Source organism: Phyllostomus hastatus, unplaced genomic scaffold (genome assembly GCF_019186645.2).
Source record: "Phyllostomus hastatus isolate PE091 unplaced genomic scaffold, TTU_PhHast_1.1 phas_contig_86, whole genome shotgun sequence".
Classification (NCBI taxonomy): domain Eukaryota; kingdom Metazoa; phylum Chordata; class Mammalia; order Chiroptera; family Phyllostomidae; genus Phyllostomus; species Phyllostomus hastatus.
The window spans coordinates 86,976,416-87,100,585 of NW_025333977.1; the positions used below are offsets into that span (position 1 = coordinate 86,976,416).

Below are 124,170 nucleotides of genomic sequence, written 5' to 3' on the forward strand. Positions count from 1 at the left end.
ATGTGTAGATACACAAATACCACTGTGTTACAGTTACCTGCAGTGTTCAGTACAGTAACATGCCGTACAGACTTGTAGCCGAGGAGCAGCAGGCTACGCTGTCCAGGTGAGTAAGTGCACTCTCCGATGTCTGCACAATAACGAAATCGGCTAACTTCCTCAGAACATGTCCCCATTGTTAATAGGTGCATGACTGTAGATAAAACAGGAGACAGTGGTGTAAGCAGAGGGTTTATAATTATAGTACTAACCACCAAAAGAATTAAAAACAAACCTTTGGGTGGCAAGACATAAGGGTGAGGGAGAGGTTTAAGGAATAAAGCAGGATTTTTTTTCCTTTTTCCATTTAATACCATTACATAACTTTTCAATTTTTTTAAACCAAGTACATGTATTACTTTTGTAAGAGGTATTTCTTATAATTTATCTTTTTAGTTTTGTTTAATTTTAGGCTTAATGCATATAAGGAAGATATAATGTATCTAGTTTTAAAGTTTTATGGTCTACACATTTATGTTTTCCAGATAAAGCTAAGCCACTGCCACAGCCTGTCTCCACACAACCTTATTTTCCAAGGAAACACTAAGTCACATCCAAAAATAACAGAGAGGCTATTTAAATCTTTACTGCAGTGTCATGAAAACATCAAAGGGGGATTCCACTCATAATACATAACAAAACCTCTTAAAACCTTCTGCCCCTCACCTTCTCTCTATATCTTGCACCATGTGGTAGCTGCTCCCCAAATCTCTGTCCTCCTCCTCTCCAAACTGCCACAAAGCACCGCCCACCCCACTCACACTTTCCCTCCCGGGCCTATTCGCTCCACAGTCTCTACCGGTTTCAGTATAAGTCAAGCTTCCCCTGCTGTCCGTTTCATCCCTTACCACAAGGGCCTTTCTTCTCAGGCTGGAGAACTAGCATTATTGTCATGTTATTAGTAAAAGAAAACCAAATCTCATTTCCCAACACTCTACCCCAAACAAATCCTTGACACATATGGTAACCTGCTGGAACTTAGTTACAATGCTGTAAGTTTCTCTACTATAAGCATCTCAAGGGAGAAGCCAGGTTCCATCCATCTTTGCATTCGCTGAGCCAAGGACTTGCTTCACCCATAGTGGTGTTTCACACAGCAAATGCACATTGAACTATTGGACTGTAACTTGGAATTCAGCTTTTAAGGGAGTTGGTGGGGAGAAGAAGAGGAAAGAAACAAATGTGGACTGAGTAGCAGCCAGGGAGTGGACACTATGCCTGTACGGTGGTGATCCATCTTTCTACCTTCCTTCCCAGTAAGTCTCAAACGGGAGCAGGAAGACAGTTGTGCGGGTGTCCACGTAACTTGACAGAGCCCTCCATGTGATGCTATTATTCCCAACTGCACGTGCAAGCACACACATCTAAAGCATTCTAACTCTCCTGACACATACAAATTAGGACACTTACAAACAGTGATATGTCCAATACATGGTCTGGCTGTTAGCTGTTGGGGATGGGGGAGAAAGGTTAAGAGCCATTGACGGAAACTGCGCGTGTGCATTCCATGTGTGTCTGCAATGCATACATACCCAAAGATGCCCACTAGATGGCAAACCCACATCTCAAATGTTAACGATTACTGCGATGCCCCTGCTGGGCATTTTAATAATTCAAGCCAAATTTCTATGAGGCCAAGATATTGTATACAGTTTAAGGAGTATGCAACTTAACTTTGCGGTGATAACTTATAATTTATAGGAATACAAGTTAAACTTATAGCTCCACAATTTCTAAAATCTACTGTGACTTATTTTCCATGCAAAAATATAGCATTCATGCAGATAAATTACCTTACTAGACCATCTGAGTTCATACTCAGGCTTCAAGTCAAGTTCACTGTGGGACTAAAGAAGTGGTAAGGCCAGAATTAGCCCCGGAACAGTTTAACTGCAGAAGTTAGGCATTACACAGGATGAATATGCACCTCTTGCCTAGGGTGAGAGGTAAGGAGCGAGAAGTGCTAGTGTCCTTCCCCCTAGTTTTGCAGACGCCCCCGATCCCACATCACTGTCAGACCCAGCTGACACTGCCCTGCTGAAAGTTCTCCTGTGGTTCACCACAGCAGGGTCCACTCCGGACTCACACAAGCTAGCTATTCAACCAATCTCTTCCACACCCAACACTTCCCCTTACCTCCCCTTCCCTGAACAAGTCCTGGACTCACACAGCTCTGCATCTCTAGAAGTGCTATCCTGGAAGTCTTCTCTCCTGTTATCTGCAGCAGCAACTAATTACTCTTCAAGTCTCCACCACAGTTGCCTCCTCTAAGATGTTCTATATGACTTTGCCAGGCAACCAGGCTCTCTGACTTCAGTGCCCCCTCCATGCCATTTACCTCATGATATGGCAACCGCCAGTGTGCCTGGCTCCATTGCCACTAGAGTGAGCCCTCCATGAGGGCGTGGAAGGTGTCCTTGCCACTTGGTGTCCTCAGCACCAAACCTGGTATCTGACATATAGAGGACACACAGTACATCTGATTGACTGAATCAACGAATGAATGCTAAGTATAAATAGCCAGACTTTGCAGACTCTTAAAAGTTGTAGAAGGGATCTAACTTCTACACTGAAGCTCTTGTGGAGGTATGGGAAGGGATGGAGGAGCAAGGGACCAAAGCCAGAGAAGGCCACTCAGGGAAGCTGCAGAGCTGCACAGTGACCACACCAAGCTGCCTTTCTCTGGTGTTTTAAGAACAGTTCTTCAAAACATTAAAGTATGTGAAAAGGAGTCACCCCAACATTCCATATCCCACCATCTTCTACAATCAGGGGAATCCCTAGCTGTTTTTGTAACTATTTCCCTTGCCCTCCATTGGAGCCCCTTTCTGAAATGAGCATTCATTGTATAAAATTGCTTAATGCCAGTGGCAGCTAGAGATAGAGATACAAATATTTCCTAGGGGAGTCTATCCAAAGACGACTTCTGAGATTACTTAGGCTGTTACTAATTTGTTCATTAGAGTAATAGGTTCCAATGCAGGACTGAGGGCTAGCTTTGCTCCTCAAATATATTGGCTACATTAGTTTCCTAGGGCTGCCATAACAAAGTACTACAAACTGGGCATCTGAAACAACAGAAATTAATTCTCTCGCAATCATGGATGCTAGAAGTCAAGATCAAGATGTTGGCAGCGTGGTTCCCTTTAAGGGCTGTGAGGAAGAATCTGTTCCATGCCTCTCCCTGGCTTCTGGCGGTTTCCTGGAAATCCCTGGCATTCCTTAGCTTATAGAAGCATTACTCCATCCTCTGCCTCATCTTTGCATGGCATTCTCCCTGTGCGCATGTCCGTGACCAAATTTCTAACCTTTTATAAGGACACCAGTCTTACTGGATCAGAGACCCGTCCTATTCATTTGACCACATCTTAACTTAATCACATCACAACATCATAACCACCCTATTTCCAAAGAAAGGTCACATTCTGAAGTACTGAGGGTTAAAATTTCAACAATGAATTTGAGCGAGACACATTCAATTCATAAAATTGGCCATATTTTCTAGAGCAAAAATCAGGACACGTGCTTTGGCATGTGGTTTAACAATGGGGCAGAATGTTTGAAATCAGGATTGTCTGGGAAATGTGGGGGTTTAGGGAGGATCATTTTTTAAGAGTAAATCCAGGCATATACATGTTAATCTGAAAGGATTTAAAACATCCCTAGGAAGATGACCAACTGAATAAGTTCTTCTACATACCTAGAATTAGAGCAGAAACCTGTGGCTATTCCAAATAATCAGGTCCCAGGAAATCAAAGAGGACTTCCCATGAAATCAAATCAACGAGATGGATAAATATACTTGACTACACACCTGCACCTTATTATTATTTTTAATCCTCACCTGAGGATATATTTTTATCGATTGATTGAGAAAGAGAGAGAGAAGCATCAATGTGAGAAAGAAACATTGGCACTGGCTGGTGTGGCTCAGTGGATTGAGTGCCGTCCTGCAAATCAAAGGGTTGATGGTTCGATTCCCAGTCTAGGGCTCATGCCTGGGTTGTGGACCAGGTCCCCAGTAGGGTGTGCATGAGAGGCAACCACACATTGATCCTTTTATCCCTCTCTTTCTCCCTTCCTTCCCCTCTCTAAAAATAAGTAAGTAAAATCTTAAAAAAGAAAGAAAGATTGGTTGCCTCCCGTACACTCCTCAACCAGGGATTAAACCTTCACCCTAGGCCTGTGCCCTGACCAAGTATCAAACACGCAAACTTTTTTGGTTCACAGGATGAAGCTCCAATCAGCTGGGCAACTAGACCAGGGTCACACACCTTATTTTGAAGACCTGTGCAAGTAAATGAGATTTGTTTGCATTTGACTAGCTTCTTTAAGGATCAGTGTGGAAAATTAAATACATGTGTATTGAGGACAGAAGAAAACAGAATGTTTCCTGAAATAGATATACGATTTTTTCAAGTGTAATTTTTATTACAACTGGTATCATTTCCTTATCACCAGTGACTCCTACAAACTTGGAAACACATATCCAAAAAGTATACTAAAAAGCAACAAGAATATATTACCCAACTTTAAAATATTCACAATTTGGGGGGTTAAATTATATATTGAAAGCAACATATTTATAACCTATTATAATAACTTCTATCCTCAAACAAATTTCTGCATACTATGTTCTCAAGATAAGAATACATACAAGTCTCAGGACACCAGGGGTGTAAGAAAAGTAGAGTACCAATGAGAACCACTTGCCAAATAGCCCACCTTAGGCAATATATCTTCCCTGATAGAAGATATATTCTTACCCAATTTACCCTTTCTGAAAAGTTTTCCAGGTTTTAAGCAGTTATTATACAGGGTCTGTCCAGAAGGTATCCAATCTTGTAATATGAAAAAATAGAGACATTTATTGAAGAAGATACAAGATACAAGGAACATTGTACGTAGGACAATGATGCCTCAGCCCCCTTTGAAGTAGGCACCTTGGGACCTCACACAGTTCTCCCAATTGCCATCAGCTGCCCTGTCACATTTTCCTGAATCTCACTGATAGTCTGAAATCTCTTCCCTTTCAAAGGTAATTTTAGTTTTGGAGAAAGCCAGAAGTCACAGGGTTCCAAATCTGGGCTGTAGGTGGGGCTGAGTCACCTGGGTGATCTAATATTTTGCCAAAAATCTCTGCACAAGACTTGATGCGTGAGCAGGTGAATTATCATGATGAAGCTGCCAATCACCAGTTATCCACATCAGTGGCCCTCTGAATCATCTGAATAATTTCTATGGAAGAGTGTTCAAGCTTAATGCAAAATTTGATGCAGATTTGTTGCTCTATTTGCTCAGTCATTTTGAATGCGAGGGCAACACAGTACACATGCTCGCTCAACAACATCTACTGCCAATTTTCACTCCCAGCCAAGATGGAGGTATAGGTAGATACACTTTGCCTCCTTGCACTGCCAAAAGGACAACAACAAATTTAAAAATAAAAAATAACCAGAACTGCCAGAAAATCAGTGTATGGAAGTCCGACAACCAAGGAGTTAAAGAAGAAACATTCATCTAGAACAGTTGGAGGGCTGGAGGTGGGCAGCCAGGGTGGAGAAGACTCAAGGCAAGGCAGTGGCTGGTGGAGCAGGCAATTCCATATTTGCATGCAGATTAACCGGGAGGAACAACTGGGGGGTGAGATAGACTGCACAATCCAGGGTTCCAGCCTGAGGAAATAAAGCCTCAAAACCTCTGACTGAAAAAGTATGTGGGGGTTGTGGCAGTGGGAGAACCTCCCAGGCTCACAGGAGAGTTCATTGGAGAGACCCACAGGGTCCTAGAACATATATAAAACCACTCTCCCAGGAATCAGCACCAGAAGGGCCCAATTTGCTTGTGGGTAGCAGAGGAAGTGACTGAAAGCTGGCTGAGAGCTGAGTAAGCAACATTGTTCCTTCTTGGACCCCTCCCCCACATATAGCACCACAATGTAGCAACATGGGTTGCCCCGCCCTGGCAAATACCTAAGGCTTCGCCCCTTACTACATAACAGGCACACCAAGACAAAAAATATGGCCCAAATGAAAGAGCATATCAAAGCTCTAGAAAACATACAACTAAGTGATGAAGAGATAGCCAACCTATCAGATGCACAGTTCAAAACACTGGTAATCAGGATGCTCACAGAAATGGTTGAGTATGGTTGCAAAATAAAGGAAAAAGTGAAGGCTATGCAAAATGAAATAGAGGAAAATGTACAGGGGAGCAACAGTGAAAGGAAGGAAACTGGGACTCAAATCAACAGTTTGGAGCAGAAAGAAATAAACATTCAACCAGAACAGAATGAAGAAACAAGAATTCAAAAAAATGAGGAGAGGCTTAGGAACGTCCAGGACAACTTCAAACATTTCAACATCCAAATCATAGGGGTGCCAGAAGGAGAAGAGGAAGAGCAAGAAATTGAAAATTGATTTGAAAACATAATGAAGGGGAACTTCCCCAATCTGACAACAGAAATAGACTTCCAGGAAGTCCAGGAAGCTCAGAGAGTCCCAAAGAAGTTGGACCCAAGGAAGCCACACATCAAGGCACATCATAATTACACCACCCAAGATTAAAGAGAAGGAGAGAATCTTAAAAGCAGCAAGAGAAAAGGAGGCAGTTGCCTACAAAGGGGTTCCCATAAGACTATCAGTGGATTTCTCCAAAGAAATCTTGCAGACAATCCAAATCTTGTTGGAAAGAAGTATCCCAAGTCATGAAAGGCGAGGACCTACATCCAAGATTACTCTATCCAACAAAGCTATCATTTAGAATGGAAGGGCAGATAAAGTGCTTCCCAGATAAAGTCAAGTTAAAAGAGTTCATCATCACCAAGCCCTTGTAATATAAAACTTGAAGGGACTTACCTAAGAAAAAGAAGATCAAAAATAGAACAGTAAAATGAAAACAAACTCACAACTACCAACACCCAAACCTAAAACACCAAAACCAAAAACAAACTAAGCAAACAACTAGAACAGGAAGAGATTCACAGAAATAGAGATCACATGGAGGGTTATCAGTGGGGAGGGAGAGAGGACTGGAGGAGAGAGGGGGGAAAGGTACAGGGAATAAGAAGCATAGATGGCAGGCAGAAAACAGACAGGGGGAGGGTAAGAATAGTATGGGAAATGGAGAAGCCAAAGAACGTATATGTATGACACATTGACTTGAACTACGGTTGGGGAATGATGTTGGGAGGGAGGTCACTCACTGGGTGGAGGGGAATCAAGGGGAGAAAGAAATGGGACAACTGTAATAGCATAATCAATAAAATATATTAAAAATTTAAAATAAAATGGCATCTACTGCTCCCATTGACTAGCACAGTGAAGCCGTCATTGTTCACACATGAACATTCCAGTCCATTCTCCTTGGCTGCCAGGTGACATCGATGTCACACAAACTGTCCTCCTCATACTAACAATAGCTGCATTTTTTCTGGACAAACTTCATAAAGTGAATCGCTTCAAACCATGGTGGAACTGGTAATAATATGAATAAATAAATGAAAATAAAATAAGTTTAAAGTATTTTTTTAGCTTACAGTCTTATAAATGTGTTTTATATGGGTCTAGGTACCAGGATGGGGAAATAGGAAGAGGACCCCAAGAAATCGGATAATGATGGAGGCAACAAAAGCATTGCTCAGTGAGAAAATTGCAATCACTTTCTTTTATGGGTTGAGAACAAATCTACGCACAAAGTGTAACACAGAAATGCTCACTTTTCCTGACTCTGTCTTAACTTGAGCCTGCATTTCTCCAGTGGCCTTCAGGCCAGTAGCCCTGGCTATTGGTATGCTAATTTAACTAGAGGAATTCTGCTTGAGGCTTGAGCTTTTGGCCAAGATTTCCAAAAGCCTGGAGATTGGATTCAGAGGGGGACAAAAAGATTTAGAGATTTTGCTCTTTTTTGACCCTTGTTGCCCCCAGGTGTCAAGCACCTTTGCAGCAGTCCACTCTCCCTTCCCTTGACATAAAAGAAGCCTGAATTCTTGGTTCTATTATGATAGATTTGTGGAAGCTTTAAGGTTCCAATCTTTTCAAACTGGCACCTTCTCCATCAATAAAACTTTCCTTACTCCAAACTCTGACATTTTGAATATTGGCATTTTTTTGAAGCGTTGGTTGCACGAAATTTGATTTGGTAACAAAAGAGCTAGGTGATTTTCCTACCTTATTTAATCCCTACAAGGTAGACATTTTCACTTTGATTTAACAGATGGGGTAAGTGAAGCTCATAAACACTAGGTAAACTGTCTAACCAAGCCCACAGGGCAAGTAAGTGGCAGAAGCAGGCATGGAACCTCGGTGACTCCAAAGCCAGTGTGTCCAAAGCTGGTGAGGTGCCTGTGGGGACCCGAAAGTTTTCCAACTTAAAGCAGACTTAGTGGGAGCACCAGGCACATTGTGGAAGGCGGGAGTGGGCGGAAAGGAGAGTGTGGAGGTAGATCACGGGGCATCAAGGCCTAACAACAAGTGTGTATTGGGAAAACAATTTTGTTCAAGAGGGCTATTTATAGGGATGTTTTTCCTCAGTACTCCCTTCCCTCATCTCCTCCCTTTTGTGTTAAAAGGCGCCTGGCAGATTGGTAAAGGGTTACAGGCAATGCACAGGAAACTCTGGAACACAATGAACGGGGCGGGGACAGATCCCCACCCACCTAAGAAAGCCACTTGCTGCAGTACTCAGAGACCCTGGGGGAGACAGCTGCAGCTCAGCGCTGGCCTGGGCTTCTTTAAAAGAAGGCAGCATGGCTAAAGGGGCGATGAGCACAGTAAAACAGGAGGCAGGCGCGTAAGAGGCAGTGAAACAAAACAAACAAAACACCAAGACTACTGAAATCAGTCAACACCCCAATCACCCCCTATTCTGAGGACTCTCGAATTCTGTGAGGAATTGCAGTTTTTCTTTCCAAAGTCTCTTCAGCTTGGCAACTCCAAAGACAGAGGAAGGAGTGTGAGAAGCGATAACAAACCCAGCCGTGGAGAGGGACCCAGAACCAACTTCTAGGTCCTCTGCGCAGACGCCGCCAGGCCTCTCGGGGCTGCCACCTACAGGAACAGCTTGGGCATCCTTCCCCCTGGGCCACTGAATAGAGGCTTCCAGCCAAATGGATCCAAATTCAGACTTGAAAGTTTAGGCAGATTCAGATGTGAGTACAATAGTGATTCAACCCAGGGCACTTAGCTCTCCCTGTGGCCTTGTGAAGTGTCCTCGCTGCATGTGACTCTAGGAAGGAAGCTTCCCGCTGCTGTTTGGCAGCATCCAGTGCCTGGGGTGGAGTGAGACAGGGGGGTCTTGTGCTGCCTGGCATGTGCCCCGTTTCTAAAACTGTGAAGACTCATGTAATGCTACACTGTGCAGTTTGGGTCAAATGTCATTACACTTTTTAAAAAGCCTTGCAGAACACAAAAGATTCCCAGACCTCTTGCTTTTAGCAACATTGAATGCAAAATTACAGTAAAGCTAAAATCTTAGTGGAGAAAACATATTTCCCAAATAATTTCAAGCACTGTGCATATATCTCATCTAATCTCTAATCCTAATCTCTCAGCCCCTCTCCAGTCCTGCATTTTACACTATCAAAGGACGTTTCCTCCTGAAAGCTCTGATATAGCCCTTGAATTATAGCGAAGTATGTTTTGTCTTTCTCTAAAAAATAGTCTTTGCCCTTACCAGCCCCCAATCTCATAAACTTGGAATCGTTTTGGACTCTACTATCTCTGTATTTGTATTTAAGTAAAAGTCTGAGATCCTGAATTAGCAGGTAAAGGCACTGATCAATGCCATTTTATTATAAAAAGTTAGTAAAACTTCATATTTTGTAAATGAGTCTTTTTCTTTCTTACTGTTCCCTCATCTTCTGCCCTTTCTACTCCAAAATGTCTGGTTGGTTGATGGTGATGCAAATGAATCACATTTTCAGCTGGGAATGTGAGGCTATAAAGTCGTGTTTCCCTGTGCTTCTCCCCCACCCTGAGTAATGCAGTTTTGCAACCCAAGGAACTGAAAGGGAACTAAAATACACAATGCTTAAGAGAGAGAGAGAGACCATATCATGTATAGTAATGACTATGTCTGTTCTTCAACTTTTAAGCAGAGAGTGAGACTCTTTAAAGCCCTTCTCCTTCTCTATTCCTGTTATTGCACCTGCTTGTTCTTGGAAGTGCATTTGGAAGCAAAACTGGCTTTCCTGGTTGCAGAGATGGTGGAGCCCTGACATGTTTCAGAATGCACCACTAGCAGGCTAACTGCTTCCCTGCCTTCTAGGACAAAAAGACTGATCCTGGTCTCGTTCCTTCTCTCTCTCCCATCAAGTTGACCTCTCCTGCACTCCATTCTGATCGATTAGAGGGTGGTAATGTGAACCTCCCCCAACCCCACTAAGAATGCTTGTTCACCCTCATTTGGATGCTTAGAAGCAACAATTTGTAGCATCACCTAGATCTGGGAACCCACAGCACAGGGAACAGCAATAATGGAGTAGGGGATACAGGACTTTCCAGAAGCCCTTTGCTCTAGCCATTCTCATTCCTTACTTGCTTCAGACCCTCGGGGTATTGGCACTGGGCTGGGGGGCAGGGACACAAGGCCTCTCTCATAGAAGAGCCTCACTCAATACATTAGTCAGCTAGAGCTGCCATAACAAAAATACCACAGACTGAGTGGCTTAAACAATAGAAAATTATTTTCTCACAGTTTTGGAGGCTGAAGTCCAAGATCCAGCTGATGGCAGGTTTGGTTTCTCCTGAGGCCTCTCTCCTTGCCTGGATGGTGGCCGCCTTCTGGCTGCATCTTCACATGCTCTTTTCTCTGTGGTACACATCCCTGTGTCCTAACTTCCTCTTCTCACAAGGACACTGGTCAGATTGGATTAGGGCCCATTCTAATGGCCTCATTTTAACTGAGTCACCTCGCTATGGGCCTTATCTCCAAATACAGTCAGATTCTGAGGTACTGGGGATTAGAGCTTCAGTATATGAATGGGGAGGCATATACTGCTTCCCCAGTATATGAATGGGGAGGCTTGTCACCGACAATCAGTGACAAGCTAGCATCTTTAAACTGGGAGAAAGGGAGAGGAAAAAAGGAGAGAAAATGTATCCAACAGGAAGGTGAGCTAAATTCAAAACATATTAGTCACAGTCCATGGACAAGAAACTATATGTGAGTATTTAATTAGTTAGGCACTAAAAGAGGAGAGAACTCTAAAATTGCTGATTGCTAACTCTGGACAAAGTGGGTAAAAAAAAAAAAAAAAGGCTAGGTCACAGGTGACATTAATTTGTGCCCTGGGGGCCTCAAGCCAGAAACAAAAGTACCCCTTTAGCCTCTCTCCTTTGCTGCCACAGTAATGAAATCTGCCATCGGTCAGATGAAATAACAAATATGAAACTTTTTGCTACAGGAAACTCCTAAACAAATGTTCATGGTAATAATTATGGTCTCAGAGAGCACATTTTGATAGGCATCAGTCTTAAATAGTTGCAGATAAGATAAATCACAGGCAATGACAGAACTCTTCGGCACGAGCTTCATCAGTGAAGTGCTTTTTGCTCCATGATAATCTGCTAAAGGCATAATTTATATTATCATCAAATAGCTTAATTAGTCCTCTTGTTAACAATCATACACTATCTCTATAAAACCTGCTTCCTAGGACACCCACAACCCAATGGAAAAACCCTTTGCAACTGAAATCTGACTTTCTTCCCCAGAGCCAAAAAAGGGCACAAATCGTAGAGTAAGAAAGAGAAAGAAAAATAGAAAAAGAGTGGCCAGAATAAGATTAAAGTCCAGCACCTATTGCAGGGTATGCTCGGCCATGAGGGACCAGAGCAAATGGGTAGGAGCCAGCTTTCCAGCTCTCAGAATGAGGCTATCATCGCATGGCTTCATTTTGGCTTGATACATTGTGAGTTCTTCCCACCATAAGCTTGTAGAAAATTGAGCAACACCAGAGACAAATAACCACCATGTACACATTTCAAAAAAGGTGTGTTCAGTCGGCCCAAGCATAATGGATGCTTTGCCCAGAGCTCAGTATTATCTCAACCCTGACCCCTAAACAACTGGAATCCAACTGACTATGAAGCAGGGACCAAAAGGTGTCAGGCAGTTCCAGACTGAAAATTCTGTGATTGTCTCTTTGGGGAATCCTCAGTAAAGCACAGAAGAATTTTAAGGCTGTGTCAAGGTTACAAGCTTTGCTCGTTCATCTAGACAGCCCCATTTGGTGACAACCTACACCAGCTGGGTTTTGATGGTGATTAAGGAGGTCTGGTCCACAGCTAATGTTATACATAGGAAACACAGGAAATGTTTAGAGAATCACTTGCAAATGACTGTTTCCATACTTAACTGGTGAATTTTATTGTGAGAAAGACCCTTATTTAGTAAAAATTGTATGTAATTATAAATTAACCTATATTTGAATAAAGTATGTTGATTAGTTAATGTTGTATCAATATGAATTTCCCAATTTTAATAATGTATCCTGGTTATATAAGGTAATGTTTGGGAACATTGGATGAGGGTATATGAGTATTCTTTGAGTATATTTTTTGTAAATTTTTATATGCTGAAATTACTTCCAAATGAAAAGTTAAAATAATGTTTTTAAAGATTTAAAAAGGAAATTCACAGGACTTAACAATTTACCCACAATTTGTGCCCTGGGGGCCTCAAGCCAGAAACAAAAGTACCCCTTTAGCCTCTCTCCTTTGCTGCCACAGTAATGAAATCTGCCATCGGTCAGATGAAATAACAAATATGAAACTTTTTGCTACAGGAAACTCCTAAACAAATGTTCATGGTAATAATTATGGTCTCAGGTGGAGATGCTTTTCTATAAATAAAAGGAGGAATAGGCCATTGTCCTAAATACCATTTAGGGTACCAGGCTACCAGTGTTCTCCAGGTGGCTTCCAAAATGCTTAGAAATTGTTGTCCTAGTAGAAGGAAACAGGGCATCACTGACAATTTTGAGAAAAACAGGCCTTTAACAACAGCAATACTACAGAAAGATTCATCAGGCCTCTAATCCATAGGGCAAAAAAAGTGAAAGGGACCAGACTCAACAAACTTCACTATGAGTTATTCCAATAACTGAGAAGGGAACAACCCCACTGACTGGACCTTGAAAGGAAGAAGGCCAGAGGAGAGGTATGCTGAAGAACTCATGGGTCGGGGCAGAACTAGCCTGGAGGTGGGGGCGGAAAGAGAGAAATGAGTCAGTGGTTACTTGAAGATGTCTCACCGAAACTGGGGCAATGTGGTGATGTCACTGAGAGACAGCTGGGAAATGGAAGGAAGATGACCCCATGCACAGAGCTTGGCCAGAGAACTCATGTGGCTCCAGAGGCCAGGCAGGTGCAAAGGGGGTTAGACAGGCCACAGGGGCTGTGAGACTGGAAGACATCTCTTTAAAGAGGTTGCCTCCAAGGGGGCTGACACAACTTCCCAGCAGAGTCCTTGACATGTGGGAATGCACTTCCAGTGTTACCAGATCTCCCATTTTTGCAAGAGAAGCCAGAAGCCCAGCTCTCTTATGTGAAAGCTCTTAACTCTTTAATGTTGGCAATTAATTTTTAAAAAATTTTAAAGCATGGTGTGTGCCAAACCAAACGCATCTGTAGGCCAGATTCTACGGGCAGGCTATCAATTGTGACCTCTGACAAAGAGATGAGGTTAAGGGTGAAAATTCACAAACTGTCTTGATGATACATAGTGGGATAAGTGACTGTAGAGGTACTCAGTAACTAAAATACTGTACATAAAGCTTTTGCCAGCAATCCGAGCTGTATGAATGTCTCTACCCTTCAAGTCTATATATGGATTTGAGTTTATACAGGAAGTTTAACCTAAACCTCGAATGGTTAAATCACAAGAATTGGAGTGCTTACTATGTGCTGAGTATACAGAAGTCAAAAAATTTCAAACCCAACTGGGGAAGAAAAGCCATGCCCTCCTGAAAACGACACAAATTACGAAGGACTCTGGGAGACTGCTTTCTACACATTATGCTAGATTAGAATATCAAAGTCAACCTAACTCCTGGATTCTTCCCCCCTACCCCATCACTTCCATTTAGCAAACTTCAATAATGCGTATGTGTGTGAACGTGTGTGCTGGAATCTGAGACTAGACCCTTCCCTCACGTGGGAGGAGCGCTGGCTGAGTTGGGGGTACCCGGGCGCGGAGAGAAGGATGAGAGTGGCCGGTGGAAACCGCGCCCTGTCAAGTTTCTCTGCTGGAATCCCTGCCTTTGTTTCTGTCATTACTCTCTAAGGGTTTGTGTGGGAGAGGACAGGCACCGAAATAGAAAGTGTCCAAGAGACGGTGACAAGGAGGATGACAACAAGGCAGGACTTTTTTCGGTCCCACCTAGCCCCCGCCACCCAGAACGCCTGCGCGCCGCCTCCTGCCTCTTCAAAGCGCAGTCGGTGGCGCAGGAAGCCTGCGGCTCGGGCGGCGGGTCCTCCTCGGAGAGCCGCGATTTCCTCCGAACTCCAAGCTGCCCAGCCATCTCCAGAGTCGCCGAGCAACTCCGCGCGGAGCGCGTTCTCTCCCCCACCCCGCACTCCTCAACCCACCCACCTACTTCCTCCGCTCCGCGCTCTCACAGGCACAGAGCTGCCAAAAATTTCCACCCTCCGCCCCCCTCCCTCGCTAACTTCCTTCCAGCATTTCCTGAGCTGGATGATCCTAGGATTTGTAAGACAGGAAAAAAAGGAAGGCGTGAGGGCGGGTGAGAGAGACAGGATGCTTGCTTTTCGTTTTACCGAAGCCGTCTGAGGGCAAGACAGCGGGCGCCGGGAAGAGGACCCTCGCAGCCCCGCACTGTCTCCTCGCCCCGCGCGGCCGCCGCGTTCCCCGCGCTCGCCCGGGACGTCCAGAAAGGCGGAAAGCCAAGCTCGCCCTTCCTCCCCGGCGGAGGAAAACAGCCCGAGACACTTCAGGAGCCTGTGAAAGTCCCTGGGACTCCGAGTGAGGAAGTGACACTCCCTAGCGAGCCGGCCCGCAGCTGCCAGCTCTGCACGGCCTCCGGCACCGCGGCCCTGGAGGAGCGCGCGGTGCATTTCAGGCTCCGCGCCGCCCCGCGGGGTCCATGCGCACTGCCCCGGGCCCAACTTCTTCTGGACGCCCATGCGGCCCCCTCGAGCCGCACTGCAGCCGGTGATCTAACCCCGGAGACAATCTTCGGCGCGGTGCCAAGCAGAGGGGAGGGGGACACGGAGGGGCAGCCTCTTTGGGACTAACTCATGAAGAACAAGGGTGCCAAGCAGAAGCTGAAACGAAAGGGAGCCACCAGCGCCTTTGGCTGTGACCTGACCGAGTATCTGGAAAGCTCAGGACAAGATGGTAATGTGCTTTCCCGTTTCTATCCCGTTCTTTTTGTTTGAGGGAGAGATGGACTCTCCTGGGGTGCGTTAGAGTCAACTAACAAGTTAATGTATTCCAGGTCTGTGTGCTCATTTTACTTTTTTTTTTAAAGAGCAATATGATTCTTAAGGTGCAAAGCGCTGCCACCCCGACGTGCAGAGGTAGTGTCAGTCCTTCCGTTTGTCTCACAGAAGCCGTTAATGGGCGGTGCTGCTCCCGTTTAACTGGCTATTTCTGGGGGTGGGGGTGGGAGCTGGAGAGGTCTTGATCGAGAACTTTGGATATCAGAGAGGAGGGATGAGGGCTCCATCTGTGGGGTGGTTATCAGTGGGCCTCGCTGCATTCACAGTTATGACCACCTTGGGTGTCCCTCCCAGGCTCTCCAATTTCATCGCTCACATCTTTTTTTATTAATGTGCTGGAAGGCGGGGCGGGGGGGGAGGGGATGCGGTGGATCCTGGCCGGGGGAGTGGTTGCACAAACATTTTCTGAATTTCTGAACTGATGCCAAATATATAGTACCTCCCTCCGTCCTCTTCCCAGCCCCCCAGACCCTCTACCTCCTCCTGGCTTTCACATCAGCATTCGGTGTGTCAGACAAGAAGAGTGTTGTGAAAAGGTCAGAGGGCCTTAATTTTAAAATAGTTTAGTTAAGGTATTTAAAAGAAAGGGAGAGGGTCTCTGTCTCCAAGGTCAGATTGGAAAAAAAAAAAATAGAGGGAGTCCTGCAGAGTAAAGACAATTCAAACGTTTGTTGGGGGAGGGGAAAGAAAATAATGTAAACTACAATAAAAGCATTTGAGGTTAGAAGTGTTTAATCATAGGAAAGTTGGGGAAATTGAGCATTAAATGAGTCCTTTTGTAAGGTTGACTGGCCCTGAATTTAACCGTGACAAAAAGGCCTTGTCTTCAGAAACTTCAGTGAGAGAGAAAGTCGTCCACTATGTGGGTTGTGTGTTTCTTATACATAGGTACAACAAAAGGGGTAACTGTAGGGCTGCTTAACTGTGCAGAATAATTCTGCCTCCAGGAAAGTAATCTCAAAAATGATGTGATTAGCTCATATCAGATGTGCACCTCGAAAACAGTGCAAGGCTTTTGTTTCAGTTCCGTTTTTTTTAGAGATTGAGCACCACCTAGTAATTTGCAGTGGTGTGATATTCCTGCGGTGTTCTAGAGTTTAGAGCCTGCTGTGTCATTAGGACAAATGGCTTAGTATTTTAGAGCTTGGGGGACCATAGGTTTCAAAACTGCCTCTTTTGAAAGTGAGGCATAACTGAGTCAATTCATTTCCTCCTCTCCCACAATCTGGAGAGGAACATTTGAAATCAAACAGCTCGGACTGAGGGGTTTTTTTTTTCTTTTTTTGAAGGTTCCAGAGCACAAGTATACATTTTAACACTACCCTCAGGAATTCAGAATGAATGTTCCCTCCACCTGTTTTTGCAGGGGCCTTGAGGTTACCATCCAGGTACACTATCAGTGCTCCTGAGATGCCCCCTTCAACGCTGTGGGTGTTATGCTGGGCCCTCCCTCCAAAGCTGTGGCAGTTGCAAGGGGGTATTGGCAGCCCTGCCCCCATTCTCACAATGTCATAGATCACAGGATGAGCCAGGAACCCAGGGTTCTGTGGAGACACCTCAAAGACAGCCTTAGGCAGCTTTTCTTTCACTTGCTTTATACTTTGGGGTTTCATATATGTTTCATTTGGGAAAAAAAGAATGGGGTTACTGCTTAAAGAAAAAAATTGAAAACCAGTTCCCGGTGTTCCCTGCCCTGGGGAGGAGGGGAGGAAGCCCAGAGAGGTAAACTGACCTGCCTAAGGTCACACAGTTAATCGTGAAGGTTGCAGAAGGCCCTGGTCTATCAGGCTCCTTTCCTCTCCCTGGCTTCTGTGTCTAGGCCAACATTCTCCTCTAATGATTTTCCCCCTAAATTGAAAGCAGACAGCCCTGCCATGGGATCAGCAAACTTTTAAGACTGACTGACATACCTGAATAGAGTTCAGCTTTGAAATGAAAGGAAACTGACCTACTTAAAGATCCATGCGCCATCACCGTGCCATGTGGGAATTAAGCACACACAGTAAAGTGCTTATATAAATGAAACTAATTAGGATTTCTTCATTCCCATATCTAAATCTAGTAAGGTAGTTGTCTCTTTTTGTTACAGTGCAGCATCAAAGTCAGTGCTAATAATATTTTCTCTAAAACAATGTATCCTTCTTATGGGTTTTCTGAAACATGTATTGGTTAATAGACAAGTAAGTCCAAGGCCTGGATTCTGCTTCTAGGGAGGAAAAGCTGACTTGGGCCCTGCCACTTCGCTCACCACCTTGAAAGTTCAGCCCAGAATCCTGAGGGCAACAAGTCATCATGGTAACTAGGAGCCAGAAGGCTGGGGAAGACCTCTGAATACTGACGTCATGGTTTTTTAACCTTGTAGGGCAAGGGCACTATCATGGATGTGGGTAGAGACAGAGAAAAACGGGTTTGGGTCTGGGAGAACAAGGCAGAAAGGAAGGACAGAAGTGCAAAGGAACCCAGGGAGGCCCTGCGCTTGGACAGGGAAGGAAAGGCCCAAGTTGCGGTGGAGGACAAAGCTGGTGACAATTAGCTGCGCGCAGGTAACCCTGAGGCTGAGCATGGGGGATGAATGCCATCACTCCTGGGATTCGCTGTGGCCCAGACCTGCTACCTTCAGTTGGACAGGTCTGACAGGGCAGGGTGTGTGGGTGACAAATAGGTGTTCAGCTTAGAGCGGATGTTGCTCAGGGCCAGCTGTCATCCTTAATCTTTAGGAAGCTGATGAAAAACAGAACCCCTTTTCCTTAGGAAAACACACACACTCAAATTGTGTATACAGTTTTTGTGGGCATTCACATAGATGCCAAGTTCAGACCCTGCTGTTGATCATCCCTAGCTGCACACAGGCCTGATGGGAATGACAGTATTCCCCTTTTGCTTATTTAACCACTTTTCTCCCGCCTGGTGAGAACACCCAAGAATGGCAAGAAGTTGCTTCTGGCCAACTTGGCAGGAGCCTCTTTTATTTCCCCTCCAGCAGGGTGGCTGCTGCCCCAACCCCCAGCTCTCCCCTAGGAACCAGATAACTTTCTTTTCCTGCCTGGAATAGAGGGGAAAAGATCGTCCCTTCCTCACTGTTGATGCTGAAAATAGTTTTCTTTTCCTTATTTTTGACGGTATACGAAGGCCCATGCTTGCAGCTATGTACTGAAAACTACATCATTTTGTCGCCTGTAGTTGGGAGGCTGTGGGTGAAGGCCAGATTTCACTCAGGCATTTCTTACCTCTTGCCTCTGACCCAGTTGCGCTGGGTCTTCCCACAGGGCTGGGAGAGATCAAGGGACTGGTGAGAGAGCATTGTCAGTAAAGCTCTTCTGCCTTCCTGCTGGCCCCACTCTAAGGACTGAAGACTCTCTCACCCTTGCAAACAATCTTTGTCATTTTACTAACACCCTGGTAAAAAGTGATGTTGCTCTGGCCCAGTGGTTCATCATGATGGCAGCACATTAGAAGAATGACACGGGGAACCTAAAAAACTGTTGATGCCCAGGTCTCCCTGCTCAGACCAATTAAATCAGAGTCTCTTGGTGCCCATTCACTGGTTCAATTCCCAGTCAGGGCACATGCCTGGGTTGCGGGCCAGGTCCCCAGTAGGGGGTGCTCGAGAGGCAACATCTGATTGATATCTCTTCTCTTTCTCCCTCTCTTCCCTTCTCTAAAAATAAATAAATAAAATCTTTAAAAAATAAAAACTAGATAATCTAAAATGTGGGCAGAGTTAACAACCCCTGCTCGCAGTGCAGAGGTTTGTAGAACATTTCTCCTCAGATAAGTAGCCTAGACCATTCAAAATGTACCCTCTGAACATTTGATAAGAACTGTGAGCTCCCATTTTTTAAAAGATTTTATTTATTTTTTTTTAGAGAAAGGGGAGGGAGAGAAACATCCATGTTCAAGAGAAACATTGATCAGTGGCCTCTCACACACCCCTAACCGGGGACCTGACCTGCAACCCAGGCATGTTCCCTGACTAGGAATCAAACCAGTGGCCCCTCAGTTCTCAGGCCAGCGCTCAACCCACTGAGCCACACCAAACAGGGGAGAACTGTGAGCCTTTATATTCCTGAAGATTTTTTCATAGTTGTTATCAGATTGAAAAAGGAAAAAAAAAAAGAAAAATAACATTTGATTTGCAGGATGACAGAAAGTTCATAGCAAATACATAAATGCCCATTATAAATATAATTTTAAATTTGATGAAAGTAAGATAGCCCCATAAGTTCAGAAAACAAGGTTAAGACAATGGGCACTTTTAAATGTAGCTGTTCTACATTTCTGAGGCTAAATCATTCTTTCATTTTGTTTATTCACTTATTTCACTGATATGTATTAAGGCACTGTGCTAGGTATTTTGGGAAAGAAAGAAACACGTACCCCCGAGATTCAAGAAATTTACAGTCTAAGGGATGGGAACAAACTTTCAGAAACTAATTAAGCTCTGAAATTGGCTGTCATGACTGGGAAAGGAGAAAAACGTGAAAGCTTTTATTGACAATTAAATAGAGGAGAGACCCAAATATAAACAGGAGCAACATCTTAGCAAAGAAAGTAAATATTTTTCTGTTCAAGATAAGATTTAACAAATGGAGAACCAGGGCTGGGCATTCTCTTTGGCTTAGTTGTTTCCTTCCCAGATCTCGCCTGGTGTTTCATTATCACACCTTCCCTGGCTAAGTCTTCATCCTTTGAGTCTCAGCTGCTTTTGGAAACCTTCCCTGATCCTTCCAACCCCGGTGCCCCCGACCGAGGACTTCTGTTAGAAGTTCCAGAACTTTACTGCCTGGGTTAGTATCCCAACTTTGCCTGCCTCCAGCTGAGTGACCTCGGAGCGAGTTAGTGACTCCCTCTGGGCCTCAGTTTCCACATTTGTGAAATGGGGATAGGAGGACTGATGTGAAGATGAGTTAATGTGGGCAAAGCACTTAGCAGAGGGCATGCATATAATAAGCTTCGAATATAGCTCTTACTATCCTCACTCCCTGGGCTTGCTCTAGCATAACTACTTAACACTCGTGACTGAATGAATGAGAGCTCCAAAGACATAAGTAAAGGATGTGGTCAAATGGGTTAATCAGTCACCAAGAGAAAGCAGATGGGCTGCCCACTGAGGGGAGAGGGCAGTTCACGCAGGCCCACGGGGAGTAGACCATCGCCGTACAATAGGGGAAGAAGGAAATGTCAATCTGAAACTAAAGGGCCCTCAGAAAGATCTGAGAAAAAAGCCCAGCTGCTCCTGGACCCACAGGGAACTAAAAAAGAAGATAAAGCCTGGAGTTGGAGTGTGCGGGACAGAACAACCACCTCGTGTGCTTGAGTGTGGAGGGGAACCCCCAAATCTGGGCTCCCAGAGTGAAACAGGAAAAACCAAAAGAGGAGAATTAAGACTTTAAACCTGGAGCAAACTAAAGCCAAACTGCGACTTACTCTGTATAGCCTGGATATGACAAATAACCCACACAGAACAGAAACAGCTACTTCCGCCTGCCCACATCCCTCCTCCTTGCCCACTCTCCAGACCTCTGCCAAGAGTCCCTTGACCACAGGCGTGGTCTCCCCCTTCCCCACCCCTCCCCACCACCACTGGCAGCCACCCAAATGCCTTCCAGCCTCAGGAGGCCCAGTTGTTGGGGCTGCGAAGGGAGCCCACTCCCCTGTTACCCAGACCTGCCCTGAAGCCAAGTAGACTATAAGCTGGGGCAGGAGAGAGCTGGAGGCCTGGTCTTATGCTGGGCAGAGGGAAATGTTGAAACTAGGAACACATTTCTCCACAGATGGTGCTGTAAGTGGTAGACGAGCTCCCCGGTGCTCTTAGAGCTATAGTTTTTCATGCATTCTTTTTGTTTTCCCCCTATTCCATTAGACATCTGTGGACTAGCCTGAGAACCTTTTCTGTGGGAGTGGAGAGGAGGGGAGAATACATTCTGAATTCAGAAGCTGATTGACTGAGGCAGTTCTGAAGTACTTGCTGAGGACTGTTTGTCTCAGGGAATCACCTCACCGCAGAAAGTTTCCTGGGATTTTGTAGCAGTGGGTAGAAGAACAGGGCGGGGCTGAAAGATCCAGGACTCGGTATGGGGATAAAAAGTACCCCCCACCCCCTCCTTCTCCACTAGATATTCTAGCTAACTATTGTTGAAACAGAGTAATGATAGACCCTCTGGTCTGGGGTGCTTTGTGTTCATTCCCTCTAGCACAGATGGACCCAGCTGAGTGCCCCACCATCATGGGGTGGCAGGGTTCCACTTCTCTGCTTCCCTCTGCCTGGTTCCTTCAGTCTGGAGTCCTGCAACGTGGAGCTACTTTTTTCTTTCTTTGCTTTGTTTTTCACTCATTGCTTGCCATGTATTCAAGCCAATGAGGCATTTTCCTGCTTATCCCCACCCTTCAAATTAATATTCTTTTTGCTAATGGGTGCACATTCCACCCAGTTTTCTGAGCTCTTTCCACTATGCCCCAACACAAATGCCACGCTTGAGTTTAACTGGTCTTGGTGTTCCTCCCTCAGCGGGCTGGCCTCAGGTCCTTATTGAGGTGGGGCCACAGCCTGATGAGACTTTAGGAGTCCAGGTAGTCCCCATGTCCCTCTACTCCTCCCCATAGCATGCAATTTTAGCTAGGATTTAGAACAAAGGACCCTTGGGGGGAACGCATTGATTGAAGGTCAGGAGAGAGAGAACAGGCACTGGTACTAGACTTTTTTTCTAAGAGCAACTTTTAATAAAGAAAGATAACAATATTAGGCTTCTGGATGGCTCAAGGGAGAAGGAGGAAGAGGCCCCAAATATGAAGGCCGAGCCCCAAATCAGATCTGCTTGTTATTTTTATTAGTGGAGTTACTACCTACATTGATTGCTTACTATGTGCTAGCCAGTTTATACACAAAAGTAGTATTTTGAACATTGTAAAATTGGGCTCTTTTATTGCCATTTTACAGAGGAGAAAACTGAGATGGAAGAGGTTAAATCACTTGCCAAGATTATAGAGAGAGGAAAGGCAGAATTTAAATCTGGATCTGTCTGACTGCCACGACGTGAACACACAATCCCCCAGAATAGCATATTTCATAATTTGGCATTTACTCTACAGTTTTATAAAAAAAAAAAAAAAAGAAAGAAAAGAAAAAAAAGCAAAGGCAAACCTGCAAAAAATAGCTTTTTCTCCCTTTGTCCTTCCCCCAGCCTAAATCATTAATAGAAATAATAGCAACTCACATTTGCATAGCATTTTATCCTCTGAAAGGTGCTTTCCACACATGCATTCTAAACCTACCAGCTTTCAAGTCCTACCAGATCCCCCCTTTTCCTCCCAGGCCCCTCCCCGCCCACTGCCACCACAACACAGTTTTTCCCTCTTGGAACACCTGCTGCTTGAGAGTCAGAGGCACCCAATTTGGTCTTCATTCTACCTGTCACTCTGTTTTCTAATTGGCTGTGTGTGTGCAAGTCGATGGTGAGCTCCACTGAAGGCAGGTAGCATTCGGCAGCTCACACAGATTTGGAAGCTCACTCTGCCTCTCAGGGTGAGCCGTGTCTGTGGCCGGCACACCACAGTTGATTGATTGACCCTATTTCCTGCTCAGGAAGCCGGTGTTAAATCCTTTCTAGGAATCTCATCCCAGAGACATTGCTGATGTGCTGAAATATCAGGAATCTCAGATTGTTTAAGGTTCCCCTTGAAGGCTCATAGCTACTCCCTGATAGAAACTGAGCTCAACTTTGCACAGGACACCCCAGAAACACTGCCTTTTCCTAGAGCTTCATCAGTTACTCCTTGGTAACTCTCAACTACATTCTTGGCAGAGCCCCAGAACCAACTGGGTTTCTGGGATCGAGTCTCAGGCATTCTTTTTTCTAGTGCAAGCTTGGCTGATGTGTGCCAGGCCCTAGTACCACACCCATGGCCAGATGCTGGCCCAGGATGCCTTTGGGGACCCCCTGTCCACCACACCCAGATGGAGAGGGGCGAATGTCAACCCTCCAGAACAACATATACCAGCTCTTACTGTTATAGACAATAGAAAACAGTTTGACATATAAGGTAGGATTCTGGCAAACTATAAATAAATCTGTAGCCTTCAGGAAAGGCAGCTGAGCTAATGTGTATAATTACGCATATTTCTCTCCCTGGTTCTTTTTATATTTTATTCAGAAATTATCTTGTGTAGAGCTTCAAAGTCAATGCAACAAATGTTTAACAGAACTCTAATATGCTAGACACGTTGAATTCCAAAGATGCTCTCAAGTTACTCTCAGCCCAGTGTGCTCAGGGTCGTAAGATGGAAAAAGAACTAAAAGAAGTAAAAAGAAGAATGAAATGAGGGTTCTGGAGAGTGTGCAAGCAGAGGATGTTAACCTGTGAGGCAGCCGAGTGAACGAGCCAGCAGACAGGGTGGGTTGTTTATAAGGGAGAAAATCCACAAAATGATAAACAAACATCATCTGGCTGTGAGGAGTGACAGAGGTATGGGAAGATGGGGTGGTTGTTTCTGCAGACAGGAAGCCAGATGGTTCTGCCTGACACTTGAAATTGGGCACACCCTCTTGCACAGGGGTGGAGGAAAGGGGTAGAGATTTGGCTCACAGTGGCCAGACTCCATTAGGGGGACCCTGGCTGGGGTGACAGAAGCTGTCAGGCAGGACAGCTGATAATACAAGTGGCAACTGGTTTAACTGAGTCTGTACCCTGTCTCAGGGCAGGAGAATGGGGGATTCTGTTAAAAGGTAACACTGTAAAAATGATATTAACTGATGACCTTAATTATACTTCTTGATTAAATCTTGCTGTATGGCATAAATGGGAAACCTTGACCTCTCCCCACTGCCTGAGGAAATTTGTCTTGTCCTCCATTGTATATATGCAGACCAACTCAGAGAGGTTAAGTAACTTGCCTAATGGCGTCCAGCCAGGAAATGGGAGATGCAGGAATCAAACCTTGTCTGTCTGACATTGAACTCCCCTTCCATGGCTTTGTCTCCTCTGGACCCAAACATGTACAGCTAGGCTGGTAGTAAGTTAGGATCTGATGTGCACAGCTCCCCTTTGCTATACTTTGCCAAAGTGATAAGTTCAGTAGGACTTAGTTAAACTTCGATAAAACCTCTGGCAATAGAGTTCCCATCCCCAGTTTTTCAAAGTAGAACATTCAGGTTCCAAACAGCAGGATTCTGAACCGAGAGCATGCCCTATTACCATAAGTAGTCCCTTCCACCACTTCTTTCCCATCTGTTTCCGGCATGCTGAGTATTATTGGGAAACAATGATGTCAACTCTTCCACATAAATCTACACCTCCCTGCTTACCCCTCCCCTACAATGCATATTTTTGTTCCTCTTTCTGGCTTTTGTCTTGCTGTTCTGTTCTTTAAGGATTCATGCTTTTGGCGATGATTGTTGGCTTTCTTTTTAATGAGTTTTAGTCATTTAAGCTTCACTGTGGCCTTCAAAGTGCACGTGCTCTTTCGGGTCCATATTTGGAAAATCCTTTGTTTGGCTAATAGCTAGAACATAGGCCTGGTGTTAATGGAGAGGAGCCATTTTGCTTTCTGGAGAAGCAAAGCTAGGTGCAGGCCTCGGACGCAGGCCCAGGGCTGAGGACGGACAACCTGTCGGGGGCTCTCAGGGGCTGCATGAAAGCTGTTCAGACCCAGGACACAGAATGAGGAGCTGAAGGTCAGGAAAATACACACAGCAAGTAATCTGCTTTCCCTCACCTCAAGGCTGACTTTCAAATGGGACATGATTTCCTCAGTTCCTTTCTCTGTACTGTCTCTAAAGATATTTGGTTTCCAAAAGGAAAGGATGGGGAGCCGGGGAGGCATCCTGCAGGGAAGGGGGCTGAGGGAGAGTATGAGTTTCAAGTTTTGGGCCCAAGAATTCTGGACCTCTCTTTCTCAGCCTTGGGCAGTGATACTCAACTTTATTGGACATAAGAAGGACTAAAAATGTAGTTTTTATTTTTAAAAATAGTAGTTAAATTTAGTGCAGTGTTAGGAATACTCTTTAAATTCCATTTCAGGCTCCTTGACACAAAATGGACATCTAATAAAAGTTTCAAATGCGCGTGTGCACGGGTCCTATAGTATCTGGACCTGTGGAGAACGTGCCTTTCCCTCGAACGGGGTCTGCAGTTGGCAGAGCTGAGAGCTGTCAAATGCGGCCGCATGACAACATTCTGAGGTCAGTCCCGCAGAGATTCTGCTTTTGTAGGTCTGAGGTGGGGCCCAGGAATCCACATTTTTTAAGAAGGGCTCTGAGTGATTCTGATATCTTTGGTCTACTTTGTAAAACATTGAGTTAGCCCATAGAAAGAAGCAATTAAGTGAAACTACATGATTTTTATTTTCTTCATTATACTGTTTTACAAGGGTGGACAAAAGTAAGTTGACAGTTGTGAGTACATGAAACAGTTCATTTTTGTGTTATTATTTATTATTTTATTTATTAATTATTTTATTATTTATTTGTATTACAACTGTAAACCTTCTTTTGCCCCCACCCCCACCCCGGTATAGTGCCCAAATTTTCAGCATGAGCATTTAGAACATTTCCTATTTAGAGTGAAAGCAATCTGTTAAAATTATTAATGGGAATGGGGTGTCTTAATTTACTGAATTTTCAGGAAGCCCTCTTGTTTCAATCCTTACTTTTAAAAACCTTTACAGTTCTGCTAGTTTGCTTTTCTGCCTTAATAGGTGCAGTTTAGGGAAATCAATTATCCTCTCCTCAGAGAAACAGCATAATAACGTGGTTGGTGTGTGGCTTTTTTGCTGATAGTTTTCCTGGGCTCAAGTCCCAGCTCTTCCATATGCTAGCTTTGTGACCATGGACAAGCTACCAAACCTCTCATCTATAAAGTGAGGATTATGATAATAATAATACCTAACGAATGGGGGTTGAGTATTAACTGAACCAGTGCACTGCCTGGAATTTAGTGAACCTTCCATAAGTGTTAATCATGGTTATTTCCATAGTAATTGGAAATCTTATGCTGTTTCAGCTTCATCACTCAGAATGTGGTTCCTCAGTACTGCTACAGATGTGGAAGTTGAGAGAGCTGAGAACGAATATTCCAAGGTTCACATATATCCCTTGAGGCTTCTTCTCTTTTTAAAAATTCTCTTGTATACACACAATTATTTATGTTTTTTGGTTGAATGCATAGCTAGTTTTTTTCTTTTAATTTTTAATTAAATTATTTATTTATAGATACTTGTTTTTTGTATTATGAAGGGATTTTAGCATTTATTTTTGAACATATTATGGTATAAGAACATTTTTGTAAAGATTTTATTTAATTATTTCTAGAGAGAAGAGCAGGAAGGGAGGAAGAGAGGGAGAGAAGCATCAATGTGTGGTTGCCTCTTGTGTACACCCATCTGGGGGCCTGGCCTGCCACCCAGGCATATGCCCCTAATTGGGAATTGAACCAGCGACCCTTTGGTTCACAGACCGGCATTCAATCCACTGAGCCACACCAGTCAGGGCTGGTACAAGAAATTTGTTTTCATTTAAAAAAATTTTTTATTGTTGTTCAGTTACAGTTGTCCTATCTTTTTAAGGATTCTTATCTATTGATAAATATTTCTGGGGTGGGACTGTGGCGAACTTTCTAAGTTTTACCTTTTTCTTTTTTTGCTTCTTTCTTTTCTTTTTTAGTACTTAGAAAAAGAAAACAACCTAAACACGGAACTGAAAAGAAAAAATAAGAGGTTAGAATCGTAGTGATAACCATCCAAACTTATAGTTCCCACCTGTGTTTCAGGAGAGTTATACATCTGGCAAGTGAGCCTGTTTCCATCATTGATGGAACAGAGTAAGGCCTGGGTTTTCACTGGCCCATGTGATATTTCACAAATGCCCATTTCTTTGTTCCACAAATCTCATTTGGACAGTTGATTGAATGAGGTAGATCTGGCACAATCTTAGGCGGCAGAGCATATGGACCGAGGGATTCACACCACATTTCTCATGGTTGAATCTGCGTTCATTTCTCAGTGCTCCCTTTGAAAATGGAAGCTTGTGCACAGACATATGTGTATATTTAGGAAGGCGATCAGGATGGTGAAGTTTAGAACTTCATTACCTCTCACCTACAACCACTGTCACAGCTTCCTAAATTGTCTCCTCCTTTGAGTAGAAAGAAAATGAGCTCATTGAAGACTGGGGCCATTCTTTGTTTATCTGTGTGTTAGGTGTCTGTAGGATGACATTAATTCTGACTCAGAGGACCTGGGTCTTCTAAGATGAATGGAATCTGAGTCATCTCTGCCTGAAGGGAAGATATTCCAGACAGAAGGAACAATATATAAGCAAAGGTGTTGGGGTGTAAAATAGTGTGGCCTGATCGGCATTCTTAAAAGAAAAACAAAGAGAACAAGGGCGAAGCCTGGACTAGGTTTATAGGAACAATTGGCTTATTAAATGACCATTTTAAATAATCTAGGAAAAACAAGAGTGATGAAATGTGCCAGTTTAAATAACAGAATGATAAAGGAAGAAGAATCTTGAGCCACATTTATAGCTACTGTGTCCTTTCTGCTGTTTTTGCTGTGGCTGTTGAGAAAAAACTGAACCCCAGCCTAGGAATAAACTTCCTGCAGGTGGAAGAGAAATGAGATGCCCCAAGCAGCTAGAGCCCAGAGTTTCTGAGCTTGTTCCATCTATTTATAATCTTAGGAAATTCCATTTCTCTCTGATGATAACCAGAGCAATGTTTAACATTTTATATCCAAGTTTTATTTGAGGTGAAAAATTGTGCAGTGTTTCTTCCCGCCCGCCTACTGTGCTTCCACTCCATCCCGCCTCCTTTTCTTCTGAGTTCTTCTTCATTCCTGTCACTCCTCCAGTTTAAGAAACCATGAAGCAGATATCAGCTCTATCATTCGTACTAACTCCTCTCCTGGGTGCTCTGTTGAGCCTGGCCCTGCATGCTCCCATTCCATTATGGAATGGCTATGCCCTCAGACTAGTGTCCTCCTGAGCCTCCCAGGTCCCCATCTATGAGGAGACCTTGGGGTCCCTTGGAGGTGGGTCTCCCTGTCCAGTGCCTGTCTTACCCCTGCCAGATTCCAAAACTCCAAAAACTAAAAATACTTCGGCCTCTGCTGGCAGGCACTCAAACCGATTTTGTTCATTGTGGCTGGAAAGCGCAGGCTTTCCCAGAAGGGGGTGAGACTAGCACGGGGGTCAGCTGCTCCCTGAGGGGCTCCGCTCAGACTTGTGTTCACGCCGCACCATGGATGTCTCTGCTACCCCTCCCCAGAATAGCTCCTTTGGCAAAACTCTGCCACCCTTGACCCCTAAGTGGACTGGCAGGAGTAATGACAAAATGCAGGATGAGATTTTAATAAGGAATAAACACTTGCCACAGGTACAAGCTGTTCTCTTCCCTAATAAAATGTAATTGTAAAAAAAAAATTCAAACAATACAGAGATTTGCAAAGTACAAAGCCCCATCTCACATCCTTGCAGTGCCATCATCAGTTAACAATCTGAGCCGGACTCATCGAGACCAGGTCTATTGGCCGCACTTTCTGCAACGAGGGAGGTGTGCTCTGTCTGCACTGTCCAGTATGACGGCCTCTGGCCACTTGTGGCTGTTAGCACTGGAATATAGCTAGTGCTACTGAGGAACTTAACTTTAAGTTTCAATTAATTTAAATTTGCATTTCCACGTGTGGATAATGCTACTGTGTTGAGTAGCACAGAGAAATTCCTCAGTGTATATACTAAAAAATACACACATAGAATGATTTTCTTTGTTTTTCTTATAAAGTTACAACATACATGTGTTCTGACATGTGCTGTTTTAAATAACAGGAGATCTTGGAGCACTGTGCCTTTTTGTAATTAGAGCTCAGTCTCTTTAATCACCACATGAGATTCTGATCAATTTATAGTTTTAGTTTAATTTTAATTTTTAAATCATATAGCACATTCCCAAAGTCCAAAATGTACAAAAACAATCTTCCTACTATCCCCATCTTTATCCTCCTGTTCCTCTCCCCAGAAGCAACTAATGTTAATTTTCTAAGCTTTCCGTAGATAGTCTGTATATATACAAGCAAATATATATATACTTTTTATAAAATACTGTAATTTATTTAAACATTTCTTTGTGTAGGAACCTTATCCTTTTTACAAGTTCCTGTAAGGCTTCTCTTCTCATCTAAATACTGATCAATTAATTTAGTGTTTATTGAATATGTCATATGAGTCATACCTCATTTTCATTAACAATTACTGTTATCTGTATTGAGTATTAATACTGCTTTCCTTTGCTTATGATGAGGGTGGAATTTGCTAGCCCACATTCTTCTCATTCTACTTTACACTGTTTTCCAGTATGTGTGAGGGATGTTGGCTTGTCAATCCATACTCTGTCAGCTGGAACCTAGGACTCAGGTTAAGGCTGAGGCTGGGAGCAGAGAACAGTTGGAAGCTGTCTGGTCCACACACTGGCATCTTGACCATAATGCTCTGGTCATCTGAGCCGACCCAGCAGAGACCTGAGAGACCCAGGGTGAGTGGCAAAAGCCAATGAAACATAGGTGGCAGCTGGAATATGAAAAGTTGAATATCTATAGTTTTGTAAAAAATGTGGCTTGAGTATGTCTTAAAGTAGGATCAGAAATCAGTTATGACCATGATTCTTAGAGTGGGCAAAGGAGAGTGTCTTAAAAAGAGGTCATCACCAATGTCACTCACTAAATCCTGCAATGGCTTCCCAGTTCTCTCAAGACAAAATCAGCTCCATAAATAGCAACAAGGTTTACTGGCCCATCACACTCAGACACCAGCCTTCTCTGCAGCCTCAGTGGACACCACCTCCACACCTGATCATCTCCCTAGCCACACTGTGCTTTCGTACTTACTCAAAAGCAGTCTGTTCCTCTTGCTGCCAAGCGTTGGTACATGCTCCCCTCTCTGTGTAGAACACTTCTCTCTCTCTCTCTCTCTCTCACTTTTTTTTTAAGCTCCACAGCAGGTCTTGCCAACTCCAAACCATCGTTTGGGTCTCAGTTTGGATTTCTTATTTTTCAGGACACCTTCCTGAGCCCTATGATGAAGGTCTGGGTGCTCCTCCTATATGTTCCCATTCTGTCCTGTTCCTTCCCACTATTGCTCTTGTCACACTGAATGCACCAGTCTCTCCCCCACCCTGTCACTACCACCCTGTCACTAGACTCTACAGAGTAGGCCCTGGGTCAGCTCTGTCAGATCAGGAGCTATGTCTCCTGCTTCATCATGTTATCACTGGTGCCTCACATAATGTTCTCAAAAACGTGTTGAGTGAGTAGATGGATTCAGGGGAGGACAATGCTGGTGGTGGGACAGAAGGGTGTGTGATGCATGGATATTTTGCACATGTGTGTGCATCTGTCACGTGTCTGTGTATATCCAATGTGGAGACTGTGAAGACAAAAAAGGAATCCACTGGTGGGGTTTAGGATTGAGTCCTCATTCAGCAAATAATTGTCATCTGGTCTTAGACAAATCATCACACTCTCAAAATCTCAATTTCCTCATCAAAAAAGACAGGAATGAGAATTAGATGAGATATTATATGCAAAGGGATTTTAAAATGGAAAACAATTACTATAATTATCCTGTAGTTTAAACACTTATCTCAAGAAGGGCAGAGTGGCCCGAAGACTGTGTTTACTGATTTGCTGTGAATCTGATGCCTCCTTGTAGACATTACCAACCACCACACTGGAAGGAAGTCAGGAGAGCTGTTTCCCTAAAGTAACCCTCTCACACACCCTGGTGCTTCCCCCAGCCCTGCCAGCTCCAGCCATCCACTACCAGCAAAGGTTCTTCAGGGCCTCTAGGTGCATCATGCAGGTGCACAGCTGGGGCTCCCAAGGCTGCCCTTTCACTCTGTGCCAGGAACATCCCGTGCCAAAGACACACACAGAGATAAATGAAGTAGAAGCTAATGTGTCGTGTTAGAGTTGGAAGAATCTTAGAAAATTGCTACCCAAATCTCTCATTTAACACAGAGAGAGCCTGGGGCTCTGGAGAGGAGAATAATTTGCCTGAGAAGATGCAGCTGGCCAGGTGATGCTTCTGGCTGCTTTTTGGTGTTGGCCCGAAATAAGAGGTCAGTATGTTTCTCAGAACCATCTCACATCAGGGGAGGGGATAAGAGGGGGGATAAGAGGCCCAGATGATACTGCCTTTAGGACAGAAGGAGGATTCATAAGACTACCACACAGCTTGAGAAAAATATTTTTATTGTATGGTACAGATGGTTAAAAGGATAACATATACTTACTGGCACAGAAATGTATTCAACAATATTTAAATTAAAAAGTTTACAAAATAGCATATATAGTATAAATCCATTTTGGTAACTATATATGTAAGAAAAAGTCCAGAAGAATATGCTCAAAACATTAACAATGGCTTTCTCTGAATGGACACTTCTCTTTCTTGTGCATACTCTGCTGTGTTGCCTGAATTTTTTTAAAAATGATGAACATGAATAAAGATTCTACTTTAAAAAGACAGGAAGGTATTTTCATTTTGTAAAAACATACGTATTCCCTAAATTATTCCAACTTTCTTTGCTCTGATTTTGTTTTCCTCAAACAACTTTTGTCACCTGCAACTTAGTCTCCTGAGTGAGGCCCTCATCCATACAGAGCCTAGACCCAGTTGTGAATCCCTATTTAAACAAACGATGAAATTGCCATTTGACTTCACAGAGTCATCCCCTAGGAACTTGGTTGCAGAGAACAGATCACTCTCAGAAATGTGCCAGACTCAGGTTCTGATTCTGCCAAGGAGAGGACCAAGCCCGCGGCCTGTGCTGACGGCAGGCACACACCCCTTGAGATTTTCCCTAACACTTCAGCTGGACCCACAGCCTTTATGGCTACTGCTTGGGATTCAGGGTAAGGCAGTCTTGGGAATCTTTGGTAATGCATCCTTGAGTCTCTGAAATGGACAAAGAGAGAGAAGGAGAGAGTGTGTTTGGGCTTGAGGTTGTACAAAAGTATGTCTAGCTGGCTGCTCTCTCCACCAGCTGATATTTATAAGAGACTTACACAATACCAAGAGAGTGTGAGACAAATTTTATTTTGGTTTGTGAAAGTGAAATCCAAGTTAATAGAAAGACAGAAAACCTGCCAAGGCTGGGGGACAGGAATGGGGAGTAGCTAACCCTTCAGTGGTACTTACAAAGCGCTTTCACCAAATCATCTCAATTGTCCTCCACAGTCCTGTGAGTCAGATGCAGAAGGTAATTGTTTTACCTGCTGTATCATGAGGACACTGATGTTCTCCAAGGACACAGAACTGGTAACGCCAAATCTGTGGCCTTTACTTACTGCTCACCATGATGCATGATTTTTGTACATAGCCTGCATGTTTACAGCTCTGGCTTAGGGAATGAGAAGACCTATGTGTTTGTCATGTGACTGTGTACAATTCCCTCATCTTTCTGAGCCTTAACTTCCTCATCTGTAAAATGGAGATAATATAATACCTGTCCAGCTTGCCTCACAGGGTGGAGATCTGACAAGATAATGTATGCAGAAAAAGTGTGCTTTGAAAATAGTGAAGCACTAAAGCAACGTAAAGTATGATTAAATTCCTAGTACAGTGCTTAGAGATTATGTGTTTGAGAATAACTTTCTCTGAACGGAACTGTTATTTTAGGATTGGATAAGCTTAACACAGCCTACAACAATCTAGCAACCCCGGCCAGTTCCCTGCGAACCCAACCTTGTATTTTCACACCCCCTGTAGATTCAGGTAGATTGTCAGCTTTGCAGGTGAAGTTAACCAGGTTTCCTGGAAGGAGAGGTGTCCCAACCAGCCGACTCTTCTCGTTGAAACCCCCTGGGTTGGAGTGCTTGAAACCCCCTGGGTTGGAGTGCGCTTGAGTTAGGGGCTCTTCCTGAAATGGTTTCCTGGGGACACATATTTTAATCCTAAATCCTAAGAAATCGGGATTGCCTGCCTATTTTTGAGAGGTATTTAAAGTCAAATAACCTTCAATCTGTGCTATGCTCTGCCCCCCCCCCCCGCCGGCAGGACCACTAGAGAGGCCTGGAGGGAGGGCCCTGGAGAGTTGTCCCACCCTGCTTAAACCAGAGCAGTCTGCTTTCTTCAGTGCTGTTTGTTTTATGTTTCACGGTGAAATTTATCTGAACACAACACTTAATGCTTAAAAAAATAAATCTGAAAACCACTGCTGCTTAAATCTGCAAATCAGCAACACTTTTTTTGTGTCTGAGGGTCTTGCAGCCAGCCAACCATTTATCTCCCATGCCTCCTCCTGAACTCCTCACACTTCCTTTCTCAGATCTGTTGTCCTTAGGTTTGCCCTGGAGACTGTCCTCAGGACATTTCAGGTGTAGTGTTGTGTTTCGCTTAGTTTTGGGGGGCGGGGGGAGGGAATAAGACATTTCACAAAGAGCCTGCAGAATATGCATGCAAAGTCAGTTCCTTGGCCAAAAACAAACAAAAAAGTCAGCACCCATATGCAATGTGATGTTTTACGTTTGATATGAGTTTGATATGATATGTGAAGTTTCCATTTTGAATGGAAACAGTAAAGAAATAGGGCAGAGATTCAGTGCTGGCATTAACTTCGCTAGATTTCCATGATTAGTTCTAAGCCTTTTACCATTTTGGGTAGAAATAATTATGTGAACACTTGCAACGTAATTTCTGGCACTACTGATGCATCCCAATTAATGTGGGAGGGAAGGGAAGAAAGAAGAAAAGAGAGGGGGGAAGAAAGGAAGGAGGAGAGAAGGAAAAACACAATTGGAAGCTGGTACAGTAAAGTAACTTTAGAATTTTTGAAGTGAACAACACAGGTGGAAGAACTGCTTTTGCAAAGGGTGCGTTGTGTGACAGGGAGTAAGGAGCCTCAGTTTCCCATCTGTAATATGAGGATAAAGATATTTGCTTTATGGATTTCACAGGGATTTTGTGAGGCTCTGTTGAAATGGTGAATAGGAAAGGGATTTATAGACTTGGGGTCATTGTTGTTTCACCAGCTGAACTGTCATTTTTTTTCTCTATTCTTTGAACAGATGGCTTGAGGGATTAGGATCTTTCCCTCTTTCAATTTAATTTTGAAACTTTGAAACTAAACCCAGCTGTTTCTACAGAGTTTTCAAATGCTAGGTCTCAATGGTTTTTCACTGGCTAAGATTGAGAATCTGTATGAATTATGTCCACTGGAACTCTTGAATAGCAACTCTTGTAGTAAGACTAATTTAAAAACAACACTAGTGATAGAGGACTTGTATTCTAATCTCTTTTTTAAAATATCATTTAATAATTTGAATTTTGCCTTAAATGTGACTCTGCCACTCTGTAGAGCAGGTTAGCTTGATTTTTCTTGAACTTCACATTATTTAGAGAAAATGAGGAGATACTTCATTTACTGATCAAGTAATTCAGCCCAATTTCACAGAGCCTAAAGAAATGATAGTTTCCTCTTTTCTTGTCTACGGTAACAAATTTCCAAATGAAAAAGACTATTTACATATTTTACTTAGACTTCCTAAGAGAGCTAGAACTGTGTAGTCTTGCCTTCTCCAAATTGAATACTGTAGAATCGTTCCGACTTACAATAATTTTGACTTAAACATTCAGATCGCTGTCTAAAAATTCAAAAACTAAACTCGGCTACTGTGCAATGTAGTAATAATTATTCCAAGTATTCCATGAACAAGTATTTCTGGGGAAGAAAAGAGAAGTGGTGAAAACAAGCTAAACTACATTCCAGTATGAAATGGCCATCCATCTCTTGGTCCAATGACCTGCGCCTCACTTTAGTTTATATATAGTTCACATTGCACCAAAAAACTGCTTTTTCCAAATAAGCAGTGCTGCTGATATAGTCTGTCTTGGGACTCATTGTTAAAAATTCCTCCCTTCCCCAGCCTTCTTTTGGGCAGTACCAAACAAACGTTAACAACTGTGGAACAGATGTTCTCACTGAGAAGATTCCAAAGCTGGGCTCAAACGTACCCCAACCAGAACAAGACACCGACCCCAGAGATTGCTCTTCTGGTCTGGGTGTTATGAGATAAAAGCACCTTCTGGGTTTCATCACATATTTTTGTAAAGCAGCCTCTAGAGGGTTGTGGAGGGGTTTTTTGTTTGTTTGCTGTTTTCCTTTTAAGGGTGGGGTGAGAAAGTTCTTTCCTGTTGTGAGCCCAAGTGTCATACAAATGCTTATGCTTGGTATTTAGATTTAATCAAAGTAAATAGAAATGCTCTCTGTTTTGCTACTGTAATTTTTAAATAAGATGGTTTCTCTGGCACCTTCTTTGATTTTGATGGTATCAAGAAATCATTGCACGCTGCAGCCTAAGGTACTTTAAGAAGATAACATTTCCTTGCATTCCAAGAGTTGCAGGATATCAAGCAAGACAGTTCCCACCTTCCATTTAGTCACCAGTACAAAGTCATGTGTAACCCAAACATCATGCTCCTTATTTCTTTATTTAACCAGCAAGTATTTGTAGAAATCCTAACATTGTCCATAGTGCTGAAACATCCTATCTCCTGGCTCTAGTAGCCTTTAATTTTAAAAATCTGAGAAGAGCCATGAGTGGTTCCTCCTGCCCCTTCTATAATCCATTCCAGTGATTGCAAAACAGAGTGATGGGGTTCAGAAGACTGAAAAGTGAAGATGTTGGGAAGACTGGAGTGTTGTTAGGGGAAGGCAGTGCCTCCACAAAGGTTCAGGATCTAGCCCTCAACCTAGTGGGTGCTCCACCTCATTTCCATTAAAAGGTATACAGCTTTCAGTTGAGGGGTGGGGAGCGGGAGAGGAGAGTGAGGAAAAAGTCCACACATGGTGAAACCAGCAAGAGAGGTGAGGTCACCAAGGGATCTCCCAGGCAGGGGAAGAATCAGGGAGGGGAATTGGAACCACTCAAGAGACCCAGATGGAGGGCCTTCTGTGTATGATTTGGTAAATTCCACATCCACCTCCAGAGAATCTAGGTTTTGATCCCAGAATCTAGGCTTTGCCTTCTGCCATAACATGGGTTCTCAACATAGTTTATGTTCCATCAGTTACTTTCAAACAATATCTAGTGTAAGAATTACTTGAAGGAGTGAAGGCTGTATTCTTCATTCTACCAGATCCTCACATAAGACTAGACAGTTCTCAAACCAAAGAAAACCTGCTTTTTGGGTGTATTCCTGCTGCTATATAAGGATCTGCAGGAACCCACAGCACATAGACATGAGACTGTCTTGATTTTCTCCCCTTCCCTCTTTATAGAAGAGGAATGGGCCCCGAATAAGGGACCACTTCACTGCTAAGCATTGTCCAACCCAAACTAAGCATAATTGTTATCTGTTTGGGTTGAGATGCCAAAATGCAGTTATCAACAACCTTGGACCAAACACGAACATGTTAAGTAATTATGTTCATGAACGTATTCTTTTCTTTGCTATTGAAGTTTCCATTCCAGTGTTCTTCCCTTCCACCTGCGAATCAGCATGTCCTTCCCAATCTGGAATCAGCTACGATCGCATCATTTCCTTTTTGTGTATTCTAAAACTCAGATATCTGTCCCTCCTCTGGCCCACTGAGACATGTTCTCCCCTTTCATTAATATTTTAGACATATAGAAATTGCCCCCTTCCCTTTAACTTCCACATACCCTTTTAAATTATGGAAAATATTTCAATTAATGGGAAAATTGCTCAAGTACATCTTATCTTCTTTCACCCAGGTAGCAATTTCATATACATACATATGTGTATGTATATAAAATCACAAAATATATATCATATGTAACATTTTAAAAATGTGTTAATATTTTAATTAATAATACATGTTTATGCTCATTGTAGAAAAAGTGGAAAATATGTAAATGTTTTAGAAAGAAAACAGTGCTTTTGTTAGTTCTACCACAAAAAGGTAATTTACTCCCAGGGTTTTTTGTATTTATACTTTCCACGTAATTGTGATTATATATGTATATATAATGTTGTCTTGCTTTCTCACTTAACATGATAACAAAGTCCTTATTCTAGTTATCAAACCCCACATTTAACATTATTTTAAGGCCCTGTGATATTTTATCATATAAATATACCACTTTACTCCTTACCATTATTGAATATTTAGTATTTCTTTGGAGTAGATTCCTAGAAGTAAAATTATGGGATTAAAAAGTGTTTAGTCAGGGCTTTTTGCTTGGGAGTAAAGGAACTCAAAGTACATAAAACAGAGAGAGAGAGAGAGAGAGGGAGGGAGGGAGGGAGGGAGGGAGAGGGAGGGAGGTTATTGATTCATATAAGCAAACCTTGGCAAAGGCAACAGGCCAGGGCTGTCTTTAGCGACCTGGGACCTGAGACTGGAATTTAACTTTCTGATTTGTCCTTGTCTCTGGAATGAGTGAGAGCATTTATCTTAACGAGATAAATGCAAATAGAGATAATGCAATTAAAGTGCCTTGCAAGTTTTTTTTTTTTTTCACAAGCAAGCTATTGTTTATTAACTTGCCTTGCCCTGTGGTTCAGCTTTTCACCCCATTACCCCTCCGGGCACCTTTCCTCAGAGCGGCCAGCCAGAGTTCCAAATGGGTTCGTCATGGGTGTCTCCTTGCGCCGTCCTTCCTGCCGCGGCCAGCCCCTCCACCCCACACCCCCATCTTTGTTTCCACTCCCACCGCCCTGCCCAACCTCCCTCTCCCGCCTCCCACCACAGTGCGGGAAGGCCAACGTGGAAGACAAAGGGGTCTGTGATGGAGAACCCGCTAGGCTGGGAAGGGATGGGTTGAGGAGGGGAATGGGGGCGGTGGGGGTGGGGGGCTCCTCCTCCGCGGAGCCCGCACTTCACTTCCCTCCAACCCTCTCCGCTCCGGGCAGTCCTCAGCCTGCTCCGCCGGCCTTCGCTCGCAGACTTGGGTTTTGGGCGGACGCGGCGGACGGCTCTGTTCCTCCTCCGCCGCCTGCCATTCCCTCTCCCAGCCCCGCCGCCTCCCTCCCCGCGGGGAGGCCCGGCGTCCCCCGTAACCGCGCCTGGGTCCTGGGCGCGCACTGGCCCTCCCTGTCCCCTGGGGGGGGGGGGCATCCTCGACTTGAATAACGTCCAGGCCACCTCCCTTTGATTCCTCCCAAAAGAAACTACGGTGCTTGTCTCCCCGGGAGCCTCGGCTTCCTCTCTGTGTCTCCGCCTACGGGTTTCTGATCCCCTTTTCGGTGTCTGGAACTCGGCACCCCGCGGCTGCGGGGAAGCCCTGCGCCCCCGCTGGCCTCCCGCCGCTTCCCGGAACGGCTCGGCTGGGTCTGAGTCACCCGCCGCCACCGCACCGCTCTGCTCACGCTACTTTCCCGGGAGTGGGGAAACCCCAAGGGAGACCAGAGGTTTTGACTCCCCGCCGCAGTTCGGGTGGGTCAGGCACCTGGGAGAGGGCGGGGGCCTCATGCTCCGGGGCGGGTGCAGACCCGCCTGGTCCCCGAGCGGGACTGGAGAGGAAGGGTGCCCTGAACATCAAACGAGGGTTTCGTTTGTTTTTTTAACCACATCCAGGAAGAAGGAAAACCTGTCCGATCCACTGGAAAGGAAGAAAGAGAGGATACATCAGAACTTATGGAAAGTGCTTTATTGCCTCTCGTGACAACCAATTGAGGGAGGGAAGCTTCTGGAAACACCAGGGGGGCCTTGCCTTTCCTTCTGGGGTCGAGGCGAAGCCCTAGATCTCACCAGCAGGATGATGGGCTTGGGCGGGTCTGAGCTGCCCGTTCTCAGGCAAAATGAGCACACCTTTAACAGAAAATGTTTGTATCACTTTTGTGGCTCACATCCATACTTTCAAAGGGAAGGATTTGTTTCATCGTGATTTGTTTCATCGTGATTTGTTTCAACTACAATGGGAGAGTTCTTTTTCTCCCCTCCTGTGTCTCAGTTACAGTCTAGTTTATTCAGGCTGTTGATATAGTTTCCATCTTTCTTTCTTTAAGTTTTTTGCCCTTCCCTCCAGGAAATGGGGACATGGGTCCCTAAGGAGATAGTGTGTACTCATGAATGAAAAAGAAAAGCTAGCACCAGAGACCCTTTGCCACTGTGAGTGGTCTTTCTTCAGATGAATGTGGGGCTCCTGTCATTCCGCTTTATAACCAAGGGAAGGAGTTCCCCTCGGGTCCAGCACAAGGAGGACTCTGGTCTGTAACCACGTGTAGTCCTTGGCAGGATTATTCCTGTAGACTCAGAGCTTGCCTCTCTTCTTTCATTACCCCTTTTTAGAATATATCTTCTTTAGCATCCGCCATCTCCAGGGCACTAAGCATTCTCCATTCACTTCGAGTCCTCCTACCTGCCTAGAATAGTGGCCCACAAACGCAGAACCATAGGAGAAGTAGGGATCGTGTAGTGTATTTATCTGTGTATATCATCACAATTTTAAGATTCCAGATGTCCTTTCTTGAAAAGGACAGTCTTTTATTCTGAGATATTCTTTATAATTTTATTTTAAACTGCCTGCTCTACTATGAAATGCTGATAGCCTTTATTGTTGTTAGCTGATGTCCTCACACAGAGAAATAAAAAAATTAGTAATCCTATGTGAGTCCCCCAAAATCTTTTAAAATCGAATTATGAATTCCAAATCTCCTGGATATTATTGCTCTATTTAACATCTGTTTTACATCAGGGTGTTAGGGCCTTCTTGTTGCCCCTCATAGGGGCATTTATATCTATTCAAAAAAACTGCCAGAAGGAAAACCTCAAAATTTGCAAGGAGAGATGTGGGGAAAATATATTTGGTCAGAGGAGCCTTTCTACACTGTCTCAACATCTAGCACTTGGTCTAGGTAAAAGCAGCACAGTTGTATCTATTCTGAACTTCTGGCATTTAGCTTTTACCATGAATTTTTTAAAAGATTGTATTTATTTGTTTTTAGAGAGAAGGGAAAGAAGGGAAAAAGACGCTGAGAAACACTGATGTGAGAGAGGAACATCGATCGGTTGCTTCTCACATGCCCCAACCGGGACAGGACCCACAAGCCAGGCACATGCCCCAGTTGGGTATCAAACCAGCAATCTTGCTTTTCGAGATGATGTGCAGTCAACTGAGCCACACTGGTCAGGGCATTTTTACCATGACGTGTAATGGACTACTCCTTTTAGTAAAACAGAGAACCTATTTTGAATGAGCCAGAGTCTTTCGGTCTTGCAGATTGCAGATCAGCAGAATGGCTAAATGAAGATGCAATCCTTTTCCTTAAAAAGTAAAAATTAGGTCATGTGGTTAAGCAGTAGGTAGTAATCCTCATTTTAGTAGTGGCATAGTGTGGTTTTACATGGTACCATTTTAAGTTAAGCTTCATTGATTAATATTTATTGAACTCTCACAGGGTATTTGGTGCCAATCAAAATATCCTCAAGTCACAGCTGTCTTTTGGGAACCTTGGCACGGTGAGGTTGAATTGCACCTACCTGCATCTATACGGACACTACAGAGGCATATTCATTCCTTTCAGATGCTAAAATAAATTTTTGCTTAAAATTCTTGCTTAAGTTTGGGAGTAGGGGAAAGGGAACTTTTTTAGTTTAAAACAAATATCCTAGGACTACTGAACAGGAAGCCATGTCAGCTTTCATGCAGATTAATACCCTACTTTTTAAAAAATTTATTGATTTAAGAGAAAGAGACAGGGAGAGAGAGAAACATCAGCCTGCTCTTCTACTTATCTGTGCCTTCATTGGCTGATTCTTGTATGTGTCCTGAGTGGGGATCAAACCCACACCTTATCGGGATAACAGTCTAACCAACTGAACTATGTGGCCAGGGCTAATACTCTATTATTTTAAAAACACTTAACATATGACCACTGTTGATCTTCACCACAACCTTGTGACTCCTTGAGGCAAGCAAGAGATCTTGTTGTTGCCCTTCAAGGAGAAGTTTAAGTGACTTGTCCTAAGCTGCCTACCACAGGCCACACTTCTGGGTGAGGAGTCTGCTCTGAGTCCACTTGCTCCCTACGGTCAGTCCTCACTCCATGATAGCCTCCATGAGGCCAAGTGCAAGGTCCTGAGTCAGGAAACAAGGGTGCAGAGGATGCTCCTCTACTGGTGCCACATGCCAAAGAAACTCAATCTCAGGGCGGGGGGAAAATGACCAGGTCTGAGAGCAGGCTGTGCCAGCTAGGAAAAAAACAGTAAGGAGGAGAATTTGAGGTAAGCAAGAGGAGCTACCAGCAGTTCTCAAACTTTACTGCGTATTAGAATCACATGGAAATTTTTTAAAAACCTCAGTATCCAGCTCTCATGTCCTGTTGATTAAACCAGAGTCTCTGGAGGTAGAATCAGGCACTGTATTACTAAAGGCTTCCCAGGGTTTTACAGTGGAAAGTCACACTTGAAAACGAGTGGCTTAGAGCTCCTCAAATGCCACTGCACATGACTTGCCTGTGGATCTTGTGAGGATGTGGGTTCTGACTCAGTAGGTCAAGGGTTAGGCCTGCTCCTGTTTAGATTCAGACGGAGGAGCCACTGGGTGGTCATGAAGAGCTCCATGAAGGAAGACAAGTTTAGGCTGGGCTTGAAAGGCTGCCTAAGATCTAATCTGAAGTAGTATAGGAAGAGCACTGTGGCCTGTGTGGTGGTCATGCTGGGTGTATTTTGGGGGATAGTGGCTGGTCCAATATAACTAAAGAAGAGAAGTTCTCTATTAATCTGACCTACAGAATTTAGCACTTGGCAGTTGACTGCCTATTGTTTTTGGATGCAGATGTGTTCTTTCCTCTTCAAGATCCTATGTGCAAAGACCTGTGTTTTACTTCCTTTCATCACACAGGATGCTAGCACTCAGCAGGTGTTCAGAACATGACTGGAGGGGTGTATGTGCACCTGCTGTTCCCTAGGCCTGGGGTGTTCTTCTGATATACACTGACCTTTCTTACTCCCCTCCTTACTCTTACTTCATTTAAGACTTTAACCTCAACTGTCATCTTCTTACTGGGGCTCCCACTATTTTAAATAAAATGTAAAGGGACTTGAGTACCTTATGCAAATAGAAACATCCTCTTTCTTTCCCTTCCACACTTCTTCCTGTTTTATTCTCTTTAGTACAAGTCACCATCTAATGTATATTTGATTTATCTTATATATACAAGTGGGCAAAAGTAGGTTTACAGTTACTTGCATGGAAACTAAGACAATAATTAACGGACAATAATACAAGAATAGGTTTGTGCTTCACATATGCAAACAAAACTGTAAACCTATTTTGCCCCACCCTGTATTTACTTTTTTATCTTGCTTACAGTCTGTCTTCTCCATTAAAAGGAGCAGAGAATTTTGTGTTATTCACTGCTGTTTTCCAGTTCCTAAAACAATATTGGACACTCCACAGATATTTATCAAATGAATGAACGAACTGGATTGAATGTATATACAGTGCTGTTGCCAACACAAGTAAATTCAACATTCAGGGGCAGGAGCAACCCAAGGAACCCATCTTGCTACTGTTTTGTTTTAGAAGAGGAAATGATGACAGTATTTGGTCACTAGGTAGGAAAATTTGGAATAACGTGTTCATAAAAATAAATTGTCCTCCCAATGGACAAGAAATCTAGGACAGATGTTTGGTGAGCAAAAAGATTAAGTATCTAAAAAAATTTCCTCAAGAAAACTTTATAAAACCACCAATGATCACCTTAATTTTGGAGTATTTAAAAATAAAATTGACTTAAGTGAAGGGAAAATGTAAAATCCACCAGGTAGAGCAGATTAAATGCAAATGAGGTGTCTGGAGGGAGGACTATAGAATCAGAGAGGACACTCAGGATGGTAAATTTACTGATGAATCTTGGGATTTGGTGGTTGGAAAAGACTTGAAAGGTCATGGAGTCCTGACGCTTGACTGGCCTCTCTCACATGAACACCAAGTCCTGTCTCTGTTGGTATCTCTCCAGGGCCGGAAACTCACCACCTCACAAAGCAGACTATTCCATCTGCATACAGTTCCATGTGTTGAAAAGCCCTTTCGTCTGTTAAGCAGTTAGCAACATCTTTATACTCATTTTATAAGTATATAAAACTGTTCATTACCACCACATTAGAGATTTTCACTCTTCCTCTGGACAGCATTTCAAACTTCCAAGGCATCTATTATATCTCTCAGCCTCCCCATCCACCCCAACTCTGACGTGTCTCCAGAACTCCAGCTATTCTCCAAGCCAGATGGCCTTGGTTTTGTAGTTTTTCTGCAAAGGACATTGCTTAGGGTTCACTTGCCTTCAAGGTTACACTCCTCTGAACGGGGCTCAGTTTGCCTATGCTCCTCTTAAACCGTGCTCCCAAGAACAGGACGTCGTATTCCAGGTATCAGCTAAGGAGCGCACCGTGTGTTCTCCCTCCTTCTGGACACTACTTCTGGTGACACACCCGGAGAGATGTCAGTGTCCTCGTCAGCCACAGCACACTTTGAACATAGTGTGCTGCCCCTCTAGAATGATCACCAGGACAGTGAGTTGTGCCCTCAGAGATGAAAAATGGTACTCAAAATTAAATGCATATTATGATAAAAATTATTAAATGTTTAAAAGTTGAATGCAGTGTTTGCTTACTACTTTCTCACCTGTATTTATTATGGTAAAGCTACAAGCGCTGGGGTCGGACAGACCTAGATTTGAAAGCTGCTCTCTGTCCCTTCCCAGTTGTGTAGCCTTAACCTCTGAACCTTTGTGTTCTCATTTATTAAAGGGGATAATAATACCCTTTTCAGGATTGTCAGGGAGAGGAAATGAAATCATGTAAGTAGGCGTCTGGCATATAACAGATGCTTTAAATGATAGCTTCTGTAAAAATAATAATCATTATTATTCCGAGAAATATCTCCTGGACAAGTAAATCACCCATGATGGGACTTAGGGGCATGATCATGTAGCCATTTCATGTACCTTGGAAGGAATCTAAAAATCCTATGGGAAGGAAGTCTGTTTGAGAGTTTAGGTGAGTCCAGTGTGTGGAGACCTGAAAGCTCGTCTTTCTCCACTGCTTGTGCTCTGAAGCCACATGTCAGCACAATCTGCATCGAGTCACTGAGGGCCGCCTGATGGTGCCAGTGCAGGACCAGAAGCACATGCGTGTGCCAAGGACAGGCCCCTGACTTCCTGTGTGAAATCCTTGCAGCCTGTGTGAGTGGGAGCAGCTAAAAGGAAACATTCAGGAGGCGTGGAAAGGGGAGTTGCAAAACCTGGAGAACTTATTGCAGTGGATCTGGCCTGGCTTGGCTCCTTTCCTTGGGGGCCTGCAGCAGCTCTGTTCCCTCTTTCCAGTTCTTTTCCCTGCTTCTTTGCCAGGCCCAGAACCCAGCTATCCATATCCTCCTTACAGAGAGTCTCCAGTGACAAACAAAGGCCCCTCACAGACCTTCCTACTCTATCCAGCCGTATCCAGGGTTACGGTGGGGAACTTGGAAACATGACTTGGCCCTCAGACAGAGGATACCCTGCGTGCCCGCTCACAGAGCTCGCACTCATTCCACAGTGGCCAGTGAAAGGACAGACTGTTCTGTGACTGAATCGTGAGGGTATTGAGAGGCCGTGTCTGTAGCATCCCCCCCGCAGTGTTAGCCAAGCTTCATTGTGTGGGTCCTCACTGGTCCTGAGAAACCAGTAAATAAAGACCTTGTCTGGGTAAACAGAGACACCGATGAAGTTGGAGTGGAGAAGAGAATAAGGCTATGTCTAAGCAAAGTGGCTTTTCCACTATCATTAGCAACTCAGCCAGCTGCTTCATAAAATCAACTGATGTGGTAGATGTTTCCATTTAATTGACTGTATTGATCTAATTGTACAAGTTCATATGTGATCAAAGCCTTCAGGAGAAGGGCTGCCCAGGCTCAAAAGGCAAGAGCTACACATTGGGGAAATGGAGGAGATAGTGTTTGTGTATTTTCCCGTTTGCTTCTCTGAACCCTTAGTGGGCTGAAACACCAACTACAAAGAACCAGGGCTGCCCCAGGGTGAAGCATGGCAGGGCGTTTTCTCCTTACTGCAAGCAGGGTAGTGCCCGCAGCTCGGCTTGCTGGCTTCATAGGAATGAATGACCAGTCATCTTGCATTCCACTCCAGCGGCCTGACTGTTCTGTGACCCAGTGTGAGCATCCTATGGTCTGCGTTGTGGCAGCCAGAAAAACGGAGTAGAGTGTGCCTTCCTTTGCTGGCCCCCAGGGGCTTTGCCAGTTTTTAGAACTGTTTTGTGGTTTACAGTGTGGAGATTTTCTTCCCACTGTTGTTACATAGTGAAGTCTAGCCTCGGGATCGAGAAAGCTGGGTCCTAGGCCTCACTTTCTAACAGCCCTAAATCAAGTCACCATCTGTCTTGGAATCCCCGTTTCCTCATCTCTCCAATGAGTGAGATGGAGACGGTCCGGAAGTCTCTGTTAGAAAGGGCATCTTAGGTTGTGTGGGAAGAGGCCTTGCCTCTTTATCTTTTTATCTTTCACCCTGAAGCAGTCAGCAGGAGCCATTCACTAAGTGAGTTTTGCAATGCTTTTAAACAGACAGTCGTGTATGCCACGTATAGAAACAGACTTATGCTCTGTGTGTGTAATGTATTTATAAAGTGTGTGCCTTCGAAAGCATCAAAAATAATCCCTGCTGTCAGGCTCTTGCCTCACCGCTACACTTTAAAGCTTCTCTGCTTATCAGTGGCTCCTTCAGATCCACCACGCTGCACATTCCTCAGGAGGTGGCAGGGCTGGTGGTGGGAGTGAGGTTGTTTATAATTTTTCAGAATAAAATGTCATTGGGTGTGCCTCTGAAAATGCTGACTTGTTTCAAATGTCTACCACGGATGGCCTGCCCTTGGTCAGATGAGTTCAAGGGGTGCTTGCCTAGGACCTTAGGGTCCTCAAATCTCCTTTAGCCCTAGGGTCCCCATGCTGAAAAATTGAATATTGTTTGAGCATTGAATCACATTCTGTACTGCTCCATACTTGAGACAAGATAAATAATGTAATGTACACAGTTGTATTTGGAGGGGAAAAAGGATAAAATCGCCTTTTGTTTCCTTCTATGTGTATGTATGGTATTTCTGCACAGATGTGTTCTTAACTTCAGAACACTTTGAGAGAAAAGAATACAAATGGATGGGGTTAAGGAAAGTGATCATTAACTATCTTTAGACTTAAAAAAAAAAAAGAAACAAACCTTAACTTCCAGACAAAGCACTAACAAAACAGGGCTTTTTAATTCCAGGCTGGATTTTGAGAGTGGGGGAAAGAGTTGGGGAAGGTATGTACGCAGTGCCTGGGAATGGCAGTAAATACTCATTAATTCTAGACCAGAATGAAAATCATCAAAAGCATTCTGAGCCTAATGACAAAAGGATCACAGCTCCAATGATTTCACTGTTTTTTATGCTTTTAACATTTTCAGGCATAGTGGCCTTTTGAATCAACCATTTTGAAGAAACTGAGATTTGTAAAATGTGACTTAATAATGAACCAAGAATTACACCAGGATTTAAACACCTGGGCTCTGTTAAGGGTTAATTGACTCAGAAGGGCCTTTGCCTCAGGGGCCGCTAATCTCAGCCCGGCCCAGGGCAGGAATCTGGACCCAGGTGGCCTGCAGTGACATTCCTCCAGGTGAAGAGCATCACCTGATTCATAGTCCTCCTGGCTATTGAGCCCAACGGCACTCAGCACGTCATCTCTGCCTGTGGGTCCTGATATGCTTTCTAGAACCACAAAGAATATGTCTTCACTTACTTCTGCATGAAACCCTTCAACCATTTGGAAGCTGTTCTGACTTTGTTCTAAGACGTTTCTTTTCCAGGTTAACTGCCCAGTTTCTTCAGCCGCTCTCCTAGGTGGTGTTCAGGCCCTCTGGCCACCTCTTCAACCTCCTCTGCATTCCCTGTATTTTAAGATGAGTTTCCACAAGCTGAACCTAGAGCTCCGGATGTGGTCTGACCTGAGCAGAACGCACAGGGAATATGCACACACGTGCACGCACACAAAGTCCAGACCCTCTGTTTCTGTTCTCGAGGCCTGGACTGGGTTAACTTCTTGGCAGCCTTGTCTCAAGGCCCACTCACATTAACTTGTTGAAACAATTGCCATGGTTTTTGGTCCCTGACTTCCTGGCAGTGCAAGGCAGAGGTCAAGGTGCTTCCAGAATGACAGTAAGAAACTCTATGTACTCCCCTCTCCTGTGCCAAGCATTGCACTTGAAGTGTGGCAGATGTTATTTAATTCAGTCACTATAGCCACTTGATCTTCCTTTTCCAGGTGAGAGCACCGAGGCTCAGTGAGGCTGAATCACCAGCTGAAAGTCAGAGAGAAGCAGTGGGGGCTGGCTTGGAAAGGAGCCCGGCTCGTCAGATTCCAGAGCCCACGCTTTTTCTATAACACTGCGCTGCCTTGATCAAAGGTGCTGTTTGTTCCATCTGTTGGAAACACAGCCCACCTCTGGTTCGAATCAGGAGATTTGAAAATCATTGGGAAAAAAAGATTGTCTTTCCTTCTTCAAAGGGGCACTCTGAATTTCTATTAATATTGATACTCTAGTATGGGCCTATTGGCCAACCTTTTTGGAAGATAGTTATGTTTTCGAACTGTGGGTTGTTTCCAGAAGGAGGTGAGGTTAGCACCTCCTACTGACATTCAAAGAGCATGTCAAGGAGTATTCCTTAGTGTTTAAAGTTGTCCTGGTTTTAATATACTAGAATTTGTTTGTTACATTTGCCCCAGCTATGCTATTTTTATTTATCTTTGTGTTTTTTAAAATATTTCATTTATTTATTTTTAGAGGGATGGAAGAGGGGAACAGAGGGAGAAAGAGAGGGAAACATCTGTCTGTGGTTGCCTCTTGCATGCCCCCTACTGGGGACCTGGCTTGCTTCTCAGGCATGTGCAGATTCTGACTTCAAATCAAACTGGCAACCTTTGGTTTGCAGGCTGGCACTCAATCCAACAAGCCATACCAGCCAGGGCCCAGCTATGCTATTTTTAAAGTATAATGTTATTTTTGTGAGCTTCTTTTTTAATACAAATGATAAATGTTTGTTTTAGAAAATACTGCCTCTTTATTATTTTCTTGGAGCTACCATCTAGTTTTTATTTGTAGAACACTCCACAGTCCGGAATACTTGCACACCTGTGCTCTGTTTACCTTCACAGCCACCGTTATCATCATTGACAGTCGATGAAAATGAGCTCAGGGAGGTGACGTGACTTATCTCAAGATTCAGAGTTACAAAGAAGCAGAGCTAGGAGACAACCTGGTTCTGACTCCCACTGCATTGGTCCTGTCTTTCCCCCAGTGTGCCTATCGATTAGTAGGGCTTTCGATCACTACAGCTCATTTATAAGACGTGTTTTATGACAGTCACTTTGGGAGAAGTTAAGCAAGTACTCAGGTAAAAATGAGTAAGCTGCCAACTCTAGTATCCAACCTGACTAATTGACACCAGCAATGGAGGAAACATTCATTACCTTGGGAGGTTTCAGTGGCACTGCCCACATTACATTTGCCCCTAGTTATCACCAGCAAACTTCTCAGAGTCCCTGAGCAATGCTGGCAGATGTGTGGCATTGTGGAGGGCACAACCCGGATGTGCCCTAGACAGTGCTGCAACCCCTTTAGAGATGAGGAAGGATGGAGCCAGACACCGTGGGGGGACTGCTGCCCAGCACCTCCTCCTATGCACAAAGCCCCATCGCCCTTCCGGCACCTTGCTCACCTCCCTTACTGGTGTCCCTGACACCTCGTTCCCCGGCTCACCCTCACGTCCTGTTTGGCTTGCCATCGAGGCCCCTGCTCCAGCCGGTGGCCTGACTCCTGCCCTGTGGCCTGGCTTTTTTGGCAGGGCTTCTGGATGACCAGACACTTGCGTGACTGTTGGTTCCTTTGGCTGGGTTCCCCAATCCCTGCAAGCTCTCTTCCTGGCTTCAGACCCTCACGGAACCCAGACTCTGCTTCTGGAAACATCCAAACAGTAGCTCTTAGCTCCCTGGTGAGATGTTCTTGACAAAGGCAGACTTTCCTATAATTAGGGAGCTTCAGCCACAGGGCTGTGTGATCTAACGTCACAGCCCCCGGGCTCGGCCAGCTGGCCATCTGCAAGTAGGATGACATATAATTTATCATCCCTATTGGGGACCTTAAAAGTGGAAGGGCATGCTATTAATAATTCCACATGTACAGCAGGATAAACAAGGGCCATCCCTGGCCAATGGGGATATAGTCCAAGTTGTATTCAGCCTGACTCTCCCCTTAAAACATTGCACATTACCACAGATGGACTCTGCACCTAGTACCACACCAGGCACTTTATATCCATGTCTCATTCATTTAGTTCTTATAACAATCCTGTATGTATAATGTTGCCTTTATTTTGTAGGGAGAAAACTGAAGTTTAAAAAGGTTAAATAATTTGTTTAAAATTATGTTTAATAGGTGGTGGACCGAAACCTGACTTAAAGCCATTGTTTTCAATCCTCCCTTTGGGTTCTGACCAGTGTAACAATGGAACTAATAAAAATGAAATCTTTGGTGGAGAGATGATAGAGAAAGCCCCCTAATTAAACAGGAGTGATGCTCCAGAGGAACATTTGTGCTTTGGTGACTTAGAATTTGAACTGCTTTTTCCCACAGGGGAGGAAAGGTCTCAAGTGATGGTTAGGCTCCAGGACCAACCAATGAAAGTCTCTGAAGACTGTAATTTCATTGTGGTCTACTCCTCTGTGTAATATTGAATGGGAATAGGAAGCAGAAACCTTAAGTTTGTATCATAGTTCTTTCACTTCTTGGCTGTGTGACTTGGGGCAAATTACTTAACTTCTCAGCTCAGTTTTGTCTTCAAAATTAAGAAAATGTCTAGCTTCTAAACATTACAAGACTCATAGGAAATAATGTGCGTATAAGTCCTTTAAAAAATTGCACTTGTAATAGTATAGGTACTAACCACCATCGATGATGTTGGGAGAAGGCAGCTTAAGTTTCCAAGAACCCCAGCCCTGACCTTCAAGAGTGGAGACAAAAACTCCTCCGGCCAGGTCGGGTGATGGGAGGGTGGGAAACCAGGCCCAGAAGAGCCGGGAACCTCTAGGACAATGTGTCCTCCTCAGGTGGAGCTGGTGGCGCTGGAAGTGCGGGGGAAGAGGGATATAAGAGGAGAAAGCTGTAGAGGGAAGAGAGCACACAGAGAACAGGGAAAGGTTCAGAGTCATGAATACCTGGGTACATCAAGAGTGAATGAGAAGGGGAAGTTTAGAGAGTTTGAAGAAGAGGGTAAACCTGGGCTTGGGTCTGGGGTAGAAAGCCACTGAGACTCCCAAGCAAGAGCTTTGTTGGGAAGGGCTGGAGGTCCATTATCTTGAAAGCATCATGCAGAACGAATGGGGACAACAGTAGACCACAATCCAAAAATGTGTTATAACGTTGGTAAAGCAGTTCGGATACAAGCAAATGACCTTTTCCTTTGGGTGGTAGTTAGGAATGGAGAAGGAACAAATGCAAAAGGATCTTATTAACTCAAATAGGAAAGATGTCAGTTTCCCCTTAAATTGACCTGTAGGTTTAATGCAGTTCCTATCAAAATCCCAGCAAGGTTTTTCTGTAGACATAGACTAGCTTATTCCAATATTTAGATGGAAAGGCACAGGCCCTTGAATAGGTAGAGCAATCTTGACAAAGAAGGAAAACTTGGGAAGAATCAGTCTATCCAGTATCAGGGTCTGCTATAGCATAGAGGCGTGCGGTGTTGGCAAAGGGACAGACACGTAGTTCAATAGACCAGTATTGAGAGCACAGTGATAGCCCACACAAATGCACCCAACTGATTTTTGACAAAGGTGCAAAAGCAATGCCATGTAGGAAGAATAAGCCTTTTCAAAAAATGGTGTTGGAACAATTGGATATACACAGGCCAAAACATGAATCTTGACCTAAGCCTTATCAAAAGTAAACTCAAAATAGATCATGGGCCCTGGCTTGTGTGACTCGGTTGGAACGTCTTCCCGTATAAACCAAAAGGTCGTGTGTTTGATTTCTTGTCAGGGCACATACCTAGGCTGCGCATTTGGTCCCCAGTGGTGACGCCTGAGGGAGGCAACCAAACGATGTTTCTTTCTCTCTCTCTTTCTCCTTCCCTCCCTCCCTGCCCCTCTCTAAAATCAATAAGCATGTCTGTGGGTAAGGATAAAAAAAATAGATTGTGAAATGTAAAATGCAAAACTATAAAACTTTTTGAAAAAACTTAAAGAAAAGCTTCGGGATCTGATACTAGGCGATGAGTTAGTTCTAGGGCTTGACACCAAAAGTACTATTTGCAAAAACAAAAATGATGAATTGGACCTCAAAAAAATTAAAACCTTTTTCTCTGCCAGAGACCCTGGTTAAGAAGTAAAAAGACAAGACACAGAGGGGGAAAAGATGTCTGCTAACCACATATCTGACAGAGGACTAGTGTATAGAATGTTTAAACAACTTTTAAACTTGAGCAGTAAAAACAACTCAATCTGGTTAGGAAATACGGCAAAGACACGAGCAGACATTTTACTGAAAAGGACATATAGGTGGATAAGCACAAGAAAAAACAATCACCATCCTTAGCCACTAGGGAAATACAAATTAAAACCTCAGGGAGATACATGTCATGCAGTCATTTCTCATTTTGCTGAGTCACACATTTATGGCCTGCATGGAGGGTCTGGTCCGTAGAAATGAACAATTAGCCAGCAAAACAGCCTAGTGCACCTCAGCAACCGTCTCTTAAGCTGACTTGTTCTCTTCTCATTTTATCATATAAATTAGGTGCTCTAATGATAGCCCCCAAATCGGAGATCCACAGAGGTCTCCAGAGGCACTGCTCACACATGCCATGTGTAATTCCAGGAGGATTTAGTGACTTTAGGGAGTACTTTGATAGAGGAGTATCTTTAGTGTTTATGAAAATCGGCACCATTTGATGCCATCAGCAGTCAAATAGCAACAGCTCTGTGGGGTGGACAGAGCCTGGGCTGCTTACCAGCTGTGAGATGTGACAAGGGAGCTTTGTTTGAGACTCAGTTTCCTCCTCTGGAAATGCGAATGATAATTCTTAACTTACAGGGTATTGTGAAGATCAAATCAAAACCCATGGATGGGAAGTACCCAGCCTTGTTCTCGTCATGGGTGTGGATATTATTTCTGCACACAAGCCAAGGCTGCATTCTCTAGGAGGGATTTACGTGACTCTCTTTCTGGAGAAGTTTAATTTTGTTAGCCATATGGCCAAGGATATCTGAGACAATCCCATATGTATTGTTCTGTGTTTCTCTTCTCTTAAATATGCTAATGCTTGTCCAAGAACGTGTTTCATTTGAAAAACTCATCACTGTAGCAACCAGAAATCTTTACGCAAGACATTCCTGCTACCTCTCAGGGGTCTCCCAGTTGCCCTCTCACTTTCTGACACGAGACTTGGGTTCTGGGTGCTCCTGGAATGTTGATCTAAGCCATACCAGGCCCTGCATAGCACAGCTTGTACCCAGCCTGGTTCCTACCACTTTTTTAAGATGGTGATTGTTTAACTTTTTCATATTCATTGCCACATATCTCAAAGTCAAGTCACTCTCTCTCTCACAGCCTGATGTCCTATGACTGTGTGTGTGTGTAAAACAGAATGTGTACTATGATTGCATGTGTTTTGAAAAAGCAGTTCTATTCTAGGTCAGCAGCTTCAATTTTCTGTTAATAAGCCCTCATCTTTATCCAGCTCTGGCAGTGCTCTGCTAAAAACAGACTGAGGTCATTCATGTGTAAATGGAAACACACCAAAAAAAATTAATACCAAATGTACATCAAGATCAAAAGAAAATAAATTTCTCAATGGAATACTCAAAGCAATGCAGAGACTGTTGGTTACTGATGGTTTACATAAAATTGAAGGTCAGAGCATGTTTCGGTAAAATTCTTAAAAAGGCAGGGACCAGCCAGAGGCTATGATTTGAGAATCCCACAAGGATGATTTCCCCAAAAGCCAGTGAATCCTGAATTACACTGGGAATGTGCTCCACGAAAACAGTGTATTAAACACAAAATATAACGAGCATCAAGATCCATGGAACTCAGGACATTCAACCGAAACACTTTCATTTAAAAACAAATACACAAAGTACTGTAATGATATATTTGTCCACAAATTATACTTTGATGAATTTTCAAAAAATATGTAGACACCTCATAACAAGCCATTCTGTTGATGGGTATTGTCCTGTGAGTCTGTAGAGGTAAATGTGGCTCCTCAGTTCTACATACATTCATTTATACATCCAGTCACACATGTGTTCAGGAAACTGCTAGTGAACACCTAGAAGGTGCCAGGGTGAGTTCTGAAAAAAGAGCAGAGTAGTAGGCCGGTCAGGAGTAGGATTTGGAGTCAGAGACACTCAGCTTAAATGCTGGCTCCACCACTTGCAAACTGAATGATGTTCCACAAGGGAGTAACCCTCTCTCCGCCCGTATTTCTCTTCTCTGAAATGAGTATAGTTGTACTTGGCTTGCAGGGTTGAATGGATTGGACGAAGTAATATGTATGAGATACTTAACCCAATGCCTGGGATGCAGTACATGTGCTAAGGAAAATGGAGGAGCAGGGGGAGGATGTACTCCAAAAATTGATACTCCCTAAACTGAAAGATTACCTGGTCTTGCTTCCTCCTTTTTAAAAAGAGAACTGCAAATGTGCCCCCACCCATCCACATACCAATACAATAAAAAATATACTTGGTAACCAAGGAGAAGGACCATCAGGAGGTGGGAATATGCAGTCAGGGTTAGATCAAACCCAGGAGAAAAGAAACCCTGATTAGCTATCAAGACTGGCTTCATCCTGTTCTGCCTCTTCTCTCAGAGACCACATGGGGACATAGCTTCCCCTTTTCTCTACAGGGAGGTGTGTTCTCGGACATCTCTAGACATCCAGATGCCTCTGACCCCATGAGGATTCTGGCTCTCTGACATAGTCACACTTCTGCTGCCCCACCCCTGTCTCAGTTTCCTCTCATGCTGCAGGGAGCTGAGTCGTGAGAGGTGTGCCATGGATAAGCCTGGGCTTGGCCAGTAGGGCAAATAAGAGCGAGGGCAAGTTTGTGGTTATGGCTTTGTATGAGGCTTAAAGAGGACACTGCTGTGGGGCATCAGGCAGCAAAGAATGAGATATAGACACGGAAATAAAGTTGCTGTGTTTAGCAAATAAAAATACAAGACACTCAACTAAATTTGAATTTCAGGTAAACAGACAAATCATGTATTGATATATGTTCCATACAATATTGAGGACATACTTATACTAAAAATTGTTCGTTGTTTCTCTGAAATTCAAATTTGACCGAGTATTCTGTGTTTTCCCTGGCAAGTCTGAAAGGGACTTAGGAGAACACCCTCCATTTCCCAGTACTTCTGTCTGAGACCAGATAGGAAGCAGTGTCCAGGACTGTCCACCATGGCCTTTCTGCACGTGCACCCTACTGCGTGTGGCTAAGCCCATGCCCAGTGCCCACGAGTAGACATCAAGTCAGAATCTCCATCGCACAGGACATAGTACTGGGTGCTAGGAATACAGCGAGGAATACAACAGTCCCTGACATAGGGACCCACTCATTCTTGGGGGCCAAGGTCCAATGGGACAATATTTCCAATAAAAATAACGATAGCAATGGTCAATATTTATTGGGAGTTCATTGAGATATTGTTCCGAGCACTTTGGAGATTATTTTATTTAAATCTCACAACTAACTACCCTATGAAGTAGATTTTGTTATTAACTCCAGCTTATAAATAAGGAAACTGAACATTATAAGTAAGGTAACTATATAATTTTTCCCCAAATAGGGAAACATTTTTGAGTGAAAGTCATTACTATCTGTAATTATACTGAATAACAGGTGCAAACTGGAACTGACCCAGGTAACCAGGACTGTGGCATTGACTTATAAGAGGCATGTCCAGGTTTTATGGGTAGGTAGTATAAGTGGCAGTGGGAGGATTTAAATCCAGGCAGAACAGCTCCAGAACTTGTCCCCTTAACCAGGAGCATTAGAGGAGGAATTTATTTACATGAATTCCCTCCCAGCAGACTCAGATCCCTCAAGATGGGGCCTCTTATTTTGCTTTCCATTGTGTCCTTGGCACCTAGCACAAATGCATAGAGTGGGTGCCAAAAAAACCCTAGATGGGGAAATGAATCTGGGAAGCCTTCATGGAGAGAGTGGGACAGGAGCATGGTGTGAGCAACGGAGAAGACTAGGGCAGGGACCCCTTTCTGTTCCTTGATCTGTCTCTCTTCCCGGATGCTTAAGGAAAGGTAAATGAGAGAGGGCCACTAAGTGAGCTAAACAGGTGATACCGAACGAAAATGTTGGGACTTGAATAAGGTAAAGTCTGCACTTGAGGTGAAGTCACAAAGGGCTTTCACAGCCCTTGCCCACCTGTTTTATGTGAACACCCAGGTGCCCACTGCTTTTGCTGACTGTCTCAGATCCCCTGGAATGAGAATGGTTCATAACACCTAGGTCTTGACCAGTCAAATGCCCTCCACTGGGTTCTCCAGCACGAGGGCTGCTCAGTCCCCTGTATACAGCTGAGTCCCAGTGAGCCCTGCTTTCCTCAACCAGCTTATGCCTACTTTCCTCAGTTTTCCCACCGGAGCCCCTAGCCCAATGCTACCCCTGCAGATCCTGCTACTTCCCTCTCTCTTCAGGAAATTTAAGCCGGGAATAATCCATTGCAAGCCTACACTATCTTTAAACAGGAATCAGGAGTCTTTAAAATAATAAACAAACCCCTCCTCCTTGTTGAGGATCAGCCACCCGCTTTTTAAGAGGAGAAAGCAAATTTGTAGAGGTGGAGGGACAGCCTCTGGCAGCTGATTCCCTTTCCTCTCTCTCCAGAAAGATGTCATTAAACCCAGCTGACTCCTGCCTGACAGCTGTAGAATGAAGAAGGGGCTCTTCCCGACATTTTTGTTCTACCCACAACTTAAGTGCATGTAATTGAACTAACTGAACTGTAAGCTGAGGTCATGGGCAGTGTCTTATAAGTATAAAATACTTCTTTGAAGCCCTAGGGTTTGACACAATGTTTTACATGTGGAGATCTAATAAACATACTTGATTCACTTTGACTGCTAAGGGTGCACCTAAATTTAAATACCCTACATTACTTCTGACATCAAAGGGTCAGTTAGTCTGGGGCAAAGAGAGGCCTTGCAGGCACTTAAACTATGATCTTCAAAACTGGGAAGAAAAGAAATGCTAATCAATTTCAACACTCCTGTCCCCTCCCCTTGGTCTTCCTCCAACTCCAGGGCTTCACCACTGTGGAGCTGGTGACCTTGGATAAGTCCTCAAACTTCCTGCAGCCTCAATTTTTTGACACTGAATCAAGCAGGTTTAACAGGTGATCTGAAAGTTTCTTCCATCTCTGACATTCCAAAATTCCAGAATTCTGGTTGACCAACCAGTGGAGAGTGAGAATAGAGTATGGAGTAGATGCTTGGGGGTGAGAATGAGGTGGCTGTGAAGGAGAAAATAAACACAAAGTTGGGAAGGGAAAAAGCACTGGAGACAAAGGTGTACTTTGCATCTAATCTGGTCCTTGCTAAGACAAGTCATCTTCCCACATCCTATATGGGGCACAGGTGATACCCACACATCTGGCCCAGCCTGCCCTTTCACACATTTGTCCATGTGTGCACACGTTTGTGCCAGGTGCTGTTGGAGGCACAGGAGAGTTACGGGACTACAAGCTAACATCATGGGCAGCGTCTTAAAAGTTGAGTAAGCTAGACATAGCTCCACATGGAGTTTATGGGATAGAAAAAGAACCCCATGTTTTAAAACACAAAAACCAAAACCACTCAAATAAGTATGAATTATGTACTGATTATTCTGGAACTACATAGCAAGTACTTCCTCCTTTTGGGGATCAGGGATGGCTTCCCAGAGGAAGTGACTGGAGGTGAATCACACAGTGCCTGGATTTTTCCCAGAAGGTCTCTCTGCCCCTAATTTCTCCTTGCTATAATTGACCCTGGAAGACCAATTTCTCCTTACTATAACTGACCCTGGAAGACCTTTGAAAATACTGATTTCTTGCCCTCATTTCCTTCATGGAAACTTTGCAGTGGCCTCCTGTGTGTAAGCTTGAGTAGAGACTCAGTCTTCATTCAGAGCCTCATCTAGACTGTTGCTCATAGGATGGACTGTTGGCCTCTGGTGTCCAGAGCTCCCCAGGTGCATCCCTGACCCCCTTCCATGTACCCAAGAAAAGAGATCAGGACCTTAGCCTTACCATTTTTACCATTTAAAAGCAGCCTATCCGTGCCTTGGCCGAGTGGCTTGGTTGGTTGGACCATTGTGCTATGCACCAGAAGGTTGCAGGTTTGATTCCCAGTCAGGACACATACCTAGGTTGGGGGTTCGATTCCCAGTGAAGGCACATACTGGAGGCACACCATTGATGTTTCTTTTTCACATCAATGTCTCTCTCTCTCTGTCTCTCTTCTCACCTCTCTCTCCCTTCCTTTCTCTCTCTGTAATCAGCAAAAACATATACTTGGGTGAGGATTAAAAAAAAAAAAAAAAAAAGACGCCCATTCTGGCCCTACCTTAGATTAGATCTGCCAACATTTTCTCTTCTTTTTTAATTTTTCAATTACAGTTTACATTCAAAATTATTTTCTATTAGTTTCAGGTGTACGGCATAGTGGTAGACAGTCCTATATACTTTACAGACTGTTCCCCCGATACTTCTAGCACCCAACTGGCATCATATGACTGCTGACATTTTCTATTGCAAACAGCAGAAAATGCCAATTCTGAAGCTGTTTAGGAAAGGGTGAGGGGAATAAAAGTTAGAAATTAACTGTAGGACTCTGTGTGGTAAACAAGCATGTTACTTACTAGTTGTCTACACCCTTTATATAGTATTTATGAGTTCCTCCTCATCTAAAGAGCTGCTCAGGAATTTGACCATAATCCTTTGTGCCATCTCTATCACTGAGCCTTAATCCTAAACATATCTGCTGAAAATTACTTCTAAAGACAGAGCAGTGTGCGAGATGAGGAGTGAGCAGGTTCCAGTAATTGCGATAGCTGCCTGTGAATGAACGCTGGTTCTTTGTAGGAGACATTTCAGAGTATACTAAATACTTTTTGAGCTGCAAAGCCTCAGGATAAAAGCTTGAATTTTATCATCCCTTGTGGGTGGTGGGGAGTGTTAGTCCCAGAAATACACTACATCATATCCCACAACTATGTTCCCTGGACCACACAACAGAAACTCATAAAAATTAGGATATCTTATTAATAATTCGCATCCTAAAATAGTCCCCGAAATTCTCAACAACAGAGCAGAGCTTTGTGTCCTGTTTTTTGGCGACTTACCCTGTTTGAGGTTACAGGGAAGGCTGTAGAGAGGACTTCTCAGCTGGGTTCTGAAAGACCCAGGAACAGGATGAGGGACGAGGACATTTCCATCATGAGCAGACTGCAAAGGCCAGAGGGGTGTTCTTCAGGGAACTGTGGGGAATTTGATGGGAGTACAGAGGTAGTGTTGGGGGAGGGTCCCAAAGGACCCAGCCTGCTGTGCTAGGGACCATGTCTTCACTAGAGACAAACACAATTACATCTGTGTTTTTTGAAAGCTCCTTTGGCAACCATCAAGGAGATCGACTGAGGGGACTCCCAGTCCTCAATGTCCCAACGGTGTCACTGCTTTGCCACCTTCCTAACTCCTTCATGTTCGATTCCTCCATGAGCTCCTCCCAAATTCTTTCAACAAACATTTTAAAGAGTATCGCTTTCAGAGTTTCATAGTTAGCCCCAGAATTTACAGGGAAATCTCCTGGGGTCTGCAGTTAAGCTCTTGAGAGCCGTTGTTGCCCTCCAGTGTATGAGGACCTGCAGAAGGCTGGTCTCCAGACAGGCCTGCCTGCCTCCATTCCAACTGTGAATATGGTGGTCTCATTAAGCCTGGGTCCCATTGCTGCATTCTGTGAATATAGATGCATAGTTGTGATGCATGAACACCAGAGAGGTCTCAAGTGCTAACGGAGTGGGGTGAGATTTGGTGATTTGTTTCTTTTGCTCATCTGTATTTTAAAAATTTTCTATTTGCAGTACTTGTGTAATTAGGATAAAAGTTAAATAAACCCACGTTAATGAGCACCCAGTATTTGCAAGCACTGAACAAACTCCTGGAAGAAATGAGTTGCCCCAAAAGGGTTACATACAGCAGGGAAGTGCCGTTGTTTTCAGCAGGAAAGAGAGGCCTTGTAACAACAGGAAGCGCTGGGAGGCCACAGTACCCAGGCTTCCAAGCAAAGCGGTCTGGAAACAATGGCTGCCTGTGGCTTGGGAATATTGGGCAGGAAATGAAAGGATGCAGGGGGGGGGGGGTGCCAGGAGGAGCTGATAAGCGCTACCTGGCCCTTCTTCACATAGACCTAGTGGGCCACTGATGGGTGTTTTTTCTAAATGGTCCTCATCTTTCATCAGCAAAATAGATTGAAGAAAAAAAAGCACAGAAATGAAAAAGAACCCATGGTGCCCTAGGTCTGGAAACCATTAGGAAGCTGAACCTCCTGGGAAACCAAGGGTACAGTAAGCAAGAGGAGGCAGTTCTAGCTGTTAGGGCATAGTCACATCAGTCAGGAACCTTCAGATGAACTCGGTCCCATTTAAAGCTAAGTCCCTGGAGGACTCCAGCCTCCATTAAAAAAAAAAAAAAAAGCATTGGGGTTAACCGGAGTCCAGCCATACCAAAGGATACGTATAAACTTTCTGAAGTTGAAGTTTGTATTTATGTAACACATATTTCCACTCAGATAGCTGGGGTGAGTTGGGGAGTCATTAACAGTCCAAGTGAGAAAAACAAAACTAACAAACAGAAAAATAATGCTAATGTTTTACTCTAGAAAACCTAGATATAAACGAGAACCAGTAGGAGTGAGGACCTGAACATTGCAAGAAGAAGTCAGGTCTGCTCTCCAAATTTCTAGCCCAGCTCCTTGGAGGTCTGAAATGTAGTACCTGGAGGTTAGGACTAGAGCCCACGTTTCTGAATTTTTTGTCTTAAGTCCTTCTCTCTATTAGGTTGCCCTTAGACATGAAATCACCTCTGCTTTCTTCTGCTTTCTGGTCTTCCCCAGGCCTGGTGTGTGCCTGTTTCCCTAGTGTGGAGGCTTTGCTTATAAAATGTACTGAAAAGTGCATGAACTTGAGATTCAGACAGACTTGTAATCAAACCCAAGCTTTGCCATTAGCTGCCTCGTCATTAACAAGTCATCCAGCCACACCAAATCTTAGTTTTCCATCTACAAAATAGAAATAGTAATTCCTACACATCAGAGTTGTGAGAATTAAATGAAATAATAATGATTGTTATGCATGGGACATCACACAGCACGTGGTTAGTGCATCCCATGATCACCCACTAGGTGTGTAAAAAAAGAAAAAAAAAAGTAGGTGGCCTGGATGCCTCAGACAAGGAAAAAACTTACATTGTCCTCATTCTTAAGATGACTGATGTTAGTGAAGCATAAAATTCAAGAAGCAGGTTTATTCTCCTTGTTGGACTCTCATTAACCCCCTCAGCCCCGTGCCTTCTCCTACAGCACCCTCTCTAGAGGCGTATGGGGCCATCCTCTGTTCATCACCAGGGAAGGGCCTCCATCCACACCATCCCAAGTAGCAGGTGGCGAGAAAGAGAGGGACTGCTAGTCCAGGAAATAAAGTCTTGATCCAATTGTGCAAGCTGACTATGGTCTTTATACAGTTAAATTGAGGATTTAAATGATTTGTTGGCAAAGGAAGAGATATTGCTGCTCACCATCTGGGCCTGGGAGTGTGCAGGGCATGACTGGAGGGTCTTTCCATCACCTGTGAGCTGCCTCCTGGGGTGAGTGGTGTCTGCCCTGCAAATCCCTAGAGAACAAAGTCAGACAGTAGTAAGGATCCCCCCCCCGCCCAAAAAGGGGAGGTTTACACATGATGCAAAGCCCAGCAGCCTACATTTCCAGCAACAGGACAAAATCTTTCTGCATGGTTTCCGCACACAAGGTGAACAGGGCCAGCTCTAAGTCCAAGGTCTCGTGGGGACTCCTGGGAGATTTGTTTTCTAAGTGAAGTTTCATCACATCCCATCGTTTTTCTCTATTCTGCACCACCCTTCCTCGAGGCCGCAATCCCCTCCCTCCCAGAAGCTGCTGTGACAGTCCTTCCTTGCCTGTTTCCACTTGCCCATTAGCTCACTGGTGATGTGTGGCCCCACATATTTCCACCCCCAACCAGCCTCTTATTTCGGAGTCAGAAAGATACTGCCTTTCTTAAAGAAATTTCAGGCAATAACCAGAAAAGAGTGAGTCTTCTCACCTCCTTTTCATCCTCAACAAAGCATAAGAGGTCCTCTCCACTGACCCAAAAGAGTACCTTATTTTTTCTTTTTGGAGTGATGTTTATGGTAAATCTTTTCCCTCATATTATCCCCTCTTCCCCACCCACCTTTCTCAAAGGACTATTCAATGAAAGGAAAGAACTCCAGGGTTAGCTCTGATGAGGCAGCAGAAGCTCTAGTTTTAGAGCTGCCTGGATGAGACATTATTCTACAGGCAGTGGGGAGCCACTGAATGTTTTGGAGTAGGAGAGCTTCATCATCAAGGCATTTTGGGAAAGATTTGTCTGGCAGTAGAGATCAATATAAAGCAAAGGCTTCCTAGGCCATCATTAAAAACTTCCCCAATTTACCTGAACAAATGCTTCTCTTCCCCAGACTGGTGTAGTCAGCATTCCTAGAATTCACCACATTATTTCTTGCTTTCTCTCTTGTTTATACCATCCCCTGCTTTGCCCCCACCAGAAACTGGATGATCTTTACGAAGTGCTTTATTGTATGCCAGGTGCTTAACCAAGAGTTCTGCATGTATTGTAGTGTGGATTGCGTTTCACTGGATCACATCATGTCACATCCTAGCGTCTCAAATCGCACTGCGAACCCTTGTCAGAGTTTTCATTGTGTTGCCTTGATTTGTCCTTTTCCCCACTTATCTCACAATGCTGTGAGCCCCTCTGCGTGGGGGTCCTGTCTCAGCACTTTCTACCACAGTCCCCTCGTACAGTTGGTTCTCAATAAATGCACATAATTTCCTGTTCTTGTTCAACATCTAAGAACCTTGCCTGACTTTCCCCACCACATGTAATCTTTTTGGAAGAACTTCTATCACATTTTTAGTGCCTCTCTAGGGCGCTTTAAGTATGTTGCTTGATATTTTCATACTGGCCACCACTGAGCTTCAGTTTTCTCCTTTAGAAAGAAGGGATAATACTTCCCTCATAAGGTGGTTGTGAGCATCACATTAGGTACAAATCATGGATGACAGTGTAGCACTCAGGGACCAGCACACAGCAGGTGCACAATCGTTGTCCATTCCTTTCTTGGCTTTTTGAGGACAAAGATCTTATTCCCCTTTTTGTCCCTTGGGCTACATAGTTCCTCAATACATCTGCTTTGGTAGAAGAAGGGTGGGTATTGATAGCAGAGACCTAAGGGCCCATCTGAGATAAGTCAGCGTATGGACAAGAGTGGGCACCTGGCCACTTCCACAGGAAACAGCTGATGGACTTGGCATCTGAGACCCTGAAAATGAGGAGGGGAGGGGAGTCCAGGATGCACTTTACCATCAGGAGCCTCCTCAGCAGCAAAGCAGAGGCTAGTCCTTGGCCACACCAGACCAGCAGGTTAGGCAAAACTTGTATTGAACAAGGAGTAATTACCTCAACAGGTAATTAATTACTCATTGGAAAGGACCGCAACAAACTTTTAGAAATTGCCTATCTGACTTCAGAAAGCCCTGCAGCTTTTTTAACGAAACTCGTTTTTAGAAAACCTGTTTCTTTCTTTAAAAGTCATTTGTACCACATTTCCTTTACAAAAAAATTAGAAAAGTAGAAGTCATTTGTTTTCTACCACCTAGAGGTAACTACTATTAACATTTCACTGGACGTCATTTTTTTATCATTTAAGATTTTGGAAAGGGTAGAGCAAAACAGAGATAGTCACTCTGTACTCTATATATCTTTTTTACTTTTTAAACTTTTAATTTTTTTTCTAGTTTTGTTGAGATATAATTAACATGTATCACTGTGTAAGTTTAAGGTATACAGAATAATGGTTTGACTTACATATGTTTTAAGTGATTACCACAATAATTTTAGTTCATATCCATCACCTCATATTGATACAATAAAAAGAGGAGGCAAAATCATAAAAAAAACATCCTTTTTCCCTGAGATGAGAACTCATAGGATCAGTAACTTTCATATATACCATACAGCGGTTTGAACTCTCATTAACATGCTGTACATTAATCCCTAGTACTTATTTATCTTGTATCTGGAACGTATACCTTTTGCTCACCTTTATGCAATTCTCCCTCCTCTTCCCCCTTCCTCTCGCCACCATGAAACCACAAGTCTAATCTCTTTTTGTTTGAGTTTGGGTTTTGTTTGTTTGTTTTTTTGTAGATTCTACATATATGTGGGATCATATGGTATTTATCTTTCTCTGTCTGACTTAGTTTACTTAGCATAATGCTGTCAGGGTCTATCCATGTTGTCACAAATGGCAGAATATTCTTATTTTTTAACAGTATGTGTGTATGTGTGTGTGTGTGTGTGTGTGTGTGTGTATAGACACCACAACTTCTTCATCCATCCACCTGTCAATGTACACTTAGGTTGTTTCCAGGTTTAACTGCTGTAAAAATGCTGCTATGAACAGGGCAGGGTGTGGGGCAGGGGGATCATGCAGATGTCTTTTTGAGTTAGTGTTTTTATTTCCTTTGGATATATTCCCAGAAATGGAATTGCTGTATCATATAGTAGTTCTATTTGTAATTGTTGAGGATCCTCCTTACCATTTTGCACAGGGCTGCACCAGTTTACCATCCTACCAGCAGTGCGCAGAGAGTTTCCTTTTCTCCACATCCACTCCAGCAATTGTTCTAACAGGCCTGAGGTGAAGTGGTTTTGATCTCCTGAGCTACTATGACAAGAGCAGCTTTTCATGTACCTGTTGGCCTTTCCTATTTCTTTTCTGCCTATTTTTAAAGAGGGTTGTTTGTTTTTCTGCTATTGTGTTATATGCATTCTTTATGTATTTTGGATATCAACCCCTTATCAGATATGTTATTTGCATTTTTTCCCATTCTTTAGGTAGTCTTCTCACTTTGTTGAGTGTTTCCTTTGCTAGGCAGAAGCTCTTTTAGGTTGATGGAGCCCCACTTGTTTATTTTTTATTTTGCTGCTTGTGCTTTAGGCATCACATCCAAACATCTTGACCAAGACCCACATCCAAGAGGTTTCCCCCCAGGGCTCCTTCTAGGAGTTTCATGGTTTCAGGTGTTATGTTTAAGTCTTTAATCTATTTTGAGTTAATTTTTCCAATTGGTGTAAGATAGAGGTCTAGTCTCGTTCTTTGACATATAAATATCCAATATTTTGAGCACTCTTTATTGAAGCAACTGCCTTTTCTCCATTGAGTTTTCTTGACTCCCTTGTCAAATATTAGTTGATTTTATATAGATGGGTTTATTTCTAGGCTGTCAATTCTGTTCCATTGATCTATTTACCTGTTTTTATGTCAGTACCTTACTGTTTCGATTAGTATAGCTCCCTAGTATAGTTTGAAGACAGGAAGTATTTTTCACTTTTTAATCAACATATATTGCTTTTGTAACTTTTTAAAAAGGAATTTAAAAGTAGATGTTAACCACTAGGTGTTAAACACTTAAACGCTGTCACGCCCATAAGGCAGGGCCTGTGGTGGTAGAATTGCAGGCATTTGAGTAGTCAAGGGCCAGGCAACAACTGGTTCTCCTCAAATGGTGTCTCCATATTTGGCCACCAACTCATGGGACCTGCCCTCCTGATGGAGAGGGTTTGAGTCAGGTGGGTGTAGCTTGGCACTTTTTCTATTGCTCCTCAATTGTGGTACCATGAAAACAAAACGTGAGCTTTGGAGTCAGACAAACCTGGGTTTGGATCCCAACACTGGCACTTACTGTGTGATGTTGGGTAACTTACCTAACATCTCTGAGAATCAACTTTCACATTTTCAAAATGGAGAATTTTACTTGTTTCCTAAATTTGCTATGATTATGGAATGGAGAATACTGTTAAAAGGGAAAAAAAGGACCTAATGCAGTACTGACACATAAGTGTTTTCTTCTTCAAGGGACACAGATAACAATGAAAACCCATCTGAAGAAAAATGACCAATCTCCTGTTCAACAACACACTTCAAGTGCTTGTGTTTTAAAGGCTATTCTAGATAATGGGCACAGAACTGTCCTCAGTGTCCCCAGGGATCTCACAACTTACTAATGGAGACGACATAGGTACAGGCAACACCTGGTAGCTCATGCTGATCAGAGGAGGTTTGCAATAAATATTGTTGAATTGAAGCTTTTGTGAAAAAATTTTAGAAAATATAGTATGTTCTTATTGTTCAAAATTCAAAGGTAAAAAGGATATACAATGAGAATATATAATCTTCCTTATTACTCATAGCCTGGCCCTAGCCTCCCAGTTCCTTTTCCTGTAGGCAACTAAAGTTATCCCTTCCTGTAGGGATACAACTAAAGTTATATCCTTCTACAGATATTTAACACATATGCAAGTGAGTTTTTTATCTAATCTTTTATTCTCTCTTAAAAAAAAGATGCTAGCATAACGTTATGTTGGTCTTCACCTTGTTCTTTCGCTTAATAATATATCTTGGAGACCATCCTTTATCAGTTCAGGAAAGTTTCCTCATTCTTTTTAATGATCATGTAGTGTTCCACGATGTGGCTGTTCCATTGTTTATATAAGCAGCTTCCTATTAGTGGACAATCTTGCACAGTTACAAAAATTGCTGCAATGAATAGTCTTGTTCATATAAAAATGTTCTGTAACTAGGGTGATGAAAATGTTCTGAAATGGGATGGTTGCTTAACTGTAAATGTGTGTACTAAAAACCACTTAATTGTGTACTTTATAAGGCTGAAATTTATAGCATTTGAATTATATCTAATTTTTTAGCTAAAGATTTAAAAAAAGAAAAGAAACTTATTTCCGTGAAAGCTAGAGCTTGAACAGATTTTTAAAATTTTTGCCTTAGAAACTTAAAAAGCAGTTAATTAGTTGTTTTAACAAAGCAGAGAAACTTATACTTTTAAAATAAATACCACAAACTTTCAAACTTTTCTTTAATTCTGCATTAGGCCAGGAGGAAGAAAGTAGAAACAAGCTAAAATAGAAGAATCAGAGGAAAAATTTGGGGGACAGGGACCTCCAGGCATGCGGAGACTCCACAAGGCCAGGGAGGAGCATGGGACAAAGAGCTAGGGTTGCCGGGCAGAAAAAGGATGGGACAGAAATAACGATCAGGGACTGGCAGAGGGGGGAAGAAATTAGGGGAGCCACTGTAATATTGCTTAGATTCCCTGGGGAAAGCCAGGAAGTTCTCAGCTGACAATCAAGAATAATGGAAAGGTAATTAAAATCTTTATTCCATCTCTTGAAAAAATGCCACACAGTGGGTATTCATAGCACAGCAAAGCATCTGAATTCCTCGTCTCTCCTCTGTGCACAGCACCAGATTCTTGAAAGATTTATGTGCAGCAGCTCATCTCCCCGCAAGTATCAATTCTCCTTCACCCACTGTGGCTCTCGGTCCTTTCTATCACCTCAGTCAAGATGATCCATCGCACTCAAAGGTGTCCTCGGTTCCTTCAAAATTCCTACCCCCTGCCTCTCCCCTGCTTTGTTCCACTGTAAATTAGTTTGTATTTTCTAGAGTTTTATCTAAATGGAATATTCTATGTACTCTTTTATACTGTGGCTCCCATCACCCATATGTTATATCATGCCTCTTTATTTCAAGTTGTATTCCATTGTGTGTATATACCACTAGACATTACTTTGAAGAAGAGGAATGCAGGACATGGGGGTAGGGTGGGTGGGAATGAAATCCAACCAGTATGAGACCTTCACAAAAATCCAGAACGGGGAGGGAGGAGTGCTATATTTCCCCACAGCACAAATGTAATTTGCACATGAAAGAATTCGACTGTCGTGACCACATAACCGACCAAATAAAATGGTGCTTGTTCCAGTCTGTCTCCTGCTCTGATCGGGTCCTGGCCACATGGGGAACTGGAGCAGACTGGCAGACATCACTGCTGGGGGCACTCAGGGAAACGATTTGAATGCTGGCCTTTTTTTTGCACTAAACCCTTGACGAGATTAGGAATTGAGGAAAGAAGTGCCCCACAGTATTTATAAGTATAAAGTGTTTTTTTTTATTTGTACCAGGTTGGATTAAATGAGACAGAGGACTTTAAAGTGTTCATAAATGGCAAAGCATAAACTGAAGGCAAGGTTGTCTTTTCCATCAGAAACCACCTCAACATTTATTTTGTGTTCAGATGAAAATGTAACGTTTAAGATTGCTGATCCAGGAAAAACAAAAACTAAACAAAACAGAACTTAGAGAACCATCAGTGAAACAATTCAAAGAAGTTACAATATCATAATAAGCAACTCTGTGTACCTCTGTAGGAGGAGGCAGAGTTCGCCGGGTCCGGGATAAATCCCACAGAACTGGCTGTGTGACTCCGGCCCCAACCAGCATCACTCGTATGCCTACTTGACAATGGGAGCTTTCTTTCCTATCTAACTACTCAGCTATTTTGTGTCAAGCTTCCACTCTGTCCAAAGTCATGGGTGTCTCCAATTGGATTGGACCCCAGAGACAATAGTCAAAAGAACTCTGAGGCTTGACTAAACTCTTAGTAGCCCCTGCAACACCTCCCGCCAGTATTACCTCTAGACCCCTGCTACCCTAAGTATGGGTTGCAGATTGGCAGTATCCCTAATCACCTGGGAATTTGTTAAAAATGCAAAATTTTTACACCCCCTCCCCTCATTGGAATTTGCATGTTAACAAGATCCTAGTAATTTATATGCACGCTGAAGAATGAGAAGTTGTGGTCTAGATGGGTGGTTGCTGGAGGCTGCCCCTGCTGCTGGAGCTGATCTGGGACCACAGTCTGAGAACCACTGCTCTGGCCTCTACAGCCAGATGATCAATTAACAGATTAAGTGAATCCTTTCCCATTTACTGAGTATGACAGAGAAGCCCTACACCTTCCAACTCAGCCTGAGGCGAGAATCCAGGAAAGCTCACACTCCTCAGGGCCTGTGACCAGGGCCTCTCGCCTTGGGCTGTTTTAATACTGCCCCCTGTTTAAACAGAGCTGTGGATGAGAGGTTCTAGGGCCTCTGTACCGAAGCCAGAGTAAATTTACGGCACAGGCTCCATCCGGGAATGTGTTTTTCCCACCTTTAAAACAAACAGAGGCTGAGGCACTGCAGCAGAGAGTTATGGGAATGGGAGGTCCCTCTCTGAGAACTGGCCGGTACAGGTTGGTGACGCCCCACCACCCCTTTCATGGAGTGGTCTATAAAGGCCCTTCGAGTCTGAGGCTTTTTCCTCGAGTCCTCCTTGGGAATACTCCTTGCATGGCACAACCACCACATAACCCAGTACAGACCCACATGGTGGAACACTCCGGGACTGCCAGCTCAAAATGTGTATGCTGTTGGATTTTCCTGCCCGTGTTAGGAAGATTTCACTGAAGTGCACAGCAAGGAAACCAATGGTGATTGAAATAATTACGTTCAAATAGAAACATTTAACCAAAGGAGGACACAAAAGCCATTCTGAACAGTAGAGATGAGTGTTGACTGGTAGGAATTCGGTCAGCTTTGCCCCAGTTGCCCGTTCTGTTCTCACCAAGGTTGCGTCTCACAAATTATAAATTTACATTGAAGATAAGCTTCAAAGTAGAAATAATAACTATCACTTTAAAGTGCTTATTATATGCCAGGCTCTGTGCTAAATGTTTACAGGTATTACTTTAGTCCTAGCTATGAAGTTAACATCACTGTTGTCCTCATTTTCCAGATGTGGAAACGGAGAAACAGAATCCTTACATATTTTGTCCAAGGTTGCAAAGGCAGTTTGGCATCCAGCCCTGTACTCTCAACTGTAGACCACATGTGGCAGGTTCCAGAGCAACAGCTTGGTGTGATGGGAAAGAGTCTACTGTGGTTGTGCACAACAGGGGTTTAAAAACAAACAACTTTTTTTAAGCATTGGAACTTTATTTGCTTTGCTTGCTTATTTATTTATTGGCATGAGGGTAGGAAACAAAAATCTGACTAGGAGCCCTATTTTATAAAACAGATCAAAGTATAGCTCTTTCAGTTGAAGGCAGCAGAGGCTCTGGACCCCTGCCCACTCTCACAGCCCCTCCTCCACCACACCCCGCTCCCACCCTGCATCGCTCACAGGGAGTGGTTCCACCTCTGTGGTCTCTGGCCTCAGTATTTCCAATCCCAAGCCCACTCCCTCCCCTCTTCCCACCTGGGGAGTAAGAAGCTCCCCATCCCCCATTCCAGTCCTGAAAGATGGAGCAAAATATGCCATGTGTCCCAAAGGGGAATGGTTCTGGTGGTGCATGGCCTTTGAGAGATGAGCAGAATACTTTTAGTATGACGAATTTGACTGAGTACCAAAAATTATAGTTAGTAGTTGAAGGGAATGGCAGAGTAGTCATTTAGAAAGTATTGTGATGGCGAATCCAGGAAGAATGTTGCGTCCGAACATCTACTCATGTACAAGTCTGGTACAGCTCGGAACTGTGTAGAGGCACAATCGTGTGCATTAAGTATTAATGGTCTGGCGTGTTTCTGATCCAAGGCATTAGTGGACTGGACATGTTTAAGGGGAGTGAGCGCGGTGCTATCTCGAATACTAGTTCATGGACTTCCTACACCATCTCTATGCCTGAAAACATCAGTGCCTGAGGCTTGGGTAGTTCCATACCAAGCCCCTATTCACAGCACTCTCAGGGAGGAGCCTCAGGTGGCTCTGTCCAAGGACTGAAGTGGCAAGTGACTTGCCATTCTCGTCATGCCATCCAGAAAGCTTATGGCTGCCATTCTGGGTCACTGAGCTATCTGGGCTGATCAGGGTCAGCCCCAAGGAGAGAGCAGCATCGCCATACTCTTCTATACAAGCTCTGAATGTCTGGAGTGGCAGAAATTCAAGAGGCCATGTTGGTCCCTTTTATGTGATCTATTCAATAACCTTAATGACTATGTTGAATGGACCCATTGGTGGTGGTGGTGGTGATGGTGGTGGTGGTGTTGGGGTAGGGTGGCTCTCACCTTAAAGAAAAAACAAAAACACTTTAACCTTAAATCACCTTTAACATTCTGGCAGACATTTTTTCAGTCTTCCTTCGCAATTGTTTTTTACATAGCAATCTTGAGTGAGGTAAGTAAATTTACCTGCACTTTGGTTTCTTCATGTGTAGAATAAACAGTGGTTCTCCAATTTCATTGCACAACAGTCACCTGAAGACTTCAAATTTTTTTAAGATTTTATATATTTATTTTTAGAGAGTGGCAGAGGGAGGGAGAAAAAGAGGGAGAGAAAGGTAGAGGTGCAGAGAAACATCAGTTGGCAGCCTCTCGCACACCCCCAATCAGTGACTAGGACTGCAACCCTGGCCTGTGCCCTGTCCAGGATCGAACAGATGACCTTTCAGTTTGTGAGACAATGCCTGACCCATCGAGCCACAGCAGTCAGGAATGGGGAAGGCTTTAAAACACAGATTGCTGGGCCCCACCCACAGAATTTCTGATTCAGTGGTCTGGACTGGGGCCTGAGAATTTGCATTCCCAACAAGTTCCCAGAACATGCTGATGCTGCTGATCAGGAAACTGTGTTGGAGAACCTGTGAAATGAGGAGACCGAGTTGTGGGATTTCCAAGGTCCCTGCTGGTTTCAAAATTTAAGTGTTTGCATATTTTTAAAAAAATGTTTAAAAACCCAGCTCTTAAAATACATGATTTTTATGAACTTTAAAAGAACCCTGCGCTTTTTAAAAATATAAAAGAACATCTACCATTTACAAGTAATTGTTTCCACTTGTAGCTCATATGTGTTCCACACCTATTTCTCTTTGAAGCTACCTGGATTATTTTTAAAGATTATCTTTAAAGAACAGTCAGACTTATAGCTAATACTTTATTGTTTTTCCTTTGCCTTTACACAGTTCCATATGTGTTGAAGAGCTGTGCAGAATTTATAGAGACTCATGGCATCGTGGATGGAATTTATCGGCTTTCGGGAGTCACCTCAAACATACAACGGCTAAGGTAAGCTAAAAGAATAGCCCCCAAAAGAATTCTCTCCTGATTCTTTCTAGGTTCATGTCTCAGTCCACAGGTGTTGGGGGTATTAAGAACCTGGGGGGAGTGAGGGAAGGGTGGAGGGCAGAAGATCAAGTGTGATGTTTTCAGAGGCCTGTTCTTAATCTAATCAGGAAATTCTCCAGTCTGATGTAATTCTTTCCAACAAAAGCTCCTGAGGGCTCTTAATCTGTTTCTTTATCTTATACTAGATTTACCCTCCTTGGGTGGATTCGATTGAACTCAAATGATTTCAATTCCTGAGTTAGGGAAGTATGATTGGTTATAATTCACTTGTTTACCCAAAGCTCAGTTAGATCCCATTACATAGTGTTCAAAACTTAGAGACGGATGTGTTTTTCTGTTGGCATGCACTCGACATGTGGTATTTCATCTGCTGGAGAGCTCAGAAGTCTGCATAAATGCACATTTCTCTAACTGAAGCTGGTATTTTAAAAATTATTAAGAATCATTCATTATTAATTAATTTTAATAATGAATGATTCTTAATTCTAAGAACTTACCTTAAGCAATTCTAAAATTTGTCCTCAAATTTTTTGGGAGAAATTTCTATCACATTGAATTTACAGTATAATAATCCACACAAAACACAGGTATGTGTGCTGTGGCTGGTGTGGCTCAGTTGGTCGGAGTGTCGTCCCAGAACCGAAAGGCTGTGGTGTGGGTTCAACTTCGGGTCAGGGCACCTACCTAAGTTGCAAGTTTGATCCCTGGTCTGGGCATGTGATGGAAGCAACCAGTCACTGCTCCTCTCTCAAATCGATGTTTTTGTGTCTTTCCCTTCCTCTCTCCCTTTCTCTCTTTCTCAAAACAACAACAACAACAACAGTGAAAAATGTCCTTGGGTGAGAATTAAAAAAAAAAAACCCCGACAGATATGTGTGTGTATATTTTATATGTATTGCTTATAAAAATAAAAGGAGTATATACCTACTATATATGCAGTATACAGGGTGGGGCAAAAGTAGGTTTACAGTTTGTATGGAAAATAATACAGTAATTAATAAATAATAATACAAGAATAAATTCTTTGTTTTGTGTATGTACTCACAACTATAAACCTACTTTTGCACCACCATGTATATATAATGTACCATGCATATACACTATATAATATATAGTTTTGTGACTAAAACAATAGGTTATGTACTTTAACATGAAAAAGAACATATTTTATTAGATGTTATTTTTATATATTTATTATATGTTTTAGTTGTAAATGTAGAGTTTTAAAACAATAAAAACATTCTTGTTACAAAGTAAGTATGTAAAATTTATCATACTTGCCATCTATAATATGCACCCATATTTTGTACACATCACACACAGGATTATTATACCCATGGTATATAATCATTATACCATGTGTATACCCACATTCTTATTTTTCCCTCAAAAATTTGGTAAAAAAAGATGCATTATACACAGCAAAATACGGTAAGAGATTATGCAAATAATTAATTTTTTGTCTTCTTTTTTCTATTTGGTTTTCTGACCCTCCTTTTCAAATCTCAATTGCAATAAAATTGCAGTAAATGAATAAATCAATCTTTTTATTCCTGGAGAAGTGATGGCTATAAAAAAAATAACTGGTTAATTGCAACCATGGATTTTAACGGACGTGTGTGCTTACATAATTTCATTAACTGACTAGTGTGACATTTTTTAGACTTTCAATAGCAAATACTTTGTAATGGTTTACTGTTAGTTCTAAAATATACTACACAGTAGTTGATATCATGGAAGGACACCTGGGCAATGGTCATTTTTTTTTTAATTAAGGACTGACCGTAACCTTCACAAGGGAAACTTTTGGCTAAATAAGTGAATAACCTTTTAATTGTTCTTATTCTGCCCTCTTAGAAAAACACATGGCTATGAATATATGAGGCCATTGGTTTTCTTTTCTAGGCTCCACTCAATCTGGGGGGGATCTGACAGCAGCGGGGGTTTCCCTACCCCATTACAAGGGCAGAAGCAAACTGCAGGAGAATGGGCCAGCTGATCTGAAATGCTGGCTCCGGGAGGCCTGTTGGCCTTATTGTCCTTGGTTGGCCAAGTGAATACTCTCATTAAGCCTAACTTCTCTTCTGAGTTAAAGCTTAAATTTGTCTTTTTTCAAACAGATTTTTAATTGGAAGTATACATTAGTTGAGTCAGGGAATTTGTGTAACCTTGTTAGGAAATGTTTTTCATTGGAAACGAGGCCTGGAATCTGTCGATGTTTCCAAGCACCCCACTACAGGTTGTTTAACAAGAGATTTGTAGGTTCTTCTATCCTGTGGGAGTCACTATCAGGCAGCCTAGAAGGTTCCATCCTGCATCAAAGAGATCATTGATTAGGTTGGAGACTCTAGATAAAACAAGTTTGTTGGCATGAATATGTGGAGATGAGTGATAACAGTCTGACTCATCTGGCTTTGTTCTCTCCTCCAAGAAAGAGGATTTCATTAGAACAATATTTTGGAAAAACTGAAATCTCTACAGGCTTTTCTTTGGCAAACTGATTTCATATTTCCCCACTGTTCATAACGGGTACTGTGAACATAATGCCATGAGAAATCCATTTGTAAATGGACTTGTCCTTCTAATGACAGCCGCTTTCACAGGCAAGATCCGGCCCTGAAATGGAAGTTTTCCCATTGCTTCCTTGTGCCTGAAATAGAAGGTCTTTTTGTATCAGGGTCAATATACAGTCAGATCAGCAGTTTAGGGTCTTCTTACCTCTAAGCTGCTGACATGGAACACAGGTTCCTGGGATTGTTATGTCTCTGTCTGTGTTGTTTCAGGCAAGAGTTTGGCTCAGATCAATGTCCAGATCTGACGAGGGAAGTGTACCTCCAGGACATCCACTGTGTGGGCTCACTCTGCAAGCTCTACTTTAGGGAGCTGCCCAACCCCCTCCTGACCTATGAGCTTTATGAGAAATTCACGGTAAGTGTTTAGATTTCCAGTATGGTTCCTGGGTGGGACATGTGGATGAGCCAAGGAGAGTTTCAGCACGAAAATAATAATAATAATACTCATCAGATGAATGACATTACCTTAGCATGGTGATAGACAGAATGGGATAGTGAAGAAAGTAGGGTAATGGGACTGCTTGTCTAATTTTTCTTTTATTAAATTTTCAGAATCATGTTTGTTTGTTTGTTCTAAGAGCTGGGTTAAATTATCTCCAGGTTTATTTAACCAAGTGCATCTTATTGCTTAGGGAGGAAACCAAGGACCAGAGAAGTGAAATGACTGGCCCAAGGTCACACAGCAGGACAGGAACATGAGACTAATTGCTGTACCCACTGCTACTTTATTTTTATTAAGTTACTCCTTCTGAGGCTTGGGGAAAGAGATAGGCAAGTAGAAAAGGAAGCAAGAACAAACAGAAGTCAAGAGAGAGCTCAGAAAGCAGGAAAGAGAAAAGAATCTGGGAAAGGCAGCCCAGACAGAGTGCAGGATAGACTGGTGAGTTGGCTTGGTGGAGGGTGGATGGGCAAGAGCAGGACACCTACAGAGCAGCTGTGTGGTCACCAAATAAGGCACCCATAGTGAAAGTAGAGAAGAGAATAAATATTTAAAGGATGTCTATACAGATAGCATTAAAAACAGGGCTTGAACAGTTGATGCAGGGGTGGAGGAAGAGAGTTGGGTTTAACCAAGTTTGATGTTGGCCAGCAAAAGAGGATTGAGACAGATGAGGGTGTGTGCAAAAGAGTGAGTGAAATAATTGACTGACCATGAAATTTTGTCTGAATAAGAAAGGAAATGAGGGCAGAAAGCAGGTGTATAGCAGTGAAAAGAAGATCAATGGATTAATCATCCAGTGAGGTCAATAGATTGCTAGAGTGGGTGGTCAGAGGGGATGTTTGAAATTAAGATTATGGAACAGTTCCAATTATTGGTAAGGACAGATGTACACTCCAACCATAGGAAGGAATCTCTCTCATGGCTCCTGTAATAAACTTATTTTGAGCATATAAAACATTCTTCAATTTGAAATGATATGGAATAAGTAAAACTTTTTTAGAAATTGGGCTTGTGCCATTAAAATATATTTAAAAGTTTTTAATGATAGAGGAAAACATAATGATAATTGGAAAAATAGATATACATTGTATATTAAGACATGATTAAAAAGAAAGATGTTCAAAAGATTAATAACCATTTATTTCAATGATGGATTAGTTTCCCTTGCTGTTTTCAAAATTGCATTCACTAGAAATACATTATATTTTTAATGAAAAAATTGGGCCAAACCCTCAAAAAACGTATACCAACTGATGTGGAAGTAGCAGTGGTTAGAGGACCCTAAGAAATCCAGGAGGACCTTGAGATCTAAGATAGAGGCAAATGAGCCTCCACTCTGAGTCATAAATAATGGCAGACTCTGTCCACTGGACCACAGAGGAGTCTTTTCCCAGGAACCAGGAGGAAAGGTTGTGTGTGGGCCTCATGTGAGTCTGCCAGACTATCATCACCATCACCATATATGAGTTCTTCCTCATTTTAAAAGCAGTTGTACTCAGGAAAAGACAATTTGGAAAAGGGAGGAAAGTAGGAAGACACACCTTTGGTCTCTCCTCTTAAAGACCAAAGACAACTACAATTAATATCTAGATATTTGTCTCATCTTTTTAAATTTGCTGTTGGCATGGCGTTTTTGTTTTTCCAAATTAAAATAAAATTGTATTTCAAAAATTAAAGCAATGCAGAAAAGTATAAGGGAAAGAGTATAATCACCTGAAATCCCACACCCAGGCATATCTGCTATTAACATTTTAGGAGACAGCCTTACGGATCTCTCTCCCTCTCTCACACACTCACACTCTCTCTCTCAACACTGGATATTTTCAGTTTGCTAAATTATTTGCCATTTTGAGTGAAAATATATCTTCTTGTTCTAATTAGAACATAAGACTATTGTTTGCTTTCTACATTGTTTTAATTCTCTTATCAGTGCAATAGTATCACACTTGACTATGATAGAATATCATCATGTTTAAGAACAGAATGAATCTAACTTATTTTAACTAAATTTCTTTCTATGACAGTTGGTGTAGATAAGAAGTCTTGTCTAGAAACTTCAGAAACTATGGTCTTCTTATCTCTCCCTGCTTCTGTTCCCTAACATTGCTAATCATTCTGTTCTCTCACAGCAACAGAAAAATGACAAAGCAATATTATTGTCAATCTGTTATCAAATTTTAAGGAAATCTAATGATATGTTTACACAGTTTATTGATACTACGAAATAAAATAAGAATGTTTTGTTGTAACAACTGATTTCTACATAGTTAGAACCTAGTGAAGTTAATTATGTTGAAGAATTGATCATTTAATAGAGTTCTTTGACACGATAACAAATTATACTGCAAGCAAACCTTTTCAGGGACATGGAAATAGCTCAATTACATAGTCTCACATTCTTATAATGATTTATTTAATCCCAACTAACACAGTTAAAGCATAATAATATCTCAATGGAATAACAGAATTAGAAAAAATACTGGAAAATAATGATTAATAGCTGCTATTTATTGTTATAAATATTATTTTGTTAGTTTTAATTTTGTCTCTTTTATGAGTAAATTGAGGCTCAGAGAGGCTCTTGCCTGGGGTTGTGCAAGGGCCTCAGCTGTTAAATGGAAATAAAGATTTTACATTTTGTCTCAGAACTACCACATTATTTTAAAACACAGTCAACAGCTTTTTAAATATTCTCAGGTATTAAATAACTTAATATAAGATAAAGAAAGCATCCTAAACTAATGAAGGAGCAATTCAATAATATTAGAAAAATTGAACAAACTGCAGTAAGACTGACTCTTTCATAGTTTCCTATTGGAAGTGTAAGTTGTCTGGGCATCCAGAAAGTCGCTGGAAATTACTGTCAGAAAGTCCTAAAAAGCTCATATTTTGTTATACAATAACTTTATTTCTTGGATTCCATTCTAAGACAATAATCAGATATGCAAAAATAATTGATTATGAGTATTTATTGAAATATTTATAATATCAAAATTTTGGGAGTATCTATGTGTCTATCAATAAGGGATGGGTTAAATAAATTATAATAAATCTGTTGTGTTCAATCCTGTGTATCTGTGAAAAGTCACATTTCTGAGGCGTATTTAATGGCCACAATACAAAATAAAATAGAATAAAGCAGTGTATGTAACTAAATAGGAAATGATACCAGTGTTCGTATTTGGTACTGGGAAGCCTGGGAAGATTGTGTCTTTTATGCTTTACATGTGAGGAAGTTAGTAGTGGTTATGTCTGGGGAGTGGGATAGGAGGTGAGTTTTTGCCCTTCATATTTCATATTAACTTTGAGTACATGTATTTATTTCATGTGGCTACTGTAACAGCTTGCCACAAACTTGGTGGCTTAAACAAGAGAAATTGAGTCTGTCACATTCTGAGAGTGCAGAAGTCTGAAAGCATTTTCCGTGGGCTGAAATTAAGGTGTCAGCAGGGCCATTCCAAAGGCTCTCAGGGAAAACCCCTTTCTTGCCTCTTCCAGTTCTGGTGGCTGCTGGCATTCTCTGGCTTGTGGGCACATCATTCCTATCTTTGCCAGTGTGATCACATTGCCTTTTCCTCTCTGTGTCAAATCTTCCTCTTCCTTCCTCTATTAAATATACCTGTGACCACGTTAAGCTAAAGTCAGCAATGCTAATGTTCCCTGTGATGGAGGTATGGTCCTCAGTTAGTACTGCCCTGGAAGTGTGGCACAAATGCATCTGTTTGGCATTTTCAAATGAAAAGCAAAATGTGGACTCATTCACTTACTCATTTTATTCATCAAACATTTGTTGGGTATCTACTATGTACACTATGTATGGCAAGTACAGGTCTAGGTGCTGGGGATTGCATAGTAAGCAAGACCTATAAAATCCTTGCTCATGTGCATTTTAATGAAGGAGACAGATGATAAACAAATTTAAAGCGTAGTTCTCTAAGTGTTACCAGTTCAAGGTCCATGTGCCCAGTGCTTCAAACGGCCAATATTCAAAACATCAGGGAAAACATTTTGGAATAAGGAAAGATTTATTGATTGAGGAGGTGTCAAACTGGAGACGACTGGGGATGGGGGTTGGGGGGGGACTAGGGGGTGTGAGTGGGTGTGAGTGGTGGGCATGCTTAGAGCTCCCTTAAATCCATCTTAAGAGAGCCCAGAATTCAGGTTTCTTTTGTGTCCAGGGAAGGGAGGATAGGCTGGGCAAGAGGTGTGTGGGATGACTAACCGCAGACAGCTGAGCACCCACAGAAGTGAAGGGAAATCTCTAAATCTCTTTGTGTCCCCCCACCCTTCCCTTGAGTCCAGTCTTGAGGCTCCTGCAAATCTTGGCCAAAAGCTCGAGACCTCAAGCAGAAACCTTCTAATATTAGCATATCTATAGCAAGAGCTATTCCCTGGAGGCCAGGGGAGAAATGCAGACTAGAATTAGAACAGAGTCAGAGTAATAAGCATTTCACTGTTACATAAGGAGAACTGTTGATAAGTATTATGAGGAGAACTTATGCAAGTACAGGGGAGAGAATGATGGGGACTGATATTTTTGTTAGGATAAATCAAACCTCTTTATAAGGTGATATATGAACAGAGACATGGATGAAGTGAGGGACCAAATTAGGCTACTGTCTAGGAGAAGAGGATGTCATGAAGGACCAGCACGTGCAAAGGCCCTGTGGAGAACTGACCTGAGCTTGCTTGAGAGAATATGTGGAGGCCACCGTGGCTGTTGTGGAGCAAGCAAAGGGAAAATGATGGGAGACAGGGACTTTGCAGACAGGCCAGATCCTAGTCACGCTTGCTTCCACGGTGTGACAAAGACAGATAGGCAAAGAGACTGCGGGGAAGGACACGCAGTGGTTGCCTTTGGAGAAGGAGGTCTGCTGTTGAAAGAACACTCACTTTCTTCTGTGTATTCCTTTGGTTGTTTTGCATTTTCAAAATTACATGTACGAGTTACTTCTTTTAATCCAATTGAGTAAATAATTTAAAATAAAAATTATAATTTTTAAATAAGTAATTCAAAATAAAAGGCAAAGGCTGAGTTGCAGCAGGGCTATAGTTAGAAGGAGGAGCCCCAGGTTGTTTGTCCACACTGCTGACAGGGCTGCATGGGCTAAAAATAAGTTTGCAGTGACTGAGCTGTTTCAGGAGAGAAACAAAGATCTAGAGAGCCTCTGAATAGGATAGGGGTGTGATGGGGAGAGGCTATGGATAATAAAATAAACGCCAATCCCAAATGGCAGCCACAGGCACCAGGGGATGAGCCCGCCCTGCCTCTCAGAGAACAAAGATGACTAACAGCTTCCTAAAATGTTAAAGGAACTTTCCATGTGGTCTGTTAAATTCATCTACACCTTTATTCCCCAGATACATTTTTAGAAAGGGTGGGGGTGAGTGTGTGCAAGCTTTGCCAAGCTCATCCTAGGTTTGTGGGGAGAGGAAGAGAGGCCTCCCACCCCTCCCCCTGTGCAGGATAGACTGTGGGAGGCGCCACTCTGCATTCCATGCCCCTCCCTCCCCTGGAGTTTCTCTCCCTTTACTCCCTTGATGAGGCTTTCCCTTGGCAGCCAGGGTCCTCCCCACAAATGTTTTTTAAGTGACCACTCCTGGGAAGAGAGCAGAGGTGTCAGGGTGCTTACTCCGGCCCCCTTTCCTGTCCTCGCCTTCTTCATCCTGCATGTCTCAAAAAGTGAGGACGGAGACAGAGGCTGCGCGGACTCCGGCTCCGTTCTCAGGCTTGCACACCCACCAGTAGGTCGGGGCACCTGTGACTGTGCCTCTCCCACTCTCACTTTCTCCCCACTTCCGCTTAGGAAACAAAATATCAAGTTTTCCATGTAGAGAATTTTGACTGCCTTTAACAATGGTAAGCTTCTGTATATATACTTTAATTAAATAAAAAGGCAAAAAACACCCCCAAAACCCTTAACAGATAAAGATAAAGCCCTGGCATGGAGGGAAATGGAGTGTAGTCAGTCATTCAACAAGTCTGGAGAGAATGCCTGTGCGCCAGGTACTGGGACTCGTCACATCCGGGCACTTACGGAGCTTACATCTAGCGAGGGAGATAGACAAAACAGTAAACCTGGTAAATAAGCACATTATGTAGTATAGGCGAAGGCGGTGAGTGCTGTGGAAAAAATGGAGACAGGTGAGGGGGTTGGGAAGGCTGGCCGGGCAGCACCTCGGAGTTCTCTCTGGTTAGAACACAACAGACCCAGCAAGTGTAGCCTCCCAGACCTGGCGAACAGAAAGTGCCCCATAAAGTTAACTTCCTTCTACTTTTCTGTGCATAAAAATTCTCATAACTGCGAGTTTGAACTTCACTCCTTATGCACATCAAGCAGATGACAGCTAAATGCTGAGCAGAGGTGAATATTATAAGAAAACCACAACATAATTAAGATCTTATTTTAGTGGTATTGCAGGGGGCAATACTCATCAAATTAAACACTATATTTTACAATACATGAGATCTGTTCAGAAAAATTCCAGCCATTGTTAATATAGTGAGAATGGTTTGCACAACATCAATATAACTTGGTAGCCAAGGAGAGTGGACTGAAACGCACACTTTCGGACGGTGACGACTTCACTGTACTAGTCAGTAGGGCGGTAGATGCTGTTGAGTGAGCTTGTGTACTGCGTGGCCATCACATTCAAAACAACTGCAACAAATCTGCAACAAATTTTGCATTAAACTTAAACATTCCTGTGCAGGAACTGTTTTTCAGATACAGTTGCAGCTGTGGGCACTGGTGATTGTCAGCTTCATCACGATAATGCTTTTGCTCATGCATCACATCTCATGCAGAATTTTTTGACAAAACATCAAATCGCCCAGGTGACTCAGCTCCACTGCATCCCAGATTTGGTGCCCTGTGACTTCTTGCTTTTCCCCAAACTAAAATCACCTTTGAAAGGGAAGAGCTTTCTGATTATCAGTGAGATTCAGGAAAATATGACAGGGCAGCTGACAGCTATTGGGAGAACTATGTGAGATCCCAAGTGCCTACTTTGAAGGGGACTGAGGCATCATTGTCCTATGTGCAGTGTTTCCTGTATCTTGTATCTTTTTCAATAATTGTCTCTTTTTTCATATTATGTGGCTGATTACTTTCTAGACAGACCCTGTATATAGGGTGGTCAAAAGTAGGCTTACATTTGTGAGTATACGAAACAAAAAATTTATTCTTCTGTAATTATTTATTCTTGTATTATAGTATTATACCTTTTTTTATATAAACAGCTGTAAACCTACTTTTGCCTACCCTCTGCATAAATGTAAAGCAAATTTCCAGCATGGGGGGGGGGTGCAGAATACAAGACTGTGTGAGTCGTATGTGCCTATGGATTCAGGTCATAGACTGAAGTGAGCTCAGGAGTTCCTTTTGAAGTGTAACTTGGTCTTGGCTGGGTAATATGGGTATATGTATATGGAAGAACTCATGGAGCTATAGTTTAAGACTTGTACATTTTTAATATATATAAATTGTACCTCAGGCAAAAAAAGAAAGATATGACTGCTGTTGACCTTGAATTTAGGTACTGCTCCAATGATGGCAATTCTGGAGCGCTTAGCCATGTACTGGGAAGGGCCCTTGAGCCCGGGTGCAGGCAGGATAGGTTCTCAGGACAGGGATGCGGGGGGATCTGCCCAGGGACACCTGTATTGCACAGAATTCCTGGACAAGCCTGTGATCACACTGCCTTTACTGAAACCCCTCCCGTAAGGCCCTCGGGCTGGAGGGAGGAGACAACATACCCACACAGGAAACAACAGAGAGCAAGACCTGGCAAGGCCACTGGGTCTCAGGGAAAAAGCTCTTATCTGGCTGAGAAGACACGTCTTCCCTGCTTCCCAGCATCTACAACGTGCAGCTGCTGAGTAAGCAGCAAGGTCATGGAATAGTCTGAGGCTGGATGGGAAGTGGCTCTTCGCACCCAAGAAGACAGCTGGCTGAGTAAACACTGTGCCACCCTGTCATCTTCACCTCACCTGTCTCTCTCTCTCTCTCTGTCTCTCTCTCTCTTTCTCTCTCTCTCTCTCTCTCTCTCTCTCTCTCTCTCTCTATCTCTCCCAGAGTCTCTGTGACTCTTTCTGCCACACTAGACACATTCGAGATTCTACACCTTCTTTACCAGATGATACCTAACACCCATCTGAGAATGCAGAGAGACCCAAACAATCCATAGGCCTCTGGGTGTGTGCAATGCTAGAGGCTTCACGTATGGACCCTCAGAGATTGCGGTTATTTGTTTTTACTAGAAAAGCATGCCTCTTGGAAGGATGAGCTCTAGGCCGGGTTGGAAGGCTACAGTACCAGAAGCCTAAGTAAAACCAGCCGATGCAGGTGTGTGTCCACCCTCTCGGGCATTCACTGGGTTCTTCGTGTTCTTCTCTGCAGGAGGCAGTGTCACGCTGCCCAGAAGAAGGCCAGTTGGCCCGAATCCAAAATGTTATCCAGGAGCTTCCCCCATCCCATTATAGGTAAGCATCCTTGGTGAAAGAAGGTCACAGCCTCTCATGGGGCTGCAGATGCAGGCTGGAGTCATAAAAGGGAACAAATTCAGCAGACAGTGGCTTTCCTGGGGGATTTTGAGGAGGGTGAACAGGTCACTTTCATCAGAATGAGTTGATGTCTGACTAGGGACATTGATGGGAAGGGGCAGCCCATGTCCCAGTTACTCGCAGGAGTCTCACCCTAATTCTGATCACACAAGGATATCTTCACAGTGATATCCTAGATTCTTACCCAGATTCACAGAGTAACCAAATCTGTGAAAACCAAGATGGTTTGAAAACAGAGTTTGACTGTAGCTCTTGAGTGTTGAGCATCATCCCATCCTTTCATTTCATTCTCCCTCTTTATCCCCTAATCTTACCACCTTTCCCAGTGTTCCCTAAGCCTGCCCATCTGTTACAGGGGGCAGATTTTGATATGGTGTAAGATAGAACTTCCTAGCAATAATAGATGTTTTTTATCCAAGAATATCCCCATTCCCCACCATAGGCCAACATGCTGAGGGCCAAGAAAATTAGAAAATTATTTCCATCAGTCCTGGTGTCTTCCTGATACTCCTCCAAAACTCACAAGATAGAAATATTTATTTAGTCTCTCAAATACAAACTTAGAAATTATCTCCAAGCTTCACACAGGCCTTAAAGTTTTTACTTTGTAAAAACAAAGAATGAACCATTACAGGACCTTGGAATACCTGATTCGACACCTGGCCCACATCGCCTCCTTCAGCAGCCAGACCAACATGCATGCCAGGAACCTGGCCCTCGTGTGGGCGCCAAACCTCCTCAGGTAACCACCACACCCTCATCTCTCACCCCACCGTCCCTGCACTGGGCTCAGAACAGCCCACTGATTAAAATGAAGGTTGGGTTCTTCAAAATTGAAGACCCTTGAAGGCAAACCTGTAGTTAAATTGTCTTTTGTAGCACATACAGATTAAAGGTGATTTTAATAGCCTAACTTCTTTGCCTGCTGCCCTGGAAACTCTGGGTTCTAAAGGCATTTTCTGGCTGTGACTGGGAGGTGACTAAAATAATGGGTCTGTATTTTATAATTTCTTGAAAAGGCTTTTCTTGTCTTTGTGGCTCATTGGCTTTTGATGGTTTTGGTGGGGTCACAGCTGGCTGTAACCTGAATCAATTGCTTCATGTGACTTTATAAATGATGATCTGCCCCACAGAACAATCAGGTGGGGCAGATCCTGTGGAAAGAAATAAATTCCTGAATATTCACTAATAATAGTGTTATAGTCTTGCAATGTATAATTCCTGGTAATTATTTTAAATTTGTTCAGTGCATTGGGCTTCACAGCACTTGGAAAGTCCCTTTAGTAGGTTTTAGTATTTAAAATACTCACCCTGGCGGGGTGGCTCAGTTCTTTGGAGCATCGTCCTGTACACCAAACTAGTTGCAGGTTCAATATCTGGTTGGAGTGCATATGAGAGGCAGCCGATCAATGTTTCTCTCTCACATCAATGTTTCTGTCTCTCTCTCTCTCCCTCCCTTTCCTCTCTCTCTAAAATCAATAAACATATCTTCAGGTGAGAATTAAGAATGTATATATCCTACAGATTAACTAACCATATACATGGAAGAGATGGGGCTTGTATAAAAGGCCCACTAGCTCCCCCTTACTGCTCTAGGGTTGACTCACTGAACTGAATGTGTTTCTTTCACGATTTAGGTCCAAAGAAATTGAAGCTACGGGTTGCAATGGAGATGCAGCCTTCCTTGCCGTGCGGGTCCAGCAGGTGGTGATTGAGTTCATATTGAATCATGTGGATCAAATCTTTAACAATGGTGCACCTGGGTCTCTAGAGAACGATGGTAATGGTTCCTCCTGGCATACTCCCCACCAGCCCATCCTCCTTTCTTGCCATAGTCATGGGGCCCAAGGAAAAGTTAGGGTGGCCCGGTTCTAACTCTGAGTGTTGGCACTGTGTGTATGCTGATTACTGTGTGTGTGCCAGTGTCTGGGGATTGTGTGTGTGTGTGTGTGTGTGTGTGCAGCAAAGATGTGGTATGTTTGCAGGTGGCTGTAGCATATTTTTGATCAATTGCATACTTGGACCATCCCATGAACATGGCATGATAAACTGTAATAATGTTCTATTGGGTTTAGTAAGTTCTTAAAGTGTTTGAGTTATTATCTAGAGGCACTGGCAACATTCCTCCCTTTTTTAACTATTAGATTTCATCTTTACTTTCAGTATGATACATTTCATAATACCCTTATGCTTTCATCTTGAAATCTTAAGTAAATTAGTTAAGAGACAGCATGTTTATACTCACATGTATATCAGAATGCATTTTCTTCTCAAGCCTTTCTTGAGTGCTCACTTTGCTCGTCCTTAAACCAGGCACCACCCATAGAAAAATTAGTGTGTTTGTAGGCATCAATGAGTTTGTAGAGACTAGTTAACGTACACTGTAGCCATATTGGTGAGAAAGATATAGCTATATCAGGCTGAGCACTATGGGATGCAAAATGTTATATTTTAGTCCTATAGCTCTTATAATAGACAGTGAACCCTAGGAATGAATCGGATAATGTTGCTTGAACTCATGTAAATCCAATTTGTAAAAACCAGAAATCCAGTTGATCAAGAAGCCTGGGAGATGGTTGTAGAATAGGTGGAAGCTGCACTCACCTCCTCCCAGGCCTGAACTGGAATTACAGCTAAGTTATAGAACAATCAGCCTAAACAACCAACTGAAGATTAGGAGAACGGAAGTCTTATAACCAAGGACTTACAGAAGAAGCCACATCTAGGCTGGTAAGAAGGGTGGAGGCATGAAAAGAGCTGACCCTGAATCCATGTATATCAGCTGAACATCCAGAGGAATACCTCAGCTACACAGGTTCCCTGTGAGGAGTGTGAGGTCTCAACCCTATGCCAGGCTTCCCAGCCTGGAGCACCAGAGCCTGAAAGAGGAGTCCACATAATGTCTGGCTGTAAAAACCTGGGGATTTGGTCACTAGGAAAAGACAGCTGTCTGCTAGAGACCTAGGTGCCCTCTTAAAGGGCCAGCTCATGAAATCTTGTTCACTGCTACTCACCCCAGGCTCCAGCAGAGGAAGAGCAGCTCAGAGCAGACTACAGTCTTGTGAGGACAGACTGAGTGAGTTGTGTGGTTCTGGGTAGAGAGCTGAAGGGACAGCCATCAGGGTCCCTGTGCTGAGTCTCTCTCCCGTTCTGCCCACAGACACCATCTTTCCTGGGTCCAGCTCTCCCCTCCAAACTGCCCTGGCCTGTAGGGACTGCACAAGCCCCGCCCCCCCCATACCTCTGTCACTCCAGCCATGCTCATGACCTGCAGCAGTCTGCTGCTTGAGCAGCCTGTGGTAGAGATTTTCTTAAAGAGAGCTTGAGAGTCAACTCAGAGTTGTATGGCCCTGGGTCAGAGACCATTTACCCTGCCCCCTCACACACAGTGTACCAGAGCACCAGTGCATGTGAAGTTCCCTGCTCCCTGAGGACCAGAGTACCTGCACCCCAGCACCCACTATGGGCCAGAGTAGCTGTGACACATTATCAGAATGCCTGAGAAGCTGCACACTGTACCCTATGGGTCAGATTAGTAGCATCCCAACCCTCCTTGAGAAAGCCACTAGCTCCACTCTTTCAACTCCAGTGGCTGGCCTTGCTTAGTTTCACTCTGAAATATTGTTAGCAGGCTGTGGCCATCCTGGTCCCCAATTACAGAAGACTCTCCAGAAGATCAGGGTGGACTTTAGGAAGAACTGAGTTGTTTGACTCTTGGGCTGGACCATTTTTCCCTCATACACAAGACCAGTGCCACCATTCCTATGTAGAATTGTCTTTTCACAGGCCACATCTCTGTCTGTTTGGGCTTCAGCTTGCCTCACCCTGATAAATTACTGAGACCCTGCCCCACCACATAGGTCCACAGGCACTTGGTGGGTAGAGCTGACCTTGGTGTACCATGAGACTACTGCTGAGTAGCCTCCAACGTAGCACTGGTGCCAAGTTTGAATCTATATCAATCTGATGAACACCACTCACTGAGAGCCTGCATCACACAACTCACACAGTACCAGAGGCTTTTTCGAACACTGACTGAGCCTACCAGACAGTTAACAGATGAGGGCAGATCTCAAGGAGACTTGGACCTTTTGCTGACCTGTCCATGGACTCAGTGCCAACAGAAATCAACCTTGGTGCGCCCCTAGGCACCTCCCACACAAATCCAGGCCCAACAGAGGTAGCCACAAACTGTGGATCACTTGATAGTTCCAAACAGGTAGCCCAGCAACTATCAGTGCCAGCACCTGACTTTGACCTGCACTAGATTCCCTCCCAATGGACCCTAGAACCAACATACCTGATGGTTCATACCACAAAGGGAGATCTCAGCAGACACCAGACAATGTTGGGGCAAATTCAGCTTTGTGAAGCCAGCCCCCACTCAGCAGTTCATACGTTGCCTTCAGGAGAGATACTTATAGCCAGCTGGTGGGGAAGCCCCACCCATGGCCAAGAGCACACAAAACTCAACTACAACAGGAAGGCTCACATAACCCACACAAGATACATTCCTGGAGCACCTAGCTCAGGGGATTAGAGAGAGAGCCCCTCTGTGTCCCACAAATACCTACTATGTAAGGTCACCATACCAAAGCATAGCAGATCTACCTGATACACAGAAACAAATACAGAAGGCAGCCAAAATGAGGAGCCAAAGAAACATGCCTCAAATGATAATACAGGAGAAAACCCAAGGAAAAAAGAACTAAATGAAATGGAAGCAAGTGAGCTATCAGACACAGAGTTCAAAACAGTGGTTATAAGAATACTCAAGGAACTTAGTGAGAACTTTAACAAGAGATAACACACACATAAAATGACATAGAAGCCATAAAAAAGAACCAGTCAAAAATGAAGAATACAATATCTGAAATGAATAATACACTAGAAGGAATCAACCAGTAGGCTAGATGAACCAGAGAACCAAATCAGTGATTTGGAAGACAAAGTAGCAAAAAATATGCAATCAGAATGGGGGTTAAAAAGAATTTTTTAAAAGATTTATTTATTTATTTTTAGAGAGGGAAGGGATGGCAAAAGAGAGAGAGAGAGAGAAACATCAATGTGCGGTTGCCAGGGGCCGTGGCCTGCAACCCAGGCCTGTGCTCTGGCTGGGAGTCGAATCTGCGATACTTTGGTTCATAGCCTGTGCTCAATCCACTGAGCTACGCCAGCCAGGGCTAAAAATTTTTTTTTTAAATCAGGATAGTCTAAGGGACCTCTAGGACATTGTGAAGCATAACAACATCCTTATCATAGGGGTACCAGAAGGACAGGAGAGAGCAAGGAATTGAGAACCTGTTTGAAGGAATATGGCTGAAACCTTTCCTACCCTGGTAAAGAAAATGTCACGAAGGTCCAAGAAACATAGAGAGTCCCAAACAAGATGAACCCAAACAGGTCCACACTAAGACACATCATAATCGAGATGGCAAAAGTTTAAGACAAAGAAAGTATCTCAAAGGCAGCAAGAGAAAGACAATTAACTACAAGGGAGCTCCCATAAGACTGTCAGCTGATTTTTCAACAGAAATGTTTCAGGCTGGAGTGATGTGTGGGTCACCGGCCAGCAGTGATCATGGAACGCTGAGGATGGCTCGTCGAAACTCGAGAAAAAACATGCACAGAGACAGACTAGTTTCTGTGGAGTAATAGGAACAGAATGGCCACCCCCTCTAGAGGGGAATGCGCTGATTTACTGTCCAAACCTGCTTTTATTGGGCTCATTTTGCATATTAATTTAGGTAAAGTACATTACTCATTACGAGGAAGTAAGGAACAATAGAACAAGGAACTCTGTGGGTCTGTTTTGAGTCAGGGTCAAAGAGCTGTAAGACTTTGAGGAACAAACTAACTTCCTCCTTGGACCCTTCTCATTCAACTGAGAGCATTCTAAACAAAGAAGGTTTCACAGTAATTTACATGTTCTTTCTTAGGCCTGATCACCCCAGGAATCCGCCCTTTTCAGCACAGAGCTGCACCACCCTGTCATTGTTTCAGGCTTAGGGGGAGCAAGGGAACTAAGACACCAAGAGATAAGGAGATGTTCTCCCAGATGATGAGAACTCAGGCTATGTCAAAGCCGAGGAGCGAGGGCCCATCACCCCCTTTTAATGTAGCCCCCAAAGTCCTTCTTTTGGGGGCCTCCAACGTGATTGTGCCTGTCTTAGGTCATTCCTCCCTTGGGGAATCTTACCCATCATTGGCTAACTGACCAAGCATTGGGGTTCAGTTATGAATGAAGCAGCAAAAGCAGCACTCCTGCCAGAGAGAGAAGCTTTTGTCTCCTTGCTGGCTTATGGTTCCAAAGGCATTCCCTTAGCCTTAGCCTAGGTGGGGGTTACAGCTTCTGATACCAGGCAGGGCAGTCCCAACACTGGAGGGCTTGGCATAAAATATTCAAAGTAATGAAAAGCAAGAACCTATAACCAAGACTGCTCTACCCAGGAAGACTGTAATTTAAAATTGAAGGTGAAATAAAGAGCTTCCCAGATAAGAAAAAGCTAAAGAAACTCATTACCACTAAACTAGTATTACAAGAAATGTTGAAGGGTCTTTTTTAAGAAGAAGACTTTTTTAAAAAGAGGAACATAGTTATAAAGCATAAAATGGCAATAAATATGTACCTACCACTAATCACTTTAAATGTAAATGGCTTAAATGCTCCAATCAAAAAATATAGGTAGCTGAGTGGATAAGAAAACAAGACCCATATATATGCTATCTACCAGAGATCCACCTCATAATAAAAGATATGCAGACTAAAAGTAAAAGGATGGAAAAAGATATTCCATGCAAATAGAAATGAAAAAAAAATAGCTGGGGTAGCAATACTTATGTCTGACAAAATAGACTTTAAAAACAAAGGCTCTGAGATAAAGACATTACATAATGATAAAAAAATCAATCTGACAATGAGATATAACCCTTTTATGACATAGAAGCCATGAAAAAGAACCAGTCAAAATATTTATGCACCCAACATAGAAGCACCTAAATATGTAAAGCAAATCTTGATAGACATAAAGGGAGAGGATGACATAAATACAGTCATAGTCAGGGATTTTAACACTCCATTGACTTTGATAGGTAGATTTTCCAGACAGAAAATCAACAAGGAAACAGCAGTCTTAAATGACACTCTAGACCAGATGGATTTAATTGATATTTTAAGATAATTCCACACAAAACCAGCAAAATATACATTCTTTTCAATTGCACATGGAATGTGTTCTAGGATATACCACAGAGTAGGACACAAAACAAGTCTCAATAAATGTAAGAAAACTTAAAATCATATCAAGCATCTTCTTTGACCATAGTGGTATGAAAGTAGACATAAATTACAAGGAAAAAGCTGAAAATCACAAGCAAATGGATGCTAAATAACATGTTACAAAACAATGAATGGGTTAACAAATGAAATCAAGGAAGAAATCAAAATTTTGTTATCTTGAGAGAAACAAAGATGAACAAACAACAACTTAAAATCTGTGGGGCACAGCGAAAGCAATCCTAAGAGTAGCAATACAGGCCAACCACAAGAAACAAGAAAAATCTCAAATAAACAATCTAGCCTTACACCTGAAAGAACTAGAAAAAGAACAACACACAAAGCCCGAAGTGAGTAGAAGGAAGAAAGTAATAAAGATCAAAACAGAAATAAATGACATGGAGAGCAAAAAAAAAAAAGTTCAAAAGATAAATCAAGAGTTGGTTGTTTGTTTGGAAAGATGGACAAAATTGATAAACCTGAACTAGACTCATCAAGAAAAAAAAGATAAGGCCCAAATAAATAAAATCAGGGGGGAAAAGATAAGTAATAATTGATACCACAGAAATACAAAGAATTGTAAGAAAATATTACAAACAACTAAATGCCAACAAATTGGACAATCTGGACAAAATGGATAAATTCCTATTCTAGGAACACACAATCTTCTAAAACTGAACCAATAAGAATCAGAAAATTTGAATAGACTCATGACAAGTAATAAAATTGAAGCAGTACTCAAAAAAAATACCAACAAACAAAAGTCCTGGACCAAATGGCTTCACAGATTAATTTTACCAAACATTTAAAGAAGAACTAACACCTGTTTCTTCTCGGATTATTCCAAAAAATTCAAGAGGAGGGAAGACTCCCAAGTCTTTTTATGAGACCAGCATTATCCTAATTCCAAAACCAGATAGAGATACTACAAAGAAAAGTATAAACCAGTATCTCTGATGAAAGGAGATGCAAAAATATTCAACAAAATATTAGCAATACATCAAACAAATCATACACCATGATCAAATGAGCTTTATTCCTGGGCTGCAAAGTGGATACAATATCTGCAAATCAATTAATGTGAAGTTACCACATAAATAAAATGAAAGATAAAAATCACATGATCATATAAACAGATGCAGAAAAAGCATTTGACAAAATTCAACACCCATATCTGATAAAATGGGTGCAAATAGAGGGAATATACTCATACTACAACATAATAAAGGCCATATATGAAAAACCCACATTTAATGTTATACTCAATGGGAAAAACTAAAATCATTTTCCTTAAGATCAGGAACAAGACAGGGATGTCCACTTTTACCACTTTCATTCAACATAGTACTAGAAGTCTTAGCCACAGCAATCAGACAAGAAGAAGAAATAAAAGGCATCCAAATTGGGAAAGAAAGAAAATTTTTGATTTTTGCACAGCAAAGGGAACCATCAGTAAATTGAAAACACAACCTACTAAATGGGAGAATGTATTCACCAATGATGCATCTGATAAGGGGTTGATATTCAAAATTTATAAAGAACTCATATTACTCAACACCAAAAAAACAAACAATCCAATTTAAAAAATGGGCAGAAGGCATGAACAGACAGTTCTCCAAAGAGCACATACAGACGGCCAATATATTTATGAATAGATGCTCAACATTAAAGCCACAATAAGATACCACCTTACACCTGTCAGAATGGCTATTATCAATAAATCCACAAATGACAAGTGCTGGTGAGGATGTGGAGAAAAGGGAACCCTTATGCACTGTTGGTAGTAATGCAGATTGGTGCAGCCAATATGGAAAACAGTATGGAGTTTCCTCAAAAAGTTAAAAATGAAACCACCTTATGATCTAGCAATTCCACTTCTGCAGATTTATCCATAGAAACCCAAACATTGGTTCAAAAGAACATAAGCACCTTTGTATTCATTGCATCATTATTTACAATAGCCAGGATATGGAAGTAACCCAAGTACCCATCAATAGACAAGTGGTGGTACGTATTTACAATGGAATATTAGTCAGCCATAAAAAGGAATGAAACCCTACGATTTGTGACAGCAGGAATGGACCTGGAGGGTATGATGCTCAGTGAAATAAGTCAATCAGAGAAAGTCAAATACTATATAATTTCACCTATATGTGGAATCTAAAGAACAAAATAAATGAACAAACAAAATTGAGCCAGACTCATAGACACAGAGAACAAACTGCTGGTTGCCAGAGGGGTAGGGTTTGGGGAACTGGGTGAAGGAGTTGAAGGGATTAAGTACAAATTGGCAGTTACAAATTAGTCTCAGGAATGTAAGAAAAGCATGGGAATATAGTGAATAGTATCACAGTCATTATGTATGATGCCAGTTGGGGTACTAGAAATATCTAGGGGAGCCCTATGTAAAGTATATGATTGTCTGGCCACTAAGATGTACACCTAAAACCAATACAAAATTAAATTGGGAAAACAAAAAGGAGAAATATCTCATTAAAAAGAAAGGTGGTGACTGCCATTTGTGTGACAGTGGTTTTCCAACATTAGTGCACATCAATACCACCTAGAGGACTTGTTAAAACAAAGATTATTGGGCCTCATCCCCAAGTTTCTGGTTCAGCATGTCTGGAGTGCTTTTGAAAATTTGCCTTTCTAACAAGTTTCCAGGTGATGCTGCTGCTGGTGGTCAGAGTGCACACTTGGAGAGCCTGTGGTGTATGGAGACCATATTACACGTCATTTGTGTTAGCCGATCAATGCATTCTTTTAAGTTTAGCTAGTATATTTAGAAGAACCAGTATGCTCATCAGAATAATCTATTACAATTATGATCAAATTTTGAATCCTGGTATAGTTGTTTCCATCTCACCCTATCTTCTATGTGGTTTTTGACCTTTTAAACTTTTTTATTGAGATAAAATTCATAGACTATAAAATTTACCATTTTATCATTTTAGAGTATGGAATTTAGTGCTTTTTACTGTATGTATTCAGAGAATTTGCAACTGTCATCACTTCACTATCTGATTCCAGAACATTTTCGTCACTCAAAAAAAAAAAAAAAAAAATCCCAGCCCTAGCCAGGTAGATCAGTTGGCTAGAACATCATCCCAATATGCTAAGGTTTCAGGTTCAATCCCTATTCAGGGCACATACAAGAATCAACCAATGAATGCATAAATAAGGGGAGCATACTAAGTATTTCTTTTTGAAAAGAGCCTCCTACCCATGAAGCAGTCATTCCACATTTTTTCCTTCCTCCCAGATCCAGGCAACTGCTAATCTGCTTTCTGTTTCTATGGATTTACCTCTTCTGACTTTTTATATAAATAGACTCATAAAATACATGGTCTTTTGTGACTGACTTCCTTCACTTATACTGATACATATTGTCACATGTGTCAGGATTTCATTTATTTTTATGGTGGAATAATATTCTGTTGTATGAATATACCACATTTTGTTTATCCATTCATTAGTTGATGGATATTTTGGGATTTGTTTCATTTTTTTTTGTTTTGAGTAATGCTGCTATGAGAACATTCATGCACAAATTTTTATGTGAACATATGTTTTCAATTCTCTTGATTATATACCTATAAGTGGCTGACATTTCTTTTATTTTTAAGTCCCCCATTATAAATGTATTATTTATTGTAAGCTATATAAATTCTTTTTGAAAGTAAATGAGAAGTAATAGGCATTCACTTATTCAGACTTTTGAGTCAACCAATAATATATTGTGAACTTATTCTATGCCAACAACTATTGCAGGCACATACATCATCTCTCTGACTTACTGCAACAACCATCATGAAGTTGTTACAACTTTATTTTATACGTGAAGAGCTGGAGAACCAGAAAAGCTTAGTAATGTCCAAAGACACATGGCTAATAACTGGTGGGACTGAACATTGAACCTAAGATCTTCCAACCTTGCTCTTTTCTTGAGTCTGTGCTGCCTCTCTGAAGAAAAAATATAAATAAATCACTGTGGTTTGTTTATTATTAATGACGGTTGGATAGTATTCTTCTAGACAGTAAATCCATGTTTAGTGTTAAGGTTGTTCCTAATTCTAACCTGGAAATGCCTGTTCTTTTTGTGAACGTTGCCTTAGTCGTCCTTTGTTCTGCATATTGAAATCCACTGTACTCTTAGCCCTTTAACTCTTGATTGACTATGATACTTATTATTCAATACACGTTATTTAAATGTTCTTATTATGAATTTGCATTGAGTCTGGTAAGGTAACATAGTTAATTTTATATACAAAATATATAAATATATATACGCTATTTTATACACAAAATAGAATAAGTCATATCCTCCGTAATTCTAGTTTTGGAAATAGCGTTCTATTTCAAACTGGAAAGATTATAGACGCCATAGAGTCCAATACCTTTCATTGATAAATGAGAGCAGCGAGATTCATTAAAACATAAGTATATCTTGAGCACCTCTGGTGTGCCAGGCACTGCTGGAGACACTGAGGACAGTGTCATTACTCAAGCAGCAACACTGCCCTGCATAGAGAGCTGTGGTCTGGTTGGGGGGACTGGCAATTAGTACGTTTACAAATAAATACATTATCACTTCAAAGACTGTAAGTGCCAAGAAGAACAGACAGCAGGGTGATGAAATGGGCAATGACTTGGGGGTGTTATTTGGGTACAGAGTAGTAATGGTCTATGGCCTGAAACTGAATGAACAAAGGAACCAGTCATGTTAGAATCTGGGGGATGAGTGTCCCACACACAGAGGACAGAGAGTGTCAAACCTCTGAGGTGGGAAGGGGCTCACAGAGTTGCAGGAAGTTGGCTGGTGCAGCGAGAGCCGATGTGGTCTCCAAAGTGGGGTGCTCCACCTATGGGGCACCAGAGACGAAAGCACTGAAGTATGGGAGTTAGAAAAAACTATTACAATTTCTTTTTTCACTTATTTTTATTGTATACTTTGTAATTTCTATGATTTTTAATGTTTTCATTATATAAATACTAATACAGTGGTAAATATGTATAATTTACAAATACTTACATATATATTGTGGGAGTATACATTAAAAAATTTTACTGTGTGTCTTTGCAGACCACTGGATCAGTGGGCAAAGAGAAGAGGGGAAGGAGATGGAGGTCCTTGCAGGTCATGCTAAGAGTCTGGTGTGTTTCCAGTGCTGTGGAAAGCATTGGAGGCTTTGGAGCAGGGAGTGATCTGAGGATCTGAGCTTTTTGGCTGCTGTGTGAGGAAGCGACTTACAGGCAACAAGGCTGGAAGTAGGGAGACCAGTTCAGGAGCTATGGCAGAAACCAGGAGGGAAGTCATCGTGGCCTGCACTAGCGTGTTAATGGGAGTGAAGGAAAGTGGCTGGGTTCAGGATATGTTTCAGAGGTTGGGTGACAGGACTTGATTGTAGGCTAGATGTGGGAGAAGGGGATGCATCAAAGAAAGGAATGAATGGAAAATTACTACTACTGGTTTTGGGGTACACAACTGGGTAATCCATGGTACCATTTGCCAATTTGGAGAAGATGGAAGGAGGTACTGGTCTAGCAGTGAGGACAAAAATCACAAACTCCATTATGAAATGTAGAGTTAGAGATGCCTATTAAACGTCTAAGCAGAGAAGGTGAGTAGGCCTTAGGATACTGGAGCCCAGAAGTAGGGGGAGACATAGGTGCTAAACCAAGGTCTCCTGACTCTGCTGTGTATGTTCTTCCCTGTTCCAGTTGTTCCCACAGTGATTTTTTTAAGTAAATCAATAATTAAATAACTAAATAATATAGAATCTACAAACAAATATTGAAAGTAAATTAAATTTAAATATTTTAACCTCTTTTGGATTAAGTAGGAAAAGTGAGTTAAAGTCAAAAACATCACTGACAAGTTTGTGGGATCACAGAGTTACTGAATCGACTGGACGGCCACCCTGCTACCCTCCCTGGAAATGCCCTGGGGTCACTTTCTGTCTCCATTTTCTACAAGGCTCTTTTTCAGGGGTTTTGTTTTTCTCTACCCAGAGAGGGCCGTACTCTGCAAAGAGAAATAGTACTGTCAATGTGCTTTCTGAAAATTAGGCAAGTGCTATACAAAAAATGATTTCTGAGTCTTCATTGGTCCAAGTTATCTTTGAATCCCTTTATACCTCTCAAAGTTACAGAAAACTGGCAAAGTTGACAAAAGGCTAAATAGAGGCAGACTTAGACTTATTTTTTTATGGCATCCCTGGCCTGTGTCCAGTAGTGTCAGTAACACCCCCACGTGTACCTGTGACAACCAAAAATGTCTCCGGACATTGCCAAATACCCCTGACTGGAGGGAAGTGGTGCCAAATTGCCCCAAGTTGAGAACCACTGACTTGGAGAAAAGAGGTAACCCTGGACTCCACTGATCCGTCATCACTTGTATTTAAAAACAACAACAACAACTATAGAAAGAAAGGGTTAGCTTACATATACTAGAAGATGACTGGTTAGTAAATAGTCTCTTATCTTTTAGAGAATAGTATAGGGTGTAAAATGCATTTTTTTCTGCAGAGATATAAGCCTAGGTGATCTTAGGTTATCCAGGGGAAGTATAGGCTCCAGCCTTAAATTTCCTCGGAGACCCTGATTTCCAGCTGTGGAGAGAAGGGGCAATCTCCTGCCTTAGCCTAGTCGAGTAAGGCCACCTCCCACCTGGCCAAAGCACTGGGCAGTTCCCAGGGTTAAAGACCCACTGCTGCTACTCTGGCCCAAGTAAGTGCTCAGTACATGCTTGTCATATGAATGAATGAATGATCCTTGTCTGAAAAATACAATTAGTGCAGTTTACCTCCTGATGGCCCTGTGTGCTCTCTGGCTAGTCCTGCCTGACAGGTGGTCAGTTTCCTCCTGTGTGCAGACTCTATCCCAGTCCCCACCAGACCCAAGAGGAGTGCCCTGTCGGGAGGTCAGGAAGGGAGGAGCTGTGGATGGGGAATCTGGATGGATCAGTGCACAGGCCTCCTCCCAGAAGTCTATGAGCTCTTCTCTTCTCTGTACAGAAAACCGGCCCATCATGAAGAGCCTGACCTTGCCAGCCCTCTCCCTGCCCATGAAGCTGGTGAGCCTGGAAGAAGCTCAGGCCCGGAGCTTGGCTACTAACCATCCTGCTCGAAAGGAAAGGAGGGAGAATAGCCTGCCTGAGATTGTCCCTCCCATGGGCACCCTCTTCCACACTGTCCTTGAGTTACCAGACAACAAGTAAGTGGCATTATTTGCAATTCTGGGAGATGATTGCGTGGAGGGGCCCAGAGGAGGAAGAAACATAGTCTCGGGGCCATGATGACAGCATGCATTGGGGATGCAGTCTGGGCTGGGGTGTAAGGAAACTTTCCGGAAGAGAAAGGAGCTGTCTCCACAACTCTCTCACCAGTGGTTGGTGCCTTTGCTCACTGCCCCAAGGTTGTCAAGACCTGAGACCCCTGGTGTCACGATGGAACTGGGGCTCAGAGGTATCAAGAGTCATGAATAAAACCCCTTAGACCTTAGTTTAGACAAAACACCCTCGACACTTTCAAAAGGAAGTTTGCTAAAAATCCAAGCAAAATGAACAAAACAATAAAAACTTGACTCTCTTCCCTCACCCGTCACCTCCACGAAGCTTCACAAAAGATTCAGAGATGAATGGAGGCCGTGTTGACAGGCAGTGCCACTGTAGACCGGGAGGTCGGGGCACGCAGGACTTGGAGATGCCATCTCTGGCTTCCATTCCTCCTCTCATACCTGCCAGACCCCCCCCCCCGCCTTCTCCAAAAACACACCAAACATCATTTTAAATCATGGAATATTTTCTTTCCTCAGTCCTCCCTCTCACTTCCTCTGTTGCAACCCTATTCTCAACACGTGTCTTCGCTGTCCTCGCCCTTATGTTCCCCTGTAAAAATGAGGCAGCCATTGTAGCCGGAGTCATAAATTGTAGGCAGTCAGTAGGTGGAGGAGCTGAAAGGCAATCTTTTCATTGGAGAGTGTCGTCCTTGCTGTTTGGTCATTATGAGAACAGATACCTCAGAACTCTTGTCAGTGTCCTCCCCTGGATGGCAGGACTGTTTCCCTTTGGGGAAGGGAAAGGAGTTCTTCACATTACACAACTGTAGGGGGCACCTGTCACACTGCATGCCGTGGGGATGGAACACCTGGAACTGACCTGCTGAGAACTCCTCCACCTCCTAGAGTACATGATGGTAAGCTCTCAAGACTGAGCCCCAGAGCTCCTCCCCCTGAATCCCTGGAGAATAAGACTCCCACTCAGGGATCAGGAAGAAGCATACCTCAGAAGGATCATCAAGTGCATTTTCTCTGTGCCTTCAACCACACCTGAGATGCACCATAACCCAGTTTATGCCACCCTGTGAAATCCACCCTAAGGCCAAGTGCTTGAAAAAACCTGACTAGATTCAAAGAAACCACCCAACATAGCAGATCTCCTCTGATTGATGGTAAAAATGTGCTGGGCTTGAGATGTGGGTGTTCTGTGAGAACCCTGAAGAGAAAAGGTTTTCTTTGGAGCCCACAGTTTCCAGGGTTTTATCCTGGAACTTGATGAATCCTGAACGCTGGACCCGGCAAGGGCAGGGCAGAGCCTATGTGGGGACCCCTGGTGGTGACCCCCGGTGGTGCCAGGCTCCTGGGATTCAGTCCAGCACTCTAATTTCCTTGCCTCCTACTGAGGCAGCCTGGTGCCAGGCGTCAGGAAAATGAGAGACAAGCTTAACTACTCAGGGTACTTCTCTGCCGTGACCACTGACCACACCCAGCAGCCTGCCACTCCCCCAGGCCACACTCTTTTCCAAGTTCCTTTCTCATACACCCCTTCGCAGTCCCCAAAAGCCTTCACTAGCTCTCTTCTCACTTGTGGATGTGACAGCAGTGTGGCCCACCGTTCTGGGAGCATAACAGGACTGAGGCCTATGGTCTTGAGTGTTTATTCCTGTTAAAAAAAAATATATATATATATATATACACACGCGCCTTTGAAAACCCAGGACTGAAGTGTTTACCACCAGAATTCCCAGAACTGTGTGGCTGCTTGTGACCTCTGAGTCTCCCATCAGTCCTGGCCTCTGTTTGCCTCACCACCGCCTTTAATGGCATGCCTTTGCCTCTCCCTCTAAGGAATTCAGTCCTTTGTTCTGACTCATGAAAGCCTAGCTTGGTTAACTAGGGCTTCCCAGATACGGTGAGAGTCAGGCTCAACTTGGCATTTAGAGAGGAATTTCCTGAAATGTCAGAGTCATTCATAACTAGGACACGTTTGGGGTAGTCCTTCTCAATTTAAAAGTCCCACTGAAATGACTAGTTACCAAACTAACCCTTTATGGCTTGGCTCTTTTAGAAGAAAGCTCTCCAGTAAATCAAAGAAGTGGAAGTCAATATTTAATCTGGGACGTTCTGGATCAGACTCCAAATCAAAGCTGAGTAGAAATGGGAGTGTATTTGTCAGAGGACAGAGGCTCTCAGGTAAGAACCAATAGGGACTACGTTTATGAGATACTTGTCCCACTAACTCTGCTCTTTAAGTCTTCGGTTTGATCACATTGAATTCACTCACCCTGAAAGAGAATCTTTCATATTAACTAGAGAGTCTTTCTGGGTTTTTTTTAGACAACTTTAGATCTACAAAAAAGTCACAAAAATAATACATAACCTGGATAGTCTTCATACAGCTTATCCAAATTTTAGCACTATACCACTGTAACATAATGATCAAAGCCAGAAAATTAATATCAATATAGTATTACTAAGTAAATTACAGATTTCACTCATATATGGCCTCTCATCCCACGAATGTCCTTTTTCTGGTCCAGGATACAGCCGAGGAACGCACACTGTGTTTAGTTGTCAGGCCTCCTTGACCTCCACCAATCCAGAACAGTTTGTCAGTCTGTCTGACCTTGACACTTTGGAAGGGCACTGGCCATTTGTAGAATATATCTAAGTTTGGGCTTGTCTCATGTTTTCTCACGATTAGACAGAGGTCAGGAATGCTGCTCCCGTCTCAGTGTGTCGTATCAGGAGGCAGATGATGTCAGTACCTTATGGTGGGTGATGTTAATTTTGATCACTTGGTTAAAGTGCTGTCTACAAGGTTTTGTCCCTGTACAGTTACTGTGTTTTCCTTTGCAATTAATAAGTATCTTGTGGGAGATAGTTTCAGACAATGCAAATAGCCTGTTTCTTATCATACTCGAATCCATGATGTTAGCAGCCATCACGGGTTCCACATACAACAGTTGCTACTGTGATGTTTGTCAAAGGGTCATTTTCTATTTCCATTGTTCCTTCTACATTTATTAATTGAACTCTATCATAAGGAAGATCTGTTCCTTCTCCTTCAGAGTCAGAGTCATGATTTTTAAAGACAGATGGGAGTTATAGCTGAGCAGTGAATAGGAACTGATACAGGAATGAATTGAGGGACCCGCTATACAATGGGGAATATTACCTGTCTGGGTGAGTATTGTGTCAGAAAAGGTGGACCAAAGGTATCTGTCCTAATGACCCTCTAGTGTTATAGGTTGAAAGTATGATTTTTAAAAATGGAAACAATAGTTATAAAAACAAGTTGTAAAAGGTGAATGTGCCAATGCAATGAGTAGACCTTGACCAGATCCTAGTTTGGAAGAAGGAAAGGCTACAAAAGACAATTTGGGGAATGAATCCATTGAATATTAGAAGTGTCAATTTTCATAGCATGCTAATGGTTCTTCGAAGACATACACTAAAGTTGAAGTATATAAGGAAGTGTTACAGTATTGAAATTCACTTTCAAATGATTCAGCAAAATATAGGTATAGGTGTGTAGGTAGATATAAGTATCAATATAGATGAAACAAATACAAGGCAAAATATCAGCCATTGTACCAACCAGGTGGTAGATTTAGAGGTCAGCCAGCTTTGCTGCAGGAGGTCTGTGGTGAAGTCACAGTACTGGTGATTTTTAAAAAGTTTCCCAGATGATTCTGATATGCAGCCCAGGCTGAAAACTGCTGTATTAATATCTCATAAACGAACTAAGTGTAGGTAGATCATCAAACTGGCCAAATTTTGGAAGAATGCAGGAGTAAAATTAAAGAAACATCAGTGTTAATACAGGTGGCCCTCTGTGACCTGGTATTGCCTGTGTGGCCTCTTTTCACCACAGGGGCATTGCTGGAACCCTAGAAACCAAAAACTGGGGTGGTGGTGGGGGGAGCTTATGATCATAACCCAGCAGCATGGTCTCCATAACTGGCATGCGGACTGGCTATTTGTTAAAATGTGAATGTGAAAAAAGTTAATCACTAAATGAATATATTTAAATAAATTGTTAAGCTTTTAAAAAACAAAACCCCATAACTCAGGACATTTTAAGTAGCACTGGGAATTGTTTTTTGGTGGGGGAACAGCAGGTAAAGGGATGTTTACCGATACTGAGAGAATGGAACAGAAATAAGAAACGCTGGGGTGCTGACGGAATGGAGATGCATAAACTGCTACACTTGAGTGAGTGTCACCAACAGGAGGGCTGCAGGGAGCCCTCGAAGGTGAACTCCTTTGAGCAGGAAAACCCCAAAGCCATGGAAACTGGTGGATGCACCACCATGGGGTGAAGGTCCCAGACCGAAAAATAGAATCTGAAGACAGTCATGGGCCAAGGAGCCCCAAGTGCTAAGTTACTGTCCAGAAAAGGGGCCAGGACATCCTTGGTGACTGTTCCCAAAAGCAGCTGCTGTGGCCACCGAGTCCACAAGGAGCTGCACTGTCCGAAAGAGGGTCCAGTGTGAAAGGTGAGCACCGATGGCCCTGCAGACAGAACTGTTGCCCACCTGTCATGACACTTGGGGTCACGTGGTCACTGCCCCTAAAGGCTGACCTGTGAAACCCAGCAGAAGTCCAGGAGTGTGGCTTCTGGAAACAAAGAGAAAAGCTTGTGTCAGAATGCACAACGAAGGGTCACTGGCCAGGCAGTGTTAGGATAATGCATCAGTTTGTCAACTTGTGAAAATAGTGGATCTTCAAAAGATAAGAATTCTGGCTCCCTGTTGGATGTGAGGAGGTTCACCAAGAGTCTGAGCGAAGATGGCTGTGTCTTCCCACAGCACAGTGGACCCAAGCATTGAGAGCCCCTGAGCTGGGGCAGCCAGGGGACTGGTGCAGAGCCTGCAGAGGAACCGGGTTTGGAGCAAAAAGGAAAAAGGGGGAAACTTCCAAAGAGGGACAAAGCCCAGTTTGGGTTAAGGCCAACTCCGAGTGCTTCTTCTAGAACCGTCTCCCACCTTCCCTTTTATTGCTGAACCCTGGTCTACCCTGAATAACAATAACAGTAGTTACTTTTTATTGAGCATTTACCCCATTCTAGGTTAGCACGCCTACTTCTTTTATATGCATTACTCCTTTAATCCTCACAACAGCTCTGTTTCATTTTACACACAAGAAGACGGAAGGTTAGGAAACGCACGCTGCTGATCTGAAATCTTGGGGCCCAAAAAGTGGCAGCACTGAGATTCAAAGTGCAGTCTCTTTGAATCAAGTCACCGCAACGCCACGAGTTCTAGGGCTCCCACTCAGCTTCCAAAGTGCCCTCTTTCCGCTCCTAGCAACCCTGACCTAGAAGGAACTACCTTGCAGTTAATTCAGCTCCCTGAAAACAGAGTGCCTAACCCTGTGCCCAGAATAATTTTTTACTGAGTCAAGTGGCACTCTTCCAAAAACCTGCTTAGGTGGCTTACAAAGATGCACGGGGTCCGCCAGGCACATAGTAGGTACTCAAAAAAAGGTTTGTTTGCTCAGTATCTGCTCCAGGGTGAGGTTGTGTGAGAGCTCAAGGAGCAGAGCTGCACATGGGAGAGAGGTGGCCGTTCCCCTGGGCCCTCTCACCTGTTGCACCGACTTCTTCGATGCTGAGAGATGTGGCTGTCGCCAAGAATCCTTCTCTCTGGGCTGCCAACTAGGAGGGCCTGCCTGGAGCCTCATGGCTTCTACTCCACAGATGAATGTTTGAATCCTTGTTGTGCCGTAACTTTGGGCTAAGGACTCCTCACTTGCTAATAGCTGGTATTTAAAAAAAGATCTACAGATTCCCTGTTTTTTAAGGTCAGTCCCAATCAGAAAGTGGGAATATCCAGGGTTGGTGGGGGGGATGTTTTCCAAAGGAAAAAATTATAAATACTTGAAAAGCTTTGCTAAAGACAGTTTTCTTGTGTGCCGACACAAGACCTTTCAGATCTGTTGCTCTGAAACTTCCTCTTACTATGCATTCAACAGGGATATTTGTTTCTTTTTTTTTTTTTTTTAGTGGAAAAAGCTACTATCCGACCAGCTAAAAGCATGGACTCACTGTGCTCAGTGCCTGTGGAAGGTGAGATGGGACCGTTGTATCCGGGACTGGGGGTTACAGCTCGGAGACCAGAGGTGCTGCACCAGACTCACCATCATAAGCAACCGGGCCTGCTTGTGTCCAGCCACAGTCACACACACTCCCCCGGGCCTAACGCCCTCCCTGGCCTTTTCTGAACTCACAGGTTTCATGTAGCCCTTAGGGCTGTGGGTTGCCACCCTTCAAGGCAAGGCAGGTTCATGGTATTTGTGCAGATGGAAGAATATTCACGGAGCCGTTGGGGTGTCTGACATGCCTGTATTCATGAGTGGGTGCGCCATGCACGCTGCAAGCTGTGTGTCTATCTGCCTGTCTCATGTCATGGCCCCAGCTCCCCAGCATGGCACCTGTCCCCTTGTGTGTCTCTCATCATCATCGCCCCCAGCAGGAGGTCCCTACCTGTTTAAATACTAGAGGGGAACAAAGCCGGAAAACTGCAGAACATTACATAATATAACATAATTCTGCGCATGCGAGCTCACTTCATGTTATGGGAACAGTTTATCGGACCCAGTCTCAAGGCTATGAGAACATGACTTATCAGGCCTCTCCAAGGCTGTGGGAACACTGCTCCCCTTAGCTACCCAGACACCTGGGTGATGGAGCCAGACTGCCTCCACTTACCCTACAGGCTGCCTGGAGTAGGGCTGCCCCTACTCCATGGCAGGGCGAGGCCTAAAGGCTCATCCTCTTTCTCCGGCCTTCCTCTGACCACAGACAGAGACAACAGCTACTTCACAATCACACCTGAACCTGCTAAAGGGGCAACACCTGAAAACCAAGGCAGACAAAATTCTTCTCTCCCTTGGGCTTAAAGAAGAGCCAGGCACTGGTTCATAGGCCTCAGAATTTTGTTCCTCGATACTAGTATGTCTTGAATTTGTATGTTTCCATAGACATTAGCTTCATCGTGATTTCGCGTTGGTAGGCTCATTCATTTATTCACTGGGAAACATGGGTAGGAGCTGGCCTGGCATGTCGCTGGTCGTCACTCATTGGAGTGGAGTGTGCATGTCAGATGCCACCTGGCATGTCAGGTGGCATCTGTCATCAAAGTGACAGCTCACCACCTTGGTTCTTACAGGGCTGACTGGCCTGTGCCTCTTTCTATCCTCAGCACTGCCACGAGTAATAAAGCACAGGGGCCCCTAGCCACAGACCAAACTCCCCATATTCCCCCCATGGCTTCCGGACCCCTTTAATTTACAACATTTTGCTCTGTGACAAATGAAGCAACCTGAAATAATACAGAAAATCTTCAGAACAACTTTTAAAAATAATTCTCAAGTTGTAAAATACTCAATGAACTCTTTTAAACTAATTCAATACCTTCATTTTTCACCTTTACATTCATCCATTTGCTTTGGTTCTGAAATCTCCAGGGGCAATTCCCGCCCGGTTTTACAGAGTTGAAAACCTCAAAGTCTGGGTCGGCTTTCACAGGCGTTGGGCAGGTTATCCAACTTCTGGAGTCTCAGTCTCCTCCGCTGTTAGAGGCACTTACACTTCCCCTGTGGAGTGGGTGTGAGAGCTTTAAACTCCACGTTGCCTGTGCAGCCAAGCACTTAGTAACCTCGTTGGGAATTACTGTCCAGCCCTCAGGCAACTCACGTGTCATCTCCCAGCTTATTTATTTCTCACACAGATTTTTTTCTCCTTTGCCTTCACTTCTCAGTCAGGAACTTGAACCTCACAACTGGGCTTTCTAACGTTTCTAGTTTCCCATCCTCTGAATCAGCAGGCAAGAGCCTGGGAAAAGGGAGAAAGGTCTAGCTGAGAACAGTATTTGTTTTCTCGCCTGGAAATCAAACCCCCGTTTGGGTCCACCTGCCAGAGGAGGCTTAAAACAATACGTTTTAAAGTAAAATAAGAGTCTCTTCTTTGCCCTGTGTGTCTTCTCCATTTTGGGCAAACGTCCTTCTGTCCCCTCCCATCCATCCGTTTATGTCTTCATGATCCACATTGTACACTTGACTGCTCCGGTCAGCAACCTTAGCAGGGGCCTCCTTTTGGAAACTGCTCTACCTGCAGAGCTGAAAACAAATACAGACAACACAATAGTAAATGGCCCTATCAGGGCGTCAGAACAGAACAGGCACATAAAAAGATGCTTCCTATCTTGTCAACCAAGTGTTAAGAACCTGTCTTGATTAGGGCAGGTATGCCCTTGTTAGAATGATAGGCCTTTTTGGTGTTCAAGGGTGGCAGGCCTGCCCTCACTGGGAGGCTCTGTGCGGGCCGCGTGTGCCCAGGCTGCTGACCATCTGTTTGTCTGCTTTTTCACTAGGGAAAGAAACCAAAGGAAATTTCAATCGAACAGTCACCACTGGTGGATTTTTTATTCCAGCAGCAAAAATGCATGGAACCAGCACTGGCAGCTCTTGTGACCTCAGCAAGCAGGAGGGTGACTGGGGTCAGGAGGGGACACCAGCAGGGGCCGAGGGGGGCTTTGACCTGAGCAGTGACCGAGGTCAACTCCAGGGTGCTCAGGCCCGGTTCCCACCCGAGCAGCTGAAGGTGTTCCGGCCCATCGAGGATCCTGAGAGTGAGCAAACAGCCCCAAAGATGCTGGGTATGTTCTACACCTCAAACGACAGTGCCGGCAAATCTGTCTTCACCAGCAGTCTCTTCCAGATGGAGCCCTCACCCCGTCACCAGCGCAAGGCCCTGAACATCTCTGAGCCCTTTGCTGTGTCTGTGCCCCTCCGCGTGTCAGCTGTCATCAGCACCAACAGCACCCCGTGCAGAACACCCCCGAAAGAGCTGCAGTCTCTTTCCAGCCTGGAGGAGTTTCCTTTCCAGGGGTCAGAGAGTGGAGGTTGGCCTGAAGAAGAGAAGCCACTGGGAGCTGAGACTTCTACAGGTAAAGGAGGGGAAAGAAGTTATTTTTCCACTGCAAGAGATTAAAAACCAGACTTAAATTTGCTTAAACAGAGTTTGCAGGACAATGTAATAAAGTGGTTGAGGCTGGGCTCTGAGCCAGACTGCCTGTCAAGAAGCTGTTGGTCACAGTCACAATACATCTTTGCAGCCTCGTGTAAATAACAGGTCTCTGTGACCTGAGGCACCAAGCTTGACTTCTTAGCATTGAACTGACTTATGTGTGAAGTGAAAGATTGGATTAAGCAAGGCTTCTTGACCTCAACCTATTGACCTTTGGGCATGGGTAATTCTTTTTTGTGGGGGACTGTCCTTCCTGTGCTTTGTAGAGTATTTAGCAATATCTGTGGCTTCTACCACTAGATACCAGTAACCATGCCCACCACCCATTTGTGACAACCAATGATGTCTCTGGACATTGCCAAATGTCCCCCGGGGATGGGAGGAGCGAAGTGGTCTCCAGCTGAGAGCCACTGGACTAGATGATCTTCCATCTCTGATACTCTGTGACTCTGGGATCTGAGGGCAGGACATTGCTAGGAGGAGAGGGTAAAGGATGTGAGAGGGTAGTGAGCTGAGAGAATTCCTTCCATCCTTCTGAAGCAGGACTAGCCCAGGTCAGTGACTGTGCTGGGAATGACCTCTCTTAAAATGAGTTATCATTCTCTTCCAACTGATAAGTCTCATCCTCATTGCAGCTTCTGTATCTAAGAAGGCAGCTCTTGAAGATGCCAAGCCAGGACCAGAAGCCATGAAGACAGTGGAATGCAGCAAAGGCCTTTCCCTGGAGACAGGAGCCCAACTGGAGGAGAAGAAAACCTCAGAAATCGTCCTGAGCAGTCAACATTCAAATGAACCGGAGAAGAGGCAGAATCTGGAGAAGGTGGTGGAGGAGGGTGGAGAGCCTGGCCCGGTGGAGTCCGGAGGAGTGCTGCAGGAGAGCCCCAGGGCCAGAGCAGAGGCGGTGTTCCTGCCTGAGATGGTAAGGAGGACCCACTGTCTGGTGCAGCCAGTAGGGTCTTCTTTTTCCCAAAGGGCTCTTCACATTGCATAAGTAGATTTTTGGGGGGTGGAGGGAACGAGTTTCTGACAGGGATTTTAGGAGACAACTTTCTAATCAGATCTAGGATTTTCTTTCATGGAGGTCCTACAGTAATGGGGATAGGTTTCCTGGGACAGATCCAACTCTAAATACTTCTGATCTGAAGTCTCCTGAAGCCAGTAATATGCCCTTTGGTTGTAATGACATTTCAGTCCCAGAAGCAACACAAAATCTGCTTGTCACACCCCAGTCCCAAAGATGATGGCCCTTCATGGAGGGGGTCTGTTCTTCCAGACGTCCTGGATGGACAGTGTCTGTGTTTGTAAAATCTTCTGTAATATTTCCAGAATCTGTTCCTTCCTGCTGTGGCTTCTGCAGCAGTGAAAACATGATGCCAGAGCTTACTAAACCTCTTCCACTTTTTAGAGGTGGAATTATCCTAGGTTTTTGGGGATGTCCTCATGTAAGCTGAAGGTGTGAGAAGGATTTCCATGGAGGAGCCCTACACTGGCGGGGAGGCAGCCCCGTGGCCTGGAGGAGTGTACCCAAGGGGCATAGGCAGCCCTGTTCGTCTGACTTGCTTCCAGGGCTTTGGTTCCCAAGGCAGGTACAAAAGGTCCATGTGCTGGGAGCTAGGGCAGTACAGGGACATCGTAGTGGCCTCGGGAGGCTGAATAAGGTTCCTGTAAGTCATGTTTGTGTTCGTAGAAGGAGAAGGACACAGAGGTTATTATAGTGATTAAATTCTGGGAGGCATCAGGTACGAATGGCATTGCTTTAAGAAAGAGGTGGAGTTAGCACTGGGGGGAGAACCAGGTTGAGTTCATGGGAGTGAGTAAAGGCACCAATGCATTCATTCATTTAAAATCCTACATTACACACCTTCTTTGTGCCAGGCACTCTGCCAGCACTGGGCTCACTGCAGGGCACAGGATGGTCACTGCCCTGCCTTCTTGGAGCTGACAGCTTCATAGGTGAAAGGTCACCAAAGAAGTAATTTCTAGGGTTTTGGAAGCATGGCGTTTTGTGGGAGCATAGAACAGGAGGACCCAACCTAGTCAGAGGGAAGAGGAGGGTCAGAAGGGTCAGAGAAGTCTTCTCTGAAGAACAGATGTTTAGATTGAGAACTTAGCTAGAAGAAAGGAGTAGGGGGCATAACAGAAAGAGAAAGACTTCCAGGAAGAAAGAGTAAGATGCACCATGAATCTGAGGTGGGAAAGACCATGAAAAATGTAAGGAATAGGAACAGAGTCAGAGAAATGAGGCTTGGGGAAGCAGGGGCCACAGCAGGTAGGGCTGCTTGGAAGGAATTTGAAGATTAACCTACAGGCAATGGACACTTTTCTGATTTGTTCAGAATTTTATCTTTTAAACGTCTATTCTGTGAGGAGAATGGCTTGGGAAAGGGCAGAGAGTAGGCGGGGATGCCAGTTAGGAGGCTAGTGTGTGCAGATCCGGTATGAAAGGCGGTGGCCTGGACTAGGGCGAGGCACTGGGGATGGAAATGAAGGGCTTTAGAGCTATTTAGAAGGCAGTGTGAACAGGCCTTGGTGAGGGATCGGATAGGGAGTGAGGAAGAAGGAAGAGTCAAGGACAGCTCATAGGTTTCTTATGTGAGCAAAAAGATGCACTATGGTCCACTGAGATGACTGACAGAGAGGTGGGAGTTTAGATGTTCATATATTAATCAAATGTATTGATATTAGCGAGGGATCGCTTAATGTAGGTGCTGAGGAGAGTAAAGAGATGAGTGAAAGCCCTCCTGTCCTGAAGGAGAGCACAGTCTCATATGTGAAGTAGAAATATACACAAATAAATGCAATACAGTACAATCAGATCTCAAAAATATTCCTGACTTTTGACCAAGTAATCTGGGAAAGTTATTTATAATAAATAATTCAAAAGAAAACAGTGAATCTGTTTCATTTCAACTTTTTATTGGGCAACTGTTCACAGTAGACCAAGCACCATTTGGCCTTGAGGAATCAAAAAAGAACACAATTCCTGACCTCAAGGAGCTCGCAGCCCATTAGGAAAGGGGGACCAAGCACCAAATTAACTGTCGTATGAAATGACACGTGATCAGAGCCGGCTGAGAAGTGATGTCAGGTTGGCAGCAGGTCAGACGTCTCAGAAAGGCCTGCATCTCCATGCACCCTCAGCACCCCCACAGGGTGGAGATGCCTCCCGATGCTTCTCCTTAGAATAGAATTTGACCTTGAGGCAAGAAATGAAAGGAACTGAAATGTGTTTCTTTGGAGCCGACCAGGCCTCCCGTTATCCCTTTCATGTGTGCAGCCTGGACTTTGTGTAGGGAAACAGATGTCAGGCAGAGGGAAGCTGGACTTGAGGGGAGACAAGGACAGTGAGCAGGATGGGGGAGGAGGCACCTTATCACATGACCAGTGGTTATCTGTGGGTAGTAGGAATATAATATTTTGCTGGTTTTGTATTCTTTCTTTTATATGTGTTAAAGTTTTTTCCCATGGGAAATACGTCTTGTTTTTGTTTTGTTTTGTTTTGATAATAAGGGAAAAGATATATATATAGATATATATATCTATATATCTATATATATATTTGCTGTGAAATATACATATAAATTTGCACAGCAGGTTTCAGGGCAAGAGTTCACGTTTTCATGCTACTGGGAGAATCTAATTCTTGTGTACCATTCAGTAAACCTGAAGATAAAAGTGACCAGGGGTTTTGTTTATTTTACCGTATTTTGCCGTGTATAATGCTTGCCCACATTTTTGGCCTTAATTTTCAGGGGGAAAAAAAGCTTTCGTTTGCATTGTATGTAAATAGGGAACTAGTACTACCCATGTATAATGTGCATCCTTATTTTTCCCTCAAAAAATTGGGCAAAAAAGTACGCATTATACATGGCAAAATGAAGTGTAAGGAATCACTGGACAGGGATTATGTGCTTATGTTCCAATGTCAACACAACTGGCTTTCAATCCTGGTCTGCTCTTGTGTGATTTAGGAAAATTGTTCAATCTGTTTGAACAGAAGGTTCCTCATCTCTAAAGTGGAAGTAATTCTAGTAGAGTTATCTCTTAGGGTTGATGGGAAAATTAAATAAGAAAATACAGTTAATATACAGTTGTGCCTTGGCAACCCTGGGGAAGGGGGTTGGTTCCAGGACCCCCTTGTATACCAAAATCCAATATGCTCAAGTCCTTTGTATAAAATGACATAGTACTTGCATATAACCTGTACACATCCTCCAGTACTTTAAATCATCTCTAGATTACTCATAATGCCTAATACAATGTAAATGCTATGTAAATAGTTGTTATACTGTATTGCTTAGGAAATAATGACAAGAAAAACATCTGTACATGTTCAATACTGATATCATAGGCCTAACTACATAGTACATGCCACCAACAAGGTAGCATTTCCCCAGCCCCAGTATTTCTGATCTGGGGTTGGGTGAACATGTAGGTGTGGAACCCCAGCAGTGGAGGGCCGCCTGTATGTTACAGCACATGGTAAGCACTGAATACACATCCAATTATTATTAGTGCTGTGTCCTTTATTTGGTGAGTTAGCATAGCCTGGCATGGCTCAGTCCCTTCACTTTCCTGGCAGATAGTGAGAATGACAGCCTCAAGAGTCTTTGGTTCAAAAATAATCAGTTTCTTGATGTTTTTCAGGATGAAGATGATCTGGCCAGCACCCTGATCTGGCCTGAGATTCAACAGGAGCTAAAAATCATTGAATCTGAGGAGGAGCTGTCCTCAGTGCCAACACCTGCTCGAAACATCAGCCCAACTCAACCCATTTTTGAGTCAAGTCCAAGGCCTTTTGCTGCCCCAGAGCCATCTGGGGGCTTACCTTGTGTCTCCACCCCAGCTCCAGTCTCCACCCATCTGGAGGAGTGGACTAGGGATCCAGCCAATCAGAGCACACAGGGGGCTCCCACAGCAACCAATAGAGAAAAGCCAGAGACAACCAGCAGTCTCCAAGGATCTGAGACTGAGAAGGGCCAGCGCCCAGATCCCACCAGCCTGGCTTCTCTGGAAATCGTCCCGTTTGAGACGGCCTCTCCACAAGCAAGGGTCAAGGTGGGAGGCCCGGGGAACCTGTCTCCTCTGATCCCACCTGCTCCACCCCCGCCAACTCCTCTGGAGGAGGCACCCCAAGTCCAGCAGTTGAAGGATGGGCCTGAAAGGGAAGACTCATCAAAGAATGTGAGGACAAATCCATATATAAACCAGCTGAAGTCCAAAGGCGGTCCTGGGATCCCCAGTCTTTGTCAGGGAGACAAGTCCTCTCCAGGACAAAGTGAGAAACAAAAGTCAAAGAATGCTGTTCCTGATGGAAAAGGCTCTGGCTTTCCTAGCTCAGCAAAGGAGGTGGAGACGTCCCCACAAGGAGAAGGGGATGCAGCCCATTCAGTACAGGAGCCCTCAGACTGTGATGAAGATGACACTGTGACAGATATTGCCCAGCATGGCCTGGAGATGGTGGAACCCTGGGAGGAGCCTCAGTGGGTGACGAGTCCCCTTCATTCCCCTACCCTGAAAAATGTGCAAGAGGCCCAGGTGCAGGGCCTGCAGGGCCCCCGACTAGAGAAGAGGCTCTCCCACAGGCCTAGCCTCCGTCAGAGCCATTCTCTAGATAGCAAAACCATGGCTAAGAGCCAGTGGACTCTCCAGGCTCCCTCCTCCAGCAGCTGTGTGAATCTTGAAGCAGAGAGGCATTCTGACCCTCTGCAGCCCCTGGCCCCCAGGAGAGAGCTTACTGGATGGCATGAGAAAGCCCTGAGATCCTTCAGAGAGTTCTCTGGCCTGAAAGGGACAGAGGCTCTTTCCAGCCAGAAGGAACCAGGTAGTTTGCTGCCTAAACCAGCAGAAACCAGCCCTGTCAGCCCAGCAGAGGGAAAGGACCTGGGGACACACCTGGGACACGGCAACCCTCATACTGAGCAGGGTAGTGTTCCTAGACCAGAGAGCAGCAAGGAGAGCTTACCTAGTGCACAGGACAGCACCTCACCTGGGGAGCATCCCCCAAAGTTACAGCTGAAGAGCACTGAGTGTGGGCCCCCCAAAGGGAAAAATAGGCCTTCCTCCCTCAACCTGGACTCTGCCGTTCCCATCACTGACTTCTTCCAGTTTGAGAATGTGGCCTCATTTGGTTCACCTGGAATGCAGGTCCCTGAGCCAGAAGACCCAAAGGTCACATGGATGACTTCATCTCACTGTAAAGTAGACCCCTGGAGGGTTTACTCCCAGGACCCTCAAGACCTGGACATTGTTGCTCACGCCCTGACAGGCCGCCGTAACTCAGCTCCCGTCAGTGTGTCAGCTGTGAGAACCTCCTTCATGGTCAAAATGTGCCAGGCCAGGGCCGTCCCAGTCATCCCACCCAAGATTCAGTACACACAGATCCCACAGCCACTGCCCTCTCAGAGCCCAGGGGAGGAGGGTGCTCAGCCTCTGGAGAGGAGCCAGGAGGAAGCCAGCTCAGCTGGTGGGACTTTTCAGAAACCTGCCAAAGATGATTCTCTCTCCTCCTTGGAAGGCCCAAAGGAAGAGAAGCCAAAGCAAGACACAGGAGCCATGGAGTCCTTGCCAGTGGATGCCACTGCACCCCACGTGTGTGAAGGACCCGCCCTTTCTCCAGAACCAGGTTTGGCTAACCTGCTGTCCACCCAGGATGCAGTAGTGCAGTGCCGAAAGCGCATGTCAGAGACAGAGCCATCTGGGGACAACCTTCTTTCTTCAAAAATAGAGCGACCGTCAGGGAATTCTAAGCCTTTCCACAGGTCAAGGCCAGGAAGACCTCAGAGCCTTATCTTATTCAGTCCTCCTTTCCCCATCATGGACCATCCACCTCCTTCTTCCACAGTGACAGATTCCAAGGTCCTGCTGTCCCCTATCAGAAGTCCCACCCAGACAGTTTCCCCTGGTCTTCTTTGTGGGGAGTTGGCAGAAAACACGTGGGTCACACCAGAAGGGGTTACACTTAGGAATAAAATGACCATTCCTAAGAATGGCCAGAGACTAGAGACCTCCACCAGCTGTTTCTATCAGCCTCAGCGGAGATCAGTGATTCTGGATGGAAGAAGTGGGAGGCAAATAGAATGACTTCAGTTCATCTTGTGGTGTCTGAAAAAAATGCCATGACTCATGTGGGACTTATTACAGGGCCAATTCAGCATTAATCCAGACACAGGTTATCCAAGTTTGGGCTTATTTTGGATGCTTCTGCTCTTCCTTCAGCCTTTTGGCCACTTATTAGTCAGGTAAGGGAGAGGATGAAATTCTTCCTCCAGTGAGATTTGGGGCTTGTCTGTGTGTTGCATTTACTCCCCTCTCGCCATTATCTATCTATTACTGTGGCGAGCTGGATGTGATAATGACTTCTGCAAGGAAAGAGAAATCTTTCGTCTATTGGAAAAGGTTGCTACTGAGGTTTGAAAGCCTCCTCTTTACTTCAGGCTTTTTAATCCTCTTTAAAGCATGTGTTCTTTTAGACCAGTATTCTGATAAGCTTTGTAAACGTGTACTATCCGGAATAGAAGCAGATTTGGAAAAGCTAACTGATGTACACAGAGATCTCCCAGTGGGTGGATTTACTCCTGCTCTTTCCTGAAATTCCTGCTGGCCCGCCCAAGATGGCTCCATGTGCCAGCCTAGAAAATCAGAATCCATACGCAAGAGGAAACTCTGAGACTGGCACAGTCTATGCAGAATTTCTGGCTCTGGCTTTTATTAATTTGGGACTCCAACGACCACTATCCTGGCCTCTGATTGATAAATCCAGTAGCTGGACAGGTTGGGTGGTGAGCTGAGGGTCACCTCAAAGAAATGTGCCAAGTCTTCATTTACGTAAGCAATAGTGATCTACTTTCATTCCAATATCACAGTCCAAAAACGGTGTCATCATAAAGAAAAGCCTCACACATGGACAGAGCTACACTCCAAGCGGAATGTGTTTCAGTTGGTGGGGCAGTAGCAGAAAGCACATCTAGGTCAGCTTCCCTCTTACACACTGGGCTGGGACAAGAGTGAGGGAGAAGATGAGGAAGAGCTCCAGGAGGGGTGGGGAAAGAGCCCTGGCATGGCGGCCGTCCCTACCATCTGATGGCCGGCAGCTCTCCTTCTGAAAATCTAGTTCGTTTTAGCCAGTGGACTCCTTCCTTTCTCCTGCTCCCTTCATTGCTGAAGGACAGATTTGAGGCACTCTTTCTTCCACACTCCCCCACCACCACCCACCACCCACCCCAGGCACTCAGACTTGCCCTTCTCCTGTCTGTTTAAAAGCAGAAGCAATAAACCAACCTGATTTTTTGTCAGTTATTTAGAACCTCAAATGGCTCCTTCCTTTTCAGCTGCAGAGAGGAAAAAGAACTAATAACCTGCTGGCATGTTTTTGGTGCTTCCCCACAAAGGGCCTCACAGGAGCACTTCTCAAGGCAAAACCCATCAGGGTATCAACATTTCACCTTCCAAGACAGCTATCTTGTTTGAAAAACAAAGAAAAGTAGACCTATTTTTAGCCCTGTGCACCTCCTCTCAGATTCAAGTCTGGTTGAACTCTGCCCAGAAGCTCAGTCACTGCAGAAATTTCTCTTTTAAGAGTCAGCAGTACCCCTGGGCAGACCTCACAACCAAGGCAGGGTGCTGGGCTGGGTAGGAGGTGAACTAAAGTTACCTCCTCCAGTGAGAAACTGGAAGCTGGTATCTTGCAAGAGATACATAGTCCTCTCTCCCTTCTTCCCTGATAAGCCGTAGAAACCATTTTGAAATCTCATCCTGTAGCTTTTAAGCCACTATCACAGGGGTACACGTCTCCGGTAGGGGCAGGCCAGCTGCTGAGTTTTGCTTTCAGAGGCACTGAGGTGAGTGAGCAGGGGGTGCAGTCAATAGGCCTTTGGTCAGGGTCTTTGCATTCTCATTAGCTGAGCAAGACATCAGACCAGCAGCCAAAGAGATGTCAACCCCTAAGAAAAGCCCTCGAGTAGAGCATTTTCCCCCCTAGGGAAGCAAAGTGAAGAAGTCTAGTGGTGACAGATGAGAAAGGCCATGTTCTGGAGATTTGAAAAGTACATTCCTACCTTATCAGAAAATGTGGGCAGATAGATAGGCTTTCTGTCAGTCTCAGTGGGCAGTGGAGTCTACGCTTGGAGCTTTGATAAGGACCACGTTCCAGTTAGAAAGTGATAGAGGAAGGGAACTGCTCTTTGCTTCACCATCAGAACTCTGAGCTGAGTAATGAAACATTTAAACTATCTTGTGATTATTTTACATCTTTGTTTGTAACATGTACAGAATGTTTTTATTTGGGCACAGACTGAGAAGCCACTAGTTACATGTTAACACGTGAGTCCAATTTGAGGCGCCCATGTTGATTCGTTAAATGGCCGCCATGTTCCTGAGAACCTCAGGGTTCTCATCTTTCATTTCTAGCATCATCTTCAGTAGTGTGGTGGCGGTATGGACGTCATCATGTGACACAATGACCACTGTCTGGAGACACTTCCTACTCTGAGCTTCCGGGCCAGTCGGTACAGAAGGCCTAGGAAGCAGACTCACTTCTTAGTCAGCTGCTCAGCTCCTGAAGTGCGCGCTTCTCCTGTGACTGCCACCCGGCCTGGCAGCTCTCACAAACGTGCTCACACACTTCCCGTGGCCTGGCGCTGAAGGAATTCCATTCCAACGCAAAGAAACCTTATTATATATCGCCCCTGAAATTGTTCCTATAAGTACCCTGAGGTTACCTGTCTGGTCACCCACTTGGGACTGAAATGAGAATGGCTGGTTGGGAATCAGACCCCACCTAGGGGAGGGAGAGGAGAGGAGAGGTGCTGCTGTTTTTAGGAGGATCTCCAGAGCGCCCTAGAAAGGGCTGCAGAATCACATTCTCTAAGGGTGACTTCAAATCAACCATCAGTCCTCAAAATGGGGTGGGGAGTGGTGGCTGATTTTAAGTGTTGAATTTGAAGTGTTTTCTTTCAGAGTTAATGGTTGCTTAAGATAATAACCTATATTTATTGACAGAATTGCCTTTCCATGCCAACCTTTTTTTTTTTTTTTCCAAAATGGACTAGATAGAAGGGATTGGTTTTTATTCTGTTTCACATGGAATATGAAGAGATCTGACCAAGAACCCCTTTAAGACACTATTAGCCTAAAAATCAAAACATTGGTTACATCAAATTTCTGGATCCTGGGGAAATTAAAAATGTAAACATCATTCCCCTCAACAGAAAATATTTATCAAGAGCGTAGTAATACTGCACTGGGTACTTCAGAACTCTTAAATTCCTGAGTCTAATGAAAAAGGGGAAAGGGATGATAGCAAATGAAACAGCCTGTAAACAACCAGCAGCAAGATTTAAAACCATTAAGTCACGAAATGAATGTGGAAGGGAGAAAATGTAGTAACTAGCATCTTTTAATAGGATTATTAGTGTTCCAAGTCACCTACTGGCTGTGATCAAATTAAACACATTACAAATGCGTTCCAAAAGAAAGTACTAGGGAGACATTCAGGTGCTGAGATAGATTTTTGCTTTGATCTTTACAAAAATTAGAGTAGTAACTAAGTATAAACAGTCCTGTGGTTTTGCATGGTCTTAACTGGTTTGGTTGTGAAGTCTTGTTGGATCTCTGCAAACCTGCAAGGTGGTACCAGTGTTCCCTACTCCTTGAGTGGTTTCAGAGCCTTCTGCCATCACAGAATGGATTAACTCCTGTTGATGAATTTTAGGTCCAAGGTAACTATTACTTTCATATCTAATGTTTAGCAAATGACAATCACATTTGACTAAAATTGGGTGGGACAGTTGTTTGTCTACACAGGCCTTGGGTTCCTCCCTGAAGAGGGACTGGGGAACAAAGATTCAGTTATCTAGGATTGGAATGGGAGAGGTTCGGGGTAGGTCCAATTCCCATCAGGATTGATTAGAGCTAGACTCCACCACAAGTGGTCCTCCACCAGTGGTCGTATCGGATGACAATATAAATCTTGGGGTTAAGTGTTGCCAGGAGTATAATTTCAGGCACTTACAACAGGAAGTTCAACTCAAAATTCGGAATAACAAAGGTGTTGACCTTGTCAACACCTTTTCTAGCAAAGACCAGGCCAGGAGAGGGAGCGAACACCTTTCTGAGCATGGAGAGGAGTGGGAGATAGGAGGGTAATTGCCTGAGATCAGTGCCAGCCCAATAGGATAAAACTGAGGAACATCAGAGACTGATTGGCACCCAGATCATTTTGTAGCCTTGACATTCATGAGCAAGGCAGGGATCACTACTCGATTAGGCTGAAGGAGGTTGTTACTAAGAAGGAGAAACCCATGAAGTACATAGCCATGCATTTTACTGGAGGAATCACAATGCTTTGCAATAACTTAATGTCACAGTACTTCCTGGTGTATAACTCTGCAAGGTAAAGAAGCACTTTTTCAAAGGAGTTGATTAGAAAGCCAAATGATTTCAGCTGTTTGTTGAGCTTAACAGATGTTTCCAAAGATATAATCAAAATGTTTTTCTATTAATTAAAAAAGTATAAATATTAAACCTATCCATAGAGACATTTAAGTGTAATTAAAACAGATTGTTATGCTTTTTAAAATGTACTCTAATAAATGATATAAAATGTAATGCTTATGATGGCGCTGTGAACTGGAGGACATGGGGTCATCAGAACCCACAGCAGGGCTGTATTATGTGCACTGGGCTCATTGTTCTCTTTGAGGTCGGGCTTTTTTTTTTCAACGTCAAGGTGTAGTTTCACAGCAAAAGTCCTCATGATTTGCTTTAGTAAATTTTTCTTGTTTTCATTTTATCTCTTAATAATTGTCAAACATTTGCAACTTCCTCTCTTACAGTTGTGATTACATGTGTCACCCAAGATATGCAGCATAAATCAGTGCATATTGTAATGAAAAATGAGAAAAACAAGCTCTTCTCAAAACTCCACAGCTTCAGAGCTTGAGAAGTTTGGGTCCACCTACACAAAAGTGAACTCAGTTTTTCTATTATTTGAATCAATCAAAAGGGGCTATTCTTTCATTTGAGTGATTAATGATGGTCTGGGGGTAAAAAAGCAAAAAAAAATTGTAATCTTGGCATATATTATCACTTGGCATAATCTTGGCAATTATGCAACCCAGGCTCACAAGCCAGTGGCATTGGCAGTGAAAGATATCATAGACAAGGGAATACAAATACCAACATTTTGGTCATAATATTCTGTTTAGAACCTCACACCTCTGCAGGCCACTCCTGTCAGCCTGCATTACAACCCAAAGTGCCTTTTTCTCCTCTACACTCCCAGATGCCCTGTCTTCTGCTCCTCCCTCTTGAGTGCCCTCTCCCACCCCAACTGGGGTTACTCCTAACATTTCCCGCAGTTGTTCCGTACTCCTTCTCTCCTTACAGTCTCTCTCTACTGAATATTGCCTCCACTTCCTGGGCTTCAGTAACACTTGACACTCCCCGGAGGACATTTCTTTCCCTGAACAAAAAGGCTGCACATCTTCCCCAAGTTACACAGACTACAAAGAGCTGAGGTGTTCTCCAAGTTTCTCATTTCTGCACCATTGTCTTCCCCTCACACAAAATCTTTTACCAGACGAAGGGCATCCAGCTCAAAATTTTAACTTTTACCATTCCTTGTGGCCACGATGTAGTCACTCTCCCAGCTTGCCAACTGCTCAGCACCAGGCTCCCTGTTTCCTCTCTGCTTCATGCCCCACCTTCATTCTGGATGACGTCAATATTCCTGAGGAAAACCCATCCAACACCTTTGCCACAACTGCTAACAGCTTTTGCTTCTACTCAGTTTTGGCTATTTCTTCCATGGTCACACACCAGACTGTTTCACAACCCAGAAGTTTGTGGTCCTATTATATTAATATTCCATTCTCAGAACTTCTCCTATCCTTGCTCCTTTTTTCCTTTTACTTGCTCAAGATCACTGATGCCTGGTCCACTCCTGCTCTTCCTGACAGTAGCCCCACCAGACTTCCCTCCCTAGCCTTTTCAGACCCTGAGGTGTGTCATCTCAACTATTCTCATCTCAACCATTAACTACTCCCTTGACCACTAATCCTTTAGCCATCCCTGCCTGGCAAACCTCCCAGTTAGAACCAGGACCCTTACCACCCATCTTCTCTACTCTTTTACTCTCCCTTTTGAGTTACACCTGAGATCATAAAACCATGGTAGGAAAGAGCCTTTGGAAATTTATGGTTTACCACCTCAGCAGTGGCCTTATTCCCAAAACTCAAAAAGGCTATTCTAGTCACTTCCTACACGGACTCCACACCCCCCAAATTGATTACTGCTTCTTCACCATAAGTTTACACTATCAGATGTTTCTTCCTTCTCCCACTGCCACTTCCCCTTATCCATGTGTGAACCCAACCCTTGGAGGAAGTGCTCTTATTCTTCCCAAGGCTCCAGGAACCTGTCTTTCCAATTCATTACCTATTCCAGTTCTCTACTCTGGACCAGCTGCAGCCTGACCACCACTCCTATTGCTCCATGAAAATTTCTCTTGCTAAAGTTACCAATGATCTAACAACCAAATCCATCAGTTTTCCAATATTTGATATTGCTTATCATTACTTTTCTTGAAATACTTCACTTCTTGGATTTCCATTTTCTTAGTCTGGTTCATTTGAAAGCTGCCTCTCCCTCTAAATGTTCACCAGAACTCTGCCCTCCTTTCTCTTTTCACTCCACATACTTCCTGACATTCTCTTACTCACTCACGCCCATGGCTTTTTCTATCACCATGCAGTGGTGAACCCCCCCACCCCTTCCACTGCCTCTCGCACAGACTCTCTAAATGGTTGGTTAACTGGTCTCTGTTGTCTCGTTGGCATCCTGTTTTCTAAACCTACCCTACTTACTGCTGCCAAAGTCTAACATAGGATAGTGATTCTCTTCAAAATCACTCGGAGGCTATTAAAACAGACTTACAGACTCCACCCAGAAAGTTCTCAGTAGGTTCAGAGCAGGGCTCGAAACTTCCCATTTCTAACAAATTCCCAATTATATGATGCTGATGCTACTGGTCCTGGTTACTCTTGGAGAACCCTTGACCTGAGAATTCTTTGGGTCATAATTCCTCAGCTTAAAATCTTCATAAGCTGGCTTCTGCCCACAAATGTTCCCAGAGCTGTCTGCTTACGAATTACTTGTGGAAGATGCGTATTATTGGGCTTCACCCTCAAAATTTTGAATTAGTGGGTTTGATACAATGTCCAAGGTCCACCCCTGTGACCTACAGGACAGTAAAAATCCAAACCCCTTAGAGCAAAATTCAAGGCTCTCTGTGGTCTATTCCTCACCTAGCTCTCCAGCATCACTGAACTAGGTATTTAAATATGTGATGCAAATCCATGCCTAACTTTCTGTATATACTGTTCCCACTGCATGAACCCCACCTCCCTCACCCATGTGGCAAACATCTAGTCTTCCTCCAAATGCATCACATGTTACTGCTGCAAACAAGCTGTCCAAGCAGTGGATTGTTCCCTTTTCTGCCTCACCTCTTATCTTGTATATACTTCCTTTACTGAACACCTTTGTGTTGACATGTCTGCCTTCTATTAGTTAATGAACTCTGAACATCACTATCTCTGACACCCAGTGTCTGGCACGTAATCGCTCAGTAAACAGAAATGGGGAGTGGGGCAGTGGTGGTTGACAGAGAGCAGAAGCTCAGGGAATAATACAACATGGAACCAGAGTAAATACAATATTCAGAAACATTTCCATTGTGCTTATACCTAACACGTTTACCCACCTGAAGTCACCCAGACAACTGGTCAAGCATCTTTCCTTTTCCAGTACCCCAAATTCACCCCATTGACCTTTTGCCCCCACATGCCATTTAACTTCCTAGCATATAAGCAATTGCCCCCCCCAAAAGGCCCTTCTTTAATGGGTGTGTATCTTCTCCTATCACTAAGCAAACATGGTGCCCTTCCTTTCACATGACTTTCAAGTAATACACAGGTAACTAGTAATTTTCCTCTCCCCCATCTGAATGGGGCACCTACAAAAGTCAGCTTAAATGAGTAGGAACATGATTAACTGAGGGGCATTGCCTCCCTGTGCTGTCATATCTGGAAGGAGAGGGGAGCACTTCGCAATTCCATTAACCAAAATTTTTATTTTTCTTACATTCTCTCATTTGTTTAGCCAACCTGGCCTCTGGTTCTCCAGTGCTATTCCTTTAGGATATGGCCAAGACAGGCCAAAATCATGTCCACTTATTACCTCTAATCACTTATCTGGACTGCTTTTCAGTGAAAGATCCAACTTGGAGCCATTCTGATGAAACATCTTTGTACCCAGGCCACCCATTTGGTTTTAGCTATCAAGTAATCTCATCAAAATGTTTGCTAGTCAAAAAAGCATACCTTCAAGATCCTAAGGAAAGATGATAAAGATGGCAACTCCCCCCATCCCCACTCCAAGAACCACATTTAGGTTGAAATACTTTATAAAAACCAGCACATTGGTTATCTTACAATGTTCCCAATATGCTGAAATTGTTCCCACCTCAGGGCCCAGCCCTTGCTATTACTGTAACATGGAATTCTCCTCAAAGCTATTTATATGGCTCAGTCTTGCTTCATCTGGTCTTTGCTCAAAATCATCTCCTTAAAGATGCCTTCTAGCAATACCATTCTTTGCATTTTCTATTTCCTTGCCCTGATTTACTTTCTCTTTACCACACTTACTACTACCACCAGAAGACATTATATTATAAACTCATTAATGGCACAATTTACACCCTACCTCTCACATTGAAAATTATGAGGGTAGGGTCTTTGCAGTTCTTATTCACATACTGCTGAACATAGTGCCTAGGGATCAATACAGATTTCGTTAAAAAATTTTTAGAGGGGGGGAGGGAGAAAGAGGGAGAGAAACATCAATGCACAAGAGATACACTGATCCACTGCCTCTCACACACACCCAACTAGAGAGCTGGCTGCCTGCAACCTAGGCATGCGTCCTGACCAGGAATCAGACTGGCAACCTTTGGTCTGCAGACCAGCGCTCAGTCCACTGAGCCACACCAGCAAGAGCATTGATACAGTTTTTTTAAATGGCTGAATAGACTCAGACTGAATGCCAAACAGTTTAACTTAAAAAAAAAAAAATGTATATGCATCCAAATATTTAAGGAAAATGTTAATTTAAGCATAGCAGTCACCTTAGGTAGCTATATACATACCTACTACTCACAATGCTGCCTTCACTAAAAATCTGTTGAGTTTTCTGCAATAATTATTTTTAGATCCAGTTATGAATTACATGATTAATCTTTTTAGTTTATAAGTCATACTGTGTTTCACAGTGTGAAAAAAACAACCAAGCACAGAAATATATAAGAATACACTCAGGCTCTCAAAACAAGGCCTCAGAAGCCTAGATGACATCAACTGACTGAGTATATCACCTCTCAAGAATGTGGACTGGAACTGGTTAATGCTCACAAACATGAAGGTTCTGAAGTATGAAATTAAAAACACATTTTGGCCCTAGCCAGGTAGCTCAGTTGCTTAGAGGGTTGTCTTGATACACCAAGGTTTCAGGTTTGATCCCTGGTCAAGGCACAGTGAAAGTATAGGTGGGTGGAACAACTGATGTTTCTTTCTCTCTCTTCTCCCCTCTCTAAAATCCAATAAATAAATTTAAAATTTTAAAAAAATACAAACACACATTTTGGATACAGACCAAATTACCAGAGGACATAGAATATAAGAATTATAATTCTTACAATTTACTTCCACTCATGATTTCAAATATGCCACTGTGGCTGGGGTGCTGCTAAACTGTATCCATGGTTGCCTATCAGAGGACTTGCCCATTCTTCCAGTTACTCAGTATCTTCAACCTGCCCACACTCCAGCCCATGTGGCATTTGCACCTATCTTTTCCCATGGATCTGGCTATACACCACCTTCGTTATGAGTGTGGGCATGCTAAAGACTTTTTGTCTTAAAAAGTATTATTTCAAACAGCTAAAAATCAAAAGCTAATCTTTAGAGGAAAAAGAAATAAAAGAACAGGGAAAATGATAACAATATCTTGAGTTTCAGGATAGTAGCTTATATTCAAAAGTACATTTAAATGGCATAGGGCAGAAGAGATCACTGAGTTTCTGTCCCAGAAATGCGTCCT

The 124,170-nt window shown here is 43.4% G+C and overlaps 1 protein-coding gene across 1 annotated transcript; it reads left to right on the forward strand.

Annotated features, from left to right (window-relative positions):
* The first annotated feature begins 15,268 nt into the window (after window positions 1–15,268).
* On the forward strand, window positions 15,269–115,311 carry ARHGAP31 (Rho GTPase activating protein 31). Its single transcript, XM_045851048.1, has 12 exons — window positions 15,269–15,399; window positions 71,679–71,781; window positions 74,625–74,769; window positions 83,259–83,341; window positions 84,057–84,164; window positions 85,060–85,202; window positions 97,718–97,916; window positions 100,048–100,172; window positions 103,990–104,052; window positions 106,358–106,933; window positions 107,649–107,932; window positions 111,661–115,311. Exons 1-12 carry the CDS (start codon window positions 15,300–15,302, stop codon window positions 114,094–114,096), a joined length of 4,365 nt encoding a protein of 1,454 aa, XP_045707004.1. The 5' UTR covers window positions 15,269–15,299; the 3' UTR covers window positions 114,097–115,311.
* The last annotated feature ends 8,859 nt before the right edge of the window (window positions 115,312–124,170 follow it).

What these genes read in the sequence shown, in the direction of transcription:
- ARHGAP31 (XM_045851048.1), top strand. Translation starts at nt 15,300, where the DNA reads ATGAAGAACAAGGGTGCCAAGCAGAAGCTGAAACGAAAGGGAGCCACC. An exon ending in GGAAAGCTCAGGACAAGATG is followed by an intron (nt 15,400 to 71,678) that starts GTAATGTGCTTT and finishes GCCTTTACACAG; the next exon opens with TTCCATATGTGTTGAAGAGC. An exon ending in GTGCTCAGTGCCTGTGGAAG is followed by an intron (nt 104,053 to 106,357) that starts GTGAGATGGGAC and finishes CTTTTTCACTAG; the next exon opens with GGAAAGAAACCAAAGGAAAT.